Source organism: Anas platyrhynchos, chromosome 4, assembly GCF_047663525.1.
Source record: "Anas platyrhynchos isolate ZD024472 breed Pekin duck chromosome 4, IASCAAS_PekinDuck_T2T, whole genome shotgun sequence".
NCBI classification, from domain to species: Eukaryota; Metazoa; Chordata; class Aves; order Anseriformes; family Anatidae; genus Anas; species Anas platyrhynchos.
This window is the reverse complement of record NC_092590.1, coordinates 58,102,842-58,247,020: the sequence shown is the minus strand read 5'-3', so window position 1 is coordinate 58,247,020 and position 144,179 is coordinate 58,102,842. Positions and strand designations below refer to the sequence as shown.

The following is a 144,179-nucleotide window of genomic DNA, read 5'->3' as shown; positions in this document are numbered from 1 at the left end:
TTTGTGGGCTGAAATATTATCCTTAAGGGTCCCTTCCAACTCAGGATATTCTATGATTCTATGATTCTATGATTTTATTTTAAAAACTGAGCTGATTTTACAGAGTACTGAATAATCTTTCTATGTTTATCATATGTACAGTTTTTTCAGTGGGTTAAAATTATATCATTGTGCAATTTATTTGCTTTTTAGTTTATTTCTTTTTCTTTTCAACTCTGGTGCAGTTAACCTCTGTAACTTGTTCAATGAGAAACTCCAGTGAACTGTATCACCACACACAATTAATGGTTGAGCAGCCTGTAATAAGTGAAAATGCCATCATGGCTTAGCAATTAGTGCATGGATCATCTTCAAAAACTTACACTCTTTTCTGTCTGCAGCATTTAATTTTGCTCTGTGATTTAAATTATATTCAAAGTGAATGGCAATATTCAATTACTGCAGAAGAGTATTATGGGAAATTGTCACAATTGTGATTAATAGCCGTTATGGAAAACAATTAATTTTATGTCCTGTTGCTAGGTCAAGTATAAAAGCTAATTTCCTGGAAGAAAGAAATATGTTTATCAGCATATCTTGTTTGATGTTTTAATCTGTAACACTAAGTGCTTCATTCACTGTAAAAAAGTTTTCTTGCATATATTAAAAATGCTTTTATGGTATTAAAAAAGTGATAAAAAAGACAGTTTTACTGATGCATATGTGAGGAAGACAAGAAGGACCAGTATTAAAAGATGACAGTTCTATCAATTTATATCATGGGAAACTTTTCACACATGCATTGGCACAGACAAAACTAGTTTAAAACCAAATGAATTACACAATTTTAGTTAAAATGAAAAGCTAAACACACAAAGAGTGTTTCAGACAGCTCAACCTCCCTTTCCTTAAAACGTATGGCAAAGAAAAAAAAAAAAAAAAAAAAAAAAAGGTCTTCCCTTCTTCCCTCTGCAATTAATTATGAAAAGAAAGGGCTTCTTCCCTATCATAAGCCCCCCAAAACAGGAGAATTCATTATCTACCACCATTTTACACCACTGTGTCCTAGCTTTCTGTCTTCATTTAATCTGTTTTTTATTCCTTCTTTAAGGAAGTGCCCCACCCAAGGCTAATGAAGAAGCTGGAATATGCTTTTCTGGGTAAAAAACTGGTTGAGTGGTTGGGCCCAAAGAGTTGTGGTGAATGGAGTTAAATGCAGTTGGATATTGGCCACCAGTGGTGTCCCCTGGGTTTCAATACTGGGGACAGTTCTCTTTAATATCTTTATAAATGATCTGCATGATGGGATCAAGTGCACCGTCAGTAAATTTTCAGATAACGCCAAGCTAGGAGGGTGTGTTGATCTGCTTGAGGGTAGGAAGGCTTTACATTAAGGCTGGATCAATGGGCCGAGGCCAACTGCCGAGGCCGAGGAGTTGAACAAGGTCTGAGGTTCAACAAGTCTAAGTGCTGGGTCCTGCACCTAAGGCACAACAACCCCACGCAATGCTAGAAGAAGAGTGGCTGGAAAACTGTTTGGAGGAAAGGGACCTGGGGGTATTGGTTGATAGCTGACTAAATATGTGCCAGCAGTGTGCTCAGCTGTTAACAGTATCCTGGCTTGTATGAGAAAGTGTTGCCAACAGGGAAGTGATTGTCCCCCTGTACTCAGCTCTGGTGAGTCTGCACTTCAAGTACTATGTTCAGTTTTGGGTCCCTCACTACAAGAAGAACATTGAGGTGCTGGAGCCTCTCCAGAAAAGGGCAACAAAGCTGGTGAAGGGTCTAGAGAACAAGTCTTATGAGAAGCACTTGAGGGAACTGAGGTTATTTAGTCTAGAGAAAAGAAAGCTTATTGCTCTCTACAACTGCCTCAAATGAGGTTCTAGCAAGGCAGAGGTCGATATCTTCTCCCAAGCAACAAGTAATAGGACAAGAGGAAATGGGCTCAAGTTGTGCCAGGGATGGTTTGGATTAAATGTTAGGAAAAATTTCTTCACTGAAAGGGTTGTGAGGCATTCAAACAGGTTGCCCAGGGAAGTGGTTGAGTTACCATCCCTGGAAGTATTCAAAAGACATGTAGGTGTGGTAGTTAGGGACATGGTTTAGTGGTAGACTTGGCAGTGCTTGTTGGATTTGATGCTTGTAGTGGTATTCTATGAGTTTCTTCCTTTAGTTTTATCCCTTGACAAAACCACTAGTCTCAGTAAATATTTTCAAATGGTTAATTAGGTACACAATATCTCTAAGTTAAAATATAGTTTTTCTGGAGACTTCAATTACTTAAATATATTATCCATTTTGTTTTCTGTAATGTTTATAGATCGTTTGTTCTAAAAACACAAAGATGCAGGATGATATATTTACAGGATAAACATATTCATGAATATTTATTCCACATAACTCCAGGCATCTAAATTATGTGCCTGAGTTAGGGGAAGAGTTCCCCAACAATCCCCTTTTAATCAGTTGAACAGAGCAGGGCCCTATCATTAGCATACCTAATTGCCTATCTTTCTCCCTCTCCATCTCTGTTGTATATCTACGTACTCTAAACAGACTAGCCTCCTAGTCCAAATTCTATCCCTGAAGTTATCAGTATTAATCATTCACATCCTTTCTACATTTTGCCTGCACCAGATTTTTATGATCATTATTTCTATCTGAAGTTTAAATATTATTGACAAATAAAAATAATTATTACATATTATTGACCTTCTAGCACTATAAGCACAGTGTAATCTTATTATACTTCAACATTGGGTTTATAAAATCATAGTGAAGTGAATCATGAAAAATTAATTAAGACAACACGGCAGGTATTTCAAATAACAGTAATGCTAATCTTTTTGGCTAGAACTATTTTTCACTACTTTGGTTCAGAAAAGGAAACGAATAAACAAACAATGACATAAGTTATTGGAGTGGGGGTGTGGAGAGACAAAAAACAATTTCCCTGTTTATAAACAATTTATCTGTTTATAAACATGATATTTGGATTATTTGTTATTTTTATTATTTATAATTTATTATTATTAAATTAATAAATAATTATGAAATTAAATTATTATTAAATTATTATTGATAAATATTTATTATTAATTATTGTTTGTTATATTTGTAACATGTTATTTGTTATTTGTTACTTGGATTATAATGTAGTTATTATAATTGTGGCTATAAAGCTGATATTTTTCTGATACATTTTAGAATTTATGAAATGCTTAAGATGTCTTTTTCTGTTTGATTGATTGATTGATTGTTTTTTGTTTGATTGTTTTTTCCTTAAAAAAAAGTCACACTCTATATTTTTAGGATAAAAAGAGACTCACAAAATACAATGATAATAGCCTGTGTTCCTCTGGAACAATTCCACAAAGGATAGTTTTTTTAAATAATCTCAGTGATACAGTGTTAGTAGAATCCAGTTACTACTATCTATGTAACTCAACCAATTAGAATAGAAAGAGTAGAAGGAAATCTACTTCTTTATCTGGCATAATATATATATATATTTTACATAAGTAATCAATGATAAAAATACTCTTATTTAAAGATCTTTTCATTTTAACAGCCTATGCTAAAACACTGTGCTTTGTAATTGTCTTTTTCGTTTTGTCAGTGACTGGTAAGAGGATACTACTTTAAGAGATTTACACATAACACAAGGGGTGGTTGAACGTTAATAATGAAGATATGTTACCATTAAAGAGTTTTCTAAATGGCTAATTAAAATGGCCATAATCCAAATTCATATCTTTAAAAAATAAAAAATAATAATAATAAAAATCATAGGATAGCTATTACATTTCGATACTAAAATAATTTCTTCCTTCTCCTTCTCTTTCTTCTTCTTTCTTATTGGAAAGTGAGGAAATTCAAAGGAAGAGAAAAAATATATATTCAGAGTTAGGAACAAGCATTTTAAACAGAAGATAATGTTAAAATAAGTTAATGAAAACAAATATAGCGTGTGACTTGAAGGTTATTATTTTTATTTTAAAAATATTTGAAGTTGGAGAGGAGGCTTTCAAGCATTTATGGCATAGCCAGATCCAAAGGCTGGAAAATGAAATTAAGTATTTCAGTTTATATATTATTATATCATTATATATATATACATACTTACATATATAAGGCTTTTGACACAGTTTCCCATAGGATCCTACTGGACAAAATGTCCACCATACAGTTAAATAAAAACATCATACGATGGGTGAGAAATTGGCTAACGGGCAGGGCTCAAAGGGTTATGGTGAATGGCGCTGCGTCAGGCTGGCGGGCGGTCACTAGTGGGGTCCCTCAAGGCTCCATTTTAGGGCCGGTACTTTTCAATATTTTTATAAACGATCTGGATGTAGGAATAGAAGGTATTTTGAGCAAGTTTGCTGATGACACCAAACTTGGAGGAGTTGTGGACTCGAATGAGGGTGGAAAGGCCTTGCAGAGGGATCTGGATAGGTTGGAGAGCTGGGCGATCGCCAACCGCATGAAGTTCAATAAGAGCAAGTGCCGGGTCCTGCACCTGGGATGGGGAAACCCTGGCTGCACGTACAGACTAGGCGATGAGACGCTGGAGAGCAGCCTAGAAGAGAGGGATCTGGGGGTCGTGGTAGACAGCAAGTTGAATATGAGCCAGTAGTGTGCCCTGGCAGCCAGGAGGGCCAACTGTGTCCTGGGGTGCATCAAGCACGGCATCGCTAGTAGGTCGAGGGAGGTGATTGTCCCGCTCTACTCTGCGCTGGTGCGGCCTCACCTCGAGTACTGTGTGCAGTTCTGGGCACCACAGTATAAAAAGGACATGAAACTGTTGGAGAGTGTCCAGAGGAGGGCTATGAAGATGGTGAAAGGCCTGGAGGGGAAGACGTACGAGGAACGGCTGAGGGCACTGGGCCTGTTCAGCCTGGAGAAGAGGAGGCTGAGGGGAGACCTCATCGCAGTCTACAACTTCCTCGTAAGGGGGTGTCGAGAGGCAGGAGACCTTTTCTCCATTAACACCAGTGACAGGACCCGCGGGAACGGGGTTAAGCTGAGGCAGGGGAAGTTTAGGCTTGATATCAGGAGGGGGTTCTTCACAGAGAGAGTGGTTGCACACTGGAACAGGCTCCCCAGGGAAGTGGTCACTGCACCGAGCCTGACTGAATTTAAGAAGAGATTGGACTGTGCGCTTAGTCACATGGTCTGAACTTTTGGGTAGACCTGTGCGGTGTCAAGAGTTGGACTTGATGATCCTTAAGGGTCCCTTCCAACTCAGGATATTCTATGATTCTATATATATATACACACATATGTATATATATATATAACTATATATACATATTATATATAATATATGTAATATATTATATAATATTATATGTTATTAATAATATATAATGTATATTATTGTATATATTATATGTGATATATATATTGTATATATGTGTGTTATATATATTTTATATAAATATACACATATATATATAATATATATTTTTATATTATTCAGCTGATATAAATAATTTCTGGCCCTTAAGAAAATTTCACAGTAAAACAACCTTCCGTGCAGAATGTGGATTCCTCATAGACTGAAGGATAAAATATAGCTGTATTTTAAAATACATGACTGACAGTAGTTTTCAGTCAATAGAAGCCAGAGAAAAATTGATTATCCAATATTAAAGGTTAAGAAAGACTATTGCCCCCATTTCAAATTATCAGGGACAGAAGGGCAGGGAAAGTCATTAGTATCTGGATGAAATTTCAGAGCTACGATACAAAAATTATATCATGATCTGGGATATTTAGGTCAGCCCTGGTTTAATGATCTCCTTCTTCTTCAGAATCTTTTAACCAATAGAATCTATGTATAAATTCTTTATTTTTATATTCACATATGCAATGTTTTTCATTCCTTTTATTTATTGTGAAAACTCTCTGCCTAAATTCTATTGTGACACTAAACTTGGTCTGAATGCAAAGGTCTGGCATTCAGGAGCTTGGAGGTCAGACAAAGCATAGTCAAAGTAGAACTGACAAAAGAAAGTGAATTCTTCTATGATATTGGGCATAACTAAAACAAGAATGTTTTCTAAGAATTAAAATGCTTTATATTTATTAAATGCTAGAAGAGAGATTTCTAAACAAAGAGATTCAGCACCTTTATAATCACACTCTTACTGTTTTGAATTTGATATGTTCTGATTTAACAAACATAATAATAAAGCAGTCTGCCTGATTATCTGATTCCATTTTCATAACCACTTACATACTGGGGAATTTTTGCTTATTCTTATATTTATGAGATTATATATATTCTTATATTAAATCAAATTAGTCAAGTCTGTTTGGATGTTTATGTTGTAAGGTTTTTATTCTAGAATGGAATTGAAAATTGTTTTAATGTTTTAAATAGAATTTTCTGTTCTGTTACAAATAGACACTTCGGTATTCTTCAAGAGAGGATCACCTTTCTTGATCTGCTGGCAGTACTTTGCCTAATAGAGCCAAGAATAGCATTAGTTTTCTTAGCAGTAAGGGCACATTGCTAATGCATGTTCAACTGTGTGTTCACCGGGATCCCCAGGTCCTTTTCTGAAAAGCTGCCTTACAGATGGTCAGCCCACAGTGCCTAGAGTTATTTCCAGGTGCAGGAATTTGTACTCCCACTTCCTGAACTTCATAAGGTGCCTGTCAGCTCATTTCTTCAGCCTGGAAACATCCTTGTGGATGGCAGTGGACCATCTGGTGTATCAGCCACTTCCCACATTTTCATGTTTTCTACAAATTTAAAAGGGTACACTCTATACCATCATTTAGATCATTAAAGAAGATGTTAAATAATACTTGGTATTAACCTCTGGGGCTTGTCAAGTTTTACGGAAACTGCAAGATTTTCTAAATAGAGCTTTCTCTTGCTCCAGAAACTATTAGCTATTATTATTAAAAAACAAACAAACAAACAAAAAAAAAAAAACAAAAAAAAAAAAAAAAGAGAAAAGGGAGAGAGAGGGGGAGAAAAAGAAAAGTGTTTCACTATAGAAATTTCTTTATTTCTTGCTTACTTTTTGGACTGAAAGCTACTTTATCCCTATGTAATCATACTTCCTTAAAAAGCAGGAATCTATAACAAAACAGTATTTAAAGTTTAAGTGTAACAAAATCACATAATAATCTTCTTGTTCTTCCTTTTACCCATATCTATTTATGAAGAAAATTAAAAAAAAAATAATAAATTATAGGTATTCATTATAGAAGTAGCTCTAAACAGTATATGATATTCCTTGAAAATATAGGTACTGCAATAGAACTTTACATTCTGACTTCCCTTATATTAGCAGAAAACAAACAAACAAACAAACAAACAAATAATGTATGTTCTTCGTGTATAGTAATTTTAGAAGGCCTCAGAAAATACATAACCATTTTATTACTATTAATTTATGCATACAATTAATCATAAACTACAAAGGATTGTTAGTTTTGAACCCTTAAGCAAAATATATGAGGTCAATTTTTAAAGAATTATTCCTCTGGGCTGTAATTAGTATTTCGTAGCATATGCAACCTGATGTTACTATAGGAAGCAATTTGAACATCTGGGTGTATTACTTGAAAGATTTAATTCCCAATAGTCTCCTTACTTTGTAATGTTAGTATGCATATTAGACAAAAAAATAATAAAATAAAATAAAATAAAATAAATAAAATAAAATAAAATAAAATAAAATAAAATAAAATAAAATAAAATAAAATAAAATAAAATAAAGCAGACTCTTTAACATCATTTTTGAATACTGAGAAATACACAAATGCTTTGTCTTTTGCTTTGCTTCTTAAAATATTTGAGCGTATGGGTCCATAGATTTAGGCCCTACATTGAAACTTCATTTATTTCAGATTCCACTTCAACTATTTCTGGAGTTCTTCAGTTCTTCAGAGTTGTGGAAACATAGATTTTTTTAAACAAGTAATATATTCCAAAAATAATTGCAAAGATATGTATATATACTTTACACTCAGGATTCAATATATTGTACATTGAAGCCATAAACCCTCTCATTTTTAAGAGTAACATTTAACCTAGTGGGAAGTGTCTCATTCATGTATTACTAGGCATTTCTGCAATCCTCCTGCAGATTCAACAGTTCTAGGTTGTGATTCTGCCCTGAAGTCCAATAGGGAAGAAACACTGAGTTAATGTGGAAATCCACTGAAGGAAACAGAATTTCACAGAACCATGGAATGTCTTGGGTTGGAAGGGATGTTAAAGATTATCTTGTTCCACCCCCCTACCATTGGCAGGGTTGCCACCCACCGGATCAGGTTGCTCAGGGTCTCATCCAACCTGATCTTGATCACCTCCAGGTATGGGGCATCCACATCTTCTCCAGACAACTTGTTTCAGTGCCTCACCTCTGGAAGGGGTGGTGGTGTGGCTCTCTATATCAGAGAGTGTTCTGATGTTGTGGAACTTGAGGCTGGGAATGATAAGGTTGAGTCCCTATGGGTTAGGATCAGAGGGAAGGCCAACAAGGGAAGCATCCTGGTGGGGGTCTGTTATAGACCACCGAACCAGGATGAGGAGACTGATGAGGAGTTTTACAGGCAGCTGACAGAAGTTGCAAAATCGTCAGCACTTGTTCTTGTGGGGGACTTCAACTTCCCAGATATATCCTGGAAGCACAACATAGCCCAGAGAAAGCAGTCTAGTAGGTTTCTGGAGAATGTGGAAGATAGCTTCCTGACACAGCTGGTTAGTGAGCCTACCAGGGGAGGTGCCCTGCTAGACCTTCTCTTCGCAAACAGAGAAGGACTGGTGGGAGATATGGTGGTACGGAGCTGTCTTGGGCAGAGTGCCCACGAAATGGTACAGTTCTCTATTGGCAAAGTCAAGACTGGGATCAGCAAAACTGCAGTCTTGGACTAATGTAGGGCTGACTTTGAGCTGCTCAGGACACTGGTTGATTCCCTTGGGAGGTGGTTCTGAAGGGCAGAGGAGTCCAGGAAGGCTGGGCACTCTTCAAGAAGGAAATCTTAATGTCTCAGGAGTGGTCTGTCCCCATGTGCCCAAAGACAAGCTGGCACAGAAGAAGACCAACCTGGCTGAACAAAGAGTTGTGGCTTGAGCTTAGGAGAAAAAAAAAGGGTTTACAATATTTGGAAAAGAGGGCAGGCCACTCAGGAGGACTAAAAGGATGTTGCGAGGCTGTGCAGGAACAAAATTAGAAAGGCCAAAGCTCATGTGGATCTCAATCTGGCAACTACCATTAAAGATAATAAAAAATGTTTTTAAAAATACATCAACACAAATAGGAGGACTAAGGAGAATCTCCATCCTTTACTGGATGACAGGGGAAAATTATTTACAAGAGATGAGGAAAAGGTGGAGGTGCTTAATGCCTTCTTCGCCTCAGTCTTTAGCGGCAATACCGGTTGTTCTCTGGATACCCAGTACCCTGAGCTGGTGGAAGGGGATGGGGAGCAGAATATGGCCCTCATAATCCATGAGAAAGTGGTTGGTGATCTGCTAAAGCACTTGGATGCACACAAGTCGATGGGGCCAGATGGGATCCACCCAAGGATACTGAGAGAACTGGCAGAGGAGCTGGACAAGCCACTTACCATCATTTATCAGCAGTCCTGGCTATTGGGGGAGGTTCCAGTCGACTGGCAGCTAGCAAACATGACACTTGTCTAAAAGAGGGACCAGAGGGCAGACCCAGGAAACTATGGTCCTGTCAGTCTGACTTCTGTGCCAGGGAAGCTCATGGAGCAGATTATGTTGAGTGTTATCATGTGGCACTTACAGGGCAACCAGGTGATCAGGCCCAGTTAGCATGGGTTTATGAAAGGCTGGTCCTGCTTAACAAACCTGATCTCCCTCTATGACAAAGTGACACACTGGGTGGATGAGGGAAAGGCTGTGGATGTGGTCTACTTTGACTTCAGCAAGGCTTTTGACACCGTTTCCCACAGCATTCTCCTCAAGAAACTGGCTGCTCGTGGCTTGGACTGGCGTACACTTCATTGGGTTAAAAACTGGCTGGATAGCCAAGCCCAAACAGTTGTGGTGAATGGAGGTAAATCCAGCTGGAGGCCAGTCACTAGTGGTGTTCCCCAGAGCTCAGTACTGGGGCCAGTCCTCTTTAATATCTTTATGGATGATCTGGATGAGGGGATCGAGTGCACCCTCAGTAAATTCACAGATGACACTAAGTTAGGTGCGTGTGTTGATCTGCTTGAGGGTAGGAAGGCTCTGCAGGAGGCTGCACCGATGGGCTGAGGTCAACTGCATGAAGTTCAACAAGGCTAAGTGCTGGGTCCTGCACCTGGGGCACAACAACCCCAAGCAGAGCTACAGGTTGGAAAGCTGCCTGGCAGAGAAAGACCTGGGAGTGATGGTGGATAGTCGGCTGAATATGAGCCAGCAGCATGCTCAGGTGGCCAAGAAGGCCAACGGCATCCTGGCTTGTATAAGAAGCAGTGTAGCCAGCAGGTCTAGCTGCTGTGATTGTCCCCCTGTACTCAGCTGTGGTGAGGCTGCACCTCAAGTACTGTGTTCAGTTTTGGGCCCCTCACTAGAAGAAGGACATGGAGGTGCTCGAGAGAGTCCAGAGAAGGGCAACGAAGCTGGTGAGGGGTCTGGAAAACAAGTCTTACAAGAAGTGGCTGAGGGAGCTGGGTTTGTTCAGCCTGGAGAAAAGGAGGCTTAGGGGCTACCTTATCGCTCTCTACAGGCACATTAAGGGAGGCTGTAGCGAGGTGGGAATTGGTCTGTTCTCCCATGTGCCTGGTGACACGACAAGGGAGAATGGGCTAAAGTTGCACCAGGGGAGTTTTAGGTTGGATATTACAAAAAAATTATTTACCGAAAGAGTTGCTAGGTGTTGGAATAGGCTGCCTAGGGAAGTGGTTGAGTCACCATCCCTAGAGGTCTTTAAGAGATGTTTAGATGTAGAGCTTAGTGATATGGTTTAGTGGAGGACTTGTTAGTGTTAGGTCAGAGGTTGGACTAGGTGATCTTGGAGGTCTCATCCAACCTAGACAATTCTGTGTGATTCTGTGTGAATTTCCTCCTAACACCTAGTCTAAATCTCCCCCCTTTTACGTAATACCATTCCCCCTTGTCCTATCACTACCCACCCATGTAAAATGTTGCTCTCCATCTTTTTATCCTCAGAGCTTTCTCTTCTCCAGGTGAAACATCCCCAGCATTTTCAGCCTTTCTTCATAGGAGAGGTTCTCCAGCCCTCTGATCATCTTCATGGTCCTCCTCTGGGCCATTAAACTAGCCAGACCACATATCCTTGGGGTACTCTGCCTCCTGACCTGGAAGTCTGGGACAGGGAGCAGAAGAAACCCCCCCCACTTCAGGTGGAAACAGAGACCTGCTGCTCGACCTGGACTCTCACAAGTCCATGGGGCCAGATGAGATCCACCAAAGGGTGCTGAGGGTGTTGGTGGATGTGATTGCTGGGCTGCTTTACATCATCTATCAGTGGTCATGGTCATCTGGAGAGGTTCAGGATGACTGGAGGCTTGCCACTGTGACAGTCATCTTTAAGAAGAGTAGTAAGGAGGATCCGTGGAACTACAGGCCTGTCAGCCTGACCTTGGTGCCAGGAAAGGTGATGGAACAGTTCACCTAGAATGCAATCACACAGCATGTGCAGGACAACCTGGGGACCAGGCCCAGTCAGCACGAGTTCATGAAAGGCAAGTTCTGTTTGATGAACTTCATCTCCTGCTATGACCGGGTGACCCGCCTGGTGGATGAAGGAAAGGCTGTTTATGTAGTCTACTGTACTGGGTCTGGCTGGAATGTTAACTTTCCCTGCAGCAGCCCATACAGTGCTGTACTCTGCACTTGTAGCTGGAACAGCAGTGTTATCACACCGGTGTTGTGTCTACTGCTGAGCAGTCTTGGCACAGCATCGGGACTCTCTCTAACCCTCCTAGGGGGTGGGCAAAAAGTGAGAAGAGAAACATCACTAGGGCAGCTGACCTAAACCAACCAAAGGGATATTCCATACCATGTGACGTCACACTCAGCAATAAAAGGTGGAAACAGGAAGAAGAGGGGAGGGGTGGGCTCTCGTTGTGAAAATGTCGGTCCTCCTCCTGAACACCGGCTACGTGCATTGAGGCCCTGCTTCAAGGACGTGGTCAATCATCGCTCATTTGTGGGAAGTAGAGAGTAATTTCTTTCCTCTGCACTTCCACATAGCCTTCATTTGTTTTATTTGTTTGTTTTCCTCCCTTCTTTTTTTTTTCCCTTTCCCCCTTCCTTTTCCCCTTTCCCTTTTTATTTCCCTTTAGTTAAATTATTTAGTTCATAATAATCTTTATTTAATTATTATTATTATTTCCCTTTAATTAAATTATCCTTATCTAAACCCGTGAGTTGTTCTTTGCTTTACTTCTCCCCCTCCTCATGTAAGGAGGGGGAGTGAGAGAGCGGTTGTGGGGTTTAGCTGCCCAGCACAGTTAAACAACCACATCTACCCTTCAGCAAGGCCTTTGACACAGTCTCCCACAGTATTCTCCCAAAGAAACTGGCAGGCCATGGCCTGGGCAGGTACACTTTTTGATGGGTTAAAAACTGGCTGAAAAGCTGGGCCCAGAAAAAAAATCGAGCTGGAGACTGGTCACCAGTGGTGTTCCCCAGGGTTAGGTATTGGGCCTCTTCCTGTTTAATACTTTTATTGATGATTTGGATGAGGGAATTGAGTGCACCCTCAGTAAGTTTGCAGACAACACCAAACTGTGGGGAAGTGTCAGTCTGCCAGAGGGTAGGAAGGCCCTGCAGAGGGACCTGGACAAGATGGGTTGTTGGGCAGAGGCCAATGGGATGAGGTTCAAATGGCTAAGTGCCAGGTCCTGAACTTTGGCCACAACAACCCCATGCAGTGCTACAGGCTTGGGGCAGAGTGAGTGGAAATATGTATAGAGGAAAAGGATCTGTGGATGCTGATTGATGCTCGCCTGAACATGAATCGGCAGTGTGCCCAAGTGGTCCAGAAGGCCAACAGCATCCTGTCTTGTATCAGGAATAGTGTAGCCAGCAGGATCAGGAAGGTAAGAGTCTCCCTGTACTTTGATCTGGTGAGGTCACACCTTGAGTATTATGTTCAGTTTTGGGCCCATCACTTCAAGAAGGACATCGAAGCCCTGAACATGTCCAGAGAAGGGCTATGAAGCTGGTGAAGGGCATGGAACACAAGTCCTATGAGGAGTGGCTGAGGGAACTGGAGTTGTTTAGTCTGGAGAAGAGGCTCAGGGGAGACCTCATTATTCTTTACAACTACCTGAAAGGAAGTTGTGGGGAGCTAGGAATTTTATCACACAACTCTGAAAGATGACAATTCAGGACTATACTTTTCCAGCCTGGTCAAAAATATTGAAACACACAAACAAAATGCATTTCATGGATCCAATTGGTTTTGACCACCACAGAAAGTTCAGCACTTAGGGTGACACTTCAGAGTTAATTTTGATGCCCAAGGACAAAAAATTGCCACTAGTAATTTGTTTTTATATAGAGCAAACTCTCTGACTTAAATGTAATTATTTCCCATTTACTGTCATGTGAAAATCAGACCCTTATTATAATGTTTTTTTGATTCACTTCCACCGGTAATTCAAAAGGGTATCTAGCACATTGACATTACTGATGCAAATATAGCCATGTACTTTGAAAATGACAGAATGTGGGCTTCATTTATATCTAGAATGTGACTTTTTGCGATGAAAGCTACTTTCTGTCCTGGACAGAAAACTACATTTGATACAATGAATGTCTGCTGATCTCTATGCATTGGTATGTTTCATTTCTTTTGCTCAGGGAGAAAATTCATAGACACATTCCTTTTTCAGAAGACAATTTGTTAAAATAGATAATATATTGAGGTGGATTTATAGTGCAATTTTTGCTGTTTTTAAAAGGACAGCATATATATTGTAAAGATAAATCCATTTTTTTTTCAATCAACAATGCACCTATTCTCAGAAATAACATTTACAGAATAACCAATACATCTGTATCTAAAAAGTAAAGCACCTGTTCCAAAAAAATGACATTTTTAATTTTATAAGAAATTACTTCAGTTTTCTAGTTGATACATAGTATCCATTTCAATGTGCAATCTTTTTTATTTGCAGGTTTGAGTAGGAAATGCCTATAATATATGTTCCGATAGTCAGCAAAATGTTTCAGTAAGATTCAAGTGTGATGTATTGGATTCAAGAGAAAGACTATCTCCTGTGATGGATAATTTATAAATACATTTCAAAAGATATTCTAAAGATGATACATATCTATGACTTATATGAAATTTACTAAACGTGTTTTTTGTTGTTGTTGTTTGTTTTTTTTTTGCTGTGTGTGGCGTGTAAGATTTTCTTGATCTCAGTAATTCATGTTCAATATTTCTGATAGTATTTTAACACGTATCCATATCACTTGCACTTTTTTTAAGTGAACAACAAAAATGTCAGAAGAAATAAAACAACAGCTGCAACAAATTCAATTCAATATTCCATTTCCAGATCAAACGTCATACCCCAACTTCTCAATTAATATCATGGCATTGTATTATCTGAATAAAAACAGCATTGGCAATTTTTCACCTTAAACATTTTGTAAACTTTTAACTAGATTTTTAAGATGAAGTTTATGTTAACAAATACTTTAAAAAAATAAGAGAAATAGTATTCTTAAAAATACAATACTCATATTTTATCTCCCCAACATGCAATGGTAAGAATGTATTTTCTAGTGAAAGTTTTGTTACAGTTTTTAAAGAAGTTTAAGGTAGTTAAAGACCTTCTACATTAAACTCAAATATCATGAGGTTATAATCTATTTGATCATTTTTGAGGTTGCCAAATTCAGTTTAAGTTAGATCTTATTCCTATTGTCATTTTTCTGTGTAAACGTCTTGTGCTTTCAGTCTGGTAACAAACAGTAGTAGTGTGGCATGGGAAGAATCATAGAAAAAATTAGAAAATATGCCATATTCCACCACATGTGTTGTGCTTCTTGCCTACTATTCTTTCTAAGATGGTGACAGATGCAATTTAGGAAGATTGTGCAATCCTAACCACTAAGTGATGTCTGTTCTTCTCGTTGGCTCTCTCTCTCTGCTCTCTTCTCAGAAAGCACACAATAGGTGGTTTAGAACTATTAATTCCTGCTAATTCCCTTTCTTACATGCTTCCAGATCTTCTGTTCATGAATTTGTCTAATCCCTTTTTGCACCTCCAGATACCGGCTGCAGTCTGCAGAAGTCTCCTGTACAGTTTACAGCAGCAACAGCAGGATCCAAAAATTCACTTACTGCTCAATAAAAAAAATAATAAATAAATAAATAAATAAATAAAAAGTGTTATCTTAACAGTTTTAAGCTGATCTTGTCCTACTTTACTAACTGTCTCCTAGCTCCAGCATTGTCAGATTGTGTTCTACATTCAGCTTGCATATCACCTGTTTGATTCCAATAGCCTCAATGTACTTTTCTTTCTTCTCATATTGAGAAGTCACAAACTTATTAGTATCTGCTCACAGAACATTCACTTCTTTGAGTGCCTTTCTCTGTACAATCCTGAATTCTTGTACTTTATTCTCCTGGATTTTATTGGGATAGAGTGCATTTTCTTCCTTGCAGCTGGTATGGTGCTGTGTTTTGGATTCAAGATGAAAATAATTTTGACAAGACACTGATGTTTTATTTGTTGCAGAGCAGTGCTTACACCAACTAAACAACTTTTCTGTTGCTCATGCTGTCCTGCCAGCAAGGGGCTGGGGATGCACAAGACACTGTGAGGGGACAGAATCAGGACAGCTGACCCAAGTTGGCCAAAGAGATATTCCATACCGTATGATGTCATGCTGAACGATAAAAATAGGAGGAATTGTGTTTTGCTTGCTTTGTATATTCTTTTTTCATTGTTATTATTTTCCCTTCATTTTCTGTCCATATAAACTGTCTTTATCTCAACCCATGAGTTTATTTACTTTTTTTTTTTTCTTTTTGTATTGTTGTTTTTTGTTTGTTTGTTTGTTTTTGTGTTTTGTTTTTGTTCTTGTTTTATTATTATCTTCCTTATCCCACTGGGAGGTGAGAGGGCGGAAGTGAATGGCTGTGTGGTACTTAGCTGCCTGCTGGGTTAAACCAGTCCTTCTGGCACCCAGTGTGCAGGTTGAGGATTGAGATGACAGACGTGACCAGAGTGTGTTAAAATTAATTTGTTATAAGCCTTATATTAGTTTAATAGTTGCTGGTCACTATGTTGATTTATTTGCTCTCAGAACTGTTGTGCTTGTTTTTAGAGTCATGTTGTGTTACAGCTTACTTGCTGTTTGTGCTCCCTGTTGTGCTGTTTATCACTTCTGGGTGCTGGCTTAAGGTTATCATTTTGCTGTACTGTATAATACTGGTTTATGATATGATAAAATTACTGGTCATAAGACTAATCTGGTATTTATACTCGGTATTGCCATTGTCCCTGTACTTCAGAATACAGAAACAGAGTAAAGAACCATCTTTCAGAGACTATTAATAATTACACTCTCTATCTTTATACCATGGGGAATCCACATATGGGGGAGACGATGAAGGACCCTTTCCCCTGCCCCTTCACCTTCCCTTTCTCCTTGACCAACCCCTTCTCCAAAGAAGCCAAACAGCCCTTGAGAATTATGAATGTTCAAATGTTCAAAAGAGAATGTTCCCATATTCCTGTTGCTATGTCTACAAGATGTGCTTCTGTTGTTTTTTGTTTGTTTGTTTGTATGTTCTTTTGTGCATTTTTTGTTGTTGTTGTTTGATTTTGTTTTGTTTTGTTTTGTTTTGTTTTGTTTTAATGGTTAAATGATTATTTAAGAATACCACACAGAAGTCTGCCCCAAGGCAGGATAGATATGAGGGGTAGGGAGTGTAGGAGGATACAGGCAATGAAACAATGGGTGTGAAGGCCAGCTTGCTTAGTATGAGAAAAAAATTCTGCTAAGAAGGAGAAGGAAGAAGTGGACAAAGTGGGCAAAGCAGGCTATTCTGAAGCAAGTCCATCATGGGAATAGGAGGGGGAAGAGGCAGAACTCATAAATGAGGCAGTAACCACCCGATCCCTATCCTTGAGTAAGCTGTACAATATGTGAAATGATTTCATCTGTCGTCCAGGAGAGCACATGTCACCTGGCTGCTCCAATTCTGGGATAACAGGGCAAGTAGCATGGAATTAGAGGGCAAGGAAGCTTAGGCTGTGTGGATTCTATAGACTGGCACATCAGACACACAGAAGTATAAGACTCTAGTGAATAGTGGATCCTAATTATATCAATATATGAAGGGACAGACCTCATCTGTAATTCTGGAGTGACAGGGGGATCCCAACAGCTAACTATATCGGAGGTTTTCACTTGCGAGGTGTGTTCAGTACTCCTGGAAATGGAGTACTCCACTGCTTCAAGGGTGGAAACACAGCCCCATCATTTGCCATGGACTGATTCACACTGCACTGGAACGGGAACTGTAGATCCTGAACACCTGCAATACATTGATGACATCATCACATGGGGCAACCCAGCAGAAGTTGTTTTTGAGAAAGGGAAAGAAATTGTCTGAATCCTTCTGAAAGCTGGTTTTGCCATAAAACAAAGTAAAGTCAGGAGACCTGCACAGAAGATCCAGTTTGGGAATAAAATGGCAAGCTGGGCATCATCAGATCCCAAAGGATGTTGTCAACAAAATGACAGCTATGTTTCCACCAACTATCAAAAAAGAAACACAAGCTTTCTTAGGTATCGTGGGGTTTTGGAGAATGCATATTCCAAATTAGTCTGATTGTAAACCCGCTCTATCAAGTGACCTGGAAGAAGAATGATTTCAGATGGAGCAATGACAAGCCTTTGGACAAATTAAACAGGAGACAGTTCATGCAGTAGCCCTCGGGCCAGTCCAAGTAGGGCAGGATGTAAAAAATGTGCTCTACACTGCAGCCAGGGAGAATGGCCCTACCTGGAGACTCTGGCAGAAAGTACCAGGGGAAACCCAAGGTCATCCCCTAGGGTTTTGGAGTCCAGGATTCAGATAAGCTGAATCCTGATTCAGATGATCTGCTATACTCCAAATGAAAAATAGATTTTGGCAGCACATGAATGGGTCTGAGATGCTTCAGAACTGTTTTGTACTGAAGCACAGCTCCTGACTGCCGATGGGGGGCTGGATGTTCAAAGGGAGGGACCTTCTGTACCTTTTGCAACTGATGCTACATGAAGTAAGAGGGTTGCATCTATCACACAGTGGACACAAATAAGAAACCACAGTCAGTCAGATATTTTGGAAATTATCATGGATTAGCCCAAGGGCAGAGACCTCAGAATACTGAGGTGTCATGAGCTAAAAAGACCGCACTGTATAATAAACTACCAGAAAATGGGAAGTAATGTGCCCTGTTCACTGGTGGATCCTGTCGTATTGTGAGAAAACACTGGAAGTGGATTCTGCTGTACAGTGTCTTATATAGCAAGTTGCAGAAACTGATGAAGGAGAAGGTGAACTGAGCCAATTGCAAAAATGAAAGCCATTGAGCTAGCTTTAGATATTACTGAATGGGAAAGTGGCTGATGTTATATCTCTATACTTGCTCATAGATGTAGGTGAATGCCCTGTGGGGGTGGTTACAGCAATGGAAGCAGAGCAACTGGAAGAGCAGAGGGAAACCCATCTGGTCTGATGTATTGTTGCAAGGTATTCCTGCCTGTGTAGAGGCAGGTTGTTGCCTGGTTGTAAAAGGACACCACATAGATGCTTATGTACCCAAGTCAGGCCACCAAAGAATATTAGAACAACCAACAGGCAAGTTAGGCTGCTAAGACTGAAGTGGCTCAGGTTGATCTGGACTGGCAACATAAAGTTGAATTATTTATAGCTTCGTGGCCCATGGTACCTCAGTCCATTAAGGAAGAGAAGCAACACATAAATGGGCTTCTGACTGAGGGGTGGACTTGACCATGGACACTATTACACAGATTATCTATAAATGTGAAACATGCACTGCAATCAAGCAAGCCGAGTAGTTGAAGCTTCTCGGGTATGGAAGACGATGGCTGAAACAGAAATATAGAGAGGACTGACAGACAGTATATCACACTCCCAGAAACCCATGATGGCAAACACTGTGCTTGCAATGCAGGAAGCAACCACCAGATGGCTGGAAACAAATCCAGTGATGCCCATGACATCACCTAGAATACTATCTTGGGCCTTGAAAATCAAGTGCTGTGGCAGCATGACACCTCAGAAAGAATTGAGTCAGAAAATGGGTCAATTTCTGAAACGACCTCATAGACACCTGGGCAAAAGAGCATGACATTGAATGGGTATGTTTACTCTGAAATGAAAACACTGAACTCACATATCAGTAATGGTCATTCAGCAGGCTGTTCTTTCTGACATTCTCTTCCAGTTGTCTGAATGTATTTCTAGTGAGAGGTCTGGTCACTTATTCTGTTCATGATGGGACCTTATCATACAACCACTTAGTCCAGACTGATCATCTGGAGTTTCCTTGAAGAGTCTAAAGAAACAGGACATATGCATGTGTGTCAAGAAGAGCCAAGAAAAGAGACAAGTGCTTTAGAAAAATAAACCTGACTTTTTTGGATATGCTGCCTTGCTAGATAAATAAGATTTTTTTTTTTTTTTTTTTTTTTTTTTTTTTTTTTTAGGGGGGGGGATGGGGAGAGAAGAGGGAAACATAGTTTTCATTCTGACTTATTTCTTAGCTGTCCTATGACACTTATATTTCAGCTCCCAAGATCCCAAGATAACATGCTAGTTGCAGGAATTACAGAACTTTAGTTTAACACTAAGACGTACCAAATCTTTGGAGGTATTAACACTTAGTGTTAACCTGTTGTGCTATCTTAGGAAGTGATTTGCCTTGCTTCTGAATATAAAACCTCATTGCTCCTCATTTTCTAGAAACTGTGGCTGAGTAGACAGTGAAGTATAAGACTCCCAGTTAACAGGTTTCTGTTTAACGGTACATGCACAAAAGCTGAAAAAATGATTATAATTAGCATACTTCCTATATATCTCATGTTTTATGTAGCCTTAAAATTCAAGTTTTTTTTGTTAGGTCACTCCTGGTTATTATACAGAGTGCTTACATGGACCTAGTGAGGTTTTCTAAACTGTCTAGAAAAACATTAAAATTAAGCAGCATTAAAAGGTTACCTTTTTCACATTTTTAATTCATTAACTGATTTTCAAAACATTGGTTTAATTTAGTAAGGTGGTGGTGGTGGAAATTCTAGAGAATATTTTTTCTTAAAAATGAAGTTGAGTTTAAAATGTTTACTATGAAGTATTTTTAAGAGTATTTTAGAAGAAAGACTGAAAGCCAACATTCAAACAGGATCTACTTTTAGTGTATATTGTGCTTTCTAGTCCCTAAAAGACATCAATAAGATGTACGATCTTAGAGAAGTACAATGGGAAAATGACAATGAATTTTGAAAGTAATTTTTAAATCTGCAATTTCAAATAAATATACTGTCTTATTCAGAAATTAATCAAAATAGCTCCAAAAACAGAATATTCTCCTTTAAAAATGTGTGTTGAGCTGTTTCTCTTAATGCAGGAGTTTCTATGCTATTAGTTTAACATAGGAATTTTGTAAGTTTTTGCTCATTGAGGTTTTATTAAAGGACTGTGTTCTACTTTTGGAGACATCTCTTCTACTTACTTTTTTCTTAAAGCTCTTCAAACTCTTCCTTTTTGCCTTTCCCTTTTTCCTCTCTGAAAATACACTACCTGGGTTGATCGTAATTCTTTGATATGCTTTTCATTTATCTATAAGGCTTCCATGCAATCTTATTTTATTCCTTAAAAACAAAAAAGGGGTGTTTTGCCTACAGTAAATTTGGCAACACTTAGGTTGCTGGTGCCTCATGGTGAGGTAGGTCATCTTATTGTTGCACTGTATTTTTCTCTCTCTGAATCCACACTTCTCAGACTGCAAGCCTGTTGAAGAAGCTATTCTCATTTTGTAAGGTACACACTCCAGCAAGTCTTGAACAAAGCAATGTTCTGCAACCTGCTTCTAGGATGTATATGGATACTATGCACATTTTGTAAAGCAGAAGACACAGAATTAATCTTGTTATATCCTAAGCAAAATAGAATGTATTTCCAATTTCTGCAGAAATCTGTTCATCTATTATTACTGGAGGTTTGAATCTGATATGCACAACTTTGGAAAGAACATGGGGTCATGAGGCTAAGGCCTGTCTTAGAAATTTGATCTCCTTCTACAATAAGGTCACCCACTTAGTGGATGAAGAGGAGGTGGTGGAGGTAATCTTTATGGATTTTAGTAAAGCTTTTGATACCATCTCCCCCCATATCCTTTTGGACAAATTGTAAAACTGTGAGATGGACAGGTACATGCTACTCTGCGTGATGAAGTGGCTTACTGGTAGGGCTCAAAGGGTTATAGCAAATGAGAGTACAATCTGTCTGGCATCCAGTCACTTGTGGTGTTCACCACAGCTTAATTCTAGGCTGGTTCTGTGCAATATTTTTATCCCCATCTGGACGCAAGTGTGGAATGTACACTTAGCAAGTTGGCTGATGAGACTAAATTGGGATGTGCTGCTGACTATGTGGAGAGACAAAGGACTTGCAGAGGAATCTAGATAGACTGAAGCATTTGGCAATCAGCAACAGCACTACATTCAGCAAGGGTAAATGCCAGGTTCTGCTGTTGCAACAACATAATGCTGGGTACAGGTACAGACTGGTAAACAAGTAGCTGGAGAGCAGCCCTGAAGAAAGGCGTCTGAGGATGCTGGTGGACAGTAGGCTCAGTATGCGTCAGCAGTGTGCTTTGTCAGCCAAGACAGCAAACTGAATTTTGATGTACATTATACACATCATAGTCAACAAGTCTAAAGAGGTTATTCTTCTGCTGTGTTAAGCACTAGTGAAGCCTTCCCTCGGATATAGTGTGCAGTTCTGATCTCCATAATAAAAAGGGATATTAATTTACTTGAAAGTGTCCAGAAGTGGGCAAGAAAGCTGGGAAAAGGGCTGGAAGACACATTCTATGAAGAAAGGCTGAGGACACTTGGGTTGTCTAGTTTGGAGAAAAGCAGGTTAAGTGGTGACCTCATTGCTCTCTACAACTTCCTCAGGAGGAGAAATGGATAGGGAGGTGCCAGTCTCTTTGCCCTGATAACCAAGGATAGGACACACAGAAACTGTGCAGGTGCAGACTAGATCTTAAGAAAAATTTCTTTACTGTGAGGGTGGTAAAACACTGGTACAGGCTTCCTAGTGAGGTATTTGATGCGCCACATCTGTTAGTGTTCAAGAGGCATTTGGATAATGCCCCCTTTAAGTGCTTTAACTTTTGGTTAGCCCTGAAGAGGTCAGGTAGTTGGACTTGATGATGTAGGTCTCTTCCAATTAAACTATTCTTTTTTTTTTTTTATTGTTATTATTGCTGTATTGGTTTAAAGTGAAGAACAAAATTGCAAAAAAAAAAAGTTTTTTATACAAGAAGTAATGAGTACTTTATATTCAGATAATTTCCTATTAAGTCGCTGTGTATTATATAACAATTAGAAATTTGTAAAATGTGTGTACTGTGCAGGTTTTTGACCGCATCATTTTCCTGAGAATAATAGCATTGATCATTTCACTGACTTAAAAATGATACTATCAAAAATTCTCTGTATTTTTAAAGCTTTTAATATCAAACCTTGATTTGCTGAACATTCAAGTCTTGTTACAATCTTTATCATCAGTTTAAGAACAACAAGTCTACTCAAGCTTATGCACACAGGGTACTCTTAAATCTCACCGTTATGATTTCATTAACGTTCTCTTTCAAAATCAATGTGCAAATGGCACAAAACTACAGTGCTTCTGTTTATGGTTTAACAAAGTAGGAGTTGAAGCCAAATTTATAACCATGTTGTGATGACTAAATATTGAATGATAAATGTCTTAAAGTCTAATTCTTGATGGTTAATGAAAAGAGTATTATTTAAAGAAAAATCGTTTATAACTGTAGCTAGAGTTCCAAAAAAAAAAAAAAGCATTGAAATGAAAAAAAAAAAAAAAGTAATTATTCAGAGTACTTTTAAGCAAATATTCAACAGTGTTTTCCTGGAAATTTATGAAAACTAAGAATAAAATAATAAATAATATGTGATGGGCATTCTTATAATCCGTTTTACAAGTTCTTATGTGTAAATGAATATCAAATCATTAGTAGGAAAGATATAAATGACATCCTCCCCAGCTCTTCTTCAACAATAGTCATTAACACTGTCTGTCAGTTACCTGAAAAAAGCACTAGAAATAGCTTAATTGTAACATAGATGTCAGTTACAACCACTGGTACATTAGACAAAGCAATGTCACTACATCTGAATGTAATACGTAGTCAGCCTCATTGAGCTATGATTTTTGATCAATTATAATCAAGAATAATCAGATCATTTTAACAGAGATGAAAGCATTAACTGAGGTGATAGAAACTGGGTGAAAACTACCAAAATAATAAAATATAAAATTATTAGCTGAGGATTCACTGCCTCTTCTACACATTCACACACACCTACACACTCCTGCAGCAAGTTGTTTTTTTTTTTTTTTTTTTTTTTTTGCTGGTGATTATTGTAAATAGCTGAAAACTGTCTGAAAGTCACCAAATACAACTTCTTGGAAGGATTCTCTTCTTTTGAAAACAGTTAGCTTTTCATGGAATATTTAAATTATATAGGTCTACAGCAATAAACAGGATAAAGGAGAGAAAGAATGAACATACAGTTCTCTCTCTTCGTGACTAAAGTATTTTTCAGATGAGGACCTTGCGGCTCTTCGTTTGATATTGCTCCACTTTTTAGAGGAGTTTACTGAATTTTATAGCATGTCATGCTAACAACGATATAAAAAAATATGGATGATGTATTCCTGCTTCTGAACTCATATTTGTTTACATTCATTTTTGCAGCAATGTCCATTTTAATATTTTTAGTGCTGTGCAAAAAAAATGTACATGAAGGGAATACACGGATAATTTTTTTTGTGGTATAATAAGGGGAAAGACATAAGAAGAGACAGATTAGGTCACATCAAAGATCTGCTCAGTTGAGTGTGTTCATCCACTCTCTTACAATAGCCTTGGAAAAAATACCAAGGTATTTATGTAAAAAACTCATGCTGGATTCTTCCCAGAATGCTTTCTGAGTCCATAATAGTTTGAAATTCAGACATTTTCCAAGTCAGAATTTGCATGCTTGCATTTAATACTCCCTGGGAGAGTTTTTTTGTTAATTTCTGAATATATGAAAACTTTTACATCCACAGTATTCTGTGAATATTACAGAATGGTAAACTTATGCTTACACCTCAAGCTGTTGCACAGTCTAACATTTTATGTAGTGAATCATCTTTCTTTGCTTTCTTTTCTTGAACATGCCTCCTTATAATTTCACTTTATGCTTCGAAATTCTACATTAGAAGATATAATGAACAAATAGTGCTTTCTGTAAAAAAAAAAAATAAAAAAATCTCTTTTAGTTTTTCCTTCTAGCATCTCTGTAATGAGAAAGATGAGCTTTAAACTATTCCCCTTTTTGAGATTAAACACAAATGAACAGAAATCCAGCTTTCCTAGCTTAGGTAAATAAGACCACTGAAAGTGTAATGGTGGATCTCACTGTCTATCGCCACTTTGCATAGTATAGCCACACCATGTACCCTGAGGATTGTCTCCTCTGTTTGAAGTTTATCATTTTTATCTGCACATCTGGAAGGAGTTATAGGTACACATCCTTCTTTCCACGCAGTTGTGTTTACCTTGGAATGTATTTCCCAACAGGACTACTAGGGGACTGGAGCAGCGTACACATTACTGATGGTATCTGTTCTGCAGTCTATAAAAGTATTTGTGGTGGATTGACCTCATCCTTCTTCCAGACTCCCACTTAGCTGCTCTCTCACTCCCCCTCTCTTCAACTGGACAGATGATGGAAAAGCTCTGTGGTGGTTTTACTTATGTGGGCAGCCAAGCTCCACCACTACTGCTCTCCCACTTCCCCTCCTAAAAGTGGAATGGGGGAAAAATACGATGAAAAGGACTCAAGGGTTGAGATAAGAACAGGGAGATCATGCAGTAATTATTGTGATGGGCAAAACACTCACTGTAAGATTTATTGCCTATTACTAACAAGCTAGAGAAGTGAGAAACAAAGGAAAGAAACCAAAAGCATCTTCCCCCCTCAACCACCCTCTTCCACCTCCTCCCCCTAACTGCTTAGGGGAACGGGGGGTTATGGTTAGTCCATAGCACTTCTTCACCGATGCTCCTTCTTGGTCACTCTTGTCCCCTGTGCTGTGGGGTCCCTCTCATGGGATGCAGTCCTTGGTGAACTTATCTGGCATGGGCTGCCCACAGAACTGCTCCAGATATGGCCCTGTACCATGGGGTCCATCCATCTGGATCACACTGCTCCAACCTGGATCCCCCACGGGCAGCAGCTCCTGCCAGGTCACCTGCTCCTGCGTGGTCTCCTCTCCACGGGCTACAGGTCCGGCCTGGAATCTGCTCTGGCAGGGGTCTTCCACAGGCGGCAGCCTCCATCGGTGCAGGGCCACCTGCTCCACCGTGGTCTCCATGGACTGCAGGGGGACATCCTGCTTCACCATGGTCCTCACCACAGGCCGCAGGGGACTTCTGCTCCAGTGCCTGGAGCACCTCTCCCCCTCCTTCTTCACTGACCTTGGCACCTGCAAGGCTGTTCCTCACTCCTCTCACTCTCCCATCTGCTGTGTAGTGCAGTGTTTTTTTTTTTGTTGTTGTTGTTTTTTTTTCCTGTCTTAAATATGCTCTCACAGAGGTGCAAAACAACATCACTTATTGGCTCAGCTCTCGTCAGCAGTGGGGCCCTTACCAGACATGAGGCAGCTTCTCACAGAAGCCACCCCTGTGGCCCCCTGCTACCAAAACCTTGTCACGTAAACCCACTACAAGCTCATGAGTCAAGATAAATACAGAGAGATCGCTTACTTATTACCATCATGGGCAAAACAGACTCAGCTTGGGGGAAATTTATTGCCAGTTACAAACAGGGTAGGATTGTGACAAAGAAAACAAAAAAAATTCAAACACTCCTTCCCACACACACTCTTTATTCCAGGTTCAACTTCATTTCTTCATTCCCATTTCCTTTACCTTCTCCCTGACCCAGAGCAGAGCAAGTAGACAGGGAATGAGAGGTTGTAGTCAGTCCAGCACAGCTCCTCTCTGACACTCCTTCCCCTCACTTTTGCCCTGCTGTAGTGCAAGTGATTCCCACAGGCTGCAATCCTTCAGTCCTCCAAGAAACACATACTGCTCCACCATGGTTTCTCCACAGGCTGAAAAGGAATCTCTGCTCCAGTGCCTAGAGCACCTCCTGCCTCTCCTTCTCTGACCTTGGTGTCTGCAGGGTTGTTTGCCAAACTTTTTCTTTTTTTTTAATGCTCTTTTTATATATGTTTTCACAGAGACACTACCAGCTTAGCCTTCTTGGCTGTTTCTGCAGTGGGTTAATTGGAATCAACTGTGTCTGACCTGGATTAGTACTTGATCCCTTCTCCTACCTCTGTAGTCCTGCTGCCAACACCTTGATACTTACAGTTCAGTATTAAATTCAGAGTCCTGTGGATGAGGAAGAGACATAGGGGAAAATTAACAGGAATGAAAGAGAAGGTCAACAGTAATGAAATAGTAGAAAAAACTATATATGATATAATAATCTTAAAATTGTTATACACTTACTAATATCACCTCCTGTCTTCCTTTTCCCTTGATGTAATTTTCTTCAATTCAACGTCTTCTGGGCCCTAATGTTGACAGCACCAGTCTTTAAGCCTAGAGATAGTGGGAAGTCATAGAATATCATCACCTTCCACACTTCTTTGCTGCTGGTGAGGGTCCTTTTTTTCTTAATCTTGTCTGTTTGGGGCTATTTTTTTTTTTAATATTATGACTGTCTGCTTTCTTCTGAGGGATTATCAGCTCAAATTAGAAAGTTTCAAAACAGTGTTCTCCAGCCTCCATTGGCGGGAAAGGAAATAGTCTGCTACACTGTGACTACCACAGTTAGTCAGACTTAATACCATGGATAACATTCTCACAGCTTCAGCTGTAGCTTGCAAAGCAGTTCAAACAACCTAAAACAAACTCAGGTCAAAATAAACCCAGACCAGCCTTAAGACCCTGCACTGTCAGTTCCATACAAAGTCTTCAACTTTTCACTAAAAATGGCCAAACTATATCTGCTGCACTACAATACATTTGCTTGTGGAAATATAAATGAAAGATGCACTGCTCAGAAATGGATCCAAATTCTAATAGCTTAAGATATGTCCCTCACTTGCACAAATACTTAGTGCATTTGTAATGAACAAGTAAAATGAATGGGTTGGAAATATGTCTGTGCCTTATAGATTATGTATTTTTTGTTCGGTTGGTTTTACAAAATTCTGAAACAGGCATCCTTTCTCTTACCAAGGAAAGGATGGCTATCTAGTAGGTAGACTGAAGATTAAAAATAAACTCTGCTACAAAATACCGAAGGTAATTTTGATACAGCAGAAATTTAAATGCAGAGGAATCAAATATTGTATGTATAATAGCCACTACCTAAGTAGAAATCTTGCTATTGCTACACCGACCACATAAGAAATCATACTTATGGACGATCTGAGGTGCTAAATTAGGTTTTCTAATTAATCTTGTGTTGACAAGGGCTTACCAGCTGAGAAAAAACGTAAAAAAAAAAAATAAAAAATGACTTCAAGCTTTGAGGGGTTTCCTACAATATCTTCTTCATAAAGCAAAACAGAAAAACAAATGAACATGCAGCCCTTGTTCATCTAAGATTTATTTATTTATTTATTTTATTTGTTTGAATCGGACTGTTGATTCTGAGATTTTGCAATTACATTAGCTTAACCTGTTCAATGAACAAGTTTTATTTAGTAAGTCAAGTAGTTTCTCTCACGTCTCCCAAATCACTTTTTATGCAAGTGCAATACAATACAATCTTTTAATATTAACTTCATTTACATAAGATGTTTCTGAATCATGACTAGCAGATCCATACTACAGAGCAGAACTGGTTGTACGTTCATTGTGTCACCTCTGATGAATGGGAATACAATTGTTTTGACTGATTGAACTAACTACTTGTTTATGCATACACACAAGAACCTGTCTGGCACTTTTTCTCATAAATTATGCAGGATTATCATCTTGACATGACTTTCCCAGTCGGACACATCAAAGCTTTAATCTTTCTCCAATGCATGTCATTGATTCAGATTTCATAAGGCTTAAATAAAACTCAATCTAATTTGTGAACCATGATTCCAGTTTTTGGATTAGTCAGTAGTTAGGAAAAAATAAAATAATCATTTTAAAACAAACAAACAAACAAACATAATTTTTCTTGATAGTGAAAGTTATGAGTTGAAAGGCTGTGGAAAATTTCTGTAGTGCATAAGAGTTTTGTTTTAACACTTGAAAATAGAATGCATAACACCAGGCAGTAGAATTTTTCAGAACCTGTACTTGGCTCTAAATGTCTGAAAATCATTAAATTTGGACTGTAAAGTCCTACAAATTAATGTCTAATATGTGTTGAAGTGACATAACATGAATCTTTTAAATTCATGATCTTACAGGTAAAGCAAGGTCATGTTTTTTTAGAAAAAAAAAAAAAAAAAAAAAAAAAGCAATTAGGATTGAAGCCTTTTTTCAGTCTCAGTAAAAGAAAAAATTTAAATGTCTTTTAGTTCTGGTAAAATAGTGTCTTGGGTCTGTCTGGGATGGAGTCATCTTTCCCTGCAGCAGCCCACACAGTGCTGTGCTCTGCACTTGTAGCTGGAACAGCACTATCACTCCAGTGTTGTATCTATTGCTGCATAGTGCTGGCACAGCACCAGGACTCCTTCCAAGCCCCCAAGAACCAGCAGGCTGTGGGTGGGCGAGTGATGGAGAGGGGATATCGCCAGGGCAGCTGACTTAAACCAATCAAAGGGATATTCCATTACACCTGATAACACTCAGCAATAAAAGGGAGGGCTCTCGTAGGGGAGGGGGCTGTTCCTCCTGAACAACTGCTATGCGTTTTGAGGCCCTGCTTCCCAGGACATGGCCAAACATCGCCACATATGAGCAGAGAATATATTTTTTTCCTTCTCTCTGTGCTTCCGCGCTGACCTATCGTTTCTTTTGTTTCTTTTTCTTTTGTTTCTTTATTTCTTTTTCTCCCCATTCCCTTTTAATTAAATCTTTCTCATCTCAAACTTCGAGCTCTCTGTGTTATATTTTCTCTCCCTTCCTCTTTGAGGAGAGGGGGAGTGAAAAGGCAGTTGTGGTGGAGCTCAGCTGCCCACCCGAGTAAAACCACCACAAATAGAGAAACAAACAAACAAACAACAACAACAACAAAAAACAAACAAACAAACAAACAAACAACAAGAAAACTTAAGGAGTCAGATTACCTAAGGATTTTTTTTTTTTTCCAAATTTAATTATGAAGTTTATAATCTCAATAAACACCAAGTTGCATGAAGGAAACAAAGACAAATATTTAGTTGTATAGATACATAAGCAACTTGCAAAAGGAAGAAACTATACACTTTTGCAAAAAAAAAAAAATTTTTTAAATGGACACACACCACTAAAGATATTTAAGTCTGCAGCCTGAAAACATGCTGCAAGGGAAGAATACAGGTACATTTCTCTTTGAAGCCTTTTAGTCCAGTTAATCCAAATTGAAGCAAGTACTGCAACTTTTTTTGCCGTCAGTTATACTTTCTTTGAAAGGAAATAATTTGCAATTTTAGTAGTGCAGAATAAGTTTTAAGTGTGCCTTATTGACAATAACACAATTTGTCAGTAAATCTATTTCAGTGATAAATATTGTATATTATAAATTCTGTTATAAGGTTATTTGGGGAAAAGAGAGGTGAAAACTAATAAAGCATTCTACCAAATAGTTTGAATGTTTTGCTAAAGTAAAGATTTACTGGTTAAGAATTTGGAAAATATGTTATTTATTGATCAGGACTGTTCACTGTTTGTTTTTTTATAGACTGTTAGAGCCCTGTCTGTCTCCAAGCAATGGCTACTTTGAAAAGACTACTCACATTTTTATTACTGAGAATGACACTATACAGGACAGAATATCCTTTGGTCATCTCAGGTCTGCTGTTGCACCTATGTCCCCTCCTAACTGCTTGCCTACCTCAGCCCATTCATTGAAAAGGCCAAGAGAGAAACAAAGATCCTGCAAGCACTGTTCAGCAAACCATTGGTGTGTTCTCAATATTGTTCTGGTCACAGATCCAAGAACACAGCACCATACCTATGAAGAAAATTAACTGCAGGACTCAGGTCCTGTACACTTACATCATTAAATAATTATATTGGTAGTTCTAAAACAATATGATAAATAAATAGAACTGATAAACAAATTACAACAGTTAACCTAATTGCCTGCTAATCCAGTATCTCTAGTATTTTGATTTATTTTTTTATTGGGTCATTTCTAACAACTTTTTGCTATGACATGTATGAAAAATAAACACAAATGTCACAAAAGAATGTAATCTGAGAAAGGTTTTTTGTCTGTCTCCCTACCAGTACAGGTACCCAACAAATATCTGTATTCTGATTCATGTTCATTGAACTGTGCTTCTCACATCACATATTATGCTAAATCCCTACTAGAGATTCTAAAGTGTCTACTGTGATTATATTCTTCAAGGTTCTTTGGATAATTTGCAGTCAAAAATTCCCTTGTTCCTGCTTCTGACAATCACCATGATCACATATGAAATTTGACCTTTCCACTAATATCAACTAAAATAGTCCTTAAAGAATAACTATTGAAAGAAACAAACAACACAAAACAATGTGACTAAGTGAAATCAAAGCTAAATTCCAAGTTAATTTTGCTAGATCCAGATGCTTTAATAGCCCATTAAAAACTTCTGCTTTTGTCGTAAAAAGCTCTTGTGGAAAGGGAAGACATCACGAATGAGAGATAAATGAATTCTGCTCTATTAGTTTAATCAAGATGTATCTTCTTAATAGAACTTGGAGCAGAGGATAACTTTTTGCTTTCAAAGTATGGATCGCCTATTGACAATAGTAGAATGAAATTAGCTATTTTAAAGTTTGATTTTTGACATTGTGACTCAAAATCCCATCAGCGAAACTGCATTTGCAGACAACCTAAACAGTATGTCCTTTCAATGGTAAGAAAAAGTCAGTGAGAAAAGTCAGAGGAAATACAGCATAGCCTATATTTTGAACTTGGGAGCAAAACTCCCTTACTGTTTTTAGAATTGTATACCAAGGAAACTGTTTTCCACAGTGCCATGTTTACTCAACCAAAGCTTTACGTGTTTGGCAACAACAATACTCTTCTTGGTCGCAGAATCATAGAATCACAGAATCATAGTTGAGTTGGAAGAAAATAGTCTAGTTTGAGCTCCCCACCTCCACCTACCATGCTCCAGCAGGGACTCCTGATCCATCAGATCAGGTTGCTCAAGGTCTCATCCAGATGGACCTTGAAGACTTCTAGGGAGGAGAAATCCACAACTTCTCTGGGCAACCTTTGCTGTTATCTAACCACCATCATTGTAAAGAATGTCTTCCTTATATCTGATTTAAATCTACTCTCTTTTAGTTTAGAATAGTTACTCCTTGTCCTCTCACTAGATAACCTGGTAAAGAGTCTTTCAAAATTCAATTTCATTCCATTTGATGGTACACTTAAATTATTTTAAAAACAGAATGTTCCAGAGGTGATCAAACATCTGTGATTCATATTTGTTTGCTCATCAGGAAGAATCATAGCACATCCCAAGTTGGAAAGGACACACAAGGATCATTGAGTCCAACTTCTGGCTCCACACAGGACTACCTAAAAATTAAACCATATGTCTGAGAGTGTTGCCCAAATGCTTCTTGAAGTTGGACCAGCTCATTGCTGTGACCACTTCCCTGGGGAACCTGTTCCATTGCCCAACCACCCTCTCAGTGAAGAACCTTTTCCTAACATTAAGCCCAAACCTCCCTGACGCAGCTCCATGACATTCACTTGTTCCTGTGGCTGTCACCAGAATTGACCACAGGAATTTACTGAACAGGCTGTTTTCAGAAAATATTCATGTTACAGAGACAGTGAATGATACAATTATCTCTATCGATTTACAACAAATAAGGTGAGCAACGATAATATTTTACTCTGGATCTGTGTATCACAACAATCCAGTAACCACTTTGTAGCTGCAGGATATAAAGAGGATATAAATTAAAAATTAAAATATTGTCAGCTGAAAAACAAATGAAGTATGTAGTAATATGCACATTAAGAGGTCAAATCAATTTATAAAAAAAGATCAGTAAATAAAAAGAGTAAGTCAAAAGTAAATAAAAACCAGTATGTAAGAAGATTAGTAAATATGACCCGTCAACCCCAAACCTCAAAGACAACAAAAACACCATGAAAAGGCCTGACGGTATCTTTTTTAGCAAATTTCTTTCATTTGCTACTCAGCAGAAGATAGCGAACTTTGCTCTGTCAGGATTATAATTAAGTACATAAACAGTGTGCAATGAGCTTTCATGCTCTAGGCTACATACTTTTTAACACAGATCAGTAGGGAAAGAAAAAAAAAAAAGAACAAACAACAACACTGCATTTTCAGGAGTTTTGCTGTTCTTTTTTGTTTGTTTCTCCTTCAGAAGCCTACTCTTTACTAACATGCTGTTAAAAACATTACACACTAGAAATCCATAGCTTTTAAAAACAGAAGATTTGCAGGCATTGATTTACAGAATTGCTTAAAAGGTAAGCTTACAACTCTAAGCAATGGGTTTCAGATACAGGCCCTGCCAATTTCTACTTGCAGTACATGTAGAATCTCTGAAGAAAGTTACAACTCGTTTTCTCAGTACTTCAATAAACCAAATTACAGCCTAAAAACAAAAACAAAAACAACAACAAAAAAGAAGACTACACAATTAAAAATGCCTTGAGTGGCTAGCATCAATGAGATTTCATAAAAAATTCCAGGATAAAGTCCTTTCAGGTACAAAGAGAATGAAGTAGTCAAATAAAGACAAATAGAACAAGGCTGAAAACTGTTTTCATTTGACAATGCTAGCCATGTTTTCTCATAGACAATGAGTCTGAACACAGTCTTGTATAACTTTCTACAGAGCTGATTCTATGGATTTAATTAACAATAAACTCAGATTAAAATTAAAAACACATTTTTCCCCTGCAAATAATACCAAAATCAGTGAATTTTCATTCAACTGAAACAAAGCTAGCTAATGTTATGTAGTTAAGGATCAGACACTTGACAATACTGTTTTTCACAACTAATTAAAGCTTGAAGGTCACACTATCCCGATATCATAAAGTATCTAGGTCGCAGGGACTTGTGTAGAAACTTGTTTAGTTTCTATTTTCTTGGAAATAATGAAATAATAAACGAACAGGGCATCTTCATGTATAACTGTTTCAGTTGCATTTTCTTTGCATTGTGTATTTTGTGCATCAGTGATACTTAAGTCTATTGACTGAAACAGTTTTTTGATATTACATTAATCAATTATGAAGGAACTTTACATTAGAATATATGGGTTTATACATCTCTTTCTTATTACCACTTAGTAACTTTTCCTCGCAGTAGAGTCTCCTGTGCATTTTAACTTTTGCAGCAATGAAGAAAAACAAAACAGAAACAAAAGAGTTTGCTTTTATGAGACTAACAGCAAACACTGAATCTTTTTTTCTGGCTTACCTATCAGTGTTGTCCTGCTATCCAACACTAAAGAAAAAAAAACCAGCTGAATATATAAGAAACCCTAGTAGAACCTTGCAATGTTCAAAATGTCGCAGAAGTCCTATGGTTAGATCTCATTACAATCAATGTAGTTTATCACTCTTTAATGTCCCTTTACAGATAGCCTAAAATAATAGACAACAAGCATTATTACAGGAAAATAGTTGTTAAGGAGTTAAGGGTGAAACTGACTACATTGAAAAGGATCCTAATTATAATGCTGAAATAGAAGGACTTTTTAATAAGTCTCCAACAGATTTCATGCCAAGTCAATTTACTGGGGTATTCTTCTTCAGACAGATTTTCGAAAAATAAAATTAAAAAATTGAAGACATTATGATTTGTTTATTTATTTATTTTGAGTGAGTAAGAATGGATGGATGGAAGAAGGCAGACATTAGAGGGGAACTCCATACAAGTGTTAATAGAGTCAATGCACTCCAATGGTAAAAAACCTACTTTCCTCTTAAATAGATACAGTGAATTAACTAAAAATCTTCCTCATCTGAGGCTAGTCAAGGTGGTTGGTTTTGCTTTTTTTTTTTTTTTTTTTTGTGGGGTGATATGGTATTATGTGAGGTCTTGTTTGTCTGTTTTAAAACACTATGTTTCTTTTAATGACTGTCATATTCTATCTTCAGTCACTTTCATTAGAACTTTTTTTATTATATTTGTGCTATATTGTTTACTGTAAAAAGAGTTACCACAATACCATATCTGTTATTTATCTCTATACCGGCTAGATAACCTGAGAACTTAAAGGTGAACGCAAGTTGAATATACGTAACACGGGTTAATCTTATTCTCTTGTTTACTATACTACCAGTCTGCAGCTTCAAGAAAGAAAAAAAGTCTGTAAGGAGCTCTGGTGTGTGGATGTGGGAAATAAGTACCATTCCAGCACAAGCAAGCAGTACATTCAGGCTGCTCAGTGGTTTCTCGGTAACTTACATTTGTTAAACCTCAGGCAGACTTCCTCAGCTATAGATAATCTAGACGTTCTCAGAGACTTTTATATGTTTTCTTATTTGCTTTCAATGCTTTCTCATTTGCTTCTGCTTAAAGTGCAAGGAGTTTCCAAAGAGCTTATTTAGTAGCATTCTTTAGATTGCCAGACAAGATCTGGTATCCCATGGCCACTGTTAGTGTGCTAAGTTAAGTCAAAGCTCAATTTACCCGTTTTTCTTTTAACTGATTATAGGTGCAGTCATTGTTCCAGGGGGCTATTCGACACTGAAACAGGCTCCCCAAAGGCATGGTCATGGCACCAAGCCTGTGAGCATACTAGAAGAGTTTGAACATTCTCAGACATATAGTTTGATTTTCGGATAGTCCTGTGTGGAGACACAAGTTGGACTCCATGACACTTGTGGGTCCCTTCCAGCTCAGGACATTCTTTGTGTTCTGTTCTGTTCTGTTCTGTTCTAATTCTATCCTATCCTATCTTATCCTATCCTATCCTAGGCTAGGCACTCATTAATTATTATTATTTTGTTAGGGTAGGTATTTAACCGTTGCCTTCATCGGCAGGAACAGAATCCACAAAACAAATATATAATTATGTTTACTGCCACCAAATGCTTACAAGTCAGCTATATGTTTAGGCGAAAATGCAATCTGACTGGCCTGTTAAGCCAATTTAGACTATATATTTATATATTTTGTTTATTCAGTACACTGTGATATTTTAACTGTGCCTGCTTTCAAATTCTTTAAAGATTGTCAGAGACATATTTTGTTGGTTGGCTTCTGGTCAGTATTACTAAAAAAAAAAAAAAAAAGGGATGCATTTAAGCCAGATATCTTTCCAGTTTAGGAAAGGCCATGCTTATTTAATGCCTGTCCCTTCAGTTTATCCCAAGGCTGACCATTTTGACTATTAAATGCTAATTTGTTTATTTTGATAGGACTTTCGCAGGGTGATCCAGCATTGTGTAGGTCAGCGATGCCTTGGCTTTCAGCCTGTGTATTTTATAAGGCTCTAAATCTGCCTGTCAAGAGAAAGAACAGAAAGGTAACAACTGCTAGTTAAATCAAATCACTTCTACTAAATTGGACAAATTTGGTTAGCCCCTGATGCTCCCTGGCCCAAGTCCATGTCAGTAAGAATGATTGTGTTCAATCAAGGCTAAGCTCATGGGTGAACAAAACACAGTCCAAGAATACCACAGAACATGCTATCTGCAAGCACATATTTTTATCAGCAAAAGGATATTACTCAGACAACATATAGTTATGGCTGGAAACAAACACTTTTCATGATAATAGATCTCAGTGTATAAATCTAATAAATTAAAAGAAATAATTTCTTGTTATTTTAGTCATGAGTTTCAGATTTTTAATATATTCAACTTACTTTTATATTTCCAAGACATTTTTATTTTGCTCTGAGAGATAGATGCAGTAGCAGGAATACCCAATGCAGCATAATCTAGGAATTGAAGGTTTGTTGTTTTTATCATTTTGGTAAATAACATTGTGTTTACCAGTGCATCACACCTTACAAGTATTTATCAGTATTATAATTTCTGTAAATGTCTGGTGTATCACCTACACTGAAAGCAAGAATTTCCACTGTGAAACATGATCTGTCTAACACTGTAGTTATATTTCACAACATTTTATTACAGGCATAGAAATGAAATAAATTTTCTACATTTAAGTGAAACAAGAGGTGAAATTTAAGTTGACTTGGTTTAATAATTTAATAGAAATCCCCCCCAGGGAAGTGGTCACTGCACCGAGCCTGACTGAATTTAAGAAGAGATTGGACTGTGCACTTAGTCACATGGTCTGAACTTGGGTAGACCTGTGCGGTGTCAAGAGTTGGACTTGATGATCCTTAAGGGTCCCTTCCAACTCAGGATATTCTATGATTCTATGATTCTATTTTTTAAACACACTTTTTATTTATTTTTTTTAAGTTTCTATGCATATAGTATTATTATAGCATATTTAATTACATTTTTGGTGAAAACAAAAAAATGACACTTTAAAACAATCACCCATGATTAATAATCTAATTTTTCTTATCACCTCTCTTTCAGTCTAGGCCTTAACCTAGGTCTGTTCAGTCTTGCCTTGCCGTTTTGAGTGTACACAATCTTATGACAAGACTCATTTATTATGTTTGGTGAGCCATAAGTTATCCTTCTCCATGTGATAAATAAGAATGTTAGAAGTTAGAAATATAGTTTTAGTGTTAAAAGGATAACATTCTCAGCTATACAATAATATGATTAGCACAGCATTCATTACAGCTGATCATCAACTACTATGGAAATATTTTGCCTGTTAAATGTTCTAAGACCATGCCTACCAGACCAAGCCTATTCAGCTCCTCCATATTCTTCATCTATGTGAACATACGTTGTGTAATATTAAAAAAAAAAAAAAAAAAAAAAAGAGGTTTATAAACTAGCAAAGTATAAAAGACCACTTGTTTCCTTAGCAAAAAGAGTAGCAATGAGTAGGTAGCAGTAAGTCTTCTCTCTACACTTAAGAAGGCTTGAAGGTTTAATACATATGCTAATATACATATATATATATATATAACTTTTTTTTTTTCAGCAGTTCCTTTACCTTTCCTAAAATCCTGAAGATGTTTTAACACTGTTTACCTTTTGTCTTGTGCTCTAATGGTGAAGCTTCTCACTTGTATTTGTGATGGCTTTACATGCTTTTTCTCCAAAATTACCATTCAGCTACCTTCTGGGTCATGGGTTGGATAGAAAGGCAACAGTGACTGAATCACAAAACTGTATGTCCATCCAAAAATGTTTATTTAGACCTCAATAGCGTTATTTCATGTTGGTTAGGGAGAATCCAATCTCTCCCTGTGACCTTAGTAACTTGATAAATGTTTTGAAGTAACAGAGTAAATGGAATAAATGTGTAAAAGACAAAACAAAAACAAACAAACAAACAAAAGTTAAAAATAATGGTTGTGGAGGTCAGGTACTATATGAGCTAAAAATTTTATAAAATAACAGAAAGAACTGCAATAGCAACTATGGAAAAACAGCCTAGTTTTAATATAAAGAGACTTACATAAACATCACATAAAAGCTAGTACCAGGTATAGGGTGTCAGTGTCCAGGTGCTGGCAGTGGGGGGCAGCAGGTATGACCTCTGTGAAAAGAGACCAGGGTCTGCCCTAGGACGGAGTCAGCAGGTTCCAGCAAGGTCCTCAACACTGTTGAACCCATCAGCTGAAATGCCAGCAATTCTGAGAAAACAAATGCAAGAAAGAGAGAAAAAAAAAAAAAAAAAAAGACAATGAGAAAATGAGAGGCGGATGGATGGAACACCAAAGCAAACACCAAGGTCACACTGGTGTTCACAGTGCAAGCCACCAAGGAGGCATAGGATGAGGAGGAGGAAAAAGAAAATGGTTATGTATAGAGATATACAAATGGCTGCCAACATGATGACAGCTCCTTGATGGGGGAGAACAATTGCAGTTTAAAGTAAAAAGCTTATAACTTCCAGAATAAATAGATAGAAAGAATAGATAGATAGATTAGATAGATGAGAGAGAGAGAGTGACAGAGAGAGTGAGAAATCCACGCACTATATTGTGCTTAAAGTAAGGCCAGAAACAGGAACAAAGGAAAAAAAAAAATAGCATATCCCTTAACCATCAGGATTTTCAGGAGGTCTTAAGCAGTTTTCAGCCATGAAGATTCACATTCCTGGACAAATGGAAGTCATTACTCCTTCATGGAAAAAAAATATTTCAGCATCAAAAAGATTTTTTCCATGATATGAATTCCTGGTTTATCAAGCAGCCAAGCCATCTTCAGCATACCACAGCTGGACCAGATTGTTGCCACTCTGTTGGCAGAGTAATTGCCATCACATATGCATGTAGCAGTAAGATTCCAAATGATCACAGAATCACACAGAATCACAGAATTTCTAGGTTGGAAGAGACCTCAAGATCATTGAGTCCAACCTCTGACCTAACGCTAACAGTCCCCAATAAACCATATCCCTAAGCTCTACATCTAAACATCTTTTAAAGACTTCCAGGGATGGTGACTCCACCACCTCCCTGGGCAGCCTGTTCCAATGCCTCACAACCCTTTCAGTAAAGAAGTTCTTCCTAAGATCCAACCTAAAACTCCCCTGGCACAACTTAAGCCCATTCCCCCTTGTCCTGTCACCAGGCACGTGGGAGAACAGACCAACCCCCACCTCTCTACAGCCTCCTTTAAGGTACCTGTAGAGAGCAATAAGGTTGCCCCAAGCCTCCTTTTCTCCAGGCTGAACAAGCCCAGCTCCCTCAGCCGCTCCTCGTAGGACTTGTTCTCCAGGCCCCTCACCAGCTTCGTCGCCCTTCTCTGGACCTGCTCAAGCACCTCGATGTCCTTCTTGTAGCGAGGGGCCCAAAACTGAACACAGTACTCGAGGTGCGGCCTCACCAGAGCCGAGTACAGGGGGACGATCACCTCCCTAGCCCTGCTGGTCACAGTGTTTCTGATACAAGCAAGGATGCCATTGGCCTTCTTGGCCACCTGAGCACACTGCTGGCTCATATTCAGCCGACTGTCCACCATCACTCCCAGGTCCTTCTCCGCCTGGCAGCTTTCCAACCACTCATCTCCCAGCATGTAGCTCTTCTTGGGGTTATTGCACCCCAGGTGGAGGACCCGGCACTTGGCCTTGTTAAACTTCATGCAGTTGACCTCAGCCCATCGCTGCAGCCTATCCAAATCCTCCTGCAGAGCCTTCCTACCCTCGAGCAGATCGACACATGCACCTAACTTGGTGTCATCTGCAAACTTACTGAGGATGCACTCAATGCCCTCATCCAGACCATTGATGAAGATATTAAAGAGGACCGGCCACTGCACCGAGCCCTGGGGGACGCCACTAGTGACTGGCCTCCAACTGGACTTGACTCCATTTACCACAACTCTTTTGGCCCGGCTATCCAGCCAATTTTTAACCCAACGAAGCGTACGCCAGTCCAAGCCACGAGCAGCCAGTTTCTTGAGGAGAATGCTGTGGGAAACAGTGTTAAAAACCTTGCTGAAGTCAAAGTAGACCACATTCACAGCCTTTCCCTCATCCACCCAGCGCGTCACTGTCATAGAAGGAGATCAGGTTCGTCAAGCAGGACCTGCCTTTCATAAACCCATGCTAACTGGGCCTGATCGCCTGCTTGCCCTGCAAGTGCTGCGTGATGACTCTCAAGATAATCTGCTCCATGAGCTTCCCTGGCACTGAAGTCAAACTGACAGGCCTGTAGTTTCCTGGGTCAGTCCTCCGGCCCTTCTTGTAGATGGGTGTCACGTTTGCTATCCGCCAGTCAACTGGGACCTCCCCCGATAGCCAGGACTGTTGATAAATGATGGTAAGCAGCTAGGCCAGCTCCTCTGCCAGTTCTCTCAGTACCCTTGGGTGGATCCCATCCGGCCCCATCGACTTGTGCACATCCAAGTGCCGTACCAGGTCACCAAACATTTCTTCGTGGATAGTGAGGGCCACATCCTGCTCCCCATCCCCTTCCACCAGCTCAGGGTACTGGGTATCCAGAGAACAACCGGTATTGCCGCTAAAGACTGAGGCGAAGAAGGCATTAAGCACCTCCACCTTTTCCTCATCTCTTGTAACTAAGTTCCCCCTCCCATCCAGTAAAGGCTGGAGATTCTCCTTAGTCCTCCTTTTTGTGTTGATGTATTTATAAAAACATTTTTTGTCATCTTTAACGGCAGTAGCCAGATTGAGCTCCAGATGAGCTTTGGCCTTTCTAATCTTGTCCCCGCACAGCCTCACAACATCCTTTTAGTCCTCCCTAGTGGCCTGCCCACTTTTCCAAAGATTATAAACCCTCTTTTTTCTCCTAAGCTCAAGCCACAATTCTCTGTTCAGCCAGGCTGGTCTTCTTCCCTGCCAGCTGGTCTTTGGGCACGTGGGGACAGACCATTCCTGCGCCATTAAGATTTCCCTCTTGAAGAGCGCCCTGCCTTCCTGGACTCCTCTGCCCTTCAGAACCGCCTCCCAAGGGACTCTACCAACCAGTGTCCTGAGCAGCTCAAAGTCAGCCCTCCGGAAGCCCAATACAGCGGTTTTACTGGTCCCCTTCCTGGCCTTGCCTTGAATAGTGAACTCCACCATTTCGTGGTCACTCTGCCCAAGACAGCTCCCGACAATCACATCCTCCACCAGTCCTTCTCTGTTTGTGAAGAGAAGGTCTAGCGGGGTGCCACCCCTGGTAGGCTCACTAACCAGCTGCATCATGTTGTGCTTCCAGGATATATCTGGGAAGTTGAAGTCCTCCACGAGAACAAGCGCTGATGATTTCGCAACATCTGTCAGCTGCCTGTAGAATTCCTCATCCGTCTCCTCATCCTGATTCGGCAGTCTATAACAGAACCCGGCCACGACACTAGCCTTGTTGGCCCTGCTGATCCTAACCCAAAAGGACTCAACCTTGTCATTCCCAGCCTCGAGTTCTACAACATCGAAAGACTCTCTAATATAGAGAGCCACACCACCACCCCTTCCGTGCTGCCTGTCCCTTCTGAAGAGCTGATAGCCAGACATTGCAGCACTCCAGTCATGAGAGTGGCCCCACCACGTCTCCATGAGGCAACGAAGTCGTAGCCTGCCTGCCGCACAGTGGCTTCCAGCTCCTCCTGTTTGTTACCCATGCTGCGTTCATTAGTGTAGATGCACTTCAGTTAGGCCATTGCCTTATCCCCCGGCCTTGCTATTGTTCCCCCTGGCACAGCTCTAACAAGCCTTGTTTCAGCCCTGTCCCCCTTCTCACCTAGTTTAAAGCCCTCTCCATGAGCCCCGCCAGCTCCTGGCATAGGATCCATTTTCTCCTTAGAGATAGGGACCTGTCTGCGGCCATCAGGCCAGGTGTCAAGTAAAGCGCCCCATGGTCGAAAAACCCAAAATTTCTGTGTTGGCACCAGCCCCTGAGCCACGTGTTTATCAGGTGGGCTTTCCATGTCCTCTCCGTACTTCTCCCTGCCACCGTAGGGATGGACAAAAACACCACCTGTACTCCCACTCCACCCACTAACCATCCCAGTCCCCTAAAGTCCTGTTTGATGGTCTTCAGGCTTTTCTCTTCAATGTCATCACTGCCAGCCTGGACTATTAAAAGAGGATAAGAGTTAGAGGGGCGTACCAGGTTGGGAAGCTTCCTGGCAACGTCCCTGACCCTGATCCCAGGGAGGCAGCAGACTTCCCTACGGGTAGGGTCAGGCCGACAAATAGGGCCCTCTGTTCCCCTGAGAAGGGAGTCACCCACAACAATAACCCTTCTGTCTTTCTTGGTGGAGGCAGTCCTGAGGCGTGGAGTTGACCTCCTCGCCCTAGGCATCCTCCTGGGAACGCTTGCTACCTCTTCCTCACCCACCGGTCTCTTGAGCTCCAGGGCCTCAAACCTTTTGCGTAAGGGCACCTGGGAAGGTGGGGCCAGAAGGGGAGGGCATTGCTTGCGATGTCGAGCAGGGACCTGTTTCCATTTCTCCTCAACTCCCAGATCCCCTCCCTCTGCCCGATGGTGACAGGGCAGGGGGTCCACCCCCATTTGGGGTGTCTCACCTCGATACCTCTCCTTGAGGCCCTGCAGGGAGTAGCTCCACAAGTCTATCTCCTGCTCACACTCCCTGATATCCCTCAACCTCTCCATCTCCTCCTTGAGCTCCGCCACCATGCGGACCAGGTCATCCACCTGCTCGCACCTCACGCACGCAGTTTCTCTGCGTCCCAGGAACAGGCTCAGACACTCCTTGCATCCAGTGACCTGAACTGCTGCATTTTTTAACGGGTAGTCGGTCTGGGTGTGTATGGACTTCCTGGAGAATGCACTGTGCCTGGTGGAGACCATTATCACCTAGCTAACGGCTGTCGTTAAGGAGGTGTCCCTATGGATGGGGGCGGGGGGGGGGGGGGGGGGGGGGGGAGGGGGGGGGAGGGGGGGGAGCGCTCTCTGCCCTTCCGGCTCGCCCTGCCTGCACGATCTATGGATCATGATACCAAAGATAATTCCCCCTCCTCAGAAAAGGAAGAAAAATAAAAATTGACTTTCTCTGGCAATTTGGTCCTGAAACTCTACACTGAAATGCTCACCAAATCACCTTACAAGCAGGCACTCTGGACTACTTAAGCAATTCCTGTCATTTGCTCCTACATAGAAATGGAATGCAAAGCCAAGGAGAAAGAAGAACCCGGATACAAGATTTCAAGAGATGGCTGTGGAACATGCAAAATACATACATACTGGTTGCACATAACAAGCATAGGGACAGTATATGTTTCCAGCATCAGAAAGCTAATCTTTTACTTGACCCTTGTTTGAAAAACACCATGCACTGACTGCCATGGTAAATAACATTTTATATCCACACAAAGGGATTAGACTGCCAAGGCAAACTGCAAGCCCTTATCTGGTTACAGCTTCTATCTTTTTCACTAGTACAGAAGAATAAAATAACCTGGGATACAATGATAAATTATCCTTTTCTTAAATATTTAAGGTTAATCCATAACTAGAAAATAAAACTCATTTTCAAAACCAAGCAAGTTAAATGCATAATTATGTAGCATATTATAGTCATTAGTTGCTAATTATACCTTAAAATGATCCTTATTGCTTTATAACCTATATTATTTTCTAGCATTCACTTGTAATAGTGAACATCAACAATAAAATACCTGTGTATCTAACTTTGGGTTTTTCTTTTTTTTTTTTTTTTTTCTTTCTTGACCTATTTTACCATCTAGAGTCCTTTTGCTATAATATTTTCCACATAATTCCAGAAAGTCTGTTTTTATGGTATCTGTTCATTCCCTCTTCTACTCTATTTATGAATAATGACTTTACCCTATATTGCTAGTTTTCATCCTTCCAGTATCTTTCTCCTTTATTTTAACATCTTCATTCAGTCTTGAATGTGTAGGGGAAGTAAAAGGAATTAAGTCTGAGTAGTAGAATACTGTCTACTTCATAAACGCAGCAGAACCAACATTAAGAGTTATGTTTCCCCCCATACAATACAATCACCTATATATATAACACAATAGTTGTGGCATACCTTAAAGACCTCATTAATTGAATGTTAGTCTGAAAAATGGCAAAAACTTCTGTCATGAAATTTCACATCATATTTGAAGGAGTTATAATGGACATGTATAGAAGCCTTCCAGAACTTATTCTTTTCAGGAGGTCCCTAAGAATTTCACTAGGTAGAAATGAGTGCTCAGTAAATATGTGACATGAAAATTTGTATATGGCAACTTCATGAAGTTTGCCATTAGTCACTCAGTTTAGAAAAAGCACTGCTAGCTTTATATCAAAAGAGATCTTTTACACCTTGTCATAATTTATTTTTACTTTTCCTGCAACACTTGAATAATGCTTTGCACATATAGCCTTCTTTAGCAGTCTGATAAAAAAAAAAAAAAGTTTACTAATAAAACAAAAATCCATTACAAAGTAGTTTTTAAGAAGTGCCTGATGCAGCTACTCTTGAGAACTTGATCAAGAGTGAGTATATTTTGCTTTTAGTTTTCTGTCCTAATTTAGAAATTTAAATATATGACCAGCAGAGATTTTCTTCAAATGACCTCAGGGAGACCAGATCAGATAAAACTAGGTCTGTGATGTGGTGCTTTTTTTAAGAACTTCTTGAGGAAGCTGGTTACATTGGTGGAAGGCTTCTCTCTAGAAATATTTCTCCCTTCCTCGTTTCTCTTGAGGTAATGAGATGAAAGAAAGTCATGCAATGTTCATTTCAATTGATACTTTTAGTTGATGTTTTAATCATAAATAGAATATCTATGCTGCAAATAAGCACCAATAAGTTAGAGAGAAATACAAGAACTGGCCCTTGAGACATGCACAGACATGCACAGAGACATTTGACATAGAAAGAGAACATGACATGATGACCTTTGGAGAGATGTTATATTTGTCAGAGAACAGCTACAATGCTTCAACCTTTCAAAGAAAACAAACATAAGTGTAGATATTTTAAAAATATAAATAGCTTAGAAAGTTTCATATATGTATTTTAAATATTTCCCAAAGTGACGGTGGCCAGACAGTATATATATCTCTGCATTAATGATACTTCTGCTAGTTCCTAAACTCTGAAGAAACTGCTAATCTAGTAGATTTTACTTCTGTCTAGTAATCTAGTAGATTATGCTTCTTTAGGCAGATTCAGTTGTTCAAAGTGTGTGTCATAATGATTGGTACTTGTGCACTGAAACAATCTTTGGGAGCCTGTCCTTGTTTTCTCCCTTTGATGTGGATGACATTACATGCTGGTGTGCCCAAAGTATTTAGGAATGAAATCATCTGTAACTTAACACTTCCTATATAATTTTTTTCAAGATACAAGGAGAATGTCTTGCCAATGCACAGAAGCATGGCACGCTAAAAATCAATGTGACCCACCACTACCAACAACAACAAAAAAGAGAATACAGGTAAACTGCTACTTCCATTTTTTTTTTTTTTTTTAATTAAATCTTTAATTTCTCATTTAAAATCTGAATATTTTTTACATGCTATGTTGTATGTCGTTTTAGAAACAGTTATTAAATGACAGCTATAATACCTGTATTTCTTCTCAGTATAAACTTCAACTAAATTCATAAATTGCTCTGCATCTTAACAAGCAGCGATAAAAATTCCTTGCTGATATCAAGCTATAAACAGAACACAAGGATAAAGATATTTAAAAGTGCGGTAGAAAGAAAGACAGGAAAAAAATAAGAAATTATGTTATACTTTATGCATCAAATAAACCCTGTATATTATACCAACATACAAAGTCTAAGAATGCTGTTTTCATCTCTACATAAAGATACAAGTTATCCTCAAATAACCATATAAACTAAACAGCCTTATAAAATTGCTACAAAATGTTTATCAAGAGTATACCAGAGTATCATTCAATACAGTAGTGAAATATGCCAATATTTGAGGATTTTTTGTAAAGATATCCACTATATCTTCCAAAACCTGTAGGGGGATTGTCAAAAATGAGCTGGCAAAACATATATAAGATTTTGTAGTTCATTGGAAAACCTTTTCATTTTGTCTGCTTTGATCAAGAATTGAGTTCTTATGTTTGACAGATATATTAACAAGTGCTTCAAACAATACTAGCTTCCTCAAGAACTTCAAATTAATATGAAAAAGTAATTATCAAGATCTGCTTCAGGTTGCCAAAGCAAATAAGTCTGGTGGCTCTAACTTTGTTCCCTTTCTTTAGCTCCTGGTTTCATTTCATTGTTTTTCCTTACATTTCTGTTATCTTTCTACTTACTGTAGTAGTGCTGATTGTCGTATCTAAGACTATTCCTCTTGTCTATTCTTTTTTCCCAGTAAAACAGTACTACAAAAAGCAGGGTATTTTTCATATAAGGGCACATTCCTATCTGCAAAACAAACAAACAAAAAAAAAAAAAACCTAGTCAACCTTCTCCTTTTTAACAATATCTGAAGGCAAATTGATCAAAACAACCTGATATATGCTAACAATTACTTTGGACACATGCTCAGGAGACCATTCTATGCTATGAATTCTAAGTGGGCAGGAGTTTGTTACCTTGGAGCCTCGGGGTACATCAGCACAATATAACTCTGATCGGTGCAACTCTAAACTTACAATAACAAGCCCTACAGAGAGACAGAATATAATTGCACAGGCTTACTACCAACTTTATATGCAAACACAGTTTACTTTGCAAGTCTAGACTCAGTTTGCTTCTGCCAAGAAAATAACACATAGATGTACCTTAAATAGAATATCGCCAGTCTGGAGGAGTTGACTTTGCACTCATTATTGTGTAAGCAGAGGAAGCCCATTACTAAGTGTGCTGGATGTTGTGCCTTTCCATCATGAATGGAACTCTGCTGAAGTCTGGCCCAAGCAATCTGGATATATCTGGATATTTTGCCTAGTCTTTTAGCTTCCAACCCATATATTTTAAACTTAAACACAGTACTTCTTCATAAAGTAGGATACCACTTCAAAATGAGAGAAGCAGGGGATGTAGACAATACTTCTTCATATGACTGAGGTTGTAAATAAAAGAAACTCAAATGAAATCAAGTATGTTGTGACAATAAATAAGTGCAATGGTGCTTTAAGACACCACAAAGAAGATCTGCCTTTAAAATATATCATTAAAATACTAGTTGTATTATTTTACTGTCTTCAAACACTATTCTATATTACTGCAGAGATTTTTAATAGACAAAGTACCCAGCACACCTGGTGTGGCAATGATTACTTACTGCCCTGCCTTGCAAGAATAAATTGAAGACTGCATAGTTTTCTGGTCCCTATTGTTACTCAATGACAAGGAAGTAGTTAAGATGGTCAAAAGCTTCTTGAACTTCAAAGATACTGAAAACAAGAGCTTATAATTTTTGTTTAAATAATCATCTAATTAATAATATATTACTAAACCATACTATACAATAATGTAATGTAATACATACCTCCAAACCAAGAGTGGCATTAGTACATTATTTTTGTCTTTTCCCAGTATTAGTTGTCTACAATACTAAGATGAATAATATTAAAAATATTTTGTTAATTGTTTAATTGTTAATCTATAAATATATACATTTATGAAGAAATATTTTCAATATTGGTAGATCATTCATCTGAAATATTTAGCTAATTTACCGACAGCTTCTCAGCACAGGTGAAGAAAACAGAAATATGTATAAACTTAGTATCTGTTTCTTGTCCACGAGGCTATAGAAGCTTTCTGACAATTTTTCTTTATAGAACTCACAGCCCTTTTTCCAATTTTCTTCTCCCTCCTACAGCCACCTCTGCATCATCACTTTATGAATACTGAAACACAACACTGAAGGAAGCAAACAAAGTTTAGCAAATGTTACCTTACCAGAGAGCTTGTTAAAACAGTTCTAATCACAATTCTTGCTGGCAGTCAGCCTTCAGCTGTTTAAAACTATGACATACAATTTTCCACTTTTTTTTTTTTTTCTATAAGAGCACAGCACTTGTAATGGTTAAGTTTGTAGCACAATTATAAAAGTGATTTGAAGATGATCCTGTTTCTTTGTTTGTTTGTATTTGAGCAGCCCTCCCCCCGGTAGCTTGCAAGACCAAAACCAAAAGCAGCAATAAATGTTCCCAAAGAAAATTCAGAAAATACGGTCTCTTTTTCAGTCACAGTTCTTTCTGAAAAATAAAACCAATTATTTTATTATGTATAAGGTTTAAATTTCAGACATCTTCACTGGCAGATAAATAATTCAGATGGTATTTGATACTATTATTTTTATTTATTTCTATAACAAAAGTATGCAAGAATTACTGAGTAGGTTAAGACAAACCAGTTAGATTTTTTCGGCTGTTATTTTAAAGTCTGCTTAAGTTAATAAATACTAACGAGCTTCACAGCTTGGCTAGTTTTCAATCATAGTTTAAAAAAGTGAATTAATTAAAAAACACACCTGTTAATTTTTTAAGATTCTTGTTTCAAGTGTGTATATTTCCATTTTAGATGCCTTCTGTAAAGCTTCTTTTATTAAATTTTATTTAAATTCTTAAATATTTACTTGATTTTTCTTATTTCCAGTTTGTCTAGGCTGAAAAATATTTAATATATTCAGGGTTGTAACTAATTTATTGGAATAATGACATTATTGTTGAAAAGTGTTTGTGAAAACTTAAGCTATTTCATGTTTTTGTTTTTGTTTTCCAAAAATGGCTTTACTTAAAACAAGGGATGTCCAATTACAGTTAAAGTTGAATTAGTGTTTTGTACTTGTCATGTTCTTTTTGTTGCTGAATACCTCCTAATATTGAAATTGCTTACTGTCTTTTTAAAAGATTTTGAAAAATAAAAATCAGAAAATACAAGTTGGTGGCATTAACCACGACTCCCACTGGATCACATTTTTTCCTCTTTCTAATGGAAAAGAATATTAAATATTGCCAAAAGGCTTGCATCCATAGGAGTGGAAGGAAGTATAAAATCTTGACTCTCACTGAGATGACTGGCTCCAGGGCAGATGCATTCTTCAGCCGAGCGGGAGATCGCAGTGTGCAGGGGGTTTCCTACATAGAGGGCCCTTGAGGCAGCCATGGGAGCTACCAGGACATGGCAAGGCAGCCCTTGCGAGGGTGGCCGATGAGGCTTGGCTGGAGCCAGGAGCACCCTCTCCTCCCCCATCATGCAAAGGCAGCCCCTAGGAAGAACAAGTGACCAAGGCGTACCTTGGCAGTTTGCACAGCAGCGTGCACAAGCAGGGCAGGAAGCAGACTGATCTCTACCTGCTATTCTGGGAGCACCATGAAGCAACTTTCCTGTGAGACAAAAGTGGTGTCCACTCTCCCTATCTGCCAGTCTGAAACTGAAACCCAGACAGAAGGGCCACAACCCCCTCAAGCAGACACCTCTACCCAGACAGACCTCCCAAGGACTGAAAGAACAGCCCAGACCATCAGTTGCAGGAAACTATAGAATCTAGAGGTCCCCATAGTGCCTGAAGGCAGAGTTATGTGTTGTGGGTGCAAGTGTGAACGTATAGATGCACTCTCTGAGCAAGTTGCCAGGTTCTGAGAGGAGCTTGGCAGGCTGTGATGCATCCAGGAATTCTGAGCAAGAGATCAATGTGTGGTATCATGTGCTGGCATGGGCTGATCAACAGCCTTACCTTAAATACTCACAAGGGGGTGGTAAAACAGCTTCCAACCGGAAAACAGCAGACTTGACAGACTTGCAAGACAAGGGAAGCTGGACCCTCATCTCTGCTTGGAGCAGAGTGAGGAATCTATCCTTGGACCTGAATTGCCCCTATGCAAAAGATATGATGCTCTGGGGCTCAAGAAAAGGAGAGGGTGTCAACAACAACAATGGTAATGGTCAAGGCTCAGGAAAGGGCAACTGCAAAAGGTAGACCAGCAAACCATTTGTATAAGAGCCAGAGCCACAAAAAAAGCATGGACAGTATTGGTAATTGGAGATTCCTCAATGAGAGGCACTGAGGTGCTCATTTGCCACCCAGACAATCTCTCAAGAGAGGTTTGCTGCCTGCCCAGGGCTTGTATTCATGACATCACAAAGAGGCTACTCAGCTTGGTCAAGCCAGAAGACTATCTTGCTCTCTCACGTAGGGACAACTGAGGTCATGACAAAGAGACTCCAAAACATCAAAAGGGACTTTATGTCCCTTGGAAAGATGCTGAAGGGATCAGTAGCACAACTAGTGCTCTCCTCAATCCTCCCTGTCGGACATTGGGACCTAAGAAGGAGGAGGTGTACAGATCAGGTGAATGATTGGCTGTGTAGGCAGTGCCATGTTCAGGGTTTTGGGTTCTATGATCTTGGGCATGCTTTTGAGAGACCAGACTTGGTGACACAGGATGGGGCACATCTGGCCAAGTGTGGCAAGAGTGTTTTGGGCAGCAAGCTGCCCAGACTCATTAGCAGGGCTTTAAACTAGATTCAGTGGGGGAAAGGCATGTACCTGTGACTCAGATGAACCACTGAATGCCAATACTTTGGAGAACAGCAAGGAAACACCTGTGAATCATCCCACGGGAATTAGGAAGAACTCCTCTTAAAAGGTGATGGAGCCCATAGCCCAGATGAAGTGCCTGTACACTAATGCATGCATCATGTGAAATAAGCAGGAAGAATTTGAAGTCACAGAACAATTAGAAAACCATAACCTAATTGTTACTACGGAAACATGGTGGGATGAATCACACATCTGGAACATTGGAATAGAGGGCTATGAGATTTATAAGAGACAGGTAATGAAGGAAGGGTGGGAGTGTTGCCCTCTATTCAAAGAAATGGTTAGATTGTGAAAAGTTCCCTCTAAGAAACATCCAAGAGCAGGTTGAGAGCCTGTGGGTAAAAATTAAGGACTGGACCAACAAAGGACACATTGTGGTTGGAGTCTAATACAGGCCACCCCACCAATGGGAGGCTGTGGATGAGGCCTTCTTGCTCCAACTACAAGAAGCATAGTGATCACAGGCTCTCTTCCTCCTGGCGGATTTCAACCACTCATATGTTTACTGTGAAAGCCACGCAGCTGGCAGTAAGCAGTTCAGGAGACTCCTGGAATCCACTGAGGACAAATTCCTCCTCCGGGTAATAGACAAACCAACCAGAAGAGAAGTGTTACTGGACCTGGTGCTCACCGATGCTGAAGAGTTCATCAAAGTGGTTAAGACTGGAGGAAGTCTGGGTTGCAGTGATCATGCTCTGGTTGAATTTGTGATCTTAAGGAATATCACAGAATCACAGAATTTCTAGGATGGAAGAGACCTCAAGATCATTGAGTCCAACCTCTGACCTAACGCTAACAGTCCCCAATAAACCATATCCCTAAGCTCTACATCTAAACATCTTTTAAAGACTTCCAGGGATGGTGACTCCACCACTTCCCTGGGCAGCCTGTTCCAATGTCTAACAACCCTTTCAGTAAAGAAGTTCTTCCTAAGATCCAACCTAAAACTCCCCTGGCACAACTTAAGCCCATTCCCCCTTGTCCTGTCACCAGGCACGTGGGAGAACAGACCAACCCCCACCTCTCTACAGCCTCCTTTAAGGTACCTGTAGAGAGCAATAAGGTCGCCCCAAGCCTCCTTTTCTCCAGGCTGAACAAGCCCAGCTCCCTCAGCCGCTCCTCGTAGGACTTGTTCTCCAGGCCCCTCACCAGCTTCGTCGCCCTTCTCTGGACCCGCTCAAGCACCTCGATGTCCTTCTTGTAGCGAGGGGCCCAAAACTGAACACAGTACTCGAGGTGCGGCCTCACCAGAGCCGAGTACAGGGGGACGATCACCTCCCTAGCCCTGCTGGTCACAGTGTTTCTGATACAAGCAAGGATGCCATTGGCCTTCTTGGCCACCTGAGCACACTGCTGGCTCATATTCAGCCGACTGTCCACCATCACTCCCAGGTCCTTCTCCGCCTGGCAGCTTTCCAACCACTCATCTCCCAGCATGTAGCTCTTCTTGGGGTTATTGCACCCCAGGTGGAGGACCCGGCACTTGGCCTTGTTAAACTTCATGCAGTTGACCTCAGCCCATCGCTGCAGCCTATCCAAATCCTCCTGCAGAGCCTTCCTACCCTCGAGCAGATCGACACATGCACCTAACTTGGTGTCATCTGCAAACTTACTGAGGATGCACTCAATGCCCTCATCCAGACCATTGATGAAGATATTAAAGAGGACCGGCCACTGCACCAAGCCCTGGGGAACGCCACTAGTGACTGGCCTCCAACTGGACTTGACTCCATTTACCACAACTCTTTTGGCCCGGCTATCCAGCCAATTTTTAACCCAACGAAGCGTACGCCAGTCCAAGCCACGAGCAGCCAGTTTCTTGAGGAGAATGCTGTGGGAAACAGTGTTAAAAACCTTGCTGAAGTCAAAGTAAACCACATTCACAGCCTTTCCCTCATCCACCCAGCGTGTCACTGTCATAGAAGGAGATCAGGTTCGTCAAGCAGGACCTGCCTTTCATAAACTCATGCTAACTGGGCCTGATCGCCTGCTTGCCCTGCAAGTGCTGCGTGATGACTCTCAAGATAATCTGCTCCATGAGCTTCCCTGGCACTGAAGTCAAACTGACAGGCCTGTAGTTTCCTGGGTCAGTCCTCCGGCCCTTCTTGTAGATGGGTGTCACGTTTGCTATCCGCCAGTCAACTGGGACCTCCCCCGATAGCCAGGACTGTTGATAAATGATGGTAAGCAGCTAGGCCAGCTCCTCTGCCAGTTCTCTCAGTACCCTTGGGTGGATCCCATCCGGCCCCATCGACTTGTGCACATCCAAGTGCCGTACCAGGTCACCAAACATTTCTTCGTGGATAGTGAGGGCCACATCCTGCTCCCCATCCCCTTCCACCAGCTCAGGGTACTGGGTATCCAGAGAACAACCGGTATTGCCGCTAAAGACTGAGGCGAAGAAGGCATTAAGCACCTCCACCTTTTCCTCATCTCTTGTAACTAAGTTCCCCCTCCCATCCAGTAAAGGCTGGAGATTCTCCTTAGTCCTCCTTTTTGTGTTGATGTATTTATAAAAACATTTTTTGTCATCTTTAACGGCAGTAGCCAGATTGAGCTCCAGATGAGCTTTGGCCTTTCTAATTTTGTCCCCGCACAGCCTCACAACATCCTTTTAGTCCTCCCTAGTGGCCTGCCCACTTTTCCAAAGATTATAAACCCTCTTTTTTCTCCTAAGCTCAAGCCACAATTCTCTGTTCAGCCAGGCTGGTCTTCTTCCCTGCCAGCTGGTCTTTGGGCACGTGGGGACAGACCATTCCTGCGCCATTAAGATTTCCCTCTTGAAGAGCGCCCTGCCTTCCTGGACTCCTCTGCCCTTCAGAACCGCCTCCCAAGGGACTCTACCAACCAGTGTCCTGAGCAGCTTAAAGTCAGCCCTCCGGAAGCCCAATACAGCGGTTTTACTGGTCCCCTTCCTGGCCTTGCCTTGAATAGTGAACTCCACCATTTCGTGGTCACTCTGCCCAAGACAGCTCCCGACAATCACATCCTCCACCAGTCCTTCTCTGTTTGTGAAGAGAAGGTCTAGCGGGGCGCCACCCCTGGTAGGCTCACTAACCAGCTGTGTCAGGAAGCTATCTTCCACGCTCTCCAGAAACCTCCTAGATTGCTTTCTCTGGGCTGTGTTGTGCTTCCAGGATATATCTGGGAAGTTGAAGTCCTCCACGAGAACAAGCGCTGACGATTTCACAACTTTTGTCAGCCGCCTGTAGAATTCCTCATCCGTCTCCTCATCCTGATTCGGCAGTCTATAACAGAACTCGGCCACGACACTAGCCTTGTTGGCCCTGCTGATCCTAACCCAAAGGGACTCGAGCTTGTCGTTCCCAGCCTCGAGTTCTACAACATCGAAAGACTCTCTAATATAGAGAGCCACACCACCATCCCTTCTGTGCTGCCTGTCCCTTCTGAAGAGCTTATGGCCAGTCGTTGCAGCACTCCAGTCATGAGAGTGGTCCCACCACGTCTCCATGATGTCAACCAAGTCTTAGCCTGCCTGCTGCACGATGGCTTCCAGCTCCTCCTGTTTGTTACCCTTGCTGCATGCAATATGGGCCTGGCTAAGAGCAAAGTCAGGACCCTGAACTTCAGAAGAGAGAAATTTCAGCTGTTCAAAGAATTACTAGTCGAGATCCCATAGGACAGAATCCTTAGGGACATAGGATATGATCAGAGCTGGCAACTCTTTAAGGATATTTTCCTTAGAGCGCAGGAACTCTCTGTTCCCATATATATATTTCTTATGGTGGAAACAGGGCCATGTACCCTGGGAAGAGTACAGAAATGCTTTTGGATGTGCAGGGATGGGATCAAGAAAGCCAAGGCATAGAACAAAACTTGGTGAGAGATGCAAAGAATAACACGAAGGGGTCCTACAGGTATATTGGCAACAAAAGAAAGCCGAAGGAGAGCATACCACCTCTGGCAAATGAAGACGGAGAACTGGTAACAACAGATGTGGGCAAGGCAGAGGTACTTAAGAGGTACAACTACTTAAGAGGTACTTAAGAGGTACAACTTCTTTGCCTTGGTCTTCACTAGTGGTCAGGCTTGACAGATTCCTCAGGTCCCCGAACCTCTAGGAAGGTGCTGGGGGAGCAGAATCCCTCAAATCGATTAAAGTGCCTTTTTTCCCACTGTACTGGAGTTTTAAGCCCTTAAAGTTCCCAAGGTTATTAGACAGAGATAATAAATCAACCAGGTAGTTTTCTACTGCTAATACTGTTAATTACGAGTAAAACAGCTGAAGTAGAAGAATAACAAAATTTGAATTGTGATATCAGTTTTGAGTACGAATTTCAAAATAAAAAATTTTTGAATGTGTCATTTGGGGAAATTTAAATTTTGTTAAAATATGCCCTAAACTCTTTAAATATAAGCTGGTATATAAAGTAGATTCAATATAATTCTCAATGAATACCATTATATTCGTATTCACCAGATCAAATATATAATGTTAATTACCTCCTATTATTGCTAGAAATTAATATATGATTATTTGAATAAAAGTGTATGTAGAATATATAATATTTATATAAATGGTGTTCCCTTTCTCAAAATAAAAATAGCTCCGGATGGGTATTCTTACACATGTATTTTTAATTTAAAAATTTAAATTAATCTTGTTTATAAAAAGAAAAAAAAATGTTGCTGATATATTTCATAAGCTTAGTCTCTGAATAGTTTCTCAATCTGGTATACTGTTATTTTATATCAGTATCAAATTTCCAGTATTACAGCAATATTCCTGCAGGCTCAGCTCTGGACATATGGCACAAATGATGAACAACATGAATGCCCAAAGCCATTTTTTTATGCCCATTAAAAACATCATGAATGGCTGACAGGTAGGCCACTGAAGTGTTGTAAGGACATGCTCAGGGCAAATCTTGAACTGTGTGGTACCAGCTCCACAAAATGGGAAGCTACAGCCAAAGACCATCTGTTCAAGTAAAGATAGTGCACCATTGCCCTGAGAGCCTTTGAAGAAGACTGAAGCAACACAATGACTCTGCTGTACTACTTCACTATAGAAATAGAGGCACAGTGTGTTAAACAAGCAGCATCAGTGGCATCCATGGTAGTTAACATGCTGTGGCAGTCTGACTGATTTTTCAATAACCAAGACACAAAACAAGGAATACTCATTTATTAACAGAAAATATACTTGTTATGTGTATTTTGATAAAGATTTTCCCATTCTAAGTAGATTAAATTACAATCTGCTGTGTTTAAATAGCACCCAATGTAGCAATATTTTGTAAACCTGACTCCCGGATTTCATTTGAGTTCTACTCTTCAAACATCCTAAATACAGACTGGAAGAGCTGCTGTATTGAAAACAGTTGGGAACACAAGTATTTGACTGAAGATCTTAAGCTAGTTAGGATATGCCTTGCTTTTGTGTATTGTGTATTATGTACTGAATGCCATATATATACATATGTAAATTTATATATATATATATATATTTTTAAGTGTTATGACTTTGTTTATATATATACATAAAGCACATATCACCACATTAATAAGCACTTTCTAGAAACATTTTGATGGCAGTGGCAAAAACAGGAGTTGATTTGTTAGAAAGTGTTTGTTAGTAAGTGTTTGAAACACTTCTTTTTCCAATCAATTAAAAAAAAAAAAAAGCAAAAAATAAAAGCCACAAGCCTGTTTTTTTTTTTTTTTTTTTTTTCCCTTGATGGCACTATTATTTTTACTGTTAATTTCACTCATAAATTTTCTTTCAAACAACTGAATATCCATGAACACTACTTTAAAAAAAAATGTTTAAAATTTTGAACATTTTAAAACTAGACTTTATTGAAGTTAGGGAAGAGAGGATGATTTCTTTCATACTACCTATGATTTGTGTATTTCCTTTCTATACTGAATAGTTCACAGCAAAATGCAGACAAGTAAGCATGACAAGCACAATATTTAATGTACATTTTTGTTTAATTTTTCAGTCTTTTAGATCCCTGTGAGCAAAACAGATTAAGTTTTCACTTTGTAAAGTAAATCTCTAATAATATGAAAATGGTAGAGACAGTGAAGGTGGTCACCATTAGTGATCATGAAGGTGTGGTAAATATATGGTGAAGAACAAATCCCTGGGTACTGACTTGTCATGTGATGCTATTTGATAAAAGACTGAATGTCATTAACATGTTAGCATATCATTCATATCATATGTTAACATATGATGCCAGAAACCCTAATTTATTCTGGAGTATTGTATAATCAGAAGGACTCAAAAATTATCTATCACTTTTCTTTCATGTCTCATGCTTAAAAATGTTTCATTCTCATTTAAGACTGAAATTTCATAAGGAAATCTGCAGACTGGGTTCCCAGACTGGTTTTTATTAGATTACTAAAAATGATGCGCAGATACTGAATGCTTAGATTTGGTTAAAATGTTTTATTACAATAAGGTAGATATTACCAATTAAAAAGGTATGATTACTTATATATGATAATATAATATATAATATAAGCAATAATATAATATAAATAATATAATATATAATATAAGCAATATGATTACTTATATACAATTAAGGGGATTTATATGACTTTTGAAAGAATTAAATGACTTGGTGAAGTAAATACAATGCAGTATTTAGATTTAAGAAAGTTGATTTTCTTTTACCTATGTAATATGCTACATTATAGCATATCATTTTGAAGGGCAAGGGTGCTTTGCAATTTAAGATATATTTAACTCTTTTTCTAGATATGATTTATATATATATATATAAAAGTAATTTAACATGTAAATTTAGGTTTTTGTTTGTTTGTTTTTAATAATAATGTTTACTGTTGTAGTGGGTTTATGTGGGTTTTGGTCACGGGGGGCTGTAGGAGTGGCTTCTGTGAGAAGAATCCAGAAGTTGCTCTGTTAAGTAAGGGACAGTTACAGCTGGCTCCAAAGTGACCTACCACTGCCCTGAGCTGAGCCAGTAAGAGATGTTGGTTGCACATTGGTGAAAGCAGATTTAAGAAAGGGAAAAATATGCTGCTCAAAAGCAGCTGGGAGAGTGAGGAGTGAGAAACATCTTTGCAGACCCCAAAGTCAGTGAAGGAGGGAGGAGTTGCTCCAGGCACCGGAACAGAAGTTCCCCTGCAGCCTTTGGAGAGGCCCCTGGTGGAGCAGGCTGTCCCCCTGCAGCCCATGGGTCCCACATGGAGCAGATCTCCATGCTGCAGTCCGTGGTGGAGCCCCTGGTGGAGCAGGTGGATGTGGCCTGGAGCAGGCTGCCACCCTTGGGGGAGGCAGTTCGCTCTTGGGGGATGGACCAAATAGTATGGACCCATACTGGAGAAGTTCTCAAAGAGCTGCTTCCTGTTGGAAGCCCACAGGATCAGTTTGGGAGGGATGGCATCCTGTGAGAGGGACCCCATGTTTGATCAGTGGCAGAGAATGACCGTAAAGGAACAGCAGAGGAGAAGCGCTGTAGATTGACTGCAACCCCCATTCCCCTTTCTTCTGTCCCTCAGAGAGAGGAGTTAGAAGAGGGTGGATGGGGGGAAGGTGTGTTTATTTACTTTGTTTGTTTTTCATTTCTCTAGCTTGTAAGTAATAGGTGATAAATTCTACTAATCTCCCTATGCTGAGTCTGTTTTGCCCGTGACAATAATTGTTGAGTGCTCTCCTTGTCCTTTTCTCAACCCTTGAGCCCCTTTCATTGTATTTTATCCCCCTTTCCCTGTGAAGAGGGTGAGTAAGAGAGCGGTTGTGGTGGAGCTCAGCTGCCCACATGAGTAAAACCATCACAAATGGAAATATAAATCAAGGATAGAATACCTCTAGTAGTCAAAGAATAGTTATAATAAATTATACTCTTCTGTGTGTAGACATTTATGGGCGTAAAGGTAAAGTAATTGAATATACTATGTACACATATATATGTATATGTTTGTTTGTTTGTCCAGACTCTTTAAATATTTTATTACCACTATCCTTACCCTCAAAGAATTAAGCTTTACCTCACTGATTATGAACCAGCTTGTAGAAGCTGAAGTACGAATTTCACATGAAAATGTGAAATTTACTGAGTACTGCTTCCTTTCACGTCTGTGATATATCACGAAACAGTACATGAAGGAATATAGTTTAAAGCTGCTTTATTTTCTTTCTGCTTTCTCTTTTTTTTTCTTTTTTTTTTCCTTTGGTTGTTGTGGCTTAAAGAAGGAAGCTTACTATTTATGCAACCACAAATACTCTGGGCATGTCTATTTATTCCAAGTCAGTGCTAGTCCAGGTAATTTCCACAGCATCTGATTTATTTCAGCTTGTTTGTCACTATTCTAAAATTAGATTGATTCTCCTTTTAGAAAGCAAAGCTTTTTAACCTTGCAGATCTCATCCCCTGAGATCAACTGTTTTCTGTAAAAGTAAAAGGTTTTGGTAGTCTTCTTCCCTATAGAGAATCAGTCTGCTCCAAGAGCAGCACTCCAACAGGTAATTTACTTTTATAAACAGTATAAATAAAGCAAAAATAGAAGAAAATATCTCAAAACAAGGCTTCCTTACAGCACCCTTGTTGGTTTATTTCCTTTCTTGCAGAAGGTCTACAAGCTGTTGCAGTTGACTATCAGTGGGAGGTCCTCAAGCTGTTCATGAAGAATTTAGGTAAGTAAAATTACAAGTTTTTTTTTCCCCTTTTCACTAGCAGAAGTACAAGTTAAGAAGCTACCAGAAAGAGTTACTTAACAACCTACTGTTTCTTTTTAAAATGGTGAGTTTACAATACAAAGGTGTTCTTTCCCATAAGAATGCTAAAAAATGTTTGTGATCTCAATTCACCTATCTGTGCATTACATCACATTATTGCATGAATGTGTTTCCAGTAAAAATGAACATAGCAATATTTATCAAGAATAATTTCATGCTATTCCTGTGTGGTTAGTGTCAAATCACAGTTATGATCTTTCTGAACTTGACAGTACATATTGAAGTTTACAGCAACTCTACATCAAATGTGCCTTCTTAAAAGTACATTATTCTATAGAAGAATCAAAAGAAACTCCTCGTTAAAGGAAAATACAAACATAACTGAATTGCCCTGCAGTTAAGACCTTTGAGCTGAAGTGCTGAGATCTTTGGTAAATATACAGTTTTGACACCATAGTCCAGAATTATTACATATTTTCTGTAATTTCTGTACAGATTGCAAGCCTTCTGAAAATTCTGTTGTTGCTGGTAATGTGTTTTTTTTTTTTGTTTGTTTGTTTTTGTTTGTTTTTGTTTTTGTTTTTGTATTTTTATTTTTATTTTTGTTTTTTTAACAAGTAGCTTAAAGATGGATGCACCTGTTAATATTGCTGATAACTAAAGTAATTCATTAGTAAAATTTAATTTGTTCTATACATTTATGAACATAAAAAATTAAACTGTAAACATACATTTTTTCTCACTCAATAAAGTGAGTTCTGTTAAGAATAGGTTTCCCTTCTATTTTTGATGCTCTCTCCCAAGTATTTACAGCAACGTACTAAGAACACCACAGAGGCCTTAGATTGATTTCAGCAGGGGACCTACATTATCAGGTCAATGCCTATCACTTAGACAGTAATTTGTTTTCACTCTCCATTTCCCCTTCTCCCAAGTTCCCTTTGCCTTTTATTTCTACTTATTTCCCCAGACAACATTCTGTTGCTGATACAGCAATACATATGCAACCAAGGGACTAAAATAAAATAAAATAAAATAAAAAGATCAATTTCTTAAGAAAGTACATCCCTCATATTATCCAATATGTTAAGAAAGAGAAAAACCATACAGAACACGAGCCCTAGAACAGAATAGGCTTATATTACAAAGCACCAGTCCAGTCTGTCTTTGGCAAAATGCAGTACATAGTAGTAGGAGTAACTGGGCTTGCTCTTCCTTGTCATATTTCTGTGATAATCTTGCAATAAGGGCTTGCTATAGGGCTATCTACTATTTGTAAAATTAAATGATAAAAGTAAAAGCAGACAATAAATAGGCAAAAGATCACACAAAAACATGCTGAAATATTTTAAGTCTAAACCCATGTATTGGTTTTACATAGACAGGTTTTGGTATTGCGGGGTTGCAGGGCTGGCCTCTGTGAGAAGAGTCCAGAAGCTACCCCATGTCAGATCAGATCTAGTTTCATCTGCATCCAAAAGGGACCTGCTGCTGGCCAGAGCTGAGCCAATAAGTGACATTGGTTGCTTATATGAACAAATATGAGAGCATATTTAAGAAAGGGAAAACAAAACAAAACAAAACAAACAAACAAAAACTGCTGTGTAACAGCAGCTGGGAGAGAGGAGTGAGCATTTCTTGAAGATTTGCTGCCTGTGGAAAGCCCATACAGGATCAGTTAAGGAAGGGTGGCAACCTGTGGGATGGATCCACGTTGAGACGGGCAGACAGTGACCACGAAAGAGCAGTGGAGACAAAGCATTATGGACTGAGTGCAGCCCCCTTTGCCTGTTCCCCTGCATCACTCGCGGGGAGTAGGTGGAACAGGGTGGCTGGTGGGGGAAGTGTTCCTGGTTTGCTTTTAGTTTCTCACTGCTCTAGTCTGCCAGTGATGGGCAATCACTAGCATATTAGTCTCCCTATGACAAGTTTGTTTTGCCCATGACAATAATTGTTGAGTGATCTCCCTGTCCTTATCCCAACCCATGAGCCCTTTGTATTTTCTCCCCTTTCTCTATGAAGAGGGAGTGTGAGAGTGGTTATGTTTATGCAGCAGCTACCCAGCTGCATAAAGCTACCACATCCCATTTGTGACATTTTTGTCTATAAAAAAAGCACTTGTAATCTCTACTATGAACTTTTACAGAAAATATTTGAAAGACAATTACATCTTTCTCACCAAGATTTTTCAAGTTTCTACACATACTTTGAACCCAAAACATTTAGAAATGCTAGAAAATTAGAAATTCCCATTCTCAAAGTTCATTCTCAGTATTTGAGTGCAGAGTTGTTTTTTTTTGTTGTGTTGTTGTTTTTGGTTGATTGACTGTTTTTGTTGTTGTTTTGTTGTCTGTGATGGTGGTTTTGCATGTACTTTTGGTAGTTCTCACAGACTGCTCTCAAACTAAAATCTCCAAAACAGGTTGATAAGTTTAAAACTCCATAAGTGTCCTATGAATAACAATTCCTTTTGATTTTTGTTTTCACATGGAATTACAAATAATCTGTAGGGAAAAAAAAAATTAAAAAAAATCTGTACCATCTGTACCGTAGCTATACTGTTTTATCTATGCTATTTTGCCATATATGGGGAGCAAGGGAGATGGAGTAAAATACGGGTATATATTTCTGAGTTGAAATTATTCTAAAATGATTTCTTTACTAATGTGGTCTGAAGAAGACCCATTTTGAAACTGAAAGATTTTCAAATTTCCCTGTTGTACTGTTTATCACTTTTTGGGGCTGGTTTAAGCCCCCAGAGCTTCTGGTTGTACTGTGCAGCACTGGCATATGATATGATAAAATTACTGGTCATGAGTCTAATCTGGTATCTGTACTCAGCATTGCCATCATCTTCATACTTTGGGAGCCAAACCTCAGAAATTATTAATAATTACACTTTTTACCTTTTCTGCAATCTGTGGTAGAGACGAGGGAGAACACTTTCCCCCACTCCTTCCACTTCCCCTTCTCTCTTAGGCTAGAATGTTCCTATTGCTGTCTAATGAGTGAGTTTCTAGTTTTGCTTATGGTTAAATAACTAAGGACCTGAGGAGCCCTGCCTCCAGCCACCTGGAGAAAAGGCACAACCAGGTTTATTAGACTGTGTGGATTCCATGGCCTGGCACATCAGATCCACAGGAGTATAATACTCTAGTGGACACCAGTTCACAGTGTATCCTAACACTATCAAGACATAAAGGGACAGAACTCATCTGTATTTCTAGAGTGACAGGGGGATCCCAACAGCTAACTGTATTGGAAGCCAAAGTGAGCCTACATGGGCATGAATGTGTGGCAAAAGCACCCTATTATGACTGACCCTGAGGCTCCGAGGCTCCATGCATCCTTGGCCCCAAAGGGTTCCCATTGTGTTCTGTTGTTGTTGTTGTTGTTGTTGTTTGTTTGTTTTTTGTTTGTTTGTTTGTTTGTTTTTACATAGCTGCCTTGGAGACAAGAACTATTTTGCCTGGTCTGTCAGAGGACCCTTCTGTTACAGGGTTGCTGAGGGTTGGAGCAGGTGCCAGCTGCTACCACAATGGTGCACTGACAGCAATAGTGCACCCAGACTCACTGATTCATTGACTGGAGAGTCAAGGAGTGATCAGTAAGACTTGCTCACCCTTTAATAGGCCCGTATGACTAGTGGGAAAGTCTGACGGGGAGTGGTGACTAACAAGTGAACTATCCTGTGGTGACTAACAAGTGAACTATCCTGGCCTGAATGAAGCAGGGAGTGTTGCCATGCCGTGGTATGCCACAACTGATATTGCTAAGCATTTTTCTGGATCTCTTTAGCAGCAGAGCTCAGGCTACAATTTGCTTTCACTTGCGGGGGTGCTTTCAGTACTCCTGGAAATGACTGCCCTAAGGGTAGAAACACAGCCCTATCATTTGCCATGGACTGATTCACACTGCACTGGAATGGGAACTGTAGATCCTGAACACCTGCAATACATTGATGACATCATCACATGGGGCAACCCAGCAGAAGTTGTTTTTGAGAAAGGGAAAGAAATTGTCTGAATCCTTCTGAAAGCTGGTTTTGCCATAAAACAAAGTAAAGTCAAGAGACCTGCACAGAAGATCCAGTTTTGGGAATAAAATGGCAAGCTGGGCATCATCAGATCCCAATGGATGTTGTCAACAAAATGACAGCTATGTTTCCACCAACTATCAAAAAAGAAACACAAGCTTTCTTAGGTATCGTGGGGTTTTGGAGAATGCATATTCCAAATTAGTCTGATTGTAAACCCGCTCTATCAAGTGACCTGGAAGAAGAATGATTTCAGATGGAGCAATGACAAGCCTTTGGACAAATTAAACAGGAGACAGTTCATGCAGTAGCCCTCGGGCCAGTCCAAGTAGGGCAGGATGTAAAAAATGTGCTCTACACTGCAGCCAGGGAGAATGGCCCTACCTGGAGACTCTGGCAGAAAGTACCAGGGGAAACCCAAGGTCATCCCCTAGGGTTTTGGGGTCCAGGATGCAGTTGATCTGAGGCCTACTATACTCCAACTGAAAAAGAGAATTTGGCAGCATAAGAATTCTTGAAGAACAATAGAACTGGGAGAGGCTGTCAGGAGCTGGGGGAACCACTGCTTAGGGATAGGCTGTGCATCAGTCAGTGGGTGGTGAGCAGTTGCATTTTGCATTACTTGCTTTGTATACTTCTATATCAACTTTGTCATTATTATTATTATTATTTTACCTTTCTTTTCTGTCCTATTATACCTATGAGTTCTGTCCTATCTCAACCCACAACTTTCACATTTTCATTTCCAATTCTCTTCCCCTTCCACTGTGGGGAGCAGGGAGTGAATGAATGGCTTATCTGCCTGCTGGGTTAAATGACAATAAGCCCCTAAGTGAAGTAATGACAATTTATATGAAGATTTATTTCCAACATCAGTGAAGCCTGGATCCCTGATTTGGAAGACCATAACTGTGGGAAAGATAAAATCCCAGCCAACTCCAGACGTATGCAAGCTTTTGTGCTCCAGCTGGATGCATATAAGTCTATGAGGCCCAGTGGGATTTATCTCAGGGTTCTCAGAGATCTGGCTGATATTATTGCAAGACCTCTCTCAATTATTTTTGAACAGTATCAGGAATCTGGATAGGTTCCAGTTGACTGGAAGCAGGCAAATGTCCCAATTTTCAAGAAGGGTAAGAGAGAAGACCCTGGTAATTACAGGCCTGTCAGTCTCACTTCAGTGCCTGTTAAAATTATGGAGAAGATTATTCTGGGAGTTATTGAAAAGCACTTGAAAGAGAACACAGTCATTGGTCACAGCCAACAGAGGTTCACAAGGGGAAAGTCCTATTTAATGAACTTAATTTTCTTTTATGACAAGGTTACCCATGTAGTTGACCGAGGAAAGCCAATTGATATAATCTTTTTCGGATTTCAGCAAAGCTTTCAATACTGTTTCTCACAGTATCCCTCTGTACAAAATATCCAGTATACAGATAGACAGGGTCGGTGAACAATCAGCTGATGGATCAGTCTTAAAGAGTTACAGTAAAAGAGGTTACCTCAAGCTGACTTCCAGTCACTAGTGGGGTTCCCCAGGGTTCCATTTTAGGGACAGTTCTCTTCTGTGCTTTTATAAATGATTTGGATGCAGGACTCAATTGCATACTAAGTAAGTTTGCAGTTAATACTAAATTAGGAGAAGGTGTTGACTCCAGAGAGGCCCTGTAGAGAGGTCTTGACAAATGAGAGGACTGGGCAATCACGGACTTCTTGAGGTTTAACAAGAACAAGAGCTAGATTCTGCACCTGAGATAGGGCAGCCCTGGATATACATACAGACTGGGCCTTGAGTGGCTGGCAGTGTGCTATGACAGCCAAAAGGTCAAACTTTTTGGGGTGCATGAAGTACAGCATTGGTAGACATTTGAGGGAAGTAATTGTTTTGCTCTACTCTGCACTAGTGCATCCTCTCCTCAGTACTGTGTGCAGTTTTGGGCTTCACAATAGGAAGGGCATAAAACCGCTAGTGTCCAAAGGAGGGCTACAAAGACAGTAAAAGTTCTAAAGGGGATGACATATGAGGAACAGCTGAAGTTGCTTGGTTTGTTCATTCAGTCTAGATAGGAAGAGACTGTGGGGCAACCTCATTGCAGTCTTCAGCTTCCTCACAATGGGAAGCAGAGAAGGAAGCAGAGAGGAAGGAAGCATTGTTTTAAATGAGTAATTTTTTTTTTCTAGTGAAGTTTTATCACTTTATATTTTTATTTCTTTATATATATATGTGTGTATATATATATATTTTAATATAGCAATCTGACATTCCTTCTCATGATTATCCTCTTTTTATACTTGTCCATCCTCTTTTTTCTTTACATATATTAACTGGCATATAACTGCATTCTTCTTTCACTTCACAGAAGGATAATTGGAGCTTATTAGAGCTTAAATGCATTACAGTTATTTCAGCTGTTCATATACTAGAGGCATAATTTATCCAGTTCAGATTTAAAAAAAAAAAATCTTAAAAAAAAATACACTATAGTAAAATGTGTTTTTACCATATCTATAATACTTAGAATAATTTTACATTCTGGTATAAAGAAATTTTCTATTTAATTTCCTAAAAGAAGAATGACCTTGCAAAGTGGCTTTTTCTCCTGGATGTTACACTAGCAGAATAAGAACCTTGTTTCTAATTGATTTGAATTAGAAGATTTTAACTGATTTTCTCCTAAATAGATGCGTGGAGTTTACTTACTTGGGTTATTCGTTTTGTATGTTTAGAGCAGTAACTTCAAGGCTCTCCAGCCTGTATCACTGACAGTTTCTTTTATTTTCAAGTGGATTTGAAAAGGTGAGGTAAACTAAAATTTTAGGTAAATTCTGTATTTTATATATATACATGTAAGTCTTGAGAGATCACAAATGTATTATTTTGCAAGATACATCACTTTCTTTGGAAGGCTAAAAATAGCAAAGCTGAGGGAGCTGGTTGATAGTAACTAGGAGAGCCTAAGAACAAGCCTTACTGTGAGGTACATTTTGGCTGCTAAAGAGTAGGACCTTGAGTTTGCAGTTTTGTCCATGTGATTCAATGAAGATCGTTGTACCTGATCACTGGTACACAGTATAACTCCACTGACTGAACTGAAATCTTTACTCTCTTCTGGTATGGCTGTTGCAAGACCTAACCTGAAGCAAGGCAGAGATTTGTGGAAAACTGTGGAAAAAAATATTATTATGCATTGAGTGAAAGACTAAGGAAAATGGATTTGGAATCTTACCGCTGATTAGGTTCTGAAGTGCCAGTAGAAACTTTAAATGGCATATTATTTGTGCCATAATGAGAAGTAGTTTATTTTAGCACAAGAATTTACATCCACTTCACCTACACCACACTGTGTAAATTAACTGATAAAATCTTCCATCTCTATACAGGATTTCTTTAAGTGGAGGCAAAATAATAAAAACCATACCTAGGAAACAGGTTCCCTTGACTGTGTTTGTTCTAAAGAAAACAATAGAACCAATAAACTGTGTTACAGAAGAAGGAAAAGACCCCACAGGTGTGGGAAAGGGCTTACCACACAGAGCACATTTAAAATTTCCAAGTAGCTAGTTCTTTAAATTAGTTTAAGCCTGTAATGTACCTAATACCTCTTCTCAAATTGATGTCAATGATTTTGTAAATGCAATGAAACCAAGAATAAATCTGATGTTCTAGGTTTAATTCCTACTATATGTGAATCACAGAATCACGTAGCTTAGAAGGGAACTCCACAAGTTTTCTAGGTCAACCCCAATCTCAAAGCACGTCAAGCTAGAAGAGGTTGCTCTGAGCTACGTCCAACCAAGTTCTGAAAATTTCCAGGGATGAGAGTCAAAACCTATCCAGGAAACCCATTCCCATTTGTGACCACTCTCACAGTAGTTTTGTTGTTGTTGTTGCTGTTTTTTATTTTTATTTTTATTTTCCATCTACTGACTTGGAATTTCTCATGTTCCAAGCTTACTTCCTCTGTTTCTTCATCTTCTGTTCCAGCCTCTGCCTGCCTTAGTGGTCCTCCACTAAACTTGTTCTAGTATGTTAATATCTTTCCTGTGCTAGGAAGGCCAAAACGCTGCAAATATTTTCACAAGTGGTTAATAGAGATGAATAAATTCCTTCTAGAACAGACCAATATGGAACTAGCCTTTCTTGCTCCAGGGATGTGCTGCTGATGCATGTTCAACAAATTCACAACAAACTTCATATCTTTTTCTGTAAAGGTACTTTTTAGTCGTTCACCTCCAGGCCTGTACTGTTTTGAAGTGCTAGTCCATCCCTCATAAAGGCACTTTATGTATGCATTTGTTGAATTCCATATATTCGCTCTCAACATAAAATTACATTTTTTCCAAACTGAAAATTCTAGTTTCATTAAAAAAAAAAAAAAAAAAAAAAGATTGGAAGAGTGGAAGCAAACATTTTAAACAGACGACATTGCAAGTAATCATTTTAATCATTTGTTGTGATGTTCCTGAAAAAGATATTCCAGTTTCAAAGTGAGATATATGGCAACAGCTGTCCATGATGACCTTATTCACAAAAAAAATTGTGATTGAGAAATGTTAACTTGTAGAAATGTAGAAATTAAATAACATTCTATCTTGCTTTCTAATGATTTTTCTCTGTGAAAAGAGAAATGATCATTAAATGAACTGGAAGATATTTTTAGAGTAAATTAATCATAAGACCTTCTTGACATATTACACAATGTTTTTGATCTGTGTCAACTCAATTTTCTTGGGCTTTCAATATTTTAATTAAGCAGAAGATGCTTAAGTGTGCAATATTAAGTGTGACCTTTTGGGTGTTTATCTATGATAAGAATTATTCTGCAGTGTCAAGAAGCCATTTAAAGAGCACAATGAAGATGATAAACATAACAAAACAGTATTGGTTTTGTTTATGCAATGCAGTGGCCATTTCTCTTCAGTTAAAATGTGTGACTACATTTAGATTCTACTAAAGTATCTTCCTATCTGCTATGCTCATAGGGACTCTGATTTTCTGAAACTTACCAAATTAAAGCTAAAATGGGATACAGGATTCCTGAATTTTTATTTATTTATTTATTTATCTATCTATCTATCTATCTATTTATTTATTTATTTCAACAACTTCTTTGCTGTTTGTTTTGTTTTTCTAGGAATTATATCAAAAATATTTTATGAGTTGCATAATAATGCTTCAACGACCTTGAATGCTTGATTTTACTTCCTTTGCTTCTTAAAAGCAAAGCTCTTATCATCTTTAAAATATCTTCCATCAGATGAAACAAACCGTGAAGTACTGTGTATTTCTGTGTCTTCAAATTGGCTTTTTTAGACCAAAGCCAGGAGAAAAATAAATAAATAAATAAATAAATAAATAAATAAATAAATAAATAATGTGTGATTGTCTTTTGTTATCTTCTGTTGGCTGAGATTTTAGCTCTTTAATTTTTTTTCTGCAGAAGCAGGGTTTTCAAATAAGAATCCTTCTCAGGCCTCTCTAGCCTCACTTCTATTTCCTATTCATGGAACATAATGTCTTTTACACAAAATACAGTAATCTTCCCCCTACCAATCTTTTTGTTCTAGTCTTATGGTAACTCCCTCTAGTCCTGACCTATTTTTAAACCACCCTATTCAAAAACTTGTGCTCAGGATAAATCCATGAAAATTATTAAATCATGGAAACTGGCTTTTGTGTATTTTTTTTTAACTTTATTGAGTCTTTTGAAGAAAACCCATAGCTTATTTAGCATATGGTTCTAAGCACTTTAGGCACACTGTCTGACTCCAGCCTGTAGTAAAACTTTCCCTGACATTGAATGCAACTGTATGCATGGATTAAAAATGCATAGCACCCTTCTTCAGTGTATAATAAGTGTCTGGACTTTATGGAAAAGCAAATTTCTATTCTAATACAAGTTATAGTTGTTTTAAGAAATTTTGTTTATATTTTGCAAATAGTGATGATAACTAGACCATTTAGGTCAAATGAATATATTTACCGACCTAACCATCAACTGAGTTATGTATGTACAGAACTGTTATTAAGAGCTACAGAATTATGAATAAAAGAATGTCATGAAATCCTTTGGAAATTCTAGAATGTATGTAATCCAAGTAAAATTAAAGTGCAAGCGCAATTCCCAAAATGATAAGTAGTCTGTCAATTCTCTATTGCCTGATAGTGAATTTATAGTGAATTAAGGCCTGAGCATCCTTAAGCTATTTACATATTTTTTAATACTCTCTGGTTAAGTGCATTGGTCTTCTACAAAAAATGAGAAATGTCAAAAACTATAATAGCTACACAGAATACCAACAAAATGAAGTGAAAATAAGAAAAATATATAATTTTATTATAATATTCTATGAACATGCTAATAACCTCTAAAGAAATCAGTAATAAGTAAAATAAGGATAAATTTAGAACATAGATTTCTCAGGGCTAGATTCTACAAATAACTTTTGATATTATTTGTGTTATGTTACTAGGCAGTGATATGAGAGTATTTCAGACTATTAATCTGCATAGGTCAAAAATGCTTTTTTAAAAATCATTCTTAACCTTGTATATATTTTGTGAAAGTATTTATTATGTTTTACAGATTGCACATATAGATTATGCTGCACTTTTTCCTGTTTTCTACTTTTTTTTTTTTTTATAGTAGATACGTTCTTTAGGGCTCGATAATATTCATGAACACATGCTTCTGTGCACTGAATAAAATTCAAACAGAAACTTAAGACATCAGGGACATTCTGGGATTCTGGGTGCTGACTGGTGGGAGAGTAACTTTGGGATCTGTGAGTCTTGAACTTCAGCCACCAGTGTGGTCTTGCAGCAAAGAAGACTAATAGTATATTGGGGTGCATTAAGAAAACCATTGGCATCAGGTTGACAAAGGTGTTCCTTCCCCTCCACCCAGCACAGCTGAGGCCACACCTGGAGTCCCTGTGTCCAGCTCCGGGATCCCCAGTACAAGAGAGACATGGACATACTAAAGGGAGTCCTGTGAAGGACCATGAATGAAGGGACTACTTCATTCCTCACATGAGGAGAGGCTGAGAGATGTGAGGCTATTTAGCTTGAAAAAAAAAAAAAAAAAAAAAAAAAAAAAAAAAAAAAAAAAAAGGAGATATTTTATCAGTGTGTATAAACGCCTGATGGGAGAGTAAGGAAGACAGAGCCAGACTCTTCTTAGCGTTGTCCAATGGCAGGAAAAGAGGCAATGGGCACAATCTGAAACACAGGAAATTCCACTTAAAAACAAGATTTTAATTTAATTTTTTATTTTATTTTATTTTATTTTATTTTATTTTATTTTATTTTATTTTATTTTATTTTATTTTATTATTTTAATTTTTTCACTGTGAGGGTGGTCGACTACTGGAACAGATTTCCCAGAGTGTTTGTGGAGATGTTCAAAACCCAGCTGGACCTGGTCCACAGCAGCCTGCTCTAGATACACTCCTGAATACAGGGGAGTTCCACTAGATGATCTCCAGTGAACCCTTCCTACCACAACCCTCCTGTGATTCTGTCATGCTTTATTAAGAAAAGCTATTAAAACATAGGACCATTATCTTAAATTTAACTATGCTGACATCTAGTTTAGTTCCACAAATATCTTCAAATAGCTATTTGAAATTAAACAAAGGTGCAGATATGCAGTGTATCTCATATTTGAGATACACAACCCTGTTGTGTTTTGACATATAAATTAAATATTTCATATATATTCTTCTTAAGTACTTAATATCTTTCAATTGTGTTTTCTGTAAGACTTTAAGAAAGATGTTCATTAAAGGTTTGTTGGAAGTCATTCAGTACTGTATGTTCCGATAAATTGTTTTAGCGTAAAAAACATAAGCTACACATTTGACTGCATGAATCAAACCAGCTTTTCCATTCTTCATCATTGTAGTGTCTTCAGATATTTTTATAGACAATACACATTAACCATTACCCAGTAGCTACCACAAACAATTCAAGCTTTAGTAAGCTATATTTTATGAGTAAGAGATGGGAGATATACCAAAAGCTCCTGATTCTGGCAATGAGAAAGTTTCAGAAATTGCCTGTTGCTGAGTGTTCAGATATTCATTCAGATATTTATTTATTCAATATTCACCTGTTAGAGAATCACAGTACTGCTTCTGTCATTTGAAATAGAGAGGAGCATGTCAATATTCAATTTATATATTTAGTGTAAAACACCTGTTAGGGGTTGCTTACATTCTATAAGCATTAATCCTTTCTTATACTTCTACAGTATATTTCTCTTTTACTTGATCAAAAACAATGTAATGATAATAAAGCATTTGTAGGATATAAGTAAGACCAAGAAAAGAGGAGTCAAGGATCTAACCGTTTGTAGACTATACTATATAATTTATAAGGCTAAGACACCTTAACCCCTGCAATGCAGTGCTTTTGAGAGTAATTAAATCCTCAACTTCTTTTAATCTAAAGAGCATATCCATGTGGTTGGGACTCACTTTATTTTCTATTTATTCATCATTATTTATTTATTTATTTATTTTTATATTTATTCCTGCTAAGAGATAACCTTAAGAGGTAAGGTTTTCTGTTAAAGTTTACACTTCTGATATCCAGAATGTTACTTTTAGGTTATGCAAATGAAGAGAGGTACAATTATGTACTATTGCTTAAAAAGAATGTGAACATATATTGTTAAAAATATAAGACAATCCATAAAAATATAAGATTTTATTTCCAGAAATATTATTGTTTTTTTTTTTCCTCTCTATTATTTTCAATGTTTTTGTTGTTTAATAAATTGCTTACATTGCAAATAGATTGCAAATAGAAATCCGAGTATGAAAATTTGAACAATCCCACTAATAATAAGATGGTAAACTATAACAACAAAATATCTGTTAAAACTCTTAAAAATAAAGCTCTGTTTTGAATCTGTGTTCAGCTGCAAGTTTTCCTTGATACCTGAATAAGTGATGATGTATTCTTGCTACACCAACACATCTAAGAATATGGGCTATATTTCAAAGCTTTATAAAAATACACCCTGTCATTAGCAATTCCCTTCTGGGAAGCAGCATTTTGCAATATCCTTCCAGTCAGTCTGGAGGTATGTCACTTGTATTTTCCAGGTGTGTCACTCATACTTTGCAGTAAACTGAGTAAGTGAAGTAAAAGATCTGTACACCTTTGCTCCCACTCCAACTCTTAAGACAAAAGAGGTTAACAGACTGGGCTACCACCTGTTCCTGTAAGAGCACCACTATCTATTTATTTATAAAAGTGAATAAGGCAATTTGTTACATGTGCAGACATTGAAGCAGTAGGATTTCCCTTTTCACAGAAAAAAAAAAAGTTTGAATTTCATGTATAATCACTGGTACATCTATTTTGACATGTGAAGAATAATTTATGTAAGACTATTTGTGTAAAAATAAATAATATATGTTATAACACTACTAAAACCTTTCAGATCATAACAGTATAAATGAGTTTGGAATTAAAGAAAATGTGGAAAAGAATATAAAACAGTAGTTAATTTTTCTTTCATTTAACAAATATAAGTATATTAATTTTTCATTTTAGTAATATAATAAAGCATAAACTCATGCTGTCCTAAAAAAAGAAAAAATCAACAATTTTGCTATGTCTCACTGATAAACTACATAAAGTATGGAATATCAGTACAGCTCTGTTCTCAGCTTTAAATAAGAGCATGAACTTCTCAGAACACAATATATTTCAAAAACAAAGAAGAGTTTTATCATTAACTGTCCTGATAAGAACACCCATTGGATACTGGGGATATTCATCTGGTCAGTAGCTAAGCACCATCTCACATAGTGGGTAATTTGGTAATGTTCTATTTAAACAAAAACAAGGCTAGTCTGTTCTGATTTTTACTATTAGATTAGAAGGAATAAGCAGCTTTCTCTTTTTTGTTCCCTGGGGCTTCTTTTAACAAACTGAAATGTTCTCCTGTAAAATAAACTACAATAACTCTGGTCAATAAACTACAATATTCTGAGAGGGTGAAAGTGCTAGTAGACCTCACATGTGCAAGCATACTTGAGTATAAAATTTCCATTTTTTTTTTTTTACAGTAACCTGGGGGACAAAAAGCAAACAAATAAAAACAACAAGGCAATAGAATGGGACAGCATAACACTTTGCTGAACTGTGCCTCTAGAGTTCAGAAAGAAAACGCATATTATATAAAATAGTCATGCTGATGACACTAAAATTATACATAATAATTTAGGTTAAAATGCTGTCTTCCTGAGGCAATAGGTTCTTTGTACAAGCTCTTGTCAAAAATCAGGATTCATTTTTACATTCTTGGTTAGTGACACATATTAAGGTTTCATTTTATTCTTTGTACTTAAATTGCATTTTGCCAAAGGCAATCATTTAAGATAGAGTTCATTAACGTACATTATTCCATTTCAGTTTTTGTGTAGACAGCAAAGAGGAAAAAAAAAAGTATGCTGAGAAGTGAAAGACTGAAATGTAATTTATTTTGACAACTATACCGTTATAGCAGCAAGATAAGAAAAATATCTTAACAGGAGTTACATACAAATTGTTCATTTATTTTATCATTCAGATTGCAACAAAGCAGAAAAATATGAAAATATTTTGTTCCCTCAAATAACATGGAGTTTGTTTATTTTATTTTATTTTTTTTTTCACTTCAACAGGATCACCTTTCAATTTGCATTTCTTTAAGATATCCAGGTACAAAGTTTCAGATTCAAAACCTTTAGAGGGTTAAAGTCAATTACTTTTGCTTCTTCCTTCCTTCCTTCCTTCCTTCCTTCCTTCCTTCCTTCCTTCCTTCCTTCCTTCCTTCCTTCCTTCCTTCCTTCCTTCCTTCCTTCCTTCCTTCCTTCCTTCCTTCTCTGTTTCTCTCTTTCCTGCCTTCCTGCCTTTCTGCCTTCCTTTTTTTTTTTCCAGACTGTACAAATTATTTAATCTGGTCAAAACTGATATGAAGTACAAGTAGAATATCAGAAAGAAAGAAATATGAAAGAGCTCTGAAATGCAGGAAATTGATGATTGTGAAGCAAGCTGTCTTAAATTTTTAAACTGCAAAATCTCCTACAGCTCATATAATTTTATTCTTAATGATCTGAACAACTGTCCTGAGGTTACACTCCATTCACCACACTGAAATGTGGAATTAAGAGACAGTATTCAAATCTTCAGTGCTAAATTCCTTTTGGGAAATCAGGAACAGTACATATACTGTGAAATTTATTGAAATTTATTTGAAGACTTTTTAATTATTTAGGGATTTCATAAGGGGCTTTGAATTTCTTTTTGTTTATGTTGTTGTGTTAATTGTTGCTTTGTTTAAAGAGGTTTTCCTTAGAACCTCTAAACTGATGGACTGGTAGAAAATTTGTCAGGCATGTGTCATACTGGAGCAAAATGCAAAGACTAAAATTCAAGCTATTGTAATTTCAAGTAATTTTCAAGAGAAATTAGAGAGACACCAAGAAAAGAAACAAACCTACACTACCTTTCAGGCCTAATTCAAAGTATTAGAGTTCAAGAGCTTCTCTGAAACAGAGACTGTAATGTACACCAATGAACAATTTTTCAGAGACAAAAAAGGAAAAAAAATTGTGATGAAGGTCATATCGGTTAGGGGCCTTCAATGCACAATTTACAAGTAAAGATTGAGAATACTGGCCTTGCTTAATCAGAAGGAGATGAGGTTAGTAGGTAAACTGTTAGGGGCCTACAGCTATGTGAAGATACTCTGCATGGCATTGTTGAGGTCATGCCTTGAGTACTGTGTCCAGTTCTGGGCTCTCCAGTACAAGAGAGACCTGAACATAAGAGTCCAACAGGGGGCCATGAAGATGATGGTAGGACTGGAGCACCTCTCCTACGAGGAGAGGCTGAGAGAGTTGGGACTGTCCAGCCTGGAGATGAGGAGGCTCAGGGAAGATCTTATTGAGGTCTGTAAACACCTGAAAGGAGGGTGCAAAGAAGATGGAGCCAAGCTCTTTTCACTGGTTCCCAGTGCCAGGGCAAGAAGCAATGGGCACAAACTGTAACCCAAGAAGTTCCAGTGAAATATCAGGAAGCACTTCTTCACTGTAAAAGTGGAAGAGCATTGGAATAGGTTTCCCAGAGATGTCTCCTTCCTTGGAGATCTTCAATAGCTGCCTGATTCTAGGCAATCTGTTCTGGGTGTCCCTGCTTGAACGGGGGAGCCAGGCCACATGACCTCCACAGGTCCCCTCCAACCTTAAACATTCCGTGATTTTGTGAAAGAGAGTTACAAATGCAGAACAGTTTAGCAAGGGGCAATGGCTACAAATTGTAGTTTTGGATGCTCAAAAGCACTGGAGCAGATTGATCCAGGGTATTGTAAAATTTGCATCCTATGATTTTCTTTTTTAAGACTAGTCAAAGTCACAGATACCAAATCTTATGTTGACAACAATCCCGTTTAACAATAGACCTTGGACTAGGTGAATTTTAGAGATTCATTCCAAACAACATTGCTGTGTTTCTGTGAATAAAAATACAAAAATCAAACAATCAAACAATCAATCAATCAAATAATCAAACCAAACAACTAAACAACTAAAAACCAAAAGCAGCAAAAACAGCAAAACATGGATGGGCAGTTTAAATGTAAATCAAAACAAAGGGGGCCTCCTTTCCTATATCTGCTGTCTTCTACAAACCCCTCTTCTTCATCCTGATTTTTACTGTTTTTTAATATTTAAACTTCTTTTTTCCTTAGGAATTTGGCACCACCCATTGTCTCTCTTCATTACTGTCACATGCTTATTAGGTTACAAAAATAATAAAAGCATTGCTATATACATTTGCTACTCCTTTTCCTACTTACTGAGGATCTCATATGCTCTGTGTTTACCCAGAGGTCAACGGCTTTAGATAAGAAACATGAAACAAAATTCTTCACGTTAATCCTAAAGTGGGTTCAGTAAAAGCATCTGATAAAAAGTAACTATGTAGCCTCTTCATCTGTCTGGAAACACAAAATGAACCTTGTAACAGCACTTATACCTGATTTACATCCAGATGGACTTCTTCCACACTGCATTAGGTAAAAAATATTTTTTAGTTAAAAAAAATGTATATATATATATACACATATATACATATATATATGTATATATATACGTACATATATATGTATATATATACAAACAAATGTCTTAAACAGTAAGTTTGAAACCAGTCAAGCTGTCCTGCTTCCTCCAAGCATAGCACAATCATTTCCGAGATAAAAGTAATGAAGAGTACTTCAAGCATGAAATGAGTGACTGACATCAGGAAATAAAATTGTCCATTCAACTGCCACTGCAAATAATAAAGTGCTTGAATATCTTTTGATGTGAACCACCAAATTGTAAAGCTGAAAAGCCTTACACCATCATAGATGTACTGTTTCTATCTATAGAACAAGACAGTATAATAAGGAAAATGTACTAGAGAAAGCTTATTGAATACCTTATTCATATAATGTCATGTCATGCCAAAATCAAAGGATGATTAAAGATACCTAAATCATCTTACAGATCTAACCAGGAGCTTCTATTGCTTTTATATGGTGTTGCAAGATGCTTCTCTCACCAAAATATTTCTCAGTTTGCAACTCCCAAGTATATGGAAAAAATGCTCTGTATATTTGAAGATTTTCTATAAGGAAAGGATAAAAACAAAATAAAGGATAAAAATGAAAGTGTATTGAAATGCATACAGGTAGTACATGTTTAATGAACAAGAATCTTTATACATGCTCATAAACTAGTGATTAATATCTACCTGGAGCAATAGTCATTGGGAAGCACCAACATCTAAGTGCCAAAGAACATGAGAATTTTGGACATATCTATCTGTAAAATCATTCTCTGTCAAAGCTCTGTTAATGAACTGTCAGGGTGGTTTGAAAAAGTTGGATTACACACACACATACTTGTCCCATTAGCATCTCACTGAGCAAGTGTCATCTTGAAATTGCAATCTGTCCTTGCTGGATACTTATTTAAATGTTTTGGCATTACATCAAAACTTAAGAAGTAGGGGACATTTTTCAATATGTTTGGAAAGGTGGGGAAAAAAGGAAAATAAAAGAGAGACCTTCACTGAGAAGATTTAACAGTGAGACTTTCAGAAGAGAAAATAATTTTGACTAAAATTGAATTGACATGTAATGAAGACATAAAAAGGAAACAGTCAATTCTTAGTTTTCTCCTTACTCATTATGAAGAGATGAGTATTGAAGCACTGTGCTCAAATCTCATTGCCAGAAGATGATAACTTTGTTTCTAACAGGGAAGAAAGCAAGTTTTCTGAATTATCCAGCCATGATTGTCTGAATTATGAATTCTAGAAGGGATCTTGTTTGATCCTATTAAAAGGAAAAAAAGCACGGCATGAATGGAAAAAGGAAAACCTCCACAGTCTGAATAGCTGGAAGCTAACTATGAACTTATATGAATGTTTCTCTTCAAATGACTCAAATATTAAAATTCATAAATTTAATATAATTAAGTATAAATTTAATATAATTTAAGTATAAATTTAAGTACAAATTTAACATAATTAAGTAGAAACTGGATGCTGAAAAAAAGTCTGAAATTATCATATTCTGTGCCAAAACAACACAACAGTGTAAACAGATAATCCAATTAGAAGCAAAGAATAAATTGTATGTAAACGAAAGAAATTTTTATCATATGTTAGCATTCACAGCCATATCTGTATCAGATTTCAAAAAGCCTGTACCACACATACGCGTGCACACACTCACACACACACAAAGGGTTTGGCAAATTTAAATGCATTGAAAATAGTTCTTTTAGGGAGCACTCAATTGGCAATATCTCTAGAACAGCACAGATGTTTTTAAAACTTACAAGACATACAGTCATCTTACTTGGACCCAGAAGGGCTTTCTTTTGATTCTTATCAGGAGTCACTCCCAAAGCATTTTTTGTTAAATTTATTGAGAAATACGTATTTTGACAATCCCTACTTTTTTCTTTCCATGTGTCTTGAGCTCTTGTCCAATCTAAAAAAATGGTTTATCTGTTTTTTCATTTTAATGAAAATTCATTATTTCTTCCACACATGTAGAACCAAAAATGATATATTCTTTTTTTTTTTTTTTTTTTTTGGGGGGGAGGGGGGGGCGTTACTGGTCTTACCTTACTTAATTACTTACACTACGCACTTCAAAGAACAGAATTATTCATATGTTTGAAATCAAATGTGCCTTTTTGTAGTAATAGAATCAATACAAACACTGTTTATGCAAATGTGTGTACTAAATAATTTTCAGTCAGCTAACAGCCAATATAAGCAAATTAAAGTATTTGTTTCAAAATGATCCAAGAAGCTCTGGTCTTAAGCTACTCCATTAGTAATAAGAGAAGCTGAATGTGGATTCATTAACACCTTTATTCCTAACACAGGACATACTATTTTACAGTATCTTGCATAAAACATTCCTGATGAAGATCAGTATTGCAATATAATTTTATTTTTTTTCTTTCCTTGATTGGATATAGTAATAAAAATTTTATACGTCCCAATTAAGGAAAATATTTTTCTAATATATTTTTACAAAAGAGAAAATCCCTCAAACTGGCAGTGCTTGAAAGACTGTGAAAAATAGAAAACCAAAACTGACGGAGTTAATGCAAAGAAAGGAGGCCAATGTGGGCTATGCAATCTCTTTTTTGCTGAGTTTACAGAAGCAAACATCAGTCTGTAATGATTCATTATGACACAAAATAACAGGTGATAGAAAGAGGTAGGAGGCATATGCTGGGCTAGAAATCTTCCTGCAGCATTTTTGAAAGATTCAAAGCTACTTTCTGATATTTTTTGCAGGGTTAAGCATGCTTATATCTCAACTGACAATGTTATTGAACATGATAATTATAAACTAGTATTCATTAGCATTGTGAAGAATCCTGAGGTAAATTGGAAATTCACATATATAAGTCCTTAAGCAAAAAGAAGGAGATTAATTTGCATAAGGAGGCTAGATCTATGTGTAAGAAACGTAAGTCACAGCATCATATAATAGTTTTGGGTTGGAATGGACCTTAAAGAAGGGTCCCTAGTTCCAACCCCCCTGCCATAGGCAGGGATGCCACCCACTAGCTCAGGTTGCCCAGGCCCTCACCCAACCTGGTCTCAAACACCTCCAGGGTTTGAGGCCACAGCTTCTCTAGGTAACCTGTTCCGGTGCCTCATCACCCTCTGAGAGAAGATTTTCCTCCTAACATCTAATCTAAATCTCCTCTCCATCAGTTTAAAATCATTCCCCCTTTTCCTATCATCATCTGCCTGAGTAAAAAGTTGCTCTCCACCTTTTTCATAAGCTCCCTTCAAATATTCAAAGGCTGCAATGAGGTCTCCCTGGAGCTTTCTCTTCTTCAGGCTGAAAGTAAGTAAATTATATTGAAACCAGCTAATCTCCAATGGAAAATATATATATATATTATAAATATAATATATATATATAAATTATATATAAATATAATATAAATATATATAATATATATATATATATATATAACTGTCTTAAAACATTTTTACTCTAAATAGCCATGAATTGAAGTTTTAAATGAACTTTCAATAGAAGTTTAGCCACAATAATGACATTTTATGACTGTGGAAGTAACATAGTAAAATATCAAAGAATATTTCCTACTTCTTTTCTTGACTTGGAGGAGATAGTTAAGAACAATTGTTCATAATTTTTCAAAGTAGCAAAAATTATTGGGGTTTTGCATTCCTTGCTTACTTGAATTCGGTGCTTGAATCTTATCACTTTAAGATATAAACTGTTTATGGATCTGGATCACTTTTCCATTTACATTACCTTTAAAATTATGGACAAATATTTTCAGCCTCAAAAGCTTAAGAGGGTTAAAGTTAACAACTTTCTCTTTCTTTAATCTGGTGTCGTGGTTCCACTCGAGTGGGCAGCCGAGCTCCACCACAGCCGCTCTCTCACTCCCCCTCCTCAAAGAGGAATGGGGAGAATATATGTGAAAAGGGCTCAAAGGTTGAGATAAGGACGAGAAAATCACGCAGTAATTATTGTAAAGGGCAAAACAGAGACTCAGCATAAGGAGATAGTAATATTTATTGCTCATTACTAACAAGCTAGAGAAGTGAGAAACAAAGGAAAGAAACCAAAAGCACCTTCCCACCACATCCACCCTCTTCCACCTCCTCCCCCCGAGCGGCGCAGGGGAATGGGGGAATGTGGGTTATGGTCAGTCTACAGCTCTTCTTTGCCACTCCTTCTCAGTCACTCTCGTCCCCTGTGCTGTGGGGTCCCACCCACGGGATACAGTCCTTGATGAACTGATCTGGCATGGGCTTCCCACAGGCAGCAGCTCTTCCAGAACTGCTCCAGATATGGGTCCGTACCACGGGGTCCATCCCTCAGGAGCAAACTGCTCCAACCTGGCTCCCCCATGGGCAGCAGCTCCTGCCAGGTCACCTGCTCCTGCGTGGGCTCCTCTCCATGGGCTACAGGTCCGGCCTGGAATCTGCTCTGGCAGGGGTCTTCCACAGGCGGCAGCCTCCATCGGTGCAGGTCCACCTGCTCCACAGTGGTCTCCTCCACTGGCTGCAGCGTGGAACCCTGCTCCACCGTGGTACTCCATGGGCTGCAGGGGGACATCCTGCTTCACCATGGTCCTCACCACAGGCCGCAGGGGACTTCTGCTCCGGCGCCTGGAGCACCTCTCCCCCTCCTTCTTCACTGACCTTGGCGCCTGCAAGGCCGTTCCTCACTCCTTTCACTCTCCCAGCTGCTGTGTGGCTCAGCATTCCCTGTCTTAAATATGCTCTCACAGAGGCACAAAACAACATCGCTTATTGGCTCAGCTCTGGAAAACAGCGGGGCCCTTACCAAACATGGGGCAGCTTCTAGATCCTTCTCACAGAAACCACCCCTGTGGCCCCCTGCTACCAAAACCTTGCCACGTAAACCCACTACATCTGGTCAAGATATTTTTGTGAAGTGAAGCTTCAAATGAAAGGAGCTGAATTAGAATGGGCTCTAACTCAGAGGAAATGATTACTGATACATTTTCATTAAAATCATGACCTGTACATATCCTCGTCCATGTCAGAATTCTTGCTATAGGTACTCCAATTTCAAATCCCTTGTTTTCATCCATTTTGTCTTAGAACGTGATAAGGGAGCTAGACTGAAGGAAGAGATCTCTAGAAGGCAAAATTCTCTCAAAACATAATAATCTTGAGGAAATTCGTCAGTGGATTTTTCTTAATATCTTTTGTTGTAGAAAAAAAAAAATCCTAAAGCCTGTATTATTTATTTAGTTGTAAAACGGTGTTGAGGTGATACAAACACTTAGAAAGCGACATCATTTTGCTAACTAGGAAATTGACATTCATGAAGTTGCTTGTCATTCAACTGATCAAAGCATTTTTTTGTAGAAGTTAAATGCAAAAGAAACAAATCAAATAAACTGTGTGAAATTTGAGAGAAAAAAAAAAAAATCTTCATAGAGGTTCACACAATGCTGTGTTATGGATGGAAATGAAAATGAAAATAATGGTGATAAGAGACTGATGTCTTAGTTGTTGCAAAGCAGTGCTTACACAAAGCCAAGGACTTTTCTGCTTCTCATGCTGACCTGTCAGTGTGGAGCCTTGGGGTGCACCAGGAGCTGGGAGGGGACACAGCCAGAACAGCTGACCCAAAATGGACCAAAGTGATATCTCATACCATATGGCGCCATGCTCACTAATAACAGCTGGGATAAAGGACAAGGAAGGAGTGGGATGTTTGGAGTGATGTTGTTTGTCTTTACAAGAAACCATTATGTGTTGTGAGCCCTGCTTTGCTGGGAGTGGCTGAACACCTGCCTGCCAATGGGAAGCAGCAAACTAATTCCCTGTTTTGGTTTGCTTGTCTATGAGTCTATTGCTTTACCTAGCAAACTTTATCTCAACTAGTCTTTATCTCAACTAATGAATCCTCACACTTTTACCTTTCTGATTCTCTTACCCATCCCACCTGGGGAGAGTGAGCATGTGGCTGTGTGACACTTAGCTGCCTCCCAGAACTAAACCACAACATGCCTTTAAAATGGCCTTTAAAAGAGGCCATTAAAAAAATGGCCTTTAAAGAGGCCATTTTTAATGAAAGAAAAAGGTAGTTTTTTAGTAATATTTAATTAGAAGAATAATTGAAACAATGAATGAATGCTTGAAGTTTTCATGCTTTACCAGATAGAGGTTACAGTTATAAAAGTTACCTTTAGTGGAAATGAGCCAAAGTAATTCTGAAATAATTGCATATTTAAGGAAAAAATAATAATTATAGGCCTTTCATGAACTTTTGACAACTGTGTTAATTACCTATTGAAAACACTACAGTGTTTCATAATGTTTTTGCAATGGGGGAACTTGTTTGTTTTTCAGTGGTTCGGATTTTACCTCACACACTGGTAGTATAGGTAAGTGAACTATCTAAATGATTGCAGTATTTAGGCTCTGTACCACAAAAACATATTTCTAGAATATTTTATTTGATCTTTATTTTTAATGAAAGTCTCCCTCATCAAAAATAGGAAGGACCAATACTCAGCAAAATTTTGCTTCCTTAGTGAAATTAGATTCAATATATTGTCCAACATATAGTAGATTTTACAGAACCACAGTAACAGAACATTTTTAATGGCAATCATAACATACTAGAATTAAAAGAGACAAAAAATATAACAACATTTTTACTGAAAGAAGCTATAATAAATCTTATAAGGACTATATTAAGTGCAATAAAGGCAACTAATAGATATTATTTGGAAGTCTTCTTTGGAAGTGTTCAAAAAAGTTTAGCATATGGGCTTCATTTTCCATTTATCTGGAAAGCTATTTAGATTTAAATAGCTTTTTGTAGATTTTTCCTATTTTCAGTCATCAGGTTCCTAATTTGTTATCAGTCAGTGTTCTTATGACAGTAAAATTTCATGAGAGCGAACACTCTGCAGCAAATTTCATTTCATTCCCTTCTTGCATTATGATATGATATATGTTGTAATATGAAAATGTGATAGCTATAAACTAGTCTGTAGTCATAGTTCTTCAATGTTTTGTATAGTATTTTGTAGCAGTTCGTAAAATTTTAACATGACAACCCATAAGTGAGATGCAACATATTACTACAGTAATGATTGATAAAATCACTCAAACAATAAAAAGAAAACATCATCCAGATATTGTTTTGTACTGCACTACTGTAATGTCTGTTATTATACAGTGGTATAGTAAATGATGCCATTATCAAGACTGGTTATACTCCTTAACTAATAGTAAGGAGCTAGAAGAAAATAAAGAAAAAGTGATCTTAAAGTTCTGTATTTCTAAAAATATAAATATCTTGCTGCAATGAGTGAGGCGTGATATTCTGAATCTTATTTTCAGTGAGGATACTCAGGCCTATTGGCTCAGGGAAGATTCTGTTTTAGATGTTATTATAACTTCTTATTTGCAAAGCTGAGATTAAGAAATTCTTAAACTCATGAATTGCTGCTTTTCCTTTTTGCAGGTAATAGTTTCATATATTCAAAACTTAAATATTTGGGGGAATTTTATAAGTTGTATATAGAACAAAAAATCCTTCAAATTATTATTATTTTATATATAATGTTTTATATAATTATTACTAACTATAGAAAATCATAAAAACATAGAATTGTTTGAGTTGAAAGGAACTTTAAAGATCATTTAGTTCCAAATCCCATGCCATAGTCAGGGATACCTTCCACTAAAATATACTGACTTAACATAGATACTATAGAAACTCAACATAGATACTCTAGAAACTCCAGAACTTCTCCAAGATGTTTTGTTTGACTTGCTTTTTCATTTCCATATCCTTTTTCATCCTCTTCCTATAAAAGATGTCACTGAGAAGCTTAATTTTGAAAGATCAGATGAAATACTAAGTACCATCTTTTCAGAATTAATTTTATTGAAAGTGTCTTTGGAATTATTCAGAACTTTAAGACCAACAAAACTATAGTTATCAACAAGGTGAATACAGAATTTTGATAGTTATTGTGCATATGTGATCCAAGACTTTAGGATCTGGATTTTCCATCTGCATAGTATCAATACAACAGTTCTCATCATCTTGCTTTTCGATGGTTTGTGTATCAGTTTGCCTTTTGATACTATGCTTAATCAAATATTATATGGTATCATTAAATGTTTTCAGTGTTTCATAAAAAATTGAGTCTAGAATAATTTTGTCTGAATTATAAGATTTTATATAGTGTTTTAATTAGTTCTTGCAAATATTGTAATGGCATATTAAGATGATATTATTATAATGAAATACTAAAAAATAGTCAAAACCAGCAGTGATAAGAAAATCCTGATAATATGAAGTTTTCTTTAGCCAGAATCAGGAGTTTATGAATACCCAGTCCTGATCCTTGCTGACTTCCTGGCCCAGCATCATGGATCCTTGCCATTAAGACTTCTTCACAGGCTGGTCTTGCTGTGACTCCTGGCAACCACCTCACCTTCCCATGCATAACAGCCACCCATGCTGCCTGCTAACATATACAAGAAATTTTCATCATCACTCCTGCATTCTTCACTGGAAGTATAATTGTGTTCATGGGGCATGGTTTCTTTCTCCTTACTCCTGGAGTCTGCCTATTATATGTGTCTGCATCCTTCTCAATATCTCTCAGCTACAAGGACAGAGAGATTGATCAATTCTTTACCATGGATAGCATTAACAGAGCCTCAGCTGGAGCAGGCTAGGCAGTAGTCACTTGGCTAGCAGCTTGTCAAAAACAATGAAGCCAGTTCAAGCTCAGCCGTGATCTGTCAGGTCAGTGCAAGGCCTGTGGGTTTTTACTAGTAATGTCAAAAATCATTTTTACAGGGCTGCAGTCTTATCATAGTCAATGGCTTTTAGAAGTAATTCCTGAAATTCCTTTTGGGCCAGGAGGTCAGTTTGGTGGTAGAAAATGACAGGTACTTGAAGGAAAGCATTTTTTTCATTCTATTTACATCAAAGTTAACCATTACCATGTTGTTTGGAAGAAATCTCTGAAAGACACCTAGTCCAGGGTCTGACCTGAAATGAGGTTGTTGCCAACATGAGATCTGGTCACTGTAACTTTGACTATCTAAATCTTAAAAACCTCAAAGGTTGCAAAGACTACAACATTCTGGGTTACCAAAAAGATTTTGTCTCTGTTGTGTTTGTAATTCCTGTTCACATAGCTGTGGGTTACTAGTAGTTTACCCTCTAACCTCACCTACTTCAGATTAATCCAGGACTCTCAATCTCTATTTGGAAGTCATGTGTTGAAGGCCCCTAACTACTTATATATGACCTTCAGATTTTTTTGTAACTTTTTTGCTTTTTTTGGACCTGACAAATATTTATCCTACGTACATTATGACCAGTTTCAGAGCATTTCTTGAACTCAAAGATGTTGAATTATAATGAATAAATCAAGTCCCTTTAACATTTGGTTGCCCTCCACTGGACACTCAAACGTCTTGAAATTCCTCTAATAGTAGTGGTTTGGCACTTTTCCATTTGTGGTCTCACCTGTGCAATGCAGAGGGGAATAATCACTTCCCTTATTTGTTGGTTACCTGGCTTCTAATGTAGTCCATCTGGGGGCAGTTTGGGCAGTTCAGTTTATTTGCAGTGAAAATAGAGTGGTGGCTTATATAGATCTCAGTGTCCCTCCAGTCATTTTCATCATGGCTATTAGACAAATGGTTTGTCCCAAGCTGTAATGATACATGGGGTTATTTCACTTCAGGTACAGAACTTTGCAATTTTCATTGATAAACTGATGTGAAGTCGCACTAAGGAATCATTTGTTTTTACATGGGTACTTTTAACATTTCATTACCTGCTCAGGAGTGGCATGGAATATTTATTTCTCATTCTTTTTTTTTTTTTTTTTTTTTTTTTTTGTTCAATTGAGCATACTTAATGAAGAAAATTTAAGTGTTTTGTTGTTGGTTGTTGTTGTTGTTTGTTTGTTTGTTTGTTTGTTTTTGTCTTTATAAACAATTTCTTACACTTCTTGATATCCTAACTAAGACGCATCAGACATTTTGTGGGCTTTCTAACCTTGAACAGATACAGCCTAAACTTTTCTGGTACTGTGGAAAGTGTTCACTAATGCCATTGTTGCCCAGAGAGGTTGTGGAGTCTGATTTTCTGGAGGTATTCAAAACCCACCTGGACACCATCCTGCTCAATGTGCTGTAGGTGATCCTGCTTGGCAGGGAGCTTGGACTAGATGATCTTCAGAGGTCCTTTCCAAATTCAAACATTCTGCGATTCTGTGTGATTCTGTGAAGATTAATGAGCATTAATGAATGAAGCATTAATGAATTTAATGCTGTAGTGAGCAACCTTCAGAAATTTTATGATTTCAAAATGTGTTCTAAAATATTTCATAATTATGCAATGTTATGCAATTATGTTTAACAATTTCAGATAAATTTGTATTGTGGTACAGAAACAATCTATAAGTATTCAACAAATTAAACTGATTTAGCTTTTTTTTTTTTAATATCTATATGTGAGCTTAGCTAATGTATTTTATACATTTATAATGTATACATAATGCTTTATGTATTTTGAAGCTGCTAAACAAAGAAAATATAATTTCTTTTGTTGTTGCTGTTGTTTTAATTAAGAAACTATTCAGTTTTCCCCTGTGCCCATGAGCACTAAATTAAAAAAAAAAAAAAAGTTATTCTTTTATATTTTGTCTTCATTTTGAATTAGAATTTGAATTTCCAGACTTTATAATTTGCCCTCAGTTTTCAAAGAAAAAAAAAAAAAAAAAAAAAAATGATGTTAGTCTAGTTGCTTTAAGTGTTGATAATAAAAACATAAGGTTAAAGGTTATCTGGGTGCTATGGTAATATTTTGCACTTGATTATATGGAAGAAAAGGGATCATAAGCAAAACTTTCAGAGCTTGTTCAAATACCATCTGCAGTCATATAAGGATTCATGAATCTCAAACTGTACTAAAAAAAATAAATAAAAAAATAAATATTTGAAGACTAGCTTTCTGCTAAGTACATCAACTTCTCCTTTGGTTTTGTTCTTTAAGACCAAAGCATGATCAGATCACATAATATTACTGGTAGCATGGTGATACATAAACAGATAAATAAGTGAACAGAAAAACGTGAGGACATGTTGTGGTTTAGCCCTTGCAGGCAGCTAAGCACCACAAGCCCATATGCTCACTCTCCCAAGGAAGGCTGGGGGAGAAAATCGGAAAGGGAAAAGTGTAAGGACTCACTGGTTGAGATAAAGACAGTTTACTAGGTAAAGCAAAAGCTGTGTGCACAAAGTGAAACAAGGAATTAGTTTGCCGCTTCCCATTGGCAGGCAGGTGTTCAGCCACTCCCAGCAAAGCAGGGCTCACAACACATAATGGTTTCTTGTAAAGACAAACAACATCACTCCAAACATCCCACTCCTTCCTTGTCCTTTATCCCAGCTGTTATTAGTGAGCATGGCGCCATATGGTATGAGATATCACTTTGGTCCATTTTGGGTCAGCTGTTCTGGCTGTGTCCCCTCCCAGCTCCTGGTGCACCCCCAGGCTCCTCACTGACAGGTCAGCATGAGAAGCAGAAAAGTCCTTGGCTTTGTGTAAGTGCTGCTCTGCAACAGCTAAAACCACAAATTTCTTATCACCATTATTTTCATTAAAAATCCATAACACAGCATTGTGTGAGCCTCTATGAAGAAAATTAACTCTGTCCCAGCAAAACCATGACAGGAAAGAAGTCTTTTTTTTTTTCGTTTCATCTGGCTCACATTTTTTTCAGTATGACCATTTACAATGTTACTCCTTCCTTATATAGTGCAGTCCAGCTGTTTCCAGACTATTACTAGATATTTTTTTCTTGCAAAAATTGCACTTTACCGCTATTTTCGAAAAGAAAACCTAATAAGCTTTAAGAAGAATGCAATATGAAAAAATCATCCTATTTTCTGGAGGATGGGAGACAACTACGGAATCAGATCTATTAAAACTTAGCCTGGAGTAACTTGCTCTCCTTCCTTGACCGAGAACTATAGCAGGGACCATAGTGAAGAACTCTATTTTATTGATTTGGCATCATCGTTGCTGTAGAGCTGCTCAGAGGAGGGAACCATACTCATTCAATTTTTTCAAAGTCTAATGATCAGCAATATTCAAATGGGCCTTTTGCAGCAAATGCATACATAAAAGCACCCAGTTGTCACTGTACTTTCTGATGTCCAGGTCTCTCTAAGCTACATGTAGACAAATCAACTTATAAAATACTCAGTTCCTGTATCTAAATTAATTGCTAATTTTACTACTGAACTGTTATTGTGGATTGTCACTACCCTACAGTTAAGTATCCATATAACAACTTGCCTGGTGTCTTGCAGGTCTCATCCTCCTTTGGTCTGGGTGGATCCTGCTATAGGAATATACATGTAATATACAACACCAGTCACGGCTTGCAACAGTTTGTTAATGAATATGAATTACAACTCAAAATGATGAAAAGATGCAGGATAGCAGAATAACCTACAGGAGCTGTAAAAAAATGGAGAAGGCATATTAAAACAATCACAGAATAGTTGTTATTGGAAGGGACCTCTGAAGATCATCTAGTCCAACCCCCTGCCAAGTATGGGTTTTGGTCACCTAGAGCATGTTGCACAGGATGGCTTCCAGGCGGGTTTTGAATATCTCCAGAGAAGATACTCCACAGCCTCTCTGGGCAATCTGTTCCAGTGCTCTGTCACCCCCTCAGTAACAGTTTGTCATAGGAGTTCTGAATGTGCAATATAAATAAGTGTACTTAATTGTGGTGTAACGATCACATGGACACCAGGGTTCTTTTAGGATCAGTAACTGCTACCACTTTATTGATGACATAACTTCCACTCTCTCTTATTGAGGACAGGCTCCCTTCGCTCCACAGCAGTACTTTTCCACTCACTATTCATTGGTGAAATAACTTTGCCCGGCAACAGCAAACATCCAGCAACCTCCATGTCTTAATGGCCAGAGAACAAGCAGTCCGAGAGAGCAAGGCGTCTCCTGAATCACCCTTTGTTCCCTCTAAACTCTTTACAATCCTGATGGCCTCATCGTTAAGAGTCTGATGATATCAACCATGGGGCTTGTCGACCCCCATGGCCACGGCCATGCTCCCACACTTAATGATGTTATAACAGTTTCTCCACTTGTGCTTTTTTTTTTTTTTTTTTTTTTTTTCCCCAGAAATTACATAATGGTGACTTACCTGCCTTAAGCTAGCTTGGTTCATTGAATTTAAGGTAAATAGTTTTTATTTGAGCTCTATTTTCTCTTTTTTTGTTGTTGCTTTTTTTTTTTCCCATTATTTCGTATTTATAATCAATTAGTGAATATATATAGCACTGAAATATATAATAATACTAAACTATGGGCTCCACATTATCCCTCTAATTAGTGCCTTAAAACTATAATGGTTTTAAATCTTTCTTAAATTCTTCTGAGGTACCTTTCTAAAATAGATGGGACAACCAGTGTTCAAGTGAAACATGAGTAATGATAAAGGAGTCTGAAAGCATCCAGACACTGGAAGACCTGACTATTTGTTCTATTTGTGTAATCCACATCCTCAATCCACCAAACACCACCACCACCCCCAAACAAACAAACAAAAATAAACAAACAAAAGGAAACCACCAACAAACAGAACATTAAAATGTAGAAATTTTATTTTGAATAAATCAGAGACACTGGGAAATAAATAGGCATAACAGACTGCTTTAAAAGAGCCCTAATTTTGAACAAGATGCAGGAAATAATTAAAGATTAGCTGTATAAGAATTTGTAAAGAATGAGGAATTAAAACAATACAGCTCTGTGTATGTTATGTTTAGCACATAAAAATTACAAATTAAATTATTTTTTTTCCCCAAATTAACTGATGCTATATCTCCAGAAGTATTAATAATGACTGTTAATTTAAAGTACATCAGTTTTTGGATAATCACTTTTTTAATCAAAAAGTGTCCTCGTTTCTTCTGACATGCAGGTATTCCCAAGCCACCTGTACTGAGGCATACAAAAACTACATCAAAGCGATCAGTAACATTTAAGCATTTTAGGTAGTTACATTCTTCTATATTTTTTTATTCTATTAATAAACTGTTTAATATACTGTTTATTAATAAACAGTATAATGTTTATTAATAATAAAAGTATACTGGTAATTAATCTTTTGCTACAGTATATGGATATGACAAACTCCATAATTTGATATGGCAGTATATAATCTGGGATCCAATATCCCAGTGTACCAGGTTATTTCTTGTAATATAATTCAAATATTTTTAAAATTATTATTATTTTTTTCTATTCTCCCCTTGCCTCCGCCCCAAATATACCTGTCTTCACGATATACCTTAACTTTTGTAAGAATGCATTACATGGCACTGGTCAAGGAATGCTTCAGTTTCTGAAATTATCTTTATTTGGATACAATTTTCTGTTGGAAGCAATTAGTTCTTTCCATGTTAAGTTTCTTCCTTTCCTTACAAATTTAGCAATTATGCAAATGGAAGTAACAAAATAACAGCTGTACTGACAAAACTGTGACGTTATTTTTCATCCTTATAGACCTCAATCATTCAGAACATGAAATAATAGTTACTGGTGAAAAGCCTTCCCAAGCAAAGGAATATGCCATTCTTTTCTGTTTTGTTGCTGTTGTTGTTTTGTTTTGGTTTGTTTGTTTGCTTAGTTTTGTTTCTGTTTTATGAAGACTATGAATAATAGCTGCTAGTGATACGTTTCATCTCAGATTTCAGTTTTTAAGACATATTAGGGCTGTAGTACATTTGTTGTTAAAGGAGTAGTAGAATTTTAACCAAGAAAATCATTGTTTAGGTCTTCTATTAGCACTAGAAAACAATAACAACAACCACTTTTTAAATGTATATCACATTTATGTTCTAAGACTGTTTGCTGAGTTATTTTGCAATATGCTTTTGGAGTCAATTACATTTTACATTTGTTCCTTTGGGATAGAAAAGCACTGAAAAATATTCCCACTGGACAGCTGAAATAATTCAGTTTTGCATAGTTCAATGACTGAGGTCAGTAGTGTAGAGCTAGTTTTGGACTAGGTTCAACCACTTAATATCAACCTGATGTTTCCTGAACTGTTGAAGTCCACTGCATTTGAACTGCTGCATGTGGCATTTTGATTGATGGTATAAATAAATAAATAAATAAATAAATTTAAATAAAATAAGTAACTAAATAAATAAATATTTAAATAAATAAATGAAAATATGTACTGTGTAGTATTATATGAAAGAGATCCTTGCTGATGTGGGAAAACTCTGTTGCAATGTAGCTTTTAAGCTGTTCCATCCTCAACAGATGTTATGTGATAACTTACTGCCTTTTCTAGAAAGTAGGGTCACATTTTTTTTTTGTTTGATTTTAATCCTCTGCTACATAAATTCTTGGTAGATCTGCTGAAGAACAAAATATGTAGTATCTTGCTGCAAAAAGCTAGTAAAGACGATAAAAGATAGTAGAAAAAAATTAACTGAGTAAACAAGAAAACACCTTTTTGAAAAGAGCAGTAAAATTTGCCTGGTATTGTAAGTAACTAATACAAAAGGATGGGAAAAACTAGAACAAAAAATATTTTTTTAACAAAAAATAATAATTCTTTATGTAGCCTTTCAAACATATCTTATCATTTTGCTCAGTATCCTATTATTTTGTTGGAGCTCTAAAGGAAAAAAGTTCTTTTGGTCAAACTGTATATAGTTTTACATAATAATATAATATATAATGTATATAATAAATATTATATAAATATATACATATATAATTATAATAAATAATTGTAATGATTTGTTTTACTCATATAAAAACAGTTGTGTTCATTTCTGACACTAGCTCAATATTTTTAAGTGATACTAGTAATTATGCTGATATAGTTTCCTCCTGACAATGAAGAATTTTATCGCTGGGCTGAAAGTTGAAGAAATCTCACAGAAAAGTACTGGCCATAGCTAATGCTTTTCATCAAGTTTAACTGAAAGAACAATAATTTTACTTTTTTTTTTTTCCTTGTGAGTTAACTAAAAAATGGAAGACTACTACCCAAACATGAACTCATATACAAGTCTTCAGGTTCAAAACTTCCCCTAATGTGCAGATTGCAAAAATTCATGGAAAAAAAAAAAATAAAATGATTGAGATTGACACAGATACCCTAAAGTGGCAAAGAAAAACAGCTGCTAGTTAAAATCCATTAGGGGAGAAATTTTCTCTGCAACTTGTGTTTTTATTCATCCACTTGATAGCTGCTCTGAAGTTTCAGAGTTGGGACCCAAAATTTCTAATGGCAATAAAAACAAATAAATAATTTCTTCCTCCTGAGCACTCAAGGTGTGGCCTCACCAGAGCAGAATACAAGGGGACGCTCACCTCCCTGGTTCTTCTGGCTGCACTATTCCTGATACAAGCAAGGATGCTGTTGGCCCTCTTGGCCACCTGGGCACACTGCCAGCTCATGTTCAGGTGAGGATCAATTATCACCCCCAGATCCTTTTACTCTGCACAGTTTTCAACCCATGTAGCTCTACATGGGGTTGTTGTGGTCAAAGAACCCAACACTTAGCCATGTTGAACCTCATCCTATTGGCCTCTGTCCATTGACCCATCCTGTCCATGTCCTTCTGAAAAGCCTTCCACCCTCTGGCAGACTGACACTTCCCACAAACTAGGTGTTGTCTGCACTCAATTCCCACATCCAAATCATCAATAAAGATATTAAAGAGGATGGGCTCCCAACACTGACCCCTGTGGAACACCACTGGTTGCCAGCTGGATTTCATTCCCTTCACCACTGCTTTCTGGGCCTACATGGGCTTCCCACAGACTGAAGTTCTTCAAAAACTTTTCCAGCATGACTTCATGCCACAGGATGCATTTTTGCAGGAACAGAGGTGGGAATCCACACTACATACATTGCATGCACATGTCCCAACATAATTTCATTCTGTTCAGCCAGGAGCTATTGAAGCTGTTCGTGTTTGCACTGAATGCCTTTTTTTCTTTCTTTCTTTCTTTCTTTTTCTTTCTTTCTTTCTTTCTTTCTTTCTTTCTTTCTTTCTTTCTTTCTTTCTTTCTTTCTTTCTTTCTTTCTTTCTTTCTTTCTTTCTTTCTTTCTTTCTTTCTTTCTTTCTTTCTTTCTTTCTTTCTTTCTTTCTTTCTTTCTTTCTTTTCCCTTTTGGAGTTGATATCTGTGGTTGTCTGTGAGTATAAGTATATATAGATGATTGCATGTTTTGCTCTGACTCACTGCTGTCTGGATTAGGAAACATGCAGCTACACAAGGCTCACATCTACTGGACTACCTGGGTTTTGGCAGCTCCTAACCATTCAATACATTTTTCCTTATAAATATGGGAACAGTATTGAAAAAGTCATATGAATATAGTCAGTAATCATTAAAGGTACTGCAGTCTTGAAGTTTCACCTGTCTGTCTTTCATGGACTGTGCTACCTGACAGATTAATTACTTACAATGATATTGGGCATCTATGGAAAATATATTTTAAAACATAAAAGCTTTTGCATGCTACACATGTAAGATAAATGGAAAAAATATAATTTAAGCATTTGATGTCAGTCTCCAGCTAATTAAAATAATTAGTAGCTATTTAAATATATAGCTATTTAAATATATTTCACAGAATCACAGAATCACAGAATCACAGAATTTCTAGGTTGGAAGAGACCTCAAGATCATCGAGTCCAACCTCTAACCTAAGACCTTGGGTAGACCTGTGCGGTGTCAAGAGTTGGACTTGATGATCCTTAAGGGTCCCTTCCAACTCAGGATATTCTATGATTCTATGATTCTAACACAAACAGTCCCCACTAAACCATATCCCTAAGCTCTACATCTAAACGTCTTTTAAAGACTTCCAGGGATGGTGACTCCACCGCTTCCCTGGACAGCCTGTTCTAATGTCTAACAACCCTTTTGGTAAAGAAGTTCTTCTTAACATCTAACCTAAAACTCATTTGAATATATAGTATGTATAATTAATAATATAAATAAATAAATACATACATTTGCAGTTTTGGGAGATTTGGGGATTTACAAACCCACAGTTTCAAGTTACCTTCCAGTAATTTAAGATCTAAAATCTCACACAGATTTCCTCAAATCACTTGATTTCAAGAATAGTACTTAAAATAGATTCTCTCTGCATGTTAACTGTAGCATTTGTATAAAAATAGAACAGAGAGCAATTCTGAAATTTTATGTGAAGACGTGGATGTAGGAAGTGATATTCATGCAAAGAATCCTGTATTCTTTTGGGAGATGAGTGGTTGGAAAGCTGCCAGGCAAAGAAGGACCTGGGAGTGATGGTGGACAGTCGGCTGAATATGAGCCAGCAGTGTGCTCAGGTGGCCAAGAAGGCCAACGGCATCCTGGCTTGTATCAGAAACAGTGTGACCAGCAGGGCTAGGGAGGTGATCGTCCCCCTGTACTCGGCTCTGGTGAGGCCGCACCTCTAGTACTGTGTTCAGTTTTGGGCCCCTCGCTCCAAGAAGGACATCGAGGTGCTTGAGCGGGTCCAGAGAAGGGCGACGAAGCTGGTGAGGGGCCTGGAGAACAAGTTCTACGAGGAGCGGCTGAGGGAGCTGGGCTTGTTCAGCCTGGAGAAGAGGAGGCTCAGGGGCGACCTTATCGCTCTCTACAGATACCTTAAAGGAGGCTGTAGTGAGGTGGGGGTTGGCCTGTTCTCCCATGTGCCTGGTGACAGGACGAGGGGGAATGGGCTTAAGTTGTGCCAGGGGAGTTTTAGGTTAGATGTTAGGAAGAACTTCTTTACTGAAAGGGTTGTGAGGCACTGGAACAGGCTGCCCAGGGAGGTGGTGGAGTCACCATCCCTGGAAGTCTTCAAAAGACGTTTAGGTGTAGAGCTTAGGGATATGGTTTAGTGGGGACTGTTCGTGTTAGGTTAGAGGTTGGACTCGATGATCTTGAGGTCTTTTCCAACCTAGAAAATTCTGTGATTCTGTGATACTATGTGTACATAGGCTGTGGGGAAATACAGATTGGAATTGTTTTCATATCTAGGTTTCTCAGTTGGTGTCTATCTGAATTCTAGTATTTTATATGTAGAAAGTAAAAAATGATTCCACTTGAATTCAGTGAGGATTTTACCATTACTTTTCAATGCAGTGGAGTTCATACAAGTTCTGCAGTTCAGATTAATCTCTAATTTAGTTCAGCCAGTCAGAAAGAAATGTGTCTCATACAAGCTAGCATCTCAGAAACATGATGAAATTCTAAAGTTTATTCTGCAATATTACAATTAATCTCCCAGAGAAGAAGCACACAATCATTTTCAATCCTACTTCCTTTTCCTGCTAAAATAACATTAGGAGGCTCTGTGTCCTCAATGCATTCTGAGACAAAATTATATAAAAATCATAGGCTCATTCAGTTTGACAGGGAGCTCAGTATGCCCAAAACACAGTCATCTGTGAAGTCAGATCAAACTGCTCAGGGTTTGATCTTGTTAGGTCTCAAAAATCTTCAAAGATGGAGTGTGAACAAACTTTTTGGAAACCTATTCTGGTGCCTGACTGTCCTTGTGGATAAAAAAATTTTCTTTATACCCAGTGTCAACCTCTTATTTAAATTTGTGATGTCTATTTCTCACCCCCTTACCATACACAAAGAGCCTCTCTGTCATCTTGATAAGGTCTGTATAGGAGCTAGGGAGATGCTGTCTAAAATTTTCTCTTCTCCAGGCTAAACAAGCCCAGCTCCATCAGCAACTCCTCACAGGGCAAGTGCCCCAGTTTCTCACTATCTTGGTAGCCCTCTGCTGAAATCAATCCTGTTCATCAGCATTTTTCTCTAACAGCATGCCCAAAATTGGATGCAAGAGTCTCACAAATGCTCTGAGGAGAGAGGAACGATCTCTTCCTTTGATGTACTGCCCATGCTCTTGTTAGTGCAGCCCTGGTAGCTCTTGGCCTTCCTTGCTGCCAGGGCACATTGCTGGTCCATGCCCAGATTGCCATCTGCCAGCACCTCCAGCTCCTCCTCAGTACATCTACTTCCCATCCAGTCCTGTGTTGCACAGCAGACTTTTCTGAGCCACAAGACTCAGCATTTGTCCTGGCTGAATTTCAGAAAGTCAATAGTGGCTCTTTCCATCAGCCTCACTAGCTCTTCAGCCTGCCTATGTCCCTCTGGATTGCAGCCTCAACTCTTCTTCAGGTCTGCCCTTCAACTTGTAGTAATCTACAGTTAGCTGCCTCTCGTGGCAGCAATACAATATATATAATTTGTGTCTGTTCCATATCAAAGTAGTTCCATATTACCACCTCTAGAATTTGTAAGGACAGCCATCCATATAAGTCATAAATACGAGATAGTATATACTACATTACATACAGAGCAAAAGATGGGGAAATGGCTGATGGATGTTCTAAATAGAGAGAAATGAGGTTTAGCTGCATTAGTCTGTAAGAGACAGAGTGAGCAAATGAGGCTCTGTGATGTGCAATTTTAGTACTGTTAAAAATACAAAACATATAAATCATTTATTTATTTATTTATTTATAAATCAGGAACTTCTCACAAGCAAATCAATAAACCCAGCACATACTAATCACTGTACTTGTGTGATTTTAGTCTTTCTATATGTGATTATCTGTACTTTTTTTTTTTAATCATCTTTTTTTTTTTTAATATATATATATATAAATAATATTTCAAGGGTCAGGTTATAAATATTCGATTTTTAGATGAGAGTTATCTGGAAGAGAAATATAACCAAATCTGATAGAACTATTTATTGGAGAATACACCTATTTGGTGAACATTTCCATCAGTAATAGTGCTGTAGCAACTCTCTGCTCTTTCTTATTTTGTAAGTGCTTGTATTTTTCTCAGGCACACATTCAGTAATGTACTATACATTCTTATATTCAATAGAACTTTTCATTCACTCCACACCTGACTGTTTTTAATGATCTTGACAAATAAAGAGCCTCTATCCTTTAGGAGAGTTTGGTTTGTGTAAATTGCCATCGTTCCACATTCATTTCAATAAAGCTCTGACATTGATGTCCATTTATGGTTTTGCACTTTTAAAAAGGTAGATTCACACTACTGTTCGATAATACAGAGAATCATGTGTGACCTGGCCAACTATTTTGAAATTACATTATGATCATAAATATCACAGCAAAATATTGACTATTTTATACAAACAAGAAAGTAATATAGCTGAAATACCTGCTGCCTGGTGAAAATATTTTTTATCACTTTTTGTATTCTTCATAGATTTTATGACATAAAAACAATGTTAGCGTACTGTAATTAGTACCAAGTTTTTTTTTGTTGTTGTTGTTGTTGTTTCTTTTTTGTTGTTTTGTTTTTCCCCATTCTCTTTATTGGGATTGGAATAATTAATTTCTTCAAAAGCTCTGTTACATACTGCTTACAAAAGTAATATAGCTTCATATATCTCATATTTTCTCTTGGCTCAAGGACACTCACCATAAAAATATACTGCCAGTTCACAAGCTGTGTATTAAATAATTAATAATAATAATAATAAAGCAGGACAGTAAGATCCTCTAGATTTGCATTTACAAACATTACCTCATAAGGAGAGAGGGTGACAGAGGACTGGAACAGTCTGCCCAGGGGGGTCGTGGAGTCTCCTTCTCTGAAGACATTGTGTGACGTGACCTAGGTGTTCCTGCCCCAGTAGGGGGATTGCACTAGATGATCTTTCAAGGTCCCTTCCTAACATTCTGTGATTCTGTGATTAGAAAAAGGTATAAAAGGGCTATTGGTGCATAAAATGAGGGCTGGTCAGTAAACTCATCTGCAGCTGGATACTGCAGTCTGTTTTATCTTTTTATATTTTCTCATTAAATCTTTTCTTAACTGTCTGCATATTTGAACTCTCTGCTGTGCATGTGTGTGCATGTGCTACAAGGCAGGGTCAGGACCTGGGCATGGTTGCTGGGCAGACAGAGGGGTTGTGCTGATACTTCAAGGATACATGGATGCACCTGTGCTTGTGAATCTGGAGAGTGCTGTGTGTGTGCCTGCACCAGTGAACTTTGCCTTCAGGAATAGCAGAAGCAGTCTCAGCTGCCTGTGCCTAAGTTTATTCGTGACTTCTGTCTGTAAGTGCTTCTGGAAGTACCTCTTGGTATGGCAGCTGGTGTTGTGTCATTGTCCTGTCTATGTTTGTGTGTCTGTGGGATATGTGCTCAGTTTTGCTACTGGATGAACCTGCAAATGTACTACTGGCTGGACCTGCAAAAGTGGTAGCCATGTCCTGCAGCCTGGGCGGAGACCCAGAACTGCTCTGAGCTCCAGTGGCTGGACAGCAGCAGTCCTGGACCAGAGCAGCTGGAGGAGGTGGCTGCGTTCTGTGTTCTTCACCTGCCATAATAGAAATCAGGCCACTACTCTCACCAACACTGAATAGAGGGGAAGGATCGCCTCTTTTGACCTGCTGGCTATACTTTGCCCAATGCAGCCAAGAATGCTGTTAACCTTCTTGGAGTCAAGGGCACATTGTTGACCTGTATTCAAGTGGGTATCCACTTGGAGCCCCAGATACTTCTCTGCAAAGTTTTTTTCCAGCTGGGTGACCCCCAGCATGTACCGGTGCCTGGGCTGGTTCCACGTCAGCTGCAGGACTTGGCACTTGCCCTTGATGAAATTCATGGAAAGTTCTCCATAGGAATCTTCCAAGTACATCTCTGAATTTGTTACATTCCACTCTCCTGATATTGTGGTCCTGCTTTTTGACATGCTTTTCCTTTTCAGTATCCTGAATTCCATGGTCATTGCAGCCAAAGCTTCTCCCAGCTTTCCATCCATTTACAGTTCTTCATATTTTGTTAATGGCAGGTCCAGAAGAACTGCTTTCCTTGTTGGATCCTCAATCATCTGTTACAGGAAGTTGTTGTCAGCATACTTCATAAGTTTCCTAGTTGGCTTGTACCCTACTATATTGTCCTTCCAGAAGGTATTAAGGTGGTTAACACTCCACACAAGGAGTACAGGCTGTGAACATGAGGCTCCTTCCTGTTGTTTGAAGCAGGTCACAGCTACCTCTTTTTTCTGAACAAGACCTCTGTAGCAGATACCCTCTATAACAGCAATATTGGTCTGCCTGCTAGTCTTGATACATAAGCATTCGATCAGTCTCCTGGTCCTGAAAACAACGATACATGTGATTCAACAAGTAAAACAATTTTGTCTTGCCTAATTTAGAGAAACTAATGACTTTTAGGAAAAGTTAGTATGATCTGACCAGAAGCTAATATAAATTATCCCGAATTTTGTTTGAATCACAAGTTATATGGCTAAATACACTAAAATTTCTTGTCACTGCAAGTGTTTGCTGATTCTGTATCAAAGACACTTTGTAAGGAAAACATTAAAAAAACTATAACATTTTCTCCTTTATTTTTTAATTAAATATTAAAAATGTTACTAAACATCATGGAGATGTGCTGATCTTCTGCTTTTCCTATTTTATTGAATAAGAAACAATGCAAATGATCTAAGAGCCAATTATCTCTATAAAATATAGCTTATTTATACATATATAACACATAAATATCGAATAATTTATATATAATGTATACATATTAATTTATATATATGTACACAATTGATCATCTTGGATTACATATATACAAAAAAGTTTGCATGTATATACATAAACAATCTGCACATGAGAAGGTTATCAACACATTCAGTGAGTCTTACTCTTAAGGGACTTATATTCAATCAAATATATATGATGCTATATCTATTTTATATCTATATTATATATATTTATATATATATATAATTATATATATATATATATATGTAATATTTATATTACAAAATGGGCTAATTGGATAATTATGGTTTTGACTTCCGTAGGTCATAATTTTCTTATTGTGAGGTTAAACAGTTCATGAAGTTTTCCAGCAACTAAGGTTTTGTAAGGTTTGAAAGTGTTGACCCATGTTACAGAAGGTTAGTGTTAGAAATTTAACATCACTGCAATCAGAATTCAGATTTCCCAATTCTTAAGCGTATTACTAACAGTTCCCATTTTGACATAGGAATAGGTTTTTTACCTTTCACCAAGCTGTCTGAGATGCCTAAATAAAACATTGTGCTTTCTGTACCATGAGAACCTCTATCTTGTAAAGAGCTTATGAAGCCAACTGCTTCATCATTCTTTACATTTGAAGTCATAAACCATGGCATATATTTGTGACATATTGTCCAGAAGGACTGTGAGAAAGAGCATTGAAAGTTTTGCTGAAATCCCAAAAGATCACATCAACTGGCTGCCCTTAATGTAGCTCATGTGTTTCTTCTTTAAAAAACAGAATAATTTAAAAAATTGGTCTTATAATTGCAGGAAACTCATCAGTAGTAGGGAATATTTCACATTTTTCTGAGAAAGGAAAAAAAATAATCTTATTTTATATAATTATATAATGTTAAAGGAAACAATTACAAACTGATAAACACCAACTGAAAAAATCAAAAGTAAGTTATGCTTTCTGCAACAATAATAGAAATGAGGACAACAAAGTCAGATTTCATCACCCTGAACAGGAAAAATCGGCTTAAAATTCAAAAATTACAATTTTTTTTCTCTTTTAACCATTATTTTTTTGTATGTTATATTATTGTTATTTCTAGTTTGTATATGATATTTTATAGAAGTTGTAACCTTGCTACCCTGACAGTCTTTAAAGCTAGAACACTTTGCTCATATTTCTCCTCCTGGAGGAGACAAGACCTTGTGGATTCAGTAGAGATACAGTCTTTTATCTGATATATGAAGACAAGCTTTTTGTTTGTTTGCTTGTTTTGTTTTTTAGGTGCACCAACATTATAAGAATCTAATCTGCTCTATCTAAAAAATAGTGACTGTTATCAGAGTTGTAAACTGTCAGAATACATGTATTTTTCTAAGAAAAATTATTATACTTTAAAACTACAAAATGTTATTAGATATACTTCCACAAACACTTCATAGCATTCTTATTTAAGAAAAATGCTGTTGACTGGAATTGGTTCTACAGATAATGCATTTTCAAAAAATCCTGCCTAATTCATGTTTCTTTTCAATGATCATGTAGTTTGTGATGCGTTTGGAATGACTAACTCCTTGGTGAATACATTTCTAAAAACATTGAAATGCGATTATATAGTTACTTCCAAATGAAGTTAAGTAGTAAATGCTGCAAGCTTGTCATCTCTTGTATTGCTATGTCTTACATAATTTCTTTGTCTTGATAGAAGCAAAAGGTTCTGTGACTATGTATTCTATACTAGTCACTGTGGCTATGCATAGTCTCTGTGGCTATGCATTCTATAAAGCTGGAAACAAGTGGTAAATAAGAATAACGTAGACAGAAGTGACATCACAGTGCTGACTGAGGACAGGGGCAGTTCAGTGGGTAAAACAAACAAACAAAAACAAAACAATGAAGCAACAAAAACAACAACAGAAAAAATACCACCACACATCTGTAAGAGTTTTATAAAACAATTAGTGTTCCAAACTGTGGACTAATAAGCACACTGTTTTGTGCATCAGTACACTGTTTTAAATAGTCCAATTTACTCTTAGATTAATGTTCTAACCATATTGTGCAGAGCAAGTATGCATGGGGGATTACTCTTTGCTACCCATCAGATTCTCAGATGTTTGTAAATAATAGTGGAAGTGCTACCACTATTATTTTAGAATATTAGATAGTAGATTTTGTTGTTGTTGCTGTTGTTTTTTTCTCTATGAAGTATTCAACCATTCAGAGACCCACAGAAATCCCATTCTGAATATATCTGAAGTGTTTGAATTTTGCTGATGTTCGGGGGCAAGGGTTAAAAAGTAATAGAATATTTCAGCAAAACAAATGTGTATGTAAGAGTTAGAACAAGATAATCATCTGCTTATCACATCAGCCTGTAATCAGATGTTGTTAAAGTTTATCTTAACCTCAAGAGGTCTCAGACTAATTACCGATTTGTTCTTATCTCTTGATGCTTCTGGTGGCATTTTAACCCACCTATTATTTTAAAAATAGTTCAGAAAGACTGAATAATATAACATTTCATTTCTTCTTCACTATATGAAGTTCATATATTTTGAAATTAAATTCCATTTCCTTTATTGGTTGGACCTTAAAATTGCTGGGAGTTATGCGTAATTGTGGTTAATCTTTTCACTGCTGACTAAGTGCTTTGCCAGTGTGCAGAGAGAGCTGCTTCTCTTGAGTTTGTTCTCTAGTCTTCACTTCTTCAAAAAATGCAGGTGAGTAATCTATATTTCAAAGAAAGATGACCTTTACTTGATTTAAATGGAATCTTTCTTTCAATATCCAAAATGAGAAAGTGATTAAAGTTTGGGTTGATAGGTAAGATGTATTTTAGGAGCAGATAAGCTTAAAGGTCAGACACTGTCAAATGAAGGATTCTGACTTTTTAATATTTAAATACTTCATAGGAATCATGGTTTATGTATGCCTGGCACTCTTTTTAAGTTCTAAAATAAAATTGCTCTGTATTTTCATAAGATTCACCTCTCAGTGTTAGCCACATTTTGATGGTATTGGGTGAATTACTTCGCCGCATTTGTTCTTCCACCTTTGTTTGAGACAGGAAGTTTTCATGCCCTTTATATAAAATAATTTTAAAATAACTTCTCAGAATAACAGAGGAACACCTGAAGTAAAACACTAGCTCTCTTTTCCTAGATTCACATATTTTACATCTAATGATGACTTAAACTCAGGATTTTTTAATGTAACTAATAATTTACTGTCAAACATGAAGTGCAACTTTATTTCACAGAATGTGATATTTTGAGTACTGCAGATTTTTATTTTTTTTTCCACTTATTCTATGTGGTTTTTGGTTTTTTGTTTTTTTTTTTTTTTGAATGCAAAACATGAACATGAGATTAGTAAAGGCTACTTGCATTATGAAACCAAGATGTATAGAATCACGCAAGCAAATAACTAATAAGTAGAAACCCATGTAGTACAATAGACCACAAACCATAAGCCACAGGGACACTCTTTGAATAAAAGAGTAAAAATAAATTACAGTGATATTGTCCTGATCATTCAGTGTCATAGTTCTTTAACTATATATAGAATTTCCTAAAATTATATCTGGAGGATGCTAGATGCTAGGAAGTAAGAAATGTCCTTTTCCTATCTTTTTTCAACACCTCTGCTTTTCCCTTCCTCTCCCTGTCCCCCCTCAACTCCCCCTTTTTTTTTCCTATAAAGTAACTGACAAAAGATAGAGGAAGATTTATCATCAGGGTCTTGAAACACATTCTAAGTGATAGTGACACAATGAAACAATTTTTACTTCTTCCTTTATCCTGAAATAGTATTGTATATGTCATAGCAAGTAGGTATGAATTTTGAAGGAAGTTAATCAAAGAATTAAAACAGGGGAAAAAAATAAAGTATTTATTATAAGTACAAAATAATAATAATAATAAAATGAAGATCATATCTTTAATTTGAGAAATAGCAACTTTTTTTTTTTCAATTTTTGCATTTTAATTTGCCCTGTTTTACCCTGCCCCAAAAGGATATTACCCATTTTTGTCAACCTAACACATTTCCTTAAGTAATTTAAGCTTTCCTTTCTACAGCATTACTAATAAATGAGTAAATTACAGATTTTCTTTGGACTAAAATTTCAATATCACGACTACTTCTTTCATCTTTGGTATCTGTGTTTAATGTTTGGATAGGATACTCACTGCTGAGATTAAACTAGTAAAACCTGAAGCTGATTTGTTAGTTATTTTGCAGGAAAAGCTGTTAATAGTTGTTTTCCAGAACTATCTAGAAATTAGATGTACATTTATGAAATTAATTTCCTTACTGTCATTAATTTGGTATTCTTTTCTTCATTCTTGCATTGAGGTCACCATTTGTAGCCAAAACTAGAAGCCTAGAACAGATTTCCTGTATTGGAAACAATACGGTTTTCACAACCACACAGATATTTCATAGTTTCTGGTCTGTTCTTGTTAATTTTTTTCTTTTTATCATTAATGATGAAACACTTCTTTGACGTATGGTATGATTTCACTACTTTCATTCCTATTTCTCTTTTTCCTAATAACTTGAGCTTTCAATAACTCTGGTTAAAGTGTAACATCTGTTATTATTTTCTGTAAGGTCTGATTTCGTGTCTTGTATCAGAATTGTTAATTCTCCATTTTATTTCCCAGGCTTCTAAAACTAATACATAAACATTGTATTTGTTTCTGTCTCACCTTACCAATTTGCATGATGAAATATCTGCTTGATTTATGTTGATCATCTCAGCTCTTTTCTTTCCCTTAAAATTCTGCTCTTTCCTTCTCTATGGCTTTGTTCTCACCTGCTGCATATTTATATCAGATCTAAAAACTCTGTGAGATACTTGTGCCATTCCTCACTTTAAAGCTTAAACATATTCATGTTTTAAAATAGTTTAAAGCTTAAACTTCATAGCTTAACATATTTTATACTACTTTTTTATTATGTTAATATATATATATATATATATATATTTAACTACTAGGTTGATCCCTGAGGCTACTCACTTGAAGCTCAGTACTTGATAAAATTAATACTGTATGGAGAAATACCTGAAAATAAATAAATAAATAAATAAAATAAAGTACCATTGTTTTGTCAACCACTTATTATCTTATGGATATTGTCCTACTTTCTTATCTTCCTGTATCTGAGAAGAAAAATCCCACTAAAATAATTTTCAGTTATTTGAGTATTTTCCCAGGTTGTTTTAAATTTATGCTTAATTCACATCAAAAAGAATTTGAAGTATACTATGAATGCAAAGTTGTGTTCTTTCTGCCACCAGTTTTCAGCCACAAGAGAATACCATAGCGAGTCCCATCAGACAAGTAACAGTCATTTCAGCTGGTGTAAAATGTTGAAAACTTGGTATCAAAACAAAGTCATAATTTTGAACAATTAACTTCTGCATAATTAATAATTTTAATAGATCTCTATTTCAGTCATTTCCCATATGGCCTATTTAATTAACCCTTAACAAAAGAGACCAACACTTCACAGCATCCCAGTAAACAGTGAAGGAAAAAGTATCTAGGTAAACTGTTTTCAAAGATGTTAGAAATGACATACTTATTTTAGCTAATGGATTTTATTTTCAATTCAGAACTTACATTCAGAGTAAAGAAACCAGATTTGGATGGCAGGCTAAGAGTGGCATTCTGATCAGACTGCAAGAACTTTGCTTTAATGTGCTAATATCTGAAGTTTGTTCATGTTCATAGTTGCATGAAAGCATAGATACTACTATGTATTTGCTTTTCTTTTCTGAGTGCAGGTAAGTAAAGAGCTTTTAGTTTCCTAATAAAAATCGCACCTTCCACATTAGTAACATCAATAATAAAGTGCATTTCAGAGCTTCAAGATCATCTAGAATAGACAGAAATATAAGGAGATGGGGAAACATATAAGTAAGGAATTTCAGAGATCCATGAAACTGCTAAAACAAAAACTATGGAATGAGTAGCATGTAGGAATGTGTTTCTTCAACATTACCATTTATTCTTCTTTATAACCATTCTTGTCTTTCTTTTTATGATCCTAAACATTTTAAACAATTGTCATCATATATCAGATTTTCCAATCCTTTCTTTTTTAATCCTCCCTCTTTGGTCTACCCCTCAAATTTACCTGTGAGGTGGAACTGCAGTTCTTGAAAATCAATACCTTTTGCTTCACTTATTCTTGTTGATTGTCTTTCACTTCTTTCATACAAAAATATAAAGAAAAAATATTACTATCCTTGGGAACATGTTGAATTTATACCTAGGCAGTATGTCAAGAAAATAACACCGTCTTTAATAGGGTCAGAACTTCACGTTCTGAACACCCACTGGAAAAATAGTAATCAACAGAGAAAAAAAGAGGGAGAAATAATGGGGTAATTAATTCTTAAATCTGAAGAGAATGGGCAGTAAAATCATTACATTTTTAGGACAGTTATGGTACTGTCATGATTTTGGCTGGGACAGAGTTAATTTTCTTTGTAGAGGCTCACATGATGCTGTGTTTTGGATTTTTGACAAAAATAGTGGTGATAGAATACCAATGTTTTTAGTTATTGCAGGGCAGTGCTTACATAGATTAAAGGACTTTTCTGTTTCTTATGCTGCCCTGCCAGTGAGAAGGCTGGGGGTGCACAAGGAGCTGGGAGGGACACACCCAGGACAGCTGACCTAAGTTGAACAAAGGGATATTCCATACTATATGGCATCATGTTCACAAATGACAGCTGGGATAAAGGAAGAGGAAGGGGCTGGGGGCTGTTTGGGGTGATGCTGTTTGTCTTCCCAAGAAGCTGTCATGTGTGATGAGCCCTGCTTTGCTGGGAATGGCTGAACACCTGTCTGATGATGGGAAGTAGTGAACTAATTCCTTTTTTTTTTTTTTTTTTTTTGCTTTGCATGTGCACACGGCTATGGCTTTATCTTGTAAAGTATCTTTATCGTAACCCATGAATTCTCACACTTACACTTCTATGATTCTCTCCCCCATCCCACCTGGAGAGAGTGAGTGAATGACTGTGTGGTGCTTAGCTCCTTGCCAGGGCTAAACCACAACAGGTATGAAATGCACCATATCTTTTTCTAGCCCTTTGGATGCTTTGCTGTTTTTTATGTTTCATCAAGTTGTGCCTACAATTTTATGTGACTGAAGGAAATGTAGATGAATTATAGCATGATGAGAAGGAGATAATCTGACATTTGATGAAGAGAACTTTGCCTAATACATACTGTCATATGAGACGAAGATATCTTGAGCGCTATGGATTTTGTCTTCCATAAGAATTGAGTGAATTTGATTTGCAGAAGTTGGCAGATTCTGCAAAGATCTGCTACATAGATTATTTTATTCAAAGAATACCAAAAATGCTTATCCCTAATTCATCTGGTTTTAGTTCATCTACAGTGTTTTTCAGGCTTATTCCATGTTATTTGAATAATTATAAAAGAGGTTATTTGGAAATTATTATTATTTTTTTTTATGTAGTTGCTTTCTTCTACCTAGAGTTAGTAATGCAGTAGTTTATCTACCTGTGAAGTATGATTATGAAGTGCAAATCTGATTATTCAGTTTTAAAATATGAAAGTTGTTTTTACTAATCTAAGTCATTTCGTAACGTCTATCCCTGATTTTAATCCAAGCATCATGATGCCATGAAACAGATTAGAAATCTTTCAAGACTGGAAATAAGAAGAGTTGAAATAAATTCTCTTTAAGAAGCCCCAAGTGTGTGTGTGTGTTGGGGGGGGGGGGGGGGGGGGGGGGGGTGGAAATTACTCTAAATTAACAGTATGGAGCAATTATTCCATATTCAGCTAAAAACAGAAAACAAACAAACAAGCAAGCTGTTCCTATTTACAAGTAAAATTTACCAAATCAACAAGAAAGGGTGAAAATCCTTTGTTCTTCTAAGGATTAAAGGTCAGAACTTTAAATTGTTCTTGACTTGACTTTTGTGTCATTTTTTGTGACACTAGAGTTTTATAACTTTAGACAGATGTAGATTGGCTTCAATAGTCTGTATAAATAAATAAATACGGTGCAAGATTGGTTAGGGTTCAACAGCAGCAATATCAATGTTTAGATTAATTGGAAATGTTATTTACTTGCAAATCATTTTTGGTAAAAATAAATATGGCAAGAAATACATACATCCTTTATTATAAAAATGCAAATATGCCTCTCCCTAAAACACATCACAGCATGACAATTTTGAAGACAGAATCTCCATATCTAGAGAGAGATTACTAGAATTAAGTTATGCGAAGTTATACATCTACCCATAGAGATAAATTATACCAACCACTTTACATTTAAAACTGTTTGGTTACTGTGTTCTTTAATCTAGATATTAACCCATAACCGCTCAACTGGAGTACAGTATTGCTAGTGTAATAATAACCATAAATACTCATCAGTTACTAAAAGGAGCAATATATTTTTGAGTTTCTTAAAATATCATGAAACCATTATGTAGGTAGGCAACTACCTAAACAAGGTATTGCATATATTGTCCAGGTTTTTATAATCACAAGCATTCACAAGCTAATAAAGTAGACCAAATAGTACTTAGCTCTTTGAGAATGTTGATTCCAAATATCTTATTTTATGATGATTTTTTTTCCACAAAATTTGAGTCTCTATCAAATCTCTATCTCTACTGTAATTATACAGTTATCGATTATTAGCTATAGGTCTATCTGCCTAATTTATTTTCTTACAAATCTTGCTATTTTTGACCATTTCTGTAGTTCAGGCTTGGAAACATTTACTTTGGATTTTCTGATCCCTACTTTTTCTCCTCCCCCACCTTTTTTTCATCCTATAAATAAATACCTTCCAAACATAACAAGGTCTTATTAATGTCATAATGCCATATTATTATTTAATTAATGTCATAATAACAGTTTCTGTTGCGTCAGAAAAGTCTAAAATTGCAAATACAATTGCTCTGTATTTTTAGGAGGTTAATAAATATTTTTCATATATTTTAAATTAATGTTTCCTGTGTTATTTCATCAGCTGCATGTATATGTTGAGTTTCATTATACAACTATTTTAGAGGAAGAAAAAGTAATATGCAGGTTAAATATTTGTTATAACTGATAACATCGAGGTGCAATGCAGAGATAAAAAATAAAATTTCTCTGTAGTTTTATCTAAATTACAACAACAAAAAACAATGTAGCTATCTTTCAGTTTCTAATGGATTTTGAGTGTTGAGCAACAATAGCTGATCTTCAGATTATATACTGACAGATTGTCAATGTCCGAAAATTAGCAGTAACAGTAATATTAACTTTAGTCGTCACAAGTTTTAACTCAAAATATACACTATCTTAACTGAGACACTACTAGCAAAATCTCCAAAATGGGTAGCCTCTTACAAACAGCTTTTACTTCTAACTCTGTTCTCTGATACAGAACTGAACATTGAGTAAGCTAAAATCATGAACAGTGATTAGTCTGGAAGGATTATGTACCTCTCAAGAGCTCAGGTAGTAATGCATGAAAGGCAAAAATCAGGCTTTAGGTTTTAAAATAAAGACGTTTCTTTTATTCATCATTTTAGTGCTTATTTTAAGACTCGTTAGAGAGACACATTTTTCAATATTCACGGCTATTACAATACTCTGTTAATGAGCTTTCTGCACCATGGGGGAGGAGTGAAGTATGAGAGAGATTAAGAGAGAGAGAGAGAGAGCATGCAGGGTTCCTTCAGGATATCAGTAAGAAAGGCCTGACAAGAAATGGCATAATAAAATAGGTATTTTAATAAGGTAGAATAAAAAGAGGATTACAGACAGCAAGTAAATCATCCTTCACTTCAGATTCTGTGGGCTACACATTCATGCAGCTTCAGATGGACCCCATATGGATTTTTCTCATGGTATACTGTAGAAACTCTGTTTCTGGAGACAGACTCCTCTTCCATCCTGAACAGTGGTGCCCTTTGTTTTGCATAACAAACAAAATTACTGGTGTCCTGACAATCTGTAATGTTATCTCTGTCACAACATCCACAGCATACAGCATAGCCTGGGGCACTCCAGCAGATTCCTTCACAGTGACTGGTCATGCTAAGGTAAGTGCTTCTCCTATACCTCTCCATAAGTACAAAGCCGTTAGAGCAAACATAGCTTGACCAATATCACTAACTTCTCAAATATGATGTATTCCACAAGGCTCCAGTACATCCAGCCACTTAAAAAGTATAAGACTTTATCCTTCAGATTGCTGCAACCCAAGATGCTAGTCATTTTGCTTATGGTCCCTTTCTTGTATTTTCTTACATAATGAGTAGTACTGTTTAACATGATATGTTGTTCATGAGATAAATATTTCCCTTGGATTCTTCATTAATGCTTCATTTGCACTTCTCTGTTTGTGTTTTATTGTTTTACAAATTTGAGGCACAAGTATCATGTTTTAAATACAATTATTGTTACTCATATTCTCAAAATGCTAAGCATGATTTTCACAGTGATTTGGGCACAGCATACTGATATTTTAGGTGACATTCAGGGTAAGGGGGCAAAAAAGGACAGTTGCCTGGTTGGGTTTTTAGCCAATAGGTTCCCAAATTAGTCCAGTCAGAAAATCTGCTTGTAACACATATACCGAGACATTGCTTCTAGAACAGTCACAGTTGGCCCAATTGGAAAGTGAGTACAGAAAGTTTTAAGTTTATTTATCTGTGTAAATCTTTTTTTTTTTTTTTTTTTTTTGAGGAAAGCAAACATTTTCCTGTCCATCAGGTTTAAATCTCCCCACTTATCATATCTTTCAATAACAGTTATAAATTAATTATACAATTCCCTGTAAACATGTAGCAGCATGTAGTAACAGTTCATCCCAAAAATATTAATATCTTGAAGAACAGGGTTATGTTTCACTTTATTTTCATTTTATTCTTTCACATAAGACCTAGTGTAGCCTACTTGAACCGAGAGTTTCAATTGCTGAGTCTCAATTACTCGAACTGAGGAGAAGTGAAAGAGACTGCAATGATTAGTGGAGAGTATTTTTCTTTGGAGATAAAAGCAAATTCAAAAAGATATGAATGAAAAGACAGATACGGAAGTGGAGTATTTACTTACCTTTCCTGGAGGGTGATGGCTTAGAACTGTGAACAACTGACTTTAGTCTTTAGTGTCCCTGAAGCCCCTTAAATGAAATCTGGCCAAGGTTAGCTGAATCCTTCATCTTTGTAACTTCAAAGTAAATAAACTGAATTTTAGAGCTTGAGGTTCACACTTTTTTTCAAAAAAAATCTGTAAAATTTAGTCTATATTTGTGTTCTGTGTTGTATTTTTTCTTCCAACAGCATTGATATCATATAAATAAAAGGAAGAAAAATATTTTTAAAAATGTTATAGGCTATACATAGCTGATATTGATCTGGGATAACTGGGTAGTTGAGATGTCTCATGGAAAAATGAGTGTACTAGGAGACAATTATTTTTGCTTTGGAAAGAATGACCAAAAATTCAATGAGGGATATATCTGTTATCAAAAGCTATGTGAAACTTATTAATTTATAAATTGTCAGGGAATTCTAAATGCATATTTGGGAAAAATATATATATATATAATTAAAGCATTCTCATTGTTGAACTCAAAAAAAAAAGGAGGCTACTGACTGTAAGTGTCAACTGTTAGGAATTAGAAGTTGTATTTTTAAAATCCTTTTGCAAAGAATGTATAACAATTCTTAAAACTTTGTTTTGTACTCATATAATAGTGCAGCTATTTATGGGAATAAAGATATAAAATTAAAACCTCATTCAATGGCTACATTGCCTTTGAGTCAATTTAAACCAATTTAGTAAAAATATTTTGGGGTTAATCCCAAACAGATTTATTCTAAATAAGACAAAATAAGGACACTGTAACTTTGTGAAGACAAAGTTGATGACATTAACACCTTAACAATGTTTCTAAATTTTATTGCTTGACATATTTTACAGTTTGCTATTTTCTTTATTGATTTTAATTAACAACTTACAAGTGAGTTCCCCACTCATCCTGAGCATACATCTATAAATAAATAAAATAGAAAAACTATAACCCAAGCCCTGCAAGCCATTTCCATTCACTAAGAGTCACAGCTAGCCTAGTCACTACATAGCTAGTAGTGTTTACATTTTATTTTTTTTTAATTTTAATTTGGCTTTGGATCAACGGCTTAATATGCTTACAAATATCTAAAATCAAATTTAAACAGATGTAGTAGATATACGTTGGTTCAATGATAACTCCAGGTTTTAACCCATTGAACTAACCAGTTTTTGTTGTTGCTGCTTTGGTTTATTTATTTATTTATTATAGAACCAGGGTCTAGACACTATTTTCCAGACTTGAACATGTGTTTTGTTTTTTTTTTACCCCCTTTCTCCATTCACAAAAGTACTAACCACTTCTCTAACAATTAATATTGAAAAGTGAAGCCTGTAGAAATGTCTATAGCATAAAATTGTATTGTATTTTCATTTCTCTGATGCCAATGAATGAAAAATAATTGAGTTTTTAATACGGGATGAATTTCTAAATATAGGTTTAAAAAACAGAAAACAAATTAAAAATAAAAATCAAGGAACCTGAAGAGCTTTCCAAAGATACCCACTTTAAGGTTTCAGACTGGGACTCTGGTTTGCAAAGAAAACCAGAGCTAAGTAATAGATAAAACTGTTTTTATTGATTTATTTTTAATAATAATAAAGTATCGTCTGACATATATATACATATAATCAAATATATGTAAGTATATCAAATATATATAATATATCAGATTGAATTCTTTATGTGATACAAACAAATGCCCTAAACGCAATAGGATAGATTATTTACTGTTGTTCTGTTATACTAACAAAGATTTCTCCCTCAGTTCTTCAAGAATCTTTGATTTTAAAGATACAAGAACATACAAAAACCTGCCAGCTGTAACCTGCAACAGCCTTCAAACTCAAAGAAAAAAAAAAAAAAAAAAAAAAAAAGAAGAAGAAGAAAAGACAATAGGTCTGCTCATATGAGTGAGTCTCTTGCTGTTTTGGTCAGGTTTGTGAGACTGAGTCCTAAAAAACAACATCCATGGGGTGTTTTTCAATGTTTGATTCATTTACTAACTGGCTTTAAGTCATCTGAAGAACATGCCATATATTCAGCTGGGACACTGGCATCATTCTCAAGTGTTCTCAAGATGGCCAAGGTTTGAAGACATTAACTCTTTCTTTAGGAAAAGGGAAAAAGGTTTGACAGCTACATAACTGCATTAGAGACATTCTTTCTAATGATTTATGTTTTCCCTTATTTCACAGACATGTCAGGGTGCAGAGGTTCTGAATAGTCTTCACGTTGGTGTTGTGTGGCAGGGTGAGAATTCTCCTTTTGTAAGTAAAATTATTTATCCCATATTGCAAGCATTTATCGAAAACAATACTATAACACAACAAAGCATCATGATTCAATGATAATATTACATTGGGCCACAGGAAATCTAGCTTCTTATATTGACCCTGATATGTGCTTCAGCGACAGTGGAAAACAGATTTGATTTTTTTTTATTTATTTTTTTTTAAAATAATGTATGGATGAGCAACTCCAGAACTTAGCAAATTGCCTGCATCACCCATGGTATAAACCTTACCTAAAAAAAAGAAAGTGAAAAAGCAATGAGGGATTTTAAATATTGTATCTTTAAATATTTATTTTACTCAAACTGCATGATGAGGAAAGACACTAATATATGAAGCATAAAGAAAGAAAAATTAAAACAAAGTGCTAGCTGGGTACGTAATAGGCAGGTTGACATTTCTAAATGCAGTGCTCAATATACTGTTTCTTTAGTTTCTCTTTGAAAATGAAACATTTTTCCATTTTTCTGAATTGAAAGCAGCATCTTACATATTATCCCTCCTCACTCTCAAGGAAACAAACTTTTATTACTTTTAAAGATAGTTAATGCTTATTGTAAACAGTTTTTCATTTCCTCTACAAAGACTTTTAAATATAAATATTTTCTCAAAGTCTTTTACTATTCCAAACTTCAAAGAAGAAACTGATTATGAAATTCTTCCAAGATGTCTGTAAATAGTGTATGATTATAAGATGTTTGAGTTGAAGTAACAGGGTGAAAAGGGATCACATGCAGAGACTTACCTTTTGAAGAGACCATGTTATAAGGTCACAGTTGATGCACTGCAGGTCTCTCTCCTCTCTCTCTCCTGCTTGCTCACTCACTCAAAAAAAAAAAAAAAAAAAAAAAAAAAGCCCTAAAAGCCCTGATATTCAAATTTCATAATCAAGTATTCTAATAGAACACAACAGTTTCATTAATTGTGAAACCATGAAAGATTACAAATATTACCTCCTTAAACTATAGAGTACTGCCACCACATTGGTGACAGGTTTTTCTTTACTATTAAAAATCAATAGATTATGTGGTCACCTGACAGTGCAAACTTTCAGGATTAGTCAAAGCTTGTTTTGGGCTGAATGTGTCAAATAACTATTGGTAGTCTACCTACCACCCCACCTGTTTTAGATGAAGTTCTGTGAATGCCACCTGTGGTAAACTGAGGTAAATAAAAAACAGTAGCACTTGATGTCATCTGAGGCTGGGGTTGGCTTTTCTGTATCTTTCTAACTTAAGCTGGAAGCAGTCAGAAGGAAATAGAATGCAAAAACATTAAACTGTTTTGAAGTGTATCCAAAATTGTGGAGGAAGGACTTTTCTGCCACCAACACTGTGAACACTGTCCTTCAAGACTCAGGACACCAATCCAATGGCTAACTGAATACTTCTCCCCAGTGTATTCTTCCTGAGGAATGCTCAAGTTTCAACCAAAAGGAGCACTGAAATGATGAGTACAGCAGGGATAATAGGAAGCTTTTGTATGTGGTATGTGCAACCATTTTATCTATAATATTGATGTATCTTTTTATTAATGACATTCATTTTTTTTCCTACTAACTTACATTATTAGAATGCTAAAAAATATTTGAAATAAAAATAAATTATTCATTCAAATTCCTCTTTCTACTCAAAACATGACAGAATTGATCTCAATTTATAAAATCACCGTTCAGTTAAACTTGTGTGACCATTTCACACATGTGAAATGGTCTGCAAGATCAGATCCTTGGTATTACTTCCAAAGCCTGTTGACCACAGTGGAAAGCTGTCCACTAACTTAACTGCAGTACTGTGGAAAAGAAAATATAAAATTAGGATTTTTCATTCAGTAGGAAATAATTTCAGGCAAGTAATGAATCTATTTTAAACTTTTGAAGGAACTCAAATATCATGAATGAATTTCTCGCCTACTGTGAGAATTTCTACTTACTTCAGTGCACTAGATTTTATCCTGGGAAAAGAAACTCTTGGGTGAAGTATGGATTAAAATGATGATAAAGATAGCAAACAATATCTAACTGTGCAGTCTCACTAATTTTTTGTACCTGCTTTGTACATCTCAGCCCTTGTAAGTAATTCTGCTTTTTGCAGCTCTTTGAAATTTGATTTATGTTGATTAATTTTAGTTGTATGGGTACTTTACAGGTAATCTAGAATTCTAAACTAAAACAATTTAGCTTGAAATTCCCCTGATGATTAGAAGGAAGGCTGGCCTGAAAAAATCTCTTTCCAGGAGTGACTGTGATAACATTAGGAAACATGATTTCATCCTCGACTTGGAATAACTGCATAGCCCCTTCATGGTATTTAGGAATAGCTTTTTCCACACATACAGGTTTGCCCTTACCATTCCAACAAGCTGAGAAAAGAAGAGAAAAGGATTGTGGGAGGGCAAACCATGATCAGACAACTTCTCTATTTATACAAATGGATTTGAGAAATTGATAAGTACAAAAAAAGATGTGTAAATTTAGAGTCAGTATTATAGAATATCCTGAGTTGGAAGGGACCCACAAGGATTATTGAGTCCAACTCCTGGCTCCACACAGGATCACCCCAAAATCAGAACCTATATCTGAGAACGTTGTCCAAAAGTCTGGCATGCTTGATGTGTGACCACTGCCCTGAGGAGCCTGTTTCCAGTAGGCCAACCCCCTTCACTCAGGGAAGAACCTTTTCATAACATCCAATCTGAATGTCCCCCGTTGCAGCTCCATGATGTTCTGTTGGGTCCTGTCACTGTCACCAGAGAGCAGAGATCAGTGCCTGCCCCTTCACTCCCCTTGTGAGGAAACTAGGCCACGATGATGTCTCCCCTGTCTCCTCTTCTATAGGCTGAACAATCCGACTGACTTCAGCCACTCCTCATATGTCTTGCCCTCTAGACCCTTCATCATCTTTGTAGCCCTCCTTTAGACACTCTCTAATAGTTTTACGTCCTTCTTATATTGTAGTGCCCAAAGCTGCATACAGTACTCAAGGTGAGACTGCAGCAGTGCAGAGTAAAATGGGACAATCCCTTCCCTTAACTGGCTAGCAATGCCATGCTTGATGCACCCCAGAATATGGTTGGCCCTTTTGGCTGGTAGGGCATACCATTGACTCATAATCAACATGCATTGACTAACACACACACACCACACCCCACCACCCTGAACCCTTTCTATGAGCTGCTCTCCAGCCTCTTGTTCCCCAGTCTGTAGTATGTAGAATGTAGTTTCCTACATTCAAGGAAAAAGGACATAAGAATTCTCAGTGTCATTCTTAAACCACCTTTTATTAACTCATGAAAAATGTAGTAACTAGTATATTATGCAGGTATAAAATATGTTGAAATCAGTAGACTTGCTATGCTATAAAGAGAAACAATATATTTTTTTGGATATGTAATTTTGATAATGCTTTACTTCTAGGGATTCAATCATTGCGCAAGAGCATATTTATTTTTTGCTTGCAAATAATTAAACTTTTCAGGTAAAATGATCACTATCAGTAGCATTCAAGAAACATAGCTATTCATTTGTCATATTTTCATTTTTCCATTAGTCCTCTTTTATAGAAATGGTTGTGAATCTTAATATATGAACATACACAATTTAGAAAATAATTTTCTGGCAAATACGTAAGTATTGAGAGAGATGTGCCCAAGAAGCGAATACATGAGATACTCCACGAAATGATTCCACTTAACTTTTTAGGTAGTAAATGTCTACAAAGCAAGCATATCATTTTTTCCTTCTATACTTCCAAAACTGTTGTGACTATTCAATGGCACAATGACCAAATATAAATCAACATGACCTCTACTGTATTCTAGTTCTGTGAAGACAAAAACTTCAGCCTATTTTATGAGCTGGTTTACACATTAGATGGAAGATTTAATCCTCTTCTTTTCCTTATCCTCACTGTCAGAACATACTCTTAAAGACTGTCTATAATTTAGTTACCTAGAAATGAATCAGTAATTTTGTTCTTAAAAGTCATACTCTTAAATCAGGCCAGACATAGGTTTGTGATGTGCAAAATGACAAATTCCAAAAATAATTCAAGGAGCAATATAGTCAAAGTAATTTTTTATTTTAAGTATTTCAATCTTCTGTTAAAAATCAAAACAATAACGAAACAACTCCTCCAATCTGAAGTCATTTATACGTCTTATATATGACATTTTAAATTTATAGTTGGACTATATGCTCTTACGTTTAAGTCACCTGTTTTACTCATATGAACTAAATATACAGAAAGGTCTGAGACCTACCTAATATTCTCAGGCTGCTCATTAGCGCAAACCTATAAGCTTTGTTCTGATCTAATGAAGAATGTTTTATATAACAAAGGCCTCAGACTTCATCTCCATAAAAAATCAAATTATATTCCATAGGACGTTGGACTATCTGAATTTTAGCTTTACTAACATTGTTAGTAAATGTTTACTAACATTGTTAGTAAAGCTAACAAGGAAGTAAAGCTAACAAGAAACAAGTTAGTAAAGCTTACAAGCATTCACCATTTACCTGTCTTTTAATGGGATGAGGAAGAAAACAAGCTGCAGTTATTTTTATTTTCTCCAACATCTCAGTTTTCTTCAACTATTTCCTTTTCAGTCATAAGTAATCTTGATTCTTGAAACTTTAATCATATGTAAATTTCACATTTTTCTAGAATTTTCAATTTTGACTTTATATTTCATACTCCATAAAACATAATTGGACACAGCTGTACTTCATCAGAGGAAGTGCCATTGTTTTGTCTGTCCTTTTATTATTTCCTCTATAATTTTATATTGTTATGAGGTATCCTTTTAAAATATCCTGGAAATTCTACTCATATAACAATCAATAATATAATTATTGATATATTATATTGACATAATATAATATTGTTATATTAATCAATAATATAATTATCTTATCTCATCTTAGTTTCAAAAGAGCTATATTTTCCTTAAGATAGTGATGCTCATATTTTTTTTTGTCACATTTTTATGGGGGGTGGGGAGTGGGAAGGATTCATTACATAATTTTTCTGAGTTCTGGAAAAAAGTAATTTACAGACAGTTTCTCCTGCCCAAGCTTTATAGCATAATAATGTTTTGAGTTCCTTCAGAAAGTGCTTCCTTATGAATAGGATGCTTTTAATTACAACACTGAAAATAAAATGCCTTCAGTATTCTTTATTTGGAAAAATATCTCATGAATATAGACATGTAAATATAGCCATACTACTAAATTATAGTTTGCAAAAATAGATATCTTTCTAACTATGAATAGAAATATCTGGTTTTTATTTGTTTGTTTTGTTTTTATGGTAAAAATATTGCAACTGAAAATATGATAGATTTACTGACTGAAATATATTTAATTTAATATATTTTGTTTTGTTCAAGATCGTTCTTATCTGCCTGCCTGACTGTTTATAGAAAAAAATCCCTGTTCATTTTTATCCTATCAACATGTTTTCTTGTTTTCAGTTAGAACAATGGTCACAATTGTCACAGTCACCAAAAGTATTTAGAATTCTGTAGGGTAATCACAAATAAGTTGTGTCTTTGAAGACAGTATTAACCAAAGACATACAACTTTTCCCTTTCAACTGTTAATGTCAGATACAGTAAACAAAATAATGACAACAGCTAGAGGGTACATCTGTGCAGCTGATAGGCAGTGAAGCCTCCGTAAGATCCAGTGTCAGAATCCAGAGAAGGGAGCAGAGAGATCTGGTTGGGTGACAAAGAGGCATGGATGAGACATTGAACTGATGTCCATCAATACTGCCCAACATGCTGGACTTCTGTTTAAACAGGCTATTTGTAGCTGTCCACATGTACCTTTGCATTTAGTTTAAAGGCATTTATCTTCTGCTGTAGATGTTGTAGATAGACACTGTAATAATTCAGGCAACATTTAACAGTTGCAGAAACTCTATTTCTGATTCCATGAAAGGAGACTATGAAGCAGTACCATAGAAAATGTAAATAAACAAGGAAACACCAGAAAATAAATCAATTAAAACAACAACAACAACAACAAAACAAAACAAAAACCAACCAACCGAACAAAAAAAAAAAAAAAAAACAATAAGCACTTTCTGAAGCAACTCAAACCAAAATTAACCCAACAAAGCAGACTGTCCAGGTCTGTCTTTCAATCCTGTGCACACCTTCACCAGAACTCCAAAGTAACTAAGAGAAAAGTTTGAAGTAAACAGAATTGAGGCTCACCTCTAGGAGGGTGCAAGAAGCTTTGTAGGTTGTGCTTCACTTGGGAGATGAGAATGGTGCTGTTACAACCGCTCCTTGGACTTCACATTTGATCACCTCCTTGGCACATCACTGTATCCCATGGTGCACTCAAGCAACAGGTTGCTGTGCCATAATCTTCACTCCCTCAGTAGTGGTTATCCTACAGACGTACATATCAGATAGTTTTTCCCTTTTGATAACTAAGAATCTTTAACAGTCTTTAATTATAATTGTAACATTTTCCTTCACTCCTGAATCACATTTACAAACTAATCTAATCCTCTCTCCTGAAATCAACAGTTGTCTTTGGCTCACCTTCCCAGGCTTCCTCTAAATACTGGATGCAGTTTTCTCATGGTTATCCCTCCAATCAAGCTGCCATCAGTGAAGTCTTTTGCCACTAATTCTTGACTGTTTATGTCAAGTAAGAAGTCAAGTAAGACACTCTCCAGTGTCCAGACTCTACCAGTCTGCCTTTTGTGTTAGGAAATTACCAGAAATGTAGTTAAGAAACTTTCATGATTGTATAATGTTGCGTTGCCCTCCCACTGGGTGTGTGGATGGTTTAAATCCCTTATGACAAACTGGGCCTGTAACATAGAGATTTTTGCTATAAAGCTTTATGCACTTTATCTGCTTGGTCGAGCAGTCTGTAACAGACTTCCCCGAACATGTTTCCAAAGTTCCCTTTGATATTAATACACTGATTTTGACAGGCATATTTTAGTTTCATGCTGAAAGCCTGTGTAGCCAAGGATTTCCTTAGCATACAGGACAAGAGGAAGGATTCTCTTCTTTCTTGCCTGTGATGCCTGATTTAATCACCTGTAACACTGCTTCTGTTATGTACGTTACCTCACCAAGTTTTTCAGACAATGTCATAGCCCTGTGAGCTTTTAGTTCTTGTTTATTATCCAAGTTCTATGCATTACTGTATAGACAATGAAGACAATCCTTTAGACAATCTTTTTAACACCTGCCCCTCTAAGTATGTCAAAGTTCCCCCATTAACCTTCACTTATATTTATCTTCTCCTTTAGCATCATTTCTTCACATACATCTTGTCTTCCTTTTTCATCCCTTAATGAACCTTGGTTAAAGCCCTTTGGTAGCTAAAAAGGTTGTTTTTTATGGCCGTCAAGCTAATTTTTGAAATGTTTTTTTTTAGCTGGTTGCAATTTCTTGGGATATGAACAGTATTTTCTGCCAAAACACCACCTGACACTGAAGTAGTAACTTGACAACACTAAGAAATTTCCATACAGGGAAATCTTGGAGATGTTTGATTTTTCATCTTTGCCAGAAAAATAAATTAATTTAGCAGACACCTGAAGGCATCAGCAACCTTGAAGGTTAATAGAGTCCTTTGAATACTTGAAAAGACGGTCATTTTTTGCAGCCTGATGTATGTTCTTAGTTGAAGTTTATTACTGCTGTTACATGCTCTACTTTTCACAATATTAAGCATGCTTCAATCTTCCAGATATATCTCTTTATTCAGAATATTACGAAACTTTTATGTTCCATGTCTCATGCCTTTTTAAGGCAAGCTAGTATCTACTAACCTTAAATCTAAGAATTCAATTCTAAGTGTGTGTATATATATATATATATATTATTTTTGTACTGAAATTTATTTTGAATAAAGAACTGCCATCTCAAAGAATTGCCACTTTGGAATCTCTCTTACTTACAACACATTTATTCTCTAGATTTCTATTTAGATTTCCCTTTCTCAAAAAAAAATATTTTCAAAAATATATATTAGCAGTTGTTCATTTAAAAAAAAAAAAAAAAAGTGGGAAATCATAAATATCAGCAGGTTTTTTTTTGTTTTTTGTTTTTTTTTGAGATTTAAAAATGTTAAAACCCTCTTCAGAGAGTATCAGAGCCAAAATTGTAACTTCTTCCTTCCTTGTTTGCAAATGAAGCTGTGTTATAGCTATATAACTTGAAGTCTGGAAACTTACTAGCTTGGTTTTTATTGGCAGTGAGGATGTACTTCTGAAGCACTCCTAGGATTTCCAATAATATTACTAGAATGTGGTACAAGAAAGCAATAAAAATGTTAAAATGTTACTGAAGTACTACATCACCAGTTCTGGAACTGCAGAAAAGCTGCTGCAAAACTACTGAAAAGGGCTTACTAGATTCCTAGTCAATAGTTACCGTTTTGTTTAGAAAATAGTGAACTACAATAGGCTTCAGTTCTAGTGGTTAGAAAGAGGATCTGGGTAGTACTACTACTGAAAGACATTAGATATTTGAATTCAGGTTATGGAGCTATAGTTTCTTGGAACCAAGAAACTCTGTTGCAAAATTCAGCACAGCAGAGGGTTCACAGATGCAAAAGTATTTTCCACAAAGGAACGATATTACTACATTTTTTTCCTTAAGCATAACCTGGACAGACATATGTACATTTATCACAGAATTTGGGAGATGTTTATGATTTTGAGACTCTGCTTGTGTCTGCTAGTGGAATAAGAACAAAACATAGTAAGTATCTATTGGATCATTTTGTGGACTCCATGCTTTTTACACAGGAGACTGAGGTTTAAGGGACTGTGATCATTGTCACTCATGTGCTTTTAATGCAACGTTCTTAGCATTCTGTGGCTTTCTGAAGCCATTTAGTTCCATTAACTGTTTTGCATGTAATCTATTTCTATCAACGAAGTAGTTATTGGAGGTTGTTTTTTAAGGGGCTGGTGTTAAGAGATAAGGATACTCTAAAGATACTCTTAGACAACCCATAAGTGACCTATTGTACTTTTACAAGATTCTAAAGACAGCGTTGTACATTGCTGTTAGAGCATGCTAGGTTTCATCACTGAAATATATATTAGAAAGAAAGGATGTAATGAATTGGAACAATCTAACTGTTCACTGATTTACAGCTTCCCTTACATATCCTTTAAAACAGAGAGTAAGACTTGTTTGTTCTTGATATTTAATAGCTTAAAAATTGTGTCATTCAGTTTCCTTGAGTATGTATGGGGTCTATGGGGGTCTGGTCTATGTTAGAAAAGCATCTTAAGAGGACTTAAATAGCATTTCTCCTGCAATGAGAATGATATAGTACATGCATGCTTAAAAATCAGCTATTTTGTCTTGATTTTGATCCCACCCTATAATCCCAACAATTAAAAAGTCCATCATCAAATGATTTAGTAACAAGAAAAGAAGTGTTCATGTTAATTCCATAATATGAAATATATGAAGAAAAATCTTCAGAATTACCCTCTAAAAAAAACTAAAGTGATTTCTATTCATATTTTAAATGCTTGTGGCTTTTTTGTTTGTTTGTTTGTTTGTTTGTTTCCTTCTGAATGATTAAGTGCACTATATTAGCTATAAAGTTAAACTTCTGCTCTGTCTTTCCATTTCTGTTAGGTGTAGGAATCTTCTAAGCAAAATTGTTTACAATACATTATATTACTTTTCAGTATTGTGTTAATTGCATCTCTTTTGTTAGAGAGTATGTTAGACAGAGTACTTTGTTAATCATTGATTTTTTAAATTATTTTTCTTTTCTGGGTCATTACAAATATTTGGATCACTTTATCACAAGATATGGTTGTCCATGTCAACTCCATTGCTGATATAACTTACTTACCATGATTTCATAGCACCTATAGCTACCTGAATATTTCCAGTATTTTCTTTACCAGTCACTTTTTTTTTTTTCTATACTACATTTCTTAGCAATATTATGTAGGTCTAAAATCCAACTACAGATTATACTTATACCTGTACACATTTTTGCTTGTATAGTAACACCTCTTCTCTGCACATCTTTGTGATTCCTGAAGATTTATATTGCTCGAAGTTACCTAAAACTTGATAAAGAAACAATTCTGTTGAATTGTAACATAAAAAACTTATAAAGATTTTTTCACAGTGATTAATGAATTTCAATATGTATCTTTAACATGTAATTTTATGATTACACATGGTTGTTTTTTTGTTTGTTTGTTTGTTTTGTTTTTTCACAGATTCAGAATTTCCTGCTATATGTAGAGTTGCATTAATTATGCCAGCACTATTGATGCCAGCACTAAAGATGTTGAAAACATAGAATAGTACAGAAGGTTTGCTTAATAAAGTTCGTCCAGATTTTCTATATGAATAGTGTACTGACTGTACTTTGATAATGGAGTCAAGTGAGTAGCACTAATGGGCATTGGGGATTTAAATTTAATATACATATGCACAAATGATAGGAGGATGTAGATTTCTAAAGAGATCTATCCTGTGAGCTGAACTGTGTCCTATATAAAAGTGTCAATACAGCTTTTTTTTTTTTTCCCTTTTTTTTCCTGTCTTTTTCATGTATGTGACACTGTTATTTCACTGTGCACAACTAAGCTTGAGACTTCACTATACACTTCTTAACTATAGGCTCCCCCGGCTAGCCACCCCTATTTATTGTTTAGCATGATGTCAGGTGGGTCAGGTGGTATGCAATACCCCTTTGGCTAGTTTGGGTCACCTGTCCTGGGTCTGTCCCCTCCCAGCTCTTGCTGTACCCCAAGCCTACCCGTTGGCAGGACAGAGCAAGAAGCTCAGATGTCCTTGGCTTGGTGTAAGCACTGCTCTGCAACAAGCAAAACATCGGGGTGTTATCAGCACTCTTCTCATCCTAAGCCAAAACATAGCATTCTACCAGCTACTAGGAAGAAAATTAACTCTGTCCTAACTGAAACCAGGACACAGCACTACTGTACTACGCAGTTAACTCCTAAGTTTCACTTTTCTGTCTTTACTGCTGGTTATTGACTTACTCATCTCATACAAAAATCACAATTTCAGACACTGCATAAAGTTCATCTCGTGACATAAAACTAAATAATAGAAAAAATACATTGAATAATAGTAAATGCATTAAATTCAGGTGAATACCTATTAATCACACCTCTAGTCTTATGTAATATTAGTCACCTGTTTATCCAGTTATAAATGTCTTTATTCTTCAGTCAGATAGTTAAAGAATACAAAAATTCTGAATTGGCAGCTTTCATGTTTTATATTAATAATTTATCTTCCACTGCTGAAAAACAAAGTGTTTCCACAATTTCAAAAGAGTGCTTGCAAATCAAAAGTCAGATGTTATCTGAAATTTGTACTGTTTTATTGGAATGTAAACTTTTCTGACCTTGGACATGGTCTGAAGATGAAATTCAAACTACTGTATTTCAAGCTGTCACTTATTGACATGTGGATTTTAATAAAGTCTTCAAATTTAGATCTTCTAACTAAAATTTCTGTCTACAAATGCTATATTAGAATTGTGTTGGGTTTACCCAGACAGCAGCTAAACACTCGCCCTGTCTTTCACTCACTCCTCTTTTTCAGGGGCAAGGGAGAAAAACAGAAGTTGAAAAGACTTGTGAATCAAGAGAAAGACAGTTTCAAAAGAAAAGAAAAAGCTGTTCATGCTAAAAAAGGAAGAAGAGAAATTAATTCACTAGTTACCATTGGCAGAAAGGCATCCAATGTCCTGGGATACAAGACCTCAGCATACATAACTTCTTTGGTAAGAACCACCATAACCACAAATGTCCCTCCTTCCTTCCTTCCCTGAGATTTTATTGCTGAGCATGATGTCATGTAGTATGGAACAACCTTTTGATTAGTTTGGGACAGCTGTGCTGGCTGTATCAAATCCCAGCCTCTTGCCCACTTGGAGCCTACTAACTCTGGGGAAGTAAGGGAGAGAGAGAAGGCTTTGACACTGTAAGCACTGTTTGGTAGTACCTAAACCACCAGTGTGTTATCAGCACTGTATTAGCCTTACATGTAAAATACTGTAGTTTACAAGCTGCTATGAAGAAAGTTGACTTCATAACTTCATCCCAGCTAGTGCCAATGCAAGCATTCTTTCAAAATGTTTCTCTTTAGGCCTACACCTGATTGCAGCTAATAATAACATGTGATGGATTATAGGTAGAAGTGACATTTTTTTATCACCAGAATACTCTGTCTTTTGTAAGAAGACAGAGAATTTATTGGCTATTTATAGTATTTTGTCTATTTCTATATAGTACAGTATAGTATATTGTCTATTTATTGTATTTTATTGTCTCTTATAAGAATTTCATGAGTATTCATCTACTGATTTGAAGGTATAATGTCATCACTCTGCAATTATATATGAAGTGGCTTGTCAACCTACCACAAAAATAATATCACTGAGACAGAATTTTATGTGCAACTAAAAAAATATGGCAATAGTATTATTAGCTAGACTGCTAATCTACGCTCACTGATGTCCAGAACCAGTGACCTCATGAAAAAAACTGACTTGCACGTAGGCATAATGCCATATGAACAGATGGGCATGAGTACAAATATTTAAGACACCATCTATAATCACAAAATATCTCTGTGAAGGGCACAAGTTTAGCCAGGAAGTACCAGATGGTTGTCTATCCTGAGGTTATAGGAATACAGCTATGGGAATGTGCCACTCTATATCCAGCTTTTGGATAGATAAATTTTCTAATAAATAAATAAATAAATGACACTATAATCAATCAAAAAAAAAAAGTATTTTATTTTACTTGGTTTTAGGAAATATTTTCATCTTTATTAAAAATATTAAATTCACTTTTATATAACAGAAGGGTCAACTTGTAGATAATGGAAAGGGATACTTCAGGGATGCCCTTAATAAAATTTAACTAAGTATTTTTTCAGGTGAACACCCATTTTAAATGGAACCAGTGGCAATGGTGGTGGCCTTTGGTAAATGGAACATTCCAGTCTTTTATATCCCATATGCAGACAAATCCTGCAAAACTTTTTTTTTTTTTTAATCATGTCTTTCTATGGGGGTCTATGTGTGATGGTGGGTTCTATTACACTTTCAAATATAATTTGAATATAAATATAAAATAAAAATAGAAATATAAAAACATAAAAATATAAAAAATAGTCACAGGGAATGTTGGTAGAATAAGACACACTGGATAAAAGAATAATTTATTTTCCTTCTAATGAAAACATCACATTATTGGACAAGAAATGAAATAATATTGCCTGTATCAATAGAGTTGAGTATTTAGACCTCTCTGAGTATGTTGTATGTACATTCTAAACATTGTATTGTTTCCTTTAGACTCTAAATGTATGTACTCCTTTGAAACTATGATTTTAACTGAAATTCAAAGCAACACTAGAATGATCAAGAATCTTTCCTTTCCCTTTCACTGTGATTATTACTGGCTACTGACACTCTTGCTTTTCTTACTGTTTCCTGTATTTCTTTCAGCTATTTCATTTTTTTATGAATCTCTGCTCTTCTTCATATATGATAATATTTTTGCAAAAAATGCAAAACAAGCTGCGATACATAATTTTAAACTATGCTTTTTTATAACAAATGAAGATTTAAGTTAGAAAACTTTTATTTATGCACATCTTTTTGTGTGCAATTGATTTTCGCTGCTGTCCTTTGTTGTATGATTTGTTCCAGCAGCAAAAGATATTACTTTTACGGAATAAGACCTGTGAGTAGATTTCTCTCTGACAAATCAACATTTACAAAAAGAAAGTAAAATTTTGACCACCCATTGCTGTAATTTAATATAATGCTATTGATTTTAGTTTTTATTTATACAAACTGGTATTATGTCTTTAGAATATTAATAATTTAGTGACGTTAGTTTAAATCTTAGGAAATTAAGCTTTTTCAGCTTTCATCAACATAATATTTTGTCTTGTAATTTTTGTGATTCTGATTATTATTTCATGTTTAGTTTTAATTCAACTGTTAAAAAAAAAAAAAAAGTAAAAACATTCCTCTAACACTGACTACACTAACATTTTATGTAATTTTTCTGTGGCACTTTTAAAAGGCTCCTTTCATCTCATTGCTTAGATTTATACACATCCTTAGGCTTTACAAAGCTTAGCTGACATGTTCATGAATATAATATATCCCTGTATGCTTTATTGCTTAAAAAGCATAGAAAAAGCATACAAAAAGCTGCTGATCTAAAGCACAGTATGAGATATTCTGTACACTTTTGTGTATTAGGGAATTAATCTATACTGTCAATGCACTTTATATTGTTCAGTAATCAAACCTTAACCTTGAAGAAAAAAAAATGTTGAACTTAAGAATCCAACAGTTTGGCTCTGGGCAAGTACAGTCTATGCTATTTTATGTCTCTGAAAATGATTTAAAATTCTTGCTGTTTTTACAAATACCTGCCCCACTCTGTCAAAATTTTCTTGAAAGATTTTCCTAGTCTGTATCATTTAAGGCCTGATACAACTGATAAGATAATGTCAGGGGCAATTTTTAAGTTGTTAAAGACCTTGCTTTATTAGATTTTCATCTGTGCTGTGGCAGAAGTGAAGAAAAGATGTTCATTACGTTAAACAGAAAAGGCAATGCCTAACTTTCCCCAATATAGCCAGAAATCAGCCAAATTATGTGGAAAAAAAAAAGTAATAAAACTGTCTATGGATCACAAATTAGACAAGCAGAAGTATAAATCTTTACTTCTCTTGAAAAAAAAAAAAAAAAAAAGTTTGGTATCTTTTCCTTTTTTCATTTTACTATCATTTTACAAAAACTATAGTTTATGAATGTCCTGGTTTCAGTTAGGACAGGGTTAATTTTCTTCCTAGTAGCTGGTAGAATGCTATGTTTTGGCTTAGGATGAGAAGAGTGCTGATAACACCCCGATGTTTTGCTTGTTGCAGAGCAGTGCTTACACTAAGCCAAGGACGTCTCAGCTTCTTGCTCCGTCCTGCCAACGGGCAGGCTGGGGGTGCAGCAGGAGCTGGGAGGGGACAGACCCAGGACAGGTGACCCAAACTAGCCAAAGGGGTATTGCATACCATCTGACATCATACTAAACAACATATAGGGGTGGCTAGCTGGGGGAGGGGGGCCGGATTGCTCGGGGTCAGGATTGCTCGGGGGCCGGATTGCTGGGCATCGGTCATCGGGTGGTGAGCAATTGCATTGTGCATCACTTGTTTGTACACATTATTATTATTAGTAATATTATCATCGTTATTATTATTATTGTTGTTATTATTGTTATTATTATTTTCCTGTCTTAATAAACTGTCTTTATCTCAACTCACGGGCTTCACTTTCCTGTTTCTCTCCCCCATCCCAGAGAAGGAGGGGGGAGGGTCTGTGTGGTGTTTAGCTGCCGGCCGGGTTAAACCACGACAATGAAACAGCAGACAAGATTGTGTGTTATCTTGCCGAGGCAATTGGCTCCAGGGCAGACGCGTTCTGCAGCGGAGCGGGGGATCGGACAAACAGGGCTAATTTTTCCGTCACCGAGCCCACTCGAGGGAGCCGCCAGGACCCGGCAGCCCTCCTGAGCGACGTAAAAGAGGCGAGAAAGAGGCGTAGGCGGAGCCAGCAGCGCCCCCTCCCCGGCCATTCAAAGCCTGCCCCTAGGGAGTGCGAACGACCAAGAGCGAGGCAAACAAGACGGGCAAACAGGGCGTGGTGCGTCAGAAGGGAGTGGCGCGGCAGTTAGCGCGGCAGTTCGCGCAGGCAGGGCAGAGCGTACCCCCCCGCCCATACGAACACCTCCTCTAACCGTGGTCTACCGATGGCTCAGCTGCAATGGTGTACACCAGGCACAGTGCCCTCTCCAGGAAGTCTGTACACACCCAGACCGACTGCCCATTAAAAAATGCAGCAGTTCAGGTCTCCTGGTGCAGGGAGTGCCTGAGCCTGTTGCTACTACCTGCGGGGGGCAAAGAGACTGTGTGCGTGAGGTGTGAGCAGGTGTACGACCTGGTCTGCCTTGTGGCAGAACTCAAGGAGGAGGTCGAGAGGTTGAGGGATATCAGGGAGTGTGAGCAGGAGATAGACTTGTGGAGCAACTCCCTGCGTGGTTGAAGGACACGTACTGGGGAGAGATGCCCAAATGGGGGTGGACCCCCTGCCCTGCTGCTGTTGGGCAGAGGACCTACGAGTTGAGGAGGAATGGAAACAGGTCCCTGCTCGACATCGCAGGCAATGCCCCCTCCTACAGGCCCCACCTTCCCAGGTGCCTTTACGCAAAAGGTTTGAGGCCCTGGAGCTTGAAACACCAGTAGCTGAGGAAGAGGTGGAAAGTCTACCCAGGAGGATGCCTAGGGCAAGGAAATCAACTCCACGCCTCAGGACTGCCTGCACCAGGACAGAAAGAAGGGTGATTGTTGTGGGTGACTCCCTTCTCAGGGGAACAGAGGGCCCTATTTGTCGGCCTGACCCTACCTGTAGGGAAGTCTGCTGCCTCCCTGGGACCAGGGTCAGGGACGTTGCCAGGAAGCTTCCCAACCTGGTACGCCCCTCTAACTCTTATCCTCTTTTAATAGTCCAGGCTGGCAGTGATGACATTGAAGAGAAAAGCCTGAAGACCATCAAACAGGACTTTAGGGGACTGGGATGGTTAGTGGGTGGAGTGGGAGTACAGGTGGTGTTTTTGTCCATCCCTACGGTGGCAGGGAGAAGTACGGAGAGGACATGGAAAGCCCACCTGATAAACACGTGGCTCGGGGCTGGTGCCAACACAGAAATTTTGGGTTTTTCGACCATGGGGCGCTTTACTTGACACCTGGCCTGATGGCTGCAGACAGGTCCCTATCTCTAAGGAGAAAATGGATCCTATGCCAGGAGCTGGCGGGGCTCATGGAGAGGGCTTTAAACTAGGTGAGAAGGGGGACAGGGCTGAAACAAGGCTTGTTAGAGCTGTGCCAGGGGGAACAATAGCAAGGCCGGGGGATAAGGCAATGGCCTAACTGAAGTGCATTTACACTAATGAACGCAGCATGGGTAACAAACAGGAGGAGCTGGAAGCCACTGTGCGGCAGGCAGGCTACGACTTGGTTGCCTCATGGAGACGTGGTGGGACCACTCTCATGACTGGAGTGCTGCAATGTCTGGCTATCAGCTCTTCAGAAGGGACAGGCAGCACGGAAGGGGTGGTGGTGTGGCTCTCTATATCAGAGAGAGTTTTGATGTTGTGGAACTTGAGGCTGGGAGTGATACGGTTGAGTCCTTATGGGTTAGGATCAGCAGGAAGGCCAACAAGGGAAGCATCCTGGTGGGGGTCTGTTATAGACCGCCGAACCAGGATGAGGAGACTGATGAGGAGTTCTGCAGGCGGCTGACAAAAGTTGCGAAATCGTCAGCGCTTGTTCTTGTGGGGGACTTCAACTTCCCAGACATATCCTGGAAGCACAACACAGCCCAGAGAAAGCAGTCTAGGAGGTTTCTGGAGAGCGTGGAAGATAGCTTCCTGACACAGCTGGTTAGTGAGCCTACCAGGGGAGGTGCCCTGCTAGACCTCCTCTTCACAAACAGAGAAGGACTGGTGGGAGATGTTGTGGTTGGAAACTGTCTTGGGCAGAGTGACCATGAATTGGTAGAGTTCTTTACTCTTGGAGAAGCCAGGAAGGAACCAGTAAAACAGCTGTATTGGACTTCCAGAGGGCCAACTTTGAACTGTTCAGGATACTGTTTGGTAGATGGTTCTGAAGGGCAGGGCAGTCCAGGAAGGCTGGGCACTCTTCAAGAAGGAAATCTTGATGGCACAGGAGCAGTCTGTCCCCACGTGCCCAAAGATGAGCTGGGGGGGAAAAAGACCAGCCTGGCTGAACAGAGAATTGTGGCTTGAGCTTAGGAGAAAAAAGAGGATTTAGTATCTTTGGAAAAGAGGATGGGCCACTCGGGAGAACTGTAGGGATGTTGCGAGGCAGTGCAGGGACAAAATTAGAAAGGCCAAAGCTCATCTGGAGCTCAGTCTGGCTAGTGCCGTCAAAGACAGCAAAAAATGTTTTTACAAATACATTAATGCAAAACGGAGGACTAAGGAGAATCTCCAGCCTTTACTGGATGTGGGGGGGAACTTAGTTACAAAAGATGAGGAAAAGGCGGAGGTGCTTAATGCCTTCTTTGCCTCAGTCTTTAGCGGCAAAACCAGTTGCTCTGTGGATACCCAGGACCCTGAGCTGGTAGAAGGGGATGGGGTGCAGAATGTGGCCCTCACTATCCACAAAGAAAAGGTTGGTGACCTGGTACGGCACTTGGATGTATGCAAGTCGATGGGGCCAGATGGGATCCACCTGAGGATACTGAGAGAACTGGCAGAGGAGCTGGCCAAGCCACTTTCCATCATTTATCAACAGTCCTGGCTATCGGAGGAGGTCCCAGTCGACTGGCGGCTAGCAAACGTGACGCCCATCTACAAGAAGAGCTGGAGGGTAGACCCGGGAAACTATAGGCCTGCCAGTTTGACCTCAGTGCCAGGGAAACTCATGGAGCAGATTATCTTGAGTGTCACCACATGGCACTTACAGGGCAATGAGGTGATCAGGCCCAGTCAGCTTGGGTTTATGAAAGGCATGTCCTGCTTGACATCTTTAAGGATGATCTGGATGAGGGGATTGAGTGCACCCTCAGTAAGTTCGCAGATGACACCAAGTTAGGTGCATGTGTCGATCTGCTCAAGGATAGGAAGGCTCTGCAGGAGGATCTGGATAGGCTGGACCAATGGGCTGAGGTCAACTGTATGAAGTTCAACAAGGCCAAGTGCTGGGTCCTGCACCTGGGGTGCAATAACCCCAAGCAGAGCTACAGGCTGGGAGATGAGTGGTTGGAAAGCTGTCAGGCAGAGAAAGACCTGGGAGTATTGGTTGATAGCTGGCTGAATATGAGCCAGCAGTGTGCTCAGGTGGCCAAGAAGGCCAACGGCATCCTGGCTTGTGTAAGAAGCAGTGTGGCCAGCAGGGCTAGGGAAGTGATTTTCCCCCTGTACTCGGCTCTGGTGAGGCCGCACCTCTAGTACTGTGTTCAGTTTTGGGCCCCTCTCTACAAGAAGGATATCGAGGTGCTTGAGCGGGTCCAGAGAAGGGCAACAAAGCTGGTGGGGGATCTGGATAAAAAGTCCTATGAGGAGCGGCTGAGGGAGCTGGGTTTGTTCAGCCTGGAGAAGAGGAGGCTCAGGGGCGACCTTATCGCTCTTTATAAGTATATTAAAGGAGGTTGTAGCGAGGTGGAGGTTGGTCTATTCTCCCACGTGCCTGGTGACAGGACAAGGGGGAACGGGCTAAAGTTGCGCCAGGAGTGTTTTAGGTTGGATATTAGGAAGAACTTCTTTACTGAGAGGGTTGTGAGGCATTGGAATGGGCTGCCCAGGGAAGTGGCGGAGTCACCATCCCTGGAGGTCTTTAAAAGATGTCGAACTTAGCAATATGGTTTAGTGGAGGACTTGTTAGTGTTAGGTCAGAGGTTCATTTTTTTTAAATAAGTCATTTCCTACTTACTAATCTGTAGTATTTAAATTAGCATTATACTGCAGTAAAATCGAAAAGATTTTAACATATTGTTCAAAATATGTTTAGGAAAAACTAGCTCATGATTTACAGCGCTGACAGAATCAAATGCTGCTATCTCATAAACAGGGATAAAATAATGGTCATTACTCAGATTTTTCATTCTCTCTCTTCCTGCATAGAAACTTAAATTTCCTATAGTCCCTGGCACTACTCTGTCCCAGGCAGCATTCTGTTTTCTTTCTGCTTAAAACCAGCCCTGAATATAGCCCTGAATACCAGTCTGAATACAGTCTGTTCAGCAATGCAGGATATAATGTGTTCCATACTATTTGTAAGAAAATTACAGTTTGAAGAGACTGGATCAGGAAGATCCCTGATAACTCCCCATGGAAACTCCCCAAAATAGCTCCCCAGTGATGCCAGCTGACAGCAGCTGATTTCACCTGTCTGGGATATGGCTATTATTTCTCTTCAGTGCTTTTGAATATATGTGCAAAACAGAAACTCTGCAGTGTAAAAGAAATATGCCTAGCATATTCCTGAGTTACAAATTATTTATGTCTTCATGTCTCAGTATAAACTGAGATACGAATATAAACTATGCTAGTAGGAATTAATATACTTTTTTTATTAGTAGTAGTATTTTTTCCCAAGTCTAACAACATCCTAAAGCTTTAAAATCAAGTTAGGGGTGTTTTTCTTCCAAAGATATATTTCAAATGCCATATGATACAAGAACATATCTGAATTATTCCCCTTACTGGGTACAGTCTGAATCTTGTAGAACATACGGAAATGTACATGGCTGTTTACCATTTCTGATAGCTTGCTGTCCCATACAAGAGTTATTTTTAAAGTGCTATGACAGTAAAATAATACGTGTCTGTGATCTATCTTAAAATTCTGTTATCTTAAGACAAATAACTGTATATACACAAACGTTTCTTTAAACCTGATATCTGCCTGATAAGAGCATGCGATAGATGTTTTTAAGTCCTGATTTTTATGCTTATAATAATCTCCTTTGAAATAAAAGAAATAATTGAAAAGACCAAAGGTGGACAAAACACCTTTTACATAAATGTTCCACAACAGTAGGGAAACTAAACACTTACAGATGTGGAAACTTTTCAAATAGTCTAACAGCTTTCAAATATACTCTAACAGAATAGAAAAAATCTCTATATACTGTTAGTGAGGCACTAAATATGTTCTGCTCCAATTACTTCTAGTCACAAAAATATGCTTATAACTAAAATGATTTTGAATAAATACTAGTGCCATCCAATATGCAATTTAAAAAATTATACATTTTAAACAGTGTGTAGGGTCTTGGTTATCGATTTGAATCAATAAAATGAGCATATTTTATATGGAATAATAAATACATTCTCTACTTACATTGTCTCATGCTCTTGGGTCAAATCTTCGTTATCAAAATGCTATTCAGTACTAGGTTAAAAATATTAGGGGTGTAAAAATAATGCATGCTATCTCCAATTTCTGTAGAAATTCTTTCTCCTGTTAAGGGAGAGTATCACTGGCTTTGGAAATCTTGTCCTTTGGCTCTGCTGGATGGAAGCCTTGATGCCCAGTTATCAGTGAGATATTTTTAATGCAAATATCTCACTGTATTGGGCTTGCCACCTTCTGTGAGAAAAATAATACAATGAGCTAAGTTATTGTCTGGTGATTATTTCATGCAAACTAATGAAAACTACTTAATGAGATCTTTCTACAGTAATAGACATTTTCTTTTAAGATTACAATTTTCTATGTCTGTCATCCTGAATAGTAATGGTGGGTTATTACTTTTTTTTTTTTTTTTTCCAAAGCATGTCAAGCAATAAAATAATTCTTCCTACTATCCATCTTTATAATTGTTGCTGGATAGAAATAAAGTATTTTTCTTTTACAGCACATAATGCAATAATAGTAGTTGTTTTTATTCAGGATAGACACAGCAGAATCGTAACTTCAGATTTTTCTTGTATTAGTTAAAAACTGTAAAGAAATTCTTTTATTCAAGAACAAACATATTGCATCTGTCAGAGAACTAATTTTATAAAAAGATTTTCTATGACAATTTTAACCTAACTCCTTACTTCAATTTTTTGTGTTATTTCCATGGCATGACAATGAGAGCTTTATTTGTTTCTCCATTTAGCCTAGAGATATCTTTGAGCATTTAATAATTAAAAACAAACATATATGCTACCTCAAATATCAACATGAACACTGCATAACTTACAGTAGGTCCTGAAGTTAAGAGATACCAACCAAAGAGTTACAGAAATCTCTACCTTCCATGAAGCAATAGTCTTATGTTCTGCCCTAGGTTCAGAGCAGTCATATTTTTCTTCTTAGCTTTAAGAGATACTGTGGGAAATACCAACTTGTAACAGGGTTTTGCTATAAGATACAATAAAAAATAAAATAAAATAAAATAAAATAAAATAAAATAAAATAAAATAAAATAAAATAAAATAAAATAAATAATAAGAAAAGAAAAGAAAAGAAAAGAAAAGAAAAGAAAAGAAAAGAAAAGAAAAGAAAAGAAAAGAAAAGAAAAGAAAAGAAAAGAAAAGAAAAGAAAAGAAAAGAAAAGAAAAGAAAAGAATGCTTGTCAAAACATGCCCTATGCACTGTTTGTATTTTTCAAATATTATTACATTTTTGTCAATGATTTTCATCAGTCATGTTTCCCTCCTGTTTATAATACAACAAAGTACTGCTTACTTACACAATCCCCGTTTTCTGCAATCATATATTCACCTTCATTCATACTTTCAGTGAGCTGAATCACCAGTTGGAGACAGCTAGGTTTCTCCCTTGTCTGTAGAGAGTCTTGATAACTGTTCTCCCAAATTACGTAGCTTTGTTAAGTGTCTGAGGTTAGATAGGTATGAGTCATTGCCTTTCTATATGGTGTAAGGCATATATGTATTTGCTGTGGCAGCTATTGCCAGCATTAATTATTTGCCCTACTTAAGTGATACTTGTGATACATCATTAGTCATATAATCTAATCATGACCAGCAGACATTGCCGTCATCTTTCAAGTACAACTAAAAGTTCATCTAGAGAATGCCAAGATCTAATCTCACATTATACCCTTAAATAACCTGAGGGGTTCAAAATATTTAACGTAACTTAAAGGCAGTCTTCTACCTCTTAAAATCTATTTCACTGTCTATACATATTATGTTTTCTACCTCTACCTTGTCAACAGTCTGATGCAAGTTAATCTGAATTCTTCTTCTGAATATTTTGTGTATATATATTCAAACATATTTTTTTTCCATAAGATGAGCATGAGACTTACAGTAGTAAAATATAGGGGAATATTGTAAGACCTCAGTAACAGCCAAAATAGATCTGCTGTTTAGGTTAGTATTTCTAAAAGCAATCAAGACTACATCTAATTCTCAAATATGGGTTCATTTATTAAGATATTTTTCAGTCCATTTAGCTAACTATTCCAAGATACTTTTCTATAAAAGGGGAACTAAATTAATAAATTCAATAAATACATTTTTGCTTCCTACAAAAATCTTCATGTTGATTGCTTTTCAGTCATTCCTTCTTGCTGACTAAAACACGGAGACTGTATGTGTTGACTTTATGAAAAATAGATAGCAAAATGTATAGTACTCAAAGAAACTGCATGACTCTCCTGAAACACCATTTATACTGAACATACGTTTCTTGTGAGTCTTTAGAAGTGAAGCAAGAGAAGACCCAAATTATGTCTGGAGAAATAAAGACCTTGAGCATGCATTTTTGTACACTTGCAATAATTATATCACTGCAACATATAGTGCATGGATATACAACAGATGCCTAGAACCTGGTTTTCTCTAGGTCACAGTCACTTTACTACTATTCTCACTGGGAGAATTCCATGTATTGTTTTAGCATGCTATTTTTGAGAAATTTGAAGACATTCATAGGAATTGGTTAAGATGCCGAAGAAGTCCAAGATACATTTCACACATTATTTTAAGGCTAGTAGTAAATATTTGTTTGTTTGTTTCTACTGCTTTATTAATGAGATGCCTTGATCACAGAATGTCATTTACCCAGAAATTTTGCAAAATGTCCTGAGTTTGCAATCCAAGAAGGCTTGAGTGCTTCACTAACAAGAAACTCTATGCTTGTGATGGCTCTCATAGACAAGCAATCTCACTTGTCTGAACATTTTCAAGGTCCTGGAGTAGCTTGATTCCTTAAATCCTCTAAAGTAATAATAACTAAAAAAAAATCTGAAGTATGTGGTGAGCGTATTGGAAACTTGAGAGATGCATTCAAGCTTTGAAATTTCAGTAAATTAGGAAAAGCCATGGTGTCAGTACATCATGAAGGTTTCAAAGAAAATATCATGGCAGTGAAGAAGGTGACAAAATAAGTATTTACTTAAACATGTCTAGATGTGGTATCTTTAGAAGAAGAGTTCTTAAGATGGTATGTAGAAAGAATAAATTAACTAATATGAACAGAATCCATTAAAGTATTTCTTGTCAGCCACAGAATTTTATCTGTTGGATTTCAGAAATTTTCAGAACACATTTAAAAATGTAACTTCTGAGTGAAGTACTAAAACTCACCTTCATACCTTCATATGAAATCCTGTTCTCTCACCAGTCATCATAATTCTCACAGTAAATCTAAATGAATAGCCAGTATAGTACTTTCATCAAATACCTTTCAAATATGAGTCAGCATGAATTACTGATATACCTGTGACACTCCATTATTTATATGTTCAACAGAAAATGTAAAAAGGTTAGCCCTATTGTGATAGGAGAGTTGTATGAAATTACACTTATGAGGGTAAACAATAATTAGCATTGAATCAATCAATCAATCAATTAGTAAAGTAGAAGAGAGGAGAAACAACTCGTGTCATCATAGTATAGCATTATATGATGGTTTAATACTTTTTTATTGTAAAAATAACATCTTAAACTGAGAATTCTCTAAGTCTCTTGAAACTAAATTCTTATTTATTTATACAGTTCTTGTCACAAGGAAGAAAGTTTCTTGGCCTTTTTAATAAAGAATGGTTTTCACCAGAATAAATAGTATCGATGAAGTAGAATGAGGATTCAGGTTAATTAAAAATCTTCCAATGTGGTCTGCATTATTAAAAAAAAAAAAAAAAAAAAAAAAAAAAGGAAAAGAAACAAGATGTCAAACCCATATCATTCTTAGCAAAAGTATTACATTTTGTAAAGTGGGAATGAAATTAGCTTGCTTTCACCAGCAAGCATACCAGAAGTGTCTTTATAAAATCTACAAATAGCAGATAATTCAGTGCAAACGTTCAATAGGCATTAAGATGTAAGTCATTTTTATGTTGTTTTTTTTTTTTTATAAAATGAATTAATCATTTATCGTCAATTTAACTTAAAGGAGTGAAATTCTGTCACCTGACCTGACAATTTGCAATACTGTATTTTAATATAAGTACTTGTAGAATTATATTGATTTAATTTCTTGGACACAAATTAAGTCCTGTACAAAATATATATGTGTATATATAATATATATATTTAATATCCAGGTTTTAGATTCATATACCTTATATAAGAAAGTAAAAATTACAGAGGAAACACAGAGGTAGATTAAGAACATTCATTCTTGGGTGAATTATATTTGGATATTATCATCTTTTACATAAGATCTGAGTTTTCATCTATAAAAAAGGTATTTCACACTCTCAAGAAAATATTACTAGCTTTCCAAAATTCATTTTAAATAATTTATATTTAAATTAAATTAAATACATTTAGAAATAGTTTTTTTTTCCTTTGAAAATTCCTAAGACTTTGCAAGAGAAGGTTGATTAAACCTAGAAAAAGTATGACAATTCCCATTTTTTTTTTAATTGTCTTCAATGTTAGTGTTTCATTTGTAAATAAATAAAAAAATCATAAATACAGATGTAGGATTTAAAAATCAGCAGTTATTCTACTCAACATATTTCCTTCTTAGATGTCTCTTGCTTCAGGCAAAAAATACTGGCTAAAATAACATGTCTACAGGAAATGAATAAACCAGCAAATAAGATGGTGAAAATTAAGTTCAATAAATTATACGGGGTGCCCTTGAACTTAACAATCCCCACCAGCCCCTCTTTGTTCGTAGAATTCCCCCATGACATCCATGGCTTGACCGCTTTTAAACAATTTAAGACAGAAGGCAAAAAAAATTACGGAAAAAAAAAATGAGAAGGAAAAATGACTTCTATTTGTGAAGCAGGGGGAAGAACAAACATTTAAATAAAATCAATTTCTAAATAATGACAGAAATGCAGACAAAATAAAAGAGAGTTTAGAAGAAGCAGATCTGTGTTTTAACCTTACTGTTCAGCTTGAAATGAAGATAAAAAAGCACCAATCGTTACTGTAAGTTGTAATTTCTATGTTCATTTTTAATACTTCCGTCCTATAAAATAAAACAGAAAATCTGTTAAAATTTTCATAGAAAATGCATCTGCGGAAAAACAAACAACAAGAAACAAAAATTTAAAATGACATTAAAGAAAAATGTATTAACTAGTGAGAAATGCTTCTTTTTTATCTTCAGAATGTTTTGTACAATATCAGGATGATACTAAGTTGCAAATTACTGAAAGGTTTTGTGAAGGTTTTGTGAAATTATCCAGGAGGATAGCTACAAGAGAGCCCCGTAAGGTTATATAGTGCAATATTAGTTATTAACTTTTTTTCTTTTTTCTTTTTTTCTTTTTTGGTATTATTTCTTTACTATTCTGTGGAAGCATAACATATAAATGTGAACTATGAAGAAAAAAGATATAATTTTAATTACAAATATTACTTTAATTACCAAAATTACTTGAATTACAACACCCACATCAGGATTTCTTCTGTGTAGCCATATTAGTTGGTTTGTCTTTTTTTTTTTTTTTTTCAACACTTAAAATTTTAAATATTTAGAGTTGGATAATTTTGGGGGGAGGGAGGGGTGTGCTGTTTTTGTTTTGTTTTGTTTTTCACTATTCTTCACCCTCCCGGACATATATGTCTTATATAAAATCACTAATGAAAAAAATAGTAATAGTAATAAAAATACACACATCCCAAAACTCCAACGAGACTTATTTAGCCTTCAGTGTTCTAGATCTTTAATAGATTTCTAAATTGTGTCAAGGGAAATTCTAGGACAATATTGAAAAAATTCTAATTTGAATGTGATTCAGATGTGTTGTTTCCTGTGTTAATAAAGGATCCTGAAACCACAAATTTTCATTTCAAGATCTATTTAAAATATCTTTATCTTCACAAAAGCAAATTCAAACTGACATAAAATGGTTACAATGTTACGCAAATGACTTTTGCCATTTTAATTAATTTTAAAGATATATTTGCTAAAACTAATATGAAGTAATTCCCTCCCCCCCCCCCAAAAAAAAAAAAAAAAGCAGATTGTGAAGAGGAAGAAAAATAAATAGATTCTTGTTTTGTAACGTTGTCACAAATGAGCTGATATCTAGATGATAGAGTAAAAACGTTCATGGAATAGAAACAGGTTACAGATCTCTTTTGGACCATAGAATAAATTTGAAAGTACAGCTTCAAATAACAATCTGAGAATTCTAAAATAATTCATAATTTAGTTACTCCATTTACATATGTCTTCCCTGAATGTAAAACATGGTGAAATATTTCAGAAAAGAAAGAAAACACATTTTGTGTTAAGCAGCTCATCCTGATCTTTATGTGTCTCTTCTATGAACTATCAGTCATACTGTATACTTTCTATGTTCAAAAACAAAGACATCTGATTGCTTTTGTTGCAGTGGATAATTACAGTATTCTTGGAATAAATAGCCATTCTGGCAAATCCTGCATAACAAGCCACAAAGCTGTTATGAATAGGTAAGCCATAAAATTGTTAATTGAAAATTGTAGCTATTAAAACAAACATGCAGAATTGTCTCCATAGTAACAATGTATTAACTTGGATGAAACTTTTGCTCCTGAACTTCATAAAATTAAGACTGTATTTATGCATATATTTATACCTAATACGTATCTATTTTTCCATATATAGATACATTTATTAAATTAAATTAATTATGACACATACATTTATGTGTACATTTATGTGTATTAATTTTTAGTACATGGAAGGAAAAATATATATTTAATTTTATAAAAAGTGTTGCTAAAAAATCTCCAAGAGGGGATTTTTTTTAAAGAAATCATTGATACTAAATTCAGTGAATAAATTTTTTTGCAAATAATTCTCACTTATTAATCTTGAACACAATAATATCATTATTACCAGTGAAATTAAAATAGTAGTGCTCTTTGTAACTGTATTAAAATTATTTGCAACTTGGAGAACATAATGGACAAGTATTATTATATCTTTATATTTGCAAAAGAGAACTGACTTGTTGACTGACATTTCTCACTGAGTATTGTTAAATACAAGCCTATCAGATGATAAATATCAATGCTGTTGATATATGTATATATATATATATATACATATATACATATATACATACATATATATATGTATATACATATATATATATGCAAAATACCACATATATTCAAATATTCATATTTTGTAATGCAATATTTTTTTCACATTTTGTGTTTTTTAAAGGGAAACTGATTTTTTTGGAATATACAATTATATATTTTCAGATATATTTTATTCTTAGTTTCATGGCACTTTTCATTCTACATAAATCATAGTTTTTGCACAGCAAAATACTAATATGCAATACTATGTACATGCTATTAATTTCACATAAAGCCTGAACACCATATAAAAATATGACTGCTGTTATGGTCAGGATTTTCAAAATCATAAGGTGAAGCATAGTTTATGAAGCTAAGAGATTAAAATACTAAAAGATAAAGTGAAATAACTAATAATTTAGGAAAAGTGTAAACCAATATCTAATTGCCTATTTATAAATATAAACATATTTATAAATAACCTCAGTTTCTCATCTAGTATTAGTAACTATAGGCATCATACAGAGCAGAATTAGAACATGCTTGGTGGGAAATAAGGAAGGCTAGTATTTTTAAAATATTTAAGTTCAAGTTTATTAAATACTTGATGTTTTATTCTTTGATAGAGTACATTGTCACAGATTTTCATATATTTTCTTCATTTTAAACTTAATTTCAACATATTTAGAATATCAGCAGATCATTCAAGCAATTCTTGGGGGTGGGGTGGGATGGGGACACATTTTGGGGGTCTGCAACACATAAAGCCAGGCTTTGAAGAAACAGCTCTACATTACTATAGTGTCAGTTCTAATCTAATATTTGATTTGAGGACAATCTTTTAAATTGTTATTGGAACCAGAAAATGGACCTACGTGGGATTTATACATCACCCCAGTACTGCAGTGCCATTGTGAGGAAAAAACAAACAAACAAAAAGGATGTTAGTGTCTGGAAACATAGTAAAATCAAATATTATTGTGTAATGAATAAATTAGCAGTACAGTTACAACAAACAAGACAAAGCAAAAAAAAAAAAAAAAAAAAAAAAGAAAAAAGCCAACAAAACAAACAAACAATAAAGAATTTATTGATATTAAAATGGAAGTGTGGCCATGGGGGTCGACAAGCCCCATGGTTAATGATAACAATGGGCTCTTAACAATGAGACCATCAAGAATGTAAATTGTTTAGAGGGAACAAAGAAGGGTGATTCAGCAGACGCCTTACCGTCTTGGGTTGCTTGTTCTCCAGCCGCTGGGGCATGGGGGTTCCTGGGTGTTTGCGGTTGGCTGGCAAAGCTGTTTGACCAAGGAATAATGAGTGGAAAAGTACTACTGTGGGGCGAATGGTATAAGAGAGAATGTTGTCTCAATATGGGGATGCAACAGGATAATGAAGTTATACCCTCAGTATGAGAGATGAAGTTAGGTCCTTAGTAAGAGAGAGATGAAGTTATGTCATCAATGAAGTAGCAGCAGTTACTGATCCTAAAAGAACCCTGGTGTCCATGTGGTCATTACTCCACAAATGGTGCCTGAACAGCGACAAGAAGAAAACGAACAAGGACATTAAGAAAACGAACAGGGACAGGCTGACAGAACAGGGACAAAAACAAAAAAGGAATGAACAGGGACAGGCTAACAAAACAGGGACCAGGACAGGAACCGGGGCATTGATTGCCTCATGAAGATAGGTTTGGCCAAACTCAGCAAACTGCTCAAAGAAGCTTGTACTGACAGTAGCTGGAAATAGGCGCATCAGAGCTCAAGCTTAGAGAATCGGACCTGTGCACACAACTGTCCCTCACTGGCCAAAGGTAAGCAGTTGCGTGCCATGGGGATTCATACATCCTTAGAAACAAAAAATGTCCTGGTAACCTTAGAGCTTATTCCTTTTATTAACAATAAATTTCTTAAATTAACAGTTTATGATCCTGAAACATGGGACCAAATTGAGGTCAAGGTGGGGGACTCCGTTACTAAAAATGACAAGGTTGCAGTGGGATTGCTTGACACCTGACGAGCAATCTCTGAGGCCTTAAAGAGCCCTGTGGGACCACAATCACAAACATGTTGTTTGCCAGACTTGAGGGAGCTGTGGGCTTGTTTACTGATCTGACTGTTACGCCATTGGCCCCTCTGCTGCTACAGCCATCGAAGGCTTTTGCTGTTATGTCCCCTGCTGACCTGGACATGCCTTTTGACCCAGGCCTCAATGGCCTTGAAAAGGAGATGGATACGCTTTTCTTCGATGGATATGCTTTTCTTCCCGTTCCGGGAAGAACGGGATACATAAGGCCTGAAGACCGAGTTGCTTGACAACTTAAAGCAAGACATATTGTTAAAAAGGAATGGAAAATTGAGACTTGTTTGTAATCAAGAAAAGGAATAGAAAATGGAGACTAAGTTATGGAACTTAAAGGATTGTTTGTTACCTTTTCTGATTGTACATATGTATAGGTGTACTCAGGCTTAGTACGTAAAAGCAATGTTAATGTTTGATGTTCATGTGTGCATGTTAGTGGAGTGTAGACTCCCCGCACACCTAGCGCTGTTTACTTGCCTTTTATACCTTTTATAAATATTCTGTTTATAAATATTACTCAGTATTCGTTTAACTCTCAGATTGAGATGAGACTTCATTTATAACATACTGAATGTTTATAGAAAATAATGTTCAGACTTTGGACTCTTTAACAGTTGTGGAAGTACACAAAATTGTTACTTTAATCTGTCTACTAAACTAAATGTATCTTAAAAATGAAAAGATGGCCAAACTTCTTCAAAGTGA

At 37.1% G+C, this 144,179-nt stretch overlaps 1 long non-coding RNA gene across 1 annotated transcript; it reads left to right on the top strand.

Annotated features, from left to right (window-relative positions):
• Positions 1-58,989: 58,989 nt before the first annotated feature.
• On the top strand, positions 58,990-113,308 carry LOC140002343 (uncharacterized). The gene is made up of 3 exons (XR_011808719.1): positions 58,990-59,089; positions 109,945-110,003; positions 113,236-113,308. It is a non-coding gene; the product is annotated as an uncharacterized lncRNA (long non-coding RNA).
• Positions 113,309-144,179: the final 30,871 nt, after the last annotated feature.